Consider the following 144179-nt stretch of genomic DNA (forward strand, 5'->3'; position numbering starts at 1 on the left):
TTGACGAGCTAAAAAAAAACATAGTTTTAAAAATGCTGCTATTTGTCACATTTCTGCTGCTATCTGGACTGGCCTCTACGGCCTTCACCTTTCCACAGGCGGCCGAGGAGATACCATTACAGCCGATGGTGTTCCTCTCCGCTGAGGAAGATGCTGCGGCCGCCTTTATTGACAATGATTACCAAAATGTGGATTTCTATGGCAACAGCAGAGTGGCCCGAGCGGCGGAGCAGGACGAGGGAAGGGACCTGGACGAGCTGTCCACTTTCAGCAGCGTCTTCACGGATAGCCCAGTCGGCACCACGCATTACGGGTCGTCGACCACCGAGAGCGACGACGGAGGCACCACCACAGGTGTCCCGGAGCCTGACGAGACTTGGACCGAATCGGACCACAAAGAAAAAAACGCCACGGAGCTGGGCCACACGCGCATTCACAACCCTCTATTCCCGGTGACGGAGAGCTCCTACAACGCGTACGGGCTGCTGTTCCTCTCCTTCGTGGTGCTGGCCGTGGGCATGCTGGGCAACCTGGCGGTGATGTGCATCGTGTGGCACAACTACTTCATGAGGAACGCCTGGAACTGCATCCTGGCCAGCCTGGCCTTCTGGGACTTCCTGGTGCTCTGCTTCTGTTTACCGGTCGTGGTGTTCCACGAGCTGACCAACAAGAGGCTCCTGGGGGACTTCTCCTGCATGCTCGTGCCCTACCTGGAGGTATGTACACACTATGTAGTAGAGGCACATCTTGTCACCAGGCTATAGGAAATCAGCAGCTTTGGGCCCCCCAAGCCTGTAGATCATGGGTGGGCAAACTCAGGCCCAGGGGCCACATGCGGCCCGTTGAGCCATTTCATATGGCCCGCAGAGCCTTTTAAATCCAAAGTATCTTACTCACACTTAAAATTCTTCGCAAAGGGTGTGGCAGGTGTGAGATTAATCAAGGTCACATCTAAATATTGCAATGTGCAGGATTGAAATAGCCAACCAGCTATGTCAGTGTACATTAAAGTATTTCTCATTACTGGCAAAGGCGTGTTGCCTGCCACATCTGGCCCTGTGATCCATATTCTACACCCAATGTGGCCCTCAGGCCAAAATAATTGCCCAGCCCTGCTGTAGATCATGGGTGGGGAACTTTTTTTTCAATAGAGGGGCCACTTCAAATTGCTCCAAGGGCCGTAAGGGTAGTACAAGGGCTGTACCTGGAGGTACGTTGTATATGCAAGATAAAGACATGGGGCCCTTTTGCCGGTATTTACCATGGTGGGGCTGCCTCTTTGGAGGCCCCTTGCTATGGGCATATTTGGTGGGCCCTATAGACATGGGGGACATGGACTACGCAAGCAGCCTCTTGGGACCCCCAAGGCTGTAGATGGTGAATGACAGCTGAAACTTAAAACTGATGTAGATGGTGAATAACAGCTGAGACTTAAAACTTAAGTAGTGCCGATTTGTTGCAAATGTTGCATTCTTTTGAATTTTCGCTTGGGGCCCTTCTTGCTTGGGGCCCCAGCTTATCCTAGAATCGCCTCTGGGTATCTATTTGGGGGCCCAATGGCAAAATATAGATATGGGGGCCCTTTTGAATTACTTTTGCTTATATTCACCATGGTAGGGTTGACTGTTGGGAGGCCCCTACAATAGGTAGAAATATCTGGAAGCGCGCTCTTCTTCTTCTTATACTTTACACAGGGTGCTTAACTTCGTCAATGAATGAACTCAGATCTCCAGAGAAAGTGAACAAAGAAGCACTCATCAGATTTCTTTCGCCATTTCACTGAAGAAGGGTGTAAGCCCGAAACGTCTGTGATGTGAGGTGATTAAAAATGAAAAAAGAAATCTGATGAGTGCTTCTTTATTCACTTTCTTTTGAGGCCCCTACAATAGGCAAATTCGGTGGGCCCCTCTGCAATTGCCTAGTCTGCTTATCGGTAAACCCGGCTCTGGGTATGTAAAACAAACATGGTGAAAATTTCACAACCGAACCGTATAGCCTCACCAACAGTGGAGGTGGAATGATGTCACTCAGTTCTCTGGCCTTGTCCTCCTGCAGTAGCCTCTCACAGTACAAATATGTTTGAAGAATTGCGTACATATTTTCGTATCGCCTGCAAAGCAAACTGCGGGTTAATATGGAAATGCCGTATATGTTTACTGTTGACATTGTGTTCGAAATGTTTGACATGCACTGTAAAATATATTGCCAGTGTCGGAGAGCCTAAAAGTTCTCTGGGGATTGTGATTAGAAATAACCCAAAGGTTCCTCAAAGAAGTTTTAGAGTTTTGAGTTAACCGTACAACACACAGCAAAAACATTTCAGGACACCATTGTTTGCAAAAAATGTTGCATCTGCTAGTGAGCTGGGCTCTGAATTAACACCAGCCAACCGGCCAAATGCTGGTGAAATTTAAGTTTGGCTGGTAGAAAAGACCAACTTACCAGCCACTTTGACCCATTAGTGAGTGTGTGTGTTTGGCTAGTAAGATTAACGTCATCTACTAGCCATTTTTGCTGGTAGTGAAAAAAAGTTAATTTTCGGCTCTGCTGGTGAGTCAGCTATGGTATAGCATACCTTCTAAACTTTTCACAGACAGCGTTTACGATGCTCACAGACCTTGTCTGGACATTTTGTCCCCTAGCTGCCCTGTGAAAAGACCTAACCTTCTCCTCTTCCTCTTCCTCCTCTTCTCTCCCCCCATCCTCCTCCTCTTCTTCCTCCTCCTTCTCTTCCTTCTCCCCCATCCTCCCCTTCCTCCTCCTCTTCCTCCTCCTCCTCCTCTTCCTCCTCCTCCTCATCCTCTCCCCCACCCTCCTCCTCCTCCTCCTGTCCTCCTCTTCCTCCTCCCCCCACCCTCCTCCTCCTCCTCTTCATCCTCTCCCCCCACCCTCCTCCTCCTCCTCCTCCTCCTCCTCCTCCTCTCCCGCCACCCTCCTCTCCTCTTAGGTAACATCCTTGGGCGTGACTTCCTTCGGCCTGTGTGCCCTGGGCATCGACCGCTTCCACAACGCCACCAGTTCCCAGCCCAAGCTCCAGAAGGTGGAGCGGTGCCAGTCGGTCTCCGCCAAGCTCGTCGTGGTGTGGCTGGCCTCCATGCTGCTCGCCGCCCCAGAGCTGCTGCTGTGGAAACTGCAGCCGGCCGTGTCCCCTAACCTCGGGGTGGTGGTGGACACCTGCGTCATGAGCCCCTATCAGGACCTGCCCGAGTCCGTCTACTCCGTCGTTGTGAACTACCACGAGGCGCGCACCTGGTGGTACTTCGGCTGCTACTTCTGCCTGCCCGTGGTCTTCACGCTGCTGTGCCAGATCGCCACCTGCCACGTGACGGAAGACAGCAGCGCCAGCAGCGCGCTCAAGAGCGCCGTGGACGACCACCACCACTCGCCGTCCAAGAAGCAGAAGCTGCAGCACGCCCAGCGCGTGGAGCGGCAGCTGAACTGCACCGTGCTGGCGCTCATCGTGGTCTACAGCCTGTGCACGCTGCCCGAGAACGTCTGCAACCTGCTGCAGATGTACGTGCCGTCGCTGATGTCCGAGAGCGTGCTGGCGCGCCTCGGCCTCGTCAACCAGTTCTTCCTGTTCTTCAAGTCGTCGGTGACGCCCGTGCTGCTGCTGTGCCTGTGCAAGTCGCTGGGCCAGGCCTTCATGGACTGCTGCTGCTGCTGCTGCGAGGAGTGCACGCCGGGCGGCGCCGGGCCCCGCACCTCCTCCGTCTCCTCCACCAGCGCCAGCGGCGGCTCCGACAGCAAGCTGCTGATGATGAGCACCCCGGAGATGTCCACCTCCATCTTCTTCGACAAGGGAAAGGACTGCTCCACCATCATGTCCTCTGGCTCGTCCAGTTGAGAAACGAGAGACTGCTGCTCGCTGTTGTTGTCGTTGTCGTTGTCATGATGGCATGATGTCAACCTGCACATTGGGATATATTATTTAGTGGGGTCAGCTCTATGTTCCCACACCCCATTGGTCCCACCGCTTATTCCTGCTGCTCCATGTTCCCACATTTTTTAAGAAATTGTTCAAATATAGGCCCTGTGTTCCACAACTTCCATGTTCCTACATTTCTGAGTAAATTAAGAGAACATGCCTTTCTTCCCAGCCATGGAACGTAGGGCCTAAATTTGAATAAATTCTTAGAAATGTGGGAACATGGAGCAGCAGGAATATGCTGTGGGACCAATGGGCCTAAGAATGAATGTTAAAAGTCTTAGTGATGTGGGATCAATGGACTGTGGAACCGATGGGCTGTGGGAGCATAGACATGCTCCCGTATTTAGTCACAGGACTGTCTCTTTAGTTTTGGTAACATAGAGGAACGTTACGTCAAATAGCTACCAGGTTCCGATGCTGTGGTTGGGCCAGCGAAAAATGTCCCTAGCAATGTGTTCAAGGTCTGAATAAAAGTGTGATTAATAATATACATAATGTAAATGGAATACAGTGTATTTAGAAATCATAACACACACATCTCACCGTATAACAGTTGTGCCTATCTTGACCATTACATGAAACATTGTGCATAAGATAAGTTGTAATTTGTTTAAAATGTACTGTAGATGGTTGAAGCAAATTGTACATAGAGACGTGTATGTATATAATCCTTAGGGTCATCTCCATGAAAAGACGAATAAAAAAGCCAAGACGGATGTAACACTGTGAAAAAGGAATGTGTATTTACACTGAAGCGTCATGAATAGTTTACAAATAGTCTTATGATTGTACTTTCCCCACAGTTCATTATTTAAACCTATGCATCTTTCATTTCAAAGAATACTAAACAAAACTATGATGAACCCAGGATTGGTTCCTGAATGTGTTATGCATTTTGTATGGAATAATTTTGATTGAACAATATCTGGTAACACTTAACTTGACGCCGGTGTCATAAGCATGTCATTACAGTGTCACAACAGTGTCGTGGCACAGTTATGCACGTGTCATAAACATTATGTCCATGTCATAAACATTTTATGACTGTTGGCCTTAAGTGACATTTGGTTATGGCAAAGACAACCTTGGGTTGGACATAGCCTAATGGACATAATGTCTATGACTTATATATTTCATGACACTATTATGACACTGTAATGACATGCATATGACACCGGTGCAGAGTAAAGTGTTACCTAACATCTGGAAAGGCAAAGCAAAAGGTAATTGGACACTACTGTGTCAAGACTCCATATTACTTTCCAGTCACTTCTGAACCCTGTTACCCCATATAAGTTTTCAATGTTTTTGTACACATATAAAAAAAAAAATCCATGTTTTCTGTATTTTTTGCTGAATTGCAAAATTGTAAATACTTTGTGATCTCCAGGAGAAATGGAATGTGTTGCAAATAATCTACACAAGATACACGTGTGTGATGGTACATAACAAACAGAAAAATAAAATGAAATTTGAGTAAATTTTTCAATTCAAAGTACAGTTTTTAAATGCGAATGTATCGGGTATACGAGTGATAGCTGTGGCTACCCCATGCTGTTGCCATGTGAACAAAACAGGTGTAAGTGAGTAATGAAAGCAGCATCCTCAGGTTTTGCTGGCTTTTATATTTTGCTTTTCCCACCTAAACTTTGTGGGAGCTTTGAATGTGCCTTTGTATCCAAAGCCAGTGATGTGAGATTGAAAAACTGGGACAAAAAAATATCCGTTTGTGAAGCCAAAAAGCAATTAGCAACATTGCTAATGGGTATTGTTAGTGTTTTTCCTCAAATGACCTTCCCTGCATGATCATAAACCATGACAGCGCTAATGATTGAAATATAGCCTGCCTGTACCAACCAACAGTAAAAATGTGAATGCTCCACAAAGAACCTTCAATTTGCTATTGTGGTTGGAATCCCTCAGAGTGAGACAGAAAGAGAGACAGGGGAGGATCAGGAAATTATCTCGGGCAGGAATCGAACCTGGGTCCCTGGCGCAGGACCGAGGCGGAGCTATAGGGGGGGACAAGCAGGGCATTTGCCCCAGGGCCCAGGGCCCTCCTGTATTGGTGTTGGGGGGCCTTATTGTGACCATGGCAGACTGTATGGAGGGTTGTGATGAAGCGGTCTGCACACTGTGTATTAACTCCAAAAAGACTGTATGGAGGGGCCCTATTGGAGGTTTGCCCCAGGGCCCAGGGCCCTCCTGTATTGGTGTTGGGGGGCCTTATTGTGACCATGACTGACTGTATGGAGGGGCCCTATTAAAGGTTTGCCCTGGGGCCCTGTGTGCAGTTGCTCCGCCACTGGTGCAGGGGGCGTAGGAGCAAATTGTGGGCCCTATGTACACAGTCAGCTCCAATGGACCCCCGCTAGCCTAGCGCGAGCCAGACCCGTACAGCAAAAAGCTGTACCAGGGTCTAGGAGGGCTGGGCGGCAGTGTGGGCGGGATAAACGGTTGCTTCAGCACTCAACGTCACGCAATAGGATGGTGGAACAACCAATCCCCACACACTTCTGTGTAACGTCACAGCTGTCTTTCACAACGTACACGCGACACGCCCCTTTGTAGGTGAAGCGGCAACTTCGAGCCGTCGTAGCAGTGAATGTACCCAGGGGCGCTGCCAGAAATGTTGGGCCCCATGAAAGTTTCGAATTTTGGGCCCCCTTAAGGGCCCCTCTCAGTGCTTGGCCCCCTTAAGGGCTCCTATCAGTGCTTGGGCCCTTAGAATCTGTACCACTTTTCCCCCCCTAGCGGCCCCCCTGAATGTACCCATAACTATTACACGGCTGGATACCTAGCTCTGTGTAATTGACGACAGGTTGGCTAGCCGCTAGCTCGGTAGACTAGGTGTCATTCCCATCTATTTAGTAAGCGACTTACAGACTTTCAAAGCTCCCAAATGTCTCGTTTTTAATGACATGGATCTTATTAGAATTCGGGGCAGGCATATAATACAAGGCTGGGTACCTAGCTCTGTGTTATCGACGACAGGTTAGCTAGCCACTAGCGAGGGCCTCTTTGTAGATGAAGCGGCAACTTCCAGCCGTCGTAGCAGTGAATGCGTGTGATGACCACAGCCACAAACAAGTTTCCTAATAAATCGTGTTTTCACTTATACAGTTCAAAAATGCCTCGTTTTCAACCACATGGCCCTCCTTGATCAACCAGCGAAATGTCGAGCAATTTGGGGCTTGTTAAATGGTTATATTTATGATTGTTGTCAACATGGCATGTTCGGCGTTAGCTAGCTAGCTGTATACCCATTGACGACAGGTTAGCTAGCCACTAGCTTGGTAGACTAGGTGTCATTCCCATCTATTTAGTAAGCTACTCAAAGACTTTCAAAGCTCCCAAATGTCTCGTTTTTAATGGCATGTGTCTTATTAGAAATTGGGGCAGCAATTTCATTCTACACCTACAGTAGTGGTCTGATAATAGCGTGTGACTATCTGGTTCTGTAAAATGCTCAACTTAGCTTACCGAGCTAGTTTAAAACATCGAATGATCAAATGATAATGTGTTGAGATCTATTTGTGTCCGATAAGTTCATGGTGTATTATTACATCAATCCATGTCAGCCACGAAATGTATTATCATCCAGGCTTTTTAAATTAAGTAAACACTTTCGTGCTGTACGTAGCACGGACAGACACCATGCTTCTTCTTAGAAAGTTTCCTGTTTACTAGGTAGCCCGGCCCCCCTCGCGATTTGATTGGCCCTGTCATCGGATAACTTTCAGCCTCGCAAAACGACCGGGGTCCGCTAGACTGCCCCCGGGAGCAAATTCAATTTGCGGTTGCTAGGGGCGTCTAGATTTCTAGGCTAGACCCCCGCAGCCATATCTCTAACTAAATCGGACTGTGTGTGAACCCCCTATATTACTGTATATACTAAATGGGGCCCTAGTGTCTCAGTTACACTTTACCCCCTGTAGTACGACACCCCTGTGACAGTGCAGTGCCCTACCGATTGAGTCACGGCAGGGCCTCCCTAAGAGTTCTCAGAGGAGCCTAACAGTTCGTTGAGGAATGTATACACTTTCTTGAAGTTTCCTCAAGAAATACGTTTTTTTTGAGAACTGGACACTTTCTTGAAGTTTCCTCAAGGAACCCTGGAACGTACAGGTTCTCTGAGAAACCCTTTGATAGCCGGTGGAAATTCATCCCAGAACTTTTATGTTCTTCAATCAGAGTGAAGTTAAGAGTCAAGATTCAAGTTCAAGATTTTACAGTGCACTAAGTTCATCAATCGGCAGGCTGTGGCAGAGTTCATCAATCGGCAATGGGGCAGGCTGTTATGACTTCCACATTGTCAGAGGGCAGGACTTAACCAACATGTATCAAAGTTGAATTTGTATGCTGAAACAGTTGAGGAAACACTGGCCACACCTCTGCATCCAGTTGGCCAAAGATATGGCCTCTGGTTCTCCATCGCCAGGTCAGAACTAAAGAAGCCGTTGTGGAAAGTGAACGGTGGAAATGACGTCAGACCAAGTTCCAAGATTTTTAGTTGTATCTAAACTTTTTTTTACATCACCGATAAATGAGAATATTCAATGAAATTAGATCAAATCCGTTACACAGAATAAACTACAAAAAACACATGGATTTCATACACCAATCTACTGCATCTAAAGCATTAGGCCTACCTGAAGTTTCTAAAAATGTGACTACATGGGCAAAGGGTTATGGAAAAGATGTTCAGATTTCATATTACTGTAAATTTGAACATGAGTGTATGTCTGAAGGTATTAGAGTAACTCTAACCATACCTTTAAATAGACAGGATAAAAAAAATATTATATTACACAAACAATATCTTTTCTTAGCACTTGACTGTATTAATATCACATTTATATTTAGACATTGCCCTTTAATATCTCTGAGTTGTGCAGTATAAAGACTAAGTTAAGGTAATTCACAGTATGCACACAAGTATCCACACGCCTTGTTCCCATTGGTCTGTCTCGCAGGAGGCAAGTGAAAGTATCCACTGTGAATATCAATGCCATCGCACTACAGTCAAGTTGCCAAGTTACTGCGCAAGCATTCAAATGGATCTTGATTCGGCCAATTCAGACAATATTGTCCCAGTTTTCCACTCTCCGGTCGGTATAATAGTTACCTTGGCAACTAAAGGGGCACATCTGTCGAGAGGCTTGGTGGGTAAAATTAAAGCTCATGTTAACTTGTGTTATGATGATGAATACACACACATATTTCCCTAGGCCAATCACATAGAGGTATTTGGTAACAACCGTGACAAAACACATAATTTCTCAACACTCTTAGCTTTGATCTGTTCAGGGGGGCTGGACAGTGATGTATTAGGCCTGATGTATGTGACACTTAACTAATTTCTATAGCCTAACCATTACAACAACAACAACAACAATTGCCGACCATTTTAAAAGTTGTTTTTGTTACATTTCATGGTAGGCACTACTAACTTAAACTATAGGCTACTGAACAATTTCCAATATGGTAATGTTTTGCGTTGGGTTTGGAGTTTGGAGTTGGCTGGAGTTCAGTAGCTGTCAGTGCTTTGGGAAGATGAGTGTGAGAGAGTGAGGAGCGGAGAGGCTCATTAGGGCGCTCAGAGCGGTATGAAAACATCGCAGCTGAATGGAGTCCTGTGGGCCATATAATAGCGGAGGGGAACAGGCCCCCCTTTGTCTCAGTAATGAAGGTAGCTTGCTGCTAGGGGGGGGGGGGGGGGACACACACCACCAACCAACACTTTCTCTCTCTCTATCCCCCCTTCCCTTCCGACTGGCTGGACAAACTTCAGGAAAAAAAACTTTTGGTTGTTTTTTTTTGTTTTTTTGTTTGTTTCTCAAATAATAAAAACTATTGCCAAAATGCAAAATTTCACAAAGTAAAAAAACCAATTAGCCAATTAATTGAATTAATTAAATATCATTTTTCTCAGCTATCATGACAAAAATGCCCCATAGTATTCGTAACTTACATCTGTCAAACAAAATATGAGGGTAAATGAAAACAAGAAAAAGCAACTCGTAGTACAACAGAGTAAATGTCCTTTGGAAAAAAATATCTGTATGTCGTAAATGTTCACACATTTGTGACATTTGTGCTGAACAAAATAACTTTATAGAATCTGGGAAAGCTGACAGGAAGAATAATTAGACCTATTGACCCTCACATGACCTATGATGTAATACTAACATAGGCCTAAATTCAGTAAATTGTAAACATTTCTGTCATTATTGCACTATTTGCCGATGATTATACTAATCGGACCGAAAGATTCAGCAAGTAAATATCTCTTTTTTTCTAAAAGGAAACAAAAATAATGCTGATGGTATGGCCAAATAATAACTCAGTCAATTGCAGCAGGGACCAGGCTTCGCTCAGAGGTAGTAAGGGTACTAGTCCAAATAAAAACTTCAAATTAAACAGAAAAGGGGTGCACCTTTCATTAAATATTTTCTTCATTTTTAATGCAAGGTGCGCCCCTTTTCTATTTAATTCAAATAATAACTTAGACAACATTCATATGTTTTTTCCCCGATAATATGGCGTGCCTCTCCTGCCTGCGCTGGTGCACTGTGCTCAGTCTCTAATGTGACCTGAATGTCCTTCGCTAGTGAGCGCAGCGCTGGCTCTTATACTCCTGCTGGGAGGACAATGTTTGTTTTGTTGGTCCAGAATGGCGAGAGGGAGGCGACGGGGGAGGCAAATAGGCCAATTCATCCCCATTACCATGGCTGCAAGGGCTTAGCTCAAAATACAAATTTTAACACAAAATAAGAAAGAGGCTGGCAAAGGAAGCAACACTCTTGCTCTCTCTCTCTCTCTCCCTCTAGCTCTACCACACTCTCTCTCTCTAGCTCTCTCTCTTTCATTACCTCTCTCTCACTCACTCTCACTCTCTCTCTCTCTCGCTCTCACGCCCTCCCTCACATACGGTACACACACTCTTACTTCATCTGTCCATGTTGCCATCTCCCCTCTCACATTCTTTCCTTTATCTTTCAGTCTCTGGCTCTCTATTGATAACTTCCACTTTCTGTCTCAACCACTCTTTCTCACACACACACACACACTCTCATACACAAACACACACACTCTCTCTCTCTCACACACACACACTCTCTTTTGCTCTCTGTCTGTCTCTCACTTTCACTCTCACACCCTCCCTCACATACTCTCTCTCTCTCTCACTGTATCTCTATCTTTTTCTTCTCTCTCTCTCTCTCTCTCTCTCTCTCTCTCTCTCACACACACACACACACACACACACCTCTTCCTGTTTGATTCTCTCACTCACTATCACTTTCCTTCTCTCTCTCATAAACACACGCACAAACAAACCATGCACACGCACACACCATGTACACAGTGTTCTCCATAAAATAATACAAAACTTAAATGTACACTGAGCAGGAAATGGTCAAAAAAGGTACTGCAACTATGCTGCTCATTGAAACTGGGCTGGCTATCACCAAATTTGATATTTACATGATAGTTTACTAAGTAATAAACACATATTTTCTAGTATGATCCAAGTAGTCATTTTTGCAGCTAAAAATGGCTATTTTTGGAAATTCAAAATGGCGGACCATGGAGAAGATCCCCCTTTTCATGTATGAAAAGTGCAATTTTTCCAGTCATAATGAATACTTAGAATTTGATGGTGGTGGTAAGTATTCATGAAAAAGGTAACATTAGTGAATGGGCAGCATGAATTCTGGAAAGAAACTAAAAATCTCACACAGTGTCCCTTTAAGGTTATTACATAATAGTGAGCAATTCAGTTCCTCCAATTCATGACAAAGGCCGTTAAACGGCTATCCTGAGGGGACATCCTGAGGGTTCTCAGACAGGGCTGGACTGGGGGGGAAATAGGACCCGGGCACTTTTGCCTTAAAGGGGCCCCTCATAATCATAATTAGCGGTGCAGAACTGACTCACCAGTGGGCCCTGCACCCTCGTGGGCCCCTATTTTCAGAATGTTTTTTGTTTTGTTTTTACATTTTTGAAAATAGGGGCCCATGAGGGTGCGGGGCCCACTGGGAAATGCCCCCTATGCCAGATGACAAGTCCAGCCCTGTTCTCAGACAGTCCCTTAATGCCAGGCCTCCCTCTAGTGGGAGAGGAACAGCAAGACCACATAGACCGAATTACACAAGAACCTTTCTATTAGCAAACCAACCACACTGCTGGCACCGCTCTAATCCTGCAGTTATGTGGTAGCTTAACTTTCCTCATGTTTTATGATTTTGTACTATTGGCCTCATTTACAGGAGACATTTAATTCAGAATGAACACAAATTAATTCAGAATAAATTTCAAATGTCAAAAGTGCCATACTAATGGAAAGGCACAAATTCATTGTACTGGCCAAATCTAGGTAGGTAGGTAGGCTACTCACTGTATGTGTGTTCATACTCTGTGTTCGTAATCATTGTAGGAGTATTGCATGACAAAAAAATCTGAAGTAAAAAAAAAAAAAAAGAAAAAAAAAGAAAAGACCTTACTGGGTACATTTGATACTTACTTACTTAGCAACAATGCTGCTCACTGAAACTGTGTGTGTTGCCTATTGCCAAATTTGATCTCTTCAAATATTTACTCAGTAATAAACTAACATTTAGGCTACTAGTATGACTAAAGTACAGCAAGTTTTTTTGCAGCTAAAAATGCCTATTTCTGGAAATTCAAGATGGCAGATATGGAAAGGATCTCCATTTTCATGTGTGAAAAGCACACATTACCCAGTCTTAATGATGAATACTATAGAATTTGACGCTGGTGGTAAGTATTGGTGAAAAAAAGGTAACAATTGAGAATGGGCAGCATGAGTTCTGGAAATAAAGTAAAAAAACCCTACTAAACACATTACACAGTACACCTTTAAGTCTAATTGTTACATCAGTCATTCCCCATAAAAAAACCATACGCTGCAAAACACTGCTTCATTGTATCCATTCAATATTTACTCTGCACATTTAGGCAAATCAAAAGACAAAAAGAAATACAATACAAAATAAAAACAATTCGTTGTTAGTATTACAATTTCAGCATCACCACAGTGCTTCAAAATAAGAGTCTCTTGTCTTGAGCTGAACACGAGGCAGCATATTTACACGTCTCAGCCTACAGCACATCCCAGACAAAACTCGCAAAATTGTACATAACCATATATGTATATTCTTTTTTTAAACAAAGCTGACAACTGAATTATCAAGACATCATCATTAGATTCATTCTGAATTTTCTTCATTATAGACATCTGTGGCATCTCCAAATGTCACAATACAGTATCATAGAGCAGATTACTTTTGCGTGTGTGTGTGTGTGTGTGTGTGAAGATCCTTGAATATACTATTCACACCTCAAAAGAAAGAACAAAAAAACGACTTCAGCATTAAAACATATGAAAACGTGATATGAAGAAAAGTGTACATTAGGTAGATGCATTGCCCACAGACTTGATGAGCGGCCATTACTTCAACAGGTGACTACAGCACCCACTCCACACAGGGTGTGCATTCCAATATGCGACCTTGCTTCCTCCACTTGTGCTTGTGGCCTCGCCCCGCCTCCTGGCCCCTCCTCCGTGGAGAAAACAATAAAGTTTCTCAGCTGTCAGCCTAGCCACAACAACTTTTGGGGGACCCCAATTGCAAATGAGAAAAAGACTTTACAGTTGAGCTCTTGCAAGATAATCAAATATAATGCTGTTGTCAGTGATGTCATCATGACATATTACTTTCTGGTACGAGGCCACAAGCACAAGTGGAGGAAGCAAGGTTGCATATTGGAACGCACTCAGGGGAAGAGGAGGAGGGGGTGGCAGCTGAGAAAAGGGGTGTAAATCATCCTAGTTCCTTCCATCCTTTCCTCTGGCTTCTGAACTTGTGATGTGAGGCACAGCATAATCAATGATCAATCAAATCAAAGGTTTTTAATACCTGGCTGGCAAAATCAATGCAGAAGTTCTAATTTGAAGTTGTCAAGGTGATGGCTAAAACGACTAAGGCACCCTGTTGTCATGCCAGGGACATGGGTTCAACTCCAGACAAAGATAATTTCCCTTGTTTTTCTCACCCGTCTCTCTCTCTCGCTCTAATAAAGGCATAAAAGCCCAACATTTTAAAAGGTTCCAGTCATTTGTAATCAGCCTTTTGAAATGGGGGAAAAGTGCCTGCACTTGACATTGGGGAAACCTTGTTGATTTCTACGCACAGGAGAGGCAGCACACAGTCAAAAGGTTGGAGGCCAGCTGAAAGGAGGGAAGGTACCAGTCTGACTTGTATCCAAAGACTAGGGACGTTGGGAGGCACAGGCATTGAATATGTGCACTTCAGTTGGTGAGATGGGGATGTAAGCCGGTGCCCAGCTTTCATTAGAAGCAAACATCACTCTGTAACACTATCAGAGTAGCTTTCATCATGTGCGCATCGGTACAGTCATTGACAATCATCTTGTGGTACATTGCAAACTGTACACGACCAAGGCAGCTACCATACCACTTCTACTACCATTGACACCAGTCAAAAATGGTTTAGGGTACAGTAACTCTAAAGGCGCATTTAGGCCGACCGTGCCAGTGCCCTTTCCCGCACCTAATGTTGAATGAACTGGCCCGCAAGTTCATGCCGCAATTTTGAGCGTGCGGGAAGCGAAAAATACTTTCCCTGGTTTTTCCCGTCAAACCGTGAAGACCGCGTAGACGTCAGCAGGTTCATCTGGGTGACAAGGGGTGACATAAAGAATGGTTCAGAGCCTGATATGTGTGGGAGGTTCGCTGGTAAGTTCCAAACAAACATGCTGCGGGAACTGGCATCAGCACCGATCTGCTTGATTGATTTTCTTTTTTTTCACACCCGAACATGGCTCTTCTGAACATTGTACATTTTAGACAAATGTAAAGACCACTAGGATTTCAAAGCATGTGGAGTTTCTAAATCCTGCGGCACTTCTGATAAAAATCTGGGTGGGGGGGATGGTGGGGGGATGGGACTCCTTGTGTGCCTCTGTGGACAGCATTGACTGTGATGGGGCAGGCCTGTGGAGCAGAACGGTGAGAAACAGAACCAGTCCTGAACCCGAATACTTCTACAGGCAATGGAATAGACGTCTGGGGTCTTCAGAAAGTTCACGTAAGGCAAAAAAAATGTAAGAGGATGTGCCCTCTCAGAGCTTACAAAGCTCATAGGAGGTGGCTGCCATGTGTCCTCCATGTCCAAACCTCCAGGCCAATTCAGAGAGGAACCAAAGAAGACAACGCTGAATAAAACATTTCTTAAAAAAAAAAAAAATGGTGCACTTAAAAACAAATGGAACCATGCCATTACAACTGATGAAAGAAAACAAAAAGAAAAATACTACCTCAGTTCCGCGCTAGCCTGGTATGACCCGCCCATAATACTTCTCTTTATTCATATTCATGGTCCGGGAGGTTCTTTGACCTGACGCGATTGGAAGGGTGGGAGGACTGCACTCAGGTCTGGTTTGAAACGATTGGACAGCTCTCACCCAATCGTTCGCTTATTGGCCAGCCACCTGGTGGCCGACTAAACCCTTCCCAGAAAAGAACCTCCAGACCTTGAAAACGAATGAATAAGGAGAAGTATGGCTGGTCACCAGGCTAGCCCACCCTCCCCAAGACAGGATCAATGAGTTCAGTGGAGACTATAAAATCTCCTCATCCTCCCCATCCCATCCCATCCGCCTTCAATGAGTTCAGTTCAAGTGGAGACTACTATAAAATCTCCTCGACTCCGTGGGCGAAGATCATGACGAGTCCCGGTTCCAGGATCATGTCCTCCCCCATGTGCTGGTTCTCACAGGCCATGACCACCACCGCCTGCTTGCCCGGGATGCGCTTCGCCACGTAGTTCTCGTAGTAGCGCCGGTTCATCTGCCGCGTCTCCAGCGTGGCCAGGCCCTGCGGCCAGTTGCGCTCGTGGGCGTTCTCGATCAGGTCGTTGACGATGGAGAGCGGGCAGCCACTGTCGATGAGCGAGCGCTTGATGACGGCCTGCAGCACGGCGTCCGGCGTCGAGATCATGCCGCCCCAGCGGGTCACGCGCGCCGGCTGCAACGAGTTCACCCACCTGGGAGCCAAGAGGAGACATATAACCCATCAAATGAGAACAGTTTAAAAAAGGTCAACCCTTTTCATGCTCATTACATCCACAGAGCAGGAGTTCACCGACCTGGGAGGCAAAGAGAGACACATAATCCATCGAATAACATTTATAAGAATACCAAGGCACTCTCGTAAAAAGTCTCTATTACATTGCTTTGAAAAATGCGTTTGCGTTTTATCTTTGAAAGATGAGTGGTATTTTTCTGTTTTTTCAACTTCTGCAATTTCCCATCCAAAGAACACCTCATGGTGAATTAATGAAATACACAACACGTGATTTTAAAAGTTCACCCCTTTTCAGGATGTTCATGGCATACACAGACCACAGGCCTGTTGCATAGTATCATGCTGCCATCTGCTGGCTATGAAAAGTACAACAATAACTGATCATTGAAAGAGGCACCAGAGATTCAAGACCCATGAATGACATTCTTAAAGACATCACAATCCTCAAGGTGAATAATATACACAATGCAGTTCAACCCTTAACATGATGCCTATGACTGACTGACACACACACACACACACACACGCACAATCTGTTTATGTTAGAGGCTTACTGCTTCTGTTGGCCTCTGTTTGTTATGAAAATTAATGCAAATGGCCAACCAACCAAAGAGGAATCAGAGATTCTCATGACAAAAGTCCTCAGAAAAGTAATTAATATACAAAAAATTAGCCTGATTATCATCGACTGTCAAATCTCTTCAAGATTTGGTCTGACCAAGAGCATAACAATTCACATTTCCCAAACGGCATGGTTGACCCACCTCCCTTGGTTTGCTACTGGAGTTCCCGAGTTTCTGAGGGCTCAGAAACAGTACTGTATTTGTATTACTCCTGGCCTGACTAGAAGCAACACTGAAGGTGTTGCGTCACTAGGAGGGCACAGACTGGCTAACAAAAAATGTAATTTTCTTCTAAACCCATGAAAGAATGATCTTTATTTTGATGCGATTAAGTTGCATATAGATCACTTACTCCAAGATCTCATTGTACTCGATGCTCTCCTCCAGATTCTGCATATTAGGATTTGCACTCCGAATGGCCCTCATGTACGCCTTCAGGAGTTGGATATCTCGCTTCTGGAAGTTAAAAAAGACAGAGCTTTCAGTTCCAATTACAGAAAAGCAAGCAGTATAAATGACAGAAAGTAAATAGTTGTACACTTTATTAACCAAATATTTTGTAATAACTATTATGATAGGATAGCATTTCGCCTGTGGTCTTCATCAGATTCTCTGGGATTTTAAGTGTGCGGACTCCTCACTCCAACATTACAGTAGGCCTTTGTCCTGGGATGCATACAATCTCCACCTTCAACTAAATGTCGCCAATTGTCCCACACCTTATCTGAGGCACTATACCAGTGGTTCTTAACCTGGGGTGCGGGCACCCCCTGGGGGTGCGCCAGAGATTCCGCAGAGGGGGCGCAGAATTTTGTTTGTGATGAGGTTGTGATCAAAATTCTGCTTGGTAACATTATAGTTAGGCCAAATCAAAACCAAATTAAAACAATTTTGGTCCCCATTTAACGTCATTAAAGGTACACTGTGCAGGAAATGGTCAAAAAAGGTACTGCAACTATGCTGCTCATTGAAACTGGGCTGCCTATTGCCAAATTTGATCTTTACATGAAAGTTTACTAAGTAATAAACAAATATTTTCTAGTATGGTCCAAGTACAGTCATTTTTGCAGCTAAAATCGCTATTTTTGGAAATTCAAAATGGCGGACCATGGAGAAGACCCCCCTTTTCATGTATGAAAAGTGCAATTTTTCCAGTCATAATGAATACTTAGAATTTGATGCTGGTGGTAAGTACTCATGAAAAAGGTAACATTAGTGAATGGGCAGCATGCATTCTGGAAATAAACAACTACAAATCTCACACAGTGTCCCTTTAAGGTATTGATTAATGTCTTAAGCAAGAATCATTGTAATTAATCACTTAAATCATTATTAGTATGTATGCATGTGTACAGAAGTTTGGGTTGGGGGTGCGCAGCTTGTCTTGGGCACCGGTGAGGGGGTGCTTAAGCAAAAAAGGTTAAGAACCACTGCACTATACAATGATCTCACAGCAGCGGAATTATTGTTGTAATAGCGGGATACAGAGATCCCCATAAGAGTACACCTTAATGTATTGAAGGAGAAGGCCTGACCTGCTCAGCCAGCTGGTGTTTGTGTTCTGCTGCCGTCTTCTCCAGCTCCGAGATCTTGCTCTGCTGCTGCTGCACCACGCTACGCAGGTGTCGGATACAGTTGTGGCCTGACATCTCATCTTTGGGCATCTCCAGCCTGCACAGATTAGCACAAATATGACATGGAGGCAGAAATGATTAGCAAATGATGCAGTATTTACTACAGGTATGAATGGCAGACGATTGTTGGACATTTGATGTCTATAGATTTATAGATCTATAATTTCCTCACAAGATGTTTAGGCTTGAATCTGAAATCTATTGTTGGAACAATTGGGATGTGGAACAATTGGGATGTGTCATCAAGCTGTGTGGAATCATGCATTTTAAATGCTGCCTAGCCATCCTGTGCATCAGAAAGGAAATACCATAGGTCCACCATCACACACTGATAAGACACTTTCAACATGTTTTTTTTTTAGCACGTTTCGGACATGGAAATGACTCACTAAACTGACATTCTGTGCATCCATCAGCGTACAAACCTTCATCATTTCTTTTCAGCTTAAGAGTTTTGGAGCTGCACCTGCACATTTTGATTCAGCACCTGCATCTACACCTGATGTGATGTGAGCACATTCTGCCTGCCTGCCTGTCTGTCTGTCTGTCTGTCTGTCTGTCTGTCTGTCTGTCTGTCTGTCTGTCTGTCTGCCTGCCTGCCTGCCTGCCTGCCTGCCTGCCTGCCTGTCTGTCTGTCTGTCTGTCTGTCTGTCTGTCTCTCTCCCTGTCTGCCTGCCTGCCTGCCGCTCAGTCAATCAGTCTGTCTGTCTGTCTGTCTGTCCATTTGTCTCTCGCTCAGTCAATCAGTGTCTCTGTCTGTCTGTCTGTCTGTCTGTCTGTCTGTCTGTCTGCCTGCCTGCCTGCCTGCCTGCCTGCCTGCCTGCCTGTCTGTCTGTCTGTCTGTCTGTCTGTCTGTCTGTCTGTCTGTCTGTCTGTCTGTACCCGCCACTCACCCGCAGCCTGCTTCGCAGGTGACCGGCCTCTTGGGGTTGTGCTCGCAGTCCTTCAGGTGCGACTGCAGCTGGTCCAGGCGCAGCGTTGCCTGGCAACCGAAGGTGGCGTTGTCGCAGGTGATCTGCAGCTTGGAGAGCATGTTCCGCATGATGCGCGGCACCGGCCGCAGGTGCGCCAGCGTCACCACCGTGCGGTCCACGGGGCAGATCTGCTGCTGGGCGAACCACTGGGTGATGCAGGCGTTACAGAAGGCATGCTCGCAGTGGGGGGCCTGAGGGAGAGAGAAGCACAACACAGGCGTTACAGAAGGCATGCTTGCAGTGGGGGGCCTGAGGGAGAGAGAAGCACAACAGAGGCGTTACAGAAGGCATGCTTGCAGTGGGGGGCCTGAGGGAGAGAGAAGCACAACAGAGGCGTTACAGAAGGCATGCTTGCAGTGGGGGGCCTGAGGGAGAGAGAAGCACAACAGAGGCGTTACAGAAGGCATGCTTGCAGTGGGGGGCCTGAGGGAGAGAGAAGCACAACAGAGGCGTTACAGAAGGCATGCTTGCAGTGGGGGGCCTGAGGGAGAGAGAAGCACAACAGAGGCGTTACAGAAGAGAGAGAGCGCGAGAGCGAGAAGCACAACACATATGGGAAATGAAATCAAACAACAGTGTATTGAGGGCTCTAAATGAACACACTTTGGTGGTGACTATTCCTTCATGATTAAGACCCCGTACCATACCAGACACAGTGATTTTTCACCCCTCCTCCACATGCAGTGTACACTGGATTAAAATGTAAAAAACCTTGTTTTTAATATATATATATATATATATATACTTTTTGGGCTTTTTTGCCTTCATTTGACAGGATAGTGAAGGTTATGACAGGAAGTGAGTGAGGAGAGAGAGAGATGGGGAAGGGACGGCAAAGGACCCAAGCCGGAAATCGAACCAGGGTCGGCTGCATAGCAAATGAGTGCCCCCTACCATTTGTGCCACGGACGGTAGGGCCAATTTTTTTTTATTTTATTAAAATATGCACATATGTGTAACGAAGGCCCAATTGTAGTAAACACGATCAAGGTGTACATAATTGAGCCAGAGATTCTTTAAGTATATAGAGATATGCCAATGTAATAGGCTGCTATGGGCACCTAACATGACCAGGTTCCGGTCTGCCTAAAGGGGCGTGTCATAATGCTCCTACACTGAATAGAACAGTCCTAGGTCTGCCTAAAGGGGGAACCCCCCCACCCCCCTTGCAATAATAGAACCCGGAAACAATGGGCCAATGGAACCTCTCTCTCTCTGATTGAGCTGTATCCGCACCTGAACCGGCTCCTCCAGCACGCCGCTGCAGATTGGACACAGCAGGTCCTCATCCACCTCCCCTTGAAACCTGGTGACGTCGTAGCCCATCGCACATCACTCGCAGCCGCCCAAATCTGACACCACACAGAGAAAAACAATACATTTAAGACACAGGTAAAATCAATACATTCACGATGAAGTCTAAAAACAATACATTTACCCCATCGTACATCACTCGCAGCCGCCCAAATCTGTCAAGTCAAGTCAGTTTTTATTGTCAGTTTCTTCATATGCACAGCATGTCATACAAGGCAATTGAAATTATGTTTCTCTCTCTATACCATGAAGGTATAGAGACATTCACAGGACTGACATTTACAGACTGACATCAATCTGACAGGACACAGACAAAAAATACATTTAAGACAGGGAAATTCAATACATTCACGATGAAGTCTAAAAACAATACATTTACTACTACACAGAGGAAAAACAACATAAGTACAACGAAAACTGATAATGCCTTAGGCTTAAGCCGTTGCACATCACTCACAAATAGACTCTAAAAATCTGATAGGACACACTGAAAGCATTAGATTTTTCACATACACACTGAAAATATAAAAAAAGCTGTATCTCAAATCACACATCATGCAAATCTGGCCCACGTATAGTCAAAGCCAGGTCCCACTGCAAATACCATGATAATATACTGTCACACAATGCACACCAATATGGCAGGAGGAAATGACCATATATTTTTTAAACAAAACACAAGTTTGAAAACCAAACACACCCCAAAGCACTAGTTCTCATGAAAGCAGCACCTTGACTAATTATGTATCTGTAGGGGGACTGTACCGCTCACTGTCTTTGACCCTAGAACACAGCCCTACTCTCCTCCTCATGACTGTCTGCCTCCCTCCAGCCACTCTCTCAACACAGCAGTTGTCAGACCAGACCATGCTTTCCATTCAGTTCACCATCAACTGCATTCTTAAGATCGGATGTAAGAGCGAGACATTGCTCTGGAGGCGCCTTGGCATCCTACACAACAGTATCATGTGGCAGAGAGAGTTGACCTGGATGACGGTGCCAGAGATGCACCCTGCTAGTTCACACACACTCAAACGGAGTCACTCACAGTAATGGCAAAGTTGACATTTTAAAGGAATTGCAATTAGACACCACAGCGGTACCACTCATCTTCACCACTGTCAAATTGCACATGGCCAAATTCACAAGTCTACAGTGTACCTGAAACAATGTACACAACCCCATTACAAATGTCTGTAAAGAGGCAACATTGTCTCTCGTATGACACAGGGTTGGTGAAGCGTTGCCTAGGTTGGCAGAAGGACTGCTGTGCTGGATGACCAAATACAACCGGACAGCTAATCGTCCTGGTGGCAGCGGCAGAGAGATTAGAGAGAATAGCATATCTCTGGTAGCGGTCAGCCGAGTAGAATCTATCCACCTTTCATAAAATCTGTGGGGTGCAAAATGAATTCACCATCCGGCTTATTTGTAAACATGAAGCTCGCTGCCCTACTCAGCAACAAGCAAGAGGTAAGGGGTTTGGAATCTGCTCTCTTCGACAGCAAGGCTTAGTACCTAGTAAATAATCAAAAGCGTAAAATTATTTAATGGGTCATTCGTTGGATTCGATAAGCCTGACCAGTAGTTCACCGACAGACGTACAGCAGAGGAAGAATCAATCACAGCGCACCTAGCACACCACGGCATTTAAGCCCGTTGTGTACCTGCCTGTTTTCAAAGCCTGTGGCGTTGCTTGTTAGCCAAAGATGCGGTCAACCTCCATCCATCAGAGACCGGTGGACTCCGTAATAGCACCATAGACAAATAAAAAGACACATAAACTAAAGTAACTCGAGTTTGTGCTGGCATCCCATGTCTCTTGCTGGTATCGTAAGCCATTGACTTGATAGCTCGACCCAAGTCAAAGGGCTATGCTAGCCGAGCAGATTTTTTTTCCACAGCACCGACACCATTTCTGGCTAGCATTAAACCACGCATATATTGCAACGTCATACCAACGGTTGGAACGAGGGATTGAATGAACCTTACCTTTTATAGTAAAGGTCTGTGTTTCATCAAAATATAGTCATTTTGGTGGATGCCCAGATAACACACCTGTGTGTACGGTCAGAGGTCCACCACAAAATCGCTTCCTTATGTTCTTCTTTATCATTGGTAGGTGGCAGCAACACAAAACAACGCCACCTACTGACGTGGAGTAGCTTCATCTCGAAATTTAACTTTCATAAACATGATCAAATCAATCCTCATATCCTGCGACTATTGTGCATATCAATAGAGTTTGTAATTCCCTTAGACAAATTGCAAAAATGTAGGTTACACCCATGCACATGATTATGTCCAGTTCTGTGCTGTTTCTAGGATCCTGATGGTCAGCTTATGAATTCCACCTCGTGAATTTGCCACATAATTGTTCATCAGTATCAACATTCAAAAATATTATTCCTGGCCTCAGCAAGGACTTAGACACTCAGGGTGTCTCTAACATATCGCTCACCAGGGCTGGAGGGGGACAAAAAAACCCTCTGGCATTTTGTCGTAAAGCCGTTTTGTCTCTCACAAATATACAACCCCTTTTTGTACCCAACCCCCTTCAAAGTTCACTGTCTGCATTGAAAGAAAGCCCAACTGGGAAACTCCAACTCCCATTGTCCTCCACAGCACACACATGAACACTGCACACTGCACACAATGAAACTACATTCATGCCTCACCCGTGCAAGGGACAGTGTCCCCTCTGACCCCTCTGCTGTCCCCTCTGGCCAGTCCACAAGAGAAAAATATGACTAAACAAATTAAAACAAAAAGCCCAGCACTGTCGGCCGACTGGGATAAAAGCTCTGCACGCCACATCACCAGTCCAGCCCTGTTGCGCCCACCATACTTCTCTCCCATCCAGGATGCCCATGTTTCTTTTTAATTTATTTGATTTTTTAAAGATTTTTTGTGTCTTTTTCGACTTAATTTGATAGGGAAGTGTGAGAGGCAGCCGGACAGGAAGCGAATTGGGAGAGAGACGGGGAGGGGTCGGCAAAGGACCCGGGCCGGGAATCAAACCGCATGGCAGGCGAGTGCCCTACCGGTTGACCACAGCAGGGCCAGGATGGCCATGTTTCACCCATCTGGGGTTCCTCGGACATGGGTCACGTATCCTGTGGCACACCAATTGCCTCTCGGCAAGCCATCTCACTGAGCCCATAGTGTATGTAGCGCAGGTCAGGGGAGTAGGCGTATGGTCTATGCCACACTTGGATTTGAACCCGGGTCTCACGGGGTAGTAAACTGGGTGCATTATTGTATACGATGATGAACATATACACTGCCCTATACAGTAAAATCCCTACACATCTGTAATCGGAGACTATAATTAGCAAAAGATCAATAGAAACAAACTACACTGTAGAGCTAGTCATCTGATATTTAATATAAGGGTCAGTGAGGTGTCAGCACAGCAGTAGCACACGTCAGGGTGGCGCAACGCGGCCAGTGCCATTACTGTATGTTTTGTTTTTGTTTTTAGTGGACCATCTAAGAAACATATTCATTGCAGCATATCAACCACCAACTACTAACTAGACTGCCTGTGCAGTCGCCTTCGACTGCTTAAGGTATATCAGGCCCGTCACTAGGTTTGAGAGACAGGGGGGGCTTAGCCCCAGAGGAAGAAAATGTTTTCAGCTCACCTGCTAAGGTTTTGTCTATGAATTCATTATTTTAAGAGCAAAGAAATCCCGCACACTGTCCATTCCACCAACAAACTTTAATACATTGTTTCGGTCATCCGACCTTCTTCATGTTGTATTAAAGTTTGTTGGTGGAATGGACAGTATGCAGGATTTCTTTACACTTGAACAACCCTACTGGGATAATATCCTACGCACCTGCCCACCTACAAAGGTGTGCAAAAGCGTCTTCTTGAACAATTATTTTCAGAGCACCATACCGATTTTTAAACACTAGTTACAGTGATTTTTTTCGCATTTTCACATTTTAATGAACATTCCTTATATGTAAGCTAAACAAAACATTTTAAAATGTTTCAACTGATGAATATTATGTACGGAAGTTAATATGATTAGATAAAAATGCAGAGAGCATAATTTACACAAGGACTAGGAACTTTAAGGAGTTACTAACTGCGCGTCTCCAGGAGAAGCAGTGGTCAGGAAGCGATTCATTCAAACAGGTTCCTTACTTGGAAAACTATGCATCCCCGGCAGATATTTGGTCATTTTTACTCCATTAGTAGCTATTTGAATCAGTTCATGTGTGTTTTCAAACTGTTAAGACAAATATTAAAAACTCAACTATAATTTCAAGACAATGTCAAATTGATTTATTACACGGGTATTGTGAGTGAAAATTGGTACTTTGGGTCTGAAGATTTCATCCGTGTAAGTAATTACACTTTTCTCGAGGTGTTGTTAGTCACAAAGCACAATCCTCTACCTGTTTCCCCCCCCGCATACCATATTGCTGTGCACCCTGCTTTTATTGCTGTGCAGTAGGATATAAGTGGCATTAAACAATAAATAAGCAACCATGAACTTGTATTCAGATTAACTTGCCTTCTTGGTGGTTCGTATTCAGTGCTTTACTGCATTTGTTTTTGGAAAAATGTAAAAAAAAAAAAAATTTTTTTTTTTTTTGCAAAATCGTTACAGGGGGGGCTAATACTAATGTAGGGGGGGCTAAAGCCCCCCTAAAATAGGCCTAACGACGGCCCTGAGGTATATCCCCGAAACGCGACGCTTCCAGTCCCCCATCATTCCTACCACTCCCGTCCACCATTTCGTAAACGTATATGATACATACAGACGTGACATGACGTGCATAGGCTTAAAACCAAACGACTATTGTGAAAATGAAGCAAAAAATGGGGCAAATGGTAATACTGTTTTAATGGTTCAGTGGATATACCACATTAGGTACAGTGTAATAACCAGTGTAACAATACTTAATACAATGTAATACCAGTGTAACACCGTCATTTTTTTTTACTTACATAATGTGTTTGTGCGTAAGTGGTATTACATGGTATTGCATATTGTTACACTAGTATTACACTATATTACATGGTATTGCATACTGTTACACTCGTTATTACACTGTACCTGATATTGCATATTGTTACACTGGTATTACACTAGTATTACATGGTATTAAATATTGTTACATTGGTTATTACACTGTACCTAATATGGTAGATTCACTGAAATGGTGAACCATTAAAATAAGGTGTTACCGGGCAAATCAATCCACCCAGTCAGAAGTTATGGGCCAAATGAAAATTCCGCCATTTTGAAAGTGTTGTCTTCCAAACTCGAATCAGTTCATGAACCTACCCTAGAGCATTCACGCACAAAATCTGGGACAAATCCATCCACCCGGTCATTAGTTATGGGCCAAACAATAATTCGGCCATCTTGAATTCAGCCATCTTGAAAGTGTTGACCTCCAAACTCGAATCAGTTCATGAACCTAACCTAGAGCATTCACACACCAAATCTGGGACAAATCCATCCACCCGGTCAGAAGTTATGGACCAAACAAAAATTCGCCCATCTTGAATTCAGCCATCTTGAAAGTGTTGACCTCCCAACTCGAAGCAGTTCATGAACCTACCCTAGAGCATTCACACACCAAATCTGGGACAAATCCATCCACCCGGTCAGAGGTTATGGACCAAACTAAAATTCGGCCATCTTGAATTCAGCCATCTTGAAAGTGTTGACCTCCAAACTCGAATCAGTTCATGAACCTGCCCTAGAGCATTCACCCAAAAAATCTGGGACAAATCCAAACATCCGTTCAAAAGTTATCGCGTTAACACGAAAGACCTTACGTGGCGGCGGCGGACGCAGCGGCGGCGCACGCAAAACCATTACATCCCCGACGCTCCGCGTTTCGGGAATATAATTAATTAGATGCTATTGTGCCACCTCTGAGCCCCTTAAAACGTCTTTGACCAACATAACAAATGGATCGCTGCACTTTTAACTGTATAGCATTCATTATGTTTAATTGTTAAATCTAGTCCTTTATTTTCTTTTGTGTAAGACAGGGATGTCAAACCCAAATCTGGCCGGCGGAATAATTTTATTTGGCCCGCGAGATCATTTCAAACATGTATCACAGTTGGCCCACATACTAAGCTACACCAATATAGTAATACTATGTAGTGTAATAAGACTTGAACACGACATTTGGTGCGTCACAGGAATATGAGTGGGCCCAGGTGAAACAGCTCACACGTTTTGGCCTCGGTCATTGTGCCCACTGATAAAGTCTGTATGCAATGTTGTGTGTGTGTGTGTGTGTGTGGGGGGGGGGTCTTGTGGGGACCCGGGTTCGAGACTTACACAAGTGACATCCTGACCCTACCGCGGCCCTACTACATGTGTCACAGATGTCATTAACTGGTTATACACACACCGCCCTGCAGTAATTGATGCACTGTGTTCTACGCCATTTTGAAGCTGATCTGAACTGATCTGCTTCTTCCTGGCTTATGGGGGTCCACAGCACAGCAGAGAAAGCCAGGCAGTTCATAAATAGGAGGTTACATAAGAACGACTGTCTGTCTAGGGCTGGGAGGATGTGGAGAGGGAGGGGACGGGAGGGCCAAGTGTCACACCCTAAAATCAGTTTCACGCCTGACCCTCAGCTCGGTGGAGCTTATCAGCTCGATGGTCACTGCCGGGACAAAGGGCCTCCTCAGCCGGTCTGTTGTGAACACACCCCACCACACCACACCCACCCGGCCCGGCCCGGGGCAGAAGTCTCAGAAGCCTCTGGACACGTTTCCTCTTATAGTGGGTGGAGTGCAAACAGAGGTGGGGACCATTAGGGCTGGCCTGGGACCGAAAAATGGCCTGGGCATATTAATATAAAACATAACACATAAAATAAAACACAAACACAGGCCACTTTCACACTATACAGGGCTCTGACTAGGCCCAGGACAAAATCATCTGAAGCGGTCCCCCATACCAATTTCATGCAATGTAATAAGAACACAATTATGGTCCCTCCCTCTCTCTCTCTCTCTCTCTCTCTCTCTCTCTGGGCCCAGAACAGCTGACCCCTTTGTCTCCCCCTGTCGGCTTCCCTGCACTATATATATATTGACTGTCTGAATCCATATTGACGAGGGACCAATGGGCCTATTTCTCTAAATCAGGGGTGGGGAACCTATGGCTCAAGGGCCATTTGTGGCCCTTGAGGGCATTTTATCCGGCCCCCGATATAATTTCAATGCTATTCAGCTTCACAATAGGACATATTTTGTAAAGGAATCTTAGAAAATGCATTTGCAATACAATAAAGTTATATTCAGGGAACATAGAGAGGGTGGTGTTTGTTTAAACGGTGGCTGCCTTTAATATAGGCCCAAAGTGAAGGGGAAAATCATGGTTTGTGTTCAAAGTACGGCCCTCGGAGGACTTTTACGGCCCTCGGATGAATTTGAAGTGGCCCCTCGAATGAAAAAGGCTCCCCACCCCTGCTCTAAATTGTGGCTCAATCCCCAGGAAAACAATAGTAACAACAGCCGGCCCACCAGGGAAATGCCCCGTATGCCAAATGACCAGTACAGCCCTGGTGGCCATGTCAGCTATATTGCCTACACTACAGTATCCACCGAGTTACAACAACACTGTACAACAGTCAGCTGCCCTGAGCCTTCTTAGGTGTTAACACATGGTTGAAACAATCCAATCTTCTTTCCTTTGAAAATGACTTGGACACCAAAATTCATGTTGTTTTCACAATCAACAACACCACATGTTGATGTTTAATTCACCCAGGGCGGCTGATCAGCTTCTTCATGCACTTGATTGCGCTTTTCTCAGTCATCAACTACATTCAAGCGATTTCGGGTTTCTATGCTTTTTCATTATCTATAGACTGCAACAGCAACTCCGTCACGGGCGAAGAAAGGCGTTTTCTTTTCTACAGAATAGGTCTGCCCAGTGCTATTATAATGTCCATTTTGTATCGGTACAATTTAGCTCTGATTTACCTCATTACTTTTCAATGTGCAACGTGAGCGGACAGGCAAAGCAAGAATGTAAGGGCTACTCCCACCTCCTGCATACCCAATCCGGGACTACTGGCGGTTTCAAGGCGCCCTCCGTCTCAAGGCAAAAGATAAACAATGCACAAAATCATCAAAAGCTTTTGATATTCGGGCAAGTTATGGTTGTGATTCAAGAAACCCCATTATACAACGGAATAAATTCCCACTCCTACACTGAACAACCCTGCATTTTCGTGTTTTCGCTGATGTTTATGTGTAGTAAGGGGGAACTTGAAACCCCCACATCCCCGCCCCATGTCCTCGCTTGTTTTGACTGTCGCTTGAATTCTCCATGTTGTTGGGTCCCAAAACGAGAGGGAGAGCGTAAACACAATTCAAAATTACCAAATGTACGCCCCGGGAAAGTATTCGCAAGAACGAAAAAAGGGAAGCCGCATTTTGCCAATCATACATCTTAAGTAAGTTTATCGCCAAGATTGAGTTTCGGTTGAATGAGTGCCAGGCAGCGAAAAGCGTAAACATTTTGAAACGGATTGTCAATGTCTATCGTCAAAACACGAAGCGCGCGGGCTAGGATTTCTCCGATTTTACTCTCTTCCAATGCGCTGCAAGTTAAAATAATTCGCCACTAAAGTGCGCGGACGATAATAGGTAAGTAATGCTATCGCGATTGCATAGATTTATGCATCGAAAATGTTACTGTGATGGAAAACTGAATAATTTTATTATTTCTGTGGTCAGTGGTCGCTGTCAGTGCGCGTGAAATAACAGTGGTACCAGGCATGGTGCGCTATGACAGTTGTTTTGTAAAAGTGGCTATTCAAGACATTGTTGTTGGTTTTTTAAAATGTAGCATTATACATTATTACATGTTTGTATTTGAAATGGGCGCCAAATAGACTTTCATTAACAGGAAAGTGTGACCTTTGGCCTATGAAAATTGACAGAAGCTATGTATTGGTTAATTTAATTCACAGATTTTGTCCATCAATATCGTTTGCAGGTGACTGAAACATCCCATAATTTTATGTAGAACTGTACACTGTTCTTTTTGCATTGATATTCAACAGAATATGCCACCCATAACATGCTGCATTGAATGCATATTAGGACATGTAGAATGTATTAATAATCAGAGTATTTAATATTTATATTGTGTTTGTGGTGTAGGATTGAGCAGCCGACAAACCCATATGCTATGTTTATCTCAATTTTAATGCTTTTTTAAAAAATTAATTTTATTTAAACTAAGCTTACACAACATTAGCACAGTTTAAGTTCAGGCCTACAATGATGCATAGGCCTATGCATGCTACTGTTAATGTTATAACACATATTGAACAAGGTATGACCATTTAAGATGATGTTTCCCTTCTGGCATCCATAGTTCTTCCTGTCCTATGCACTTAAGCATGTATTTGAATCCCCCCGGTGCCTGGTGCTGGTGCCTTGTTTGCTGTAAAATGCTTCAACAGTGAGTTTATAAGCTCTACATATGTCCAGGAGGCTGGTTCAGGAAAAGACTAAAGGTTTAATACCGTAGCAGATTTGACCATGTTGTAGGGTCTTTAGTCAGGCCATAAGAATATCCACAGTCTGTCCTGGTAGGGTAGGATGGCATATTTCACACCCCCATCATGTTCCTGAAGTGGTGTATAGTTTTTTATGTGATATGTCAGTATAGGCCAATTCCTACATTAATCATAATAACAAGTGTCTAAGTAGCCAATGTTTTCAATAAACTGGAATACTGGTTCCTTTTACACGTGTTCCCATTGACTAATACCAGAACATGCTTATGTTGTATCAATCAGACTATTTCCTTACCATTTTGATGGTGCCAATTCAGACTGTGTAGCAGATCATGGTGTTTAGGAATATCACAACATATGTTCACTCCAAATTTGCTGGATATGCAGGCCTTGTATTTTAGACACCCCAGTGTCAAGGATAAGTTAAGTTAATGAACTCTTTGAAAATCACCTGTATGGATGCTAGTGTGTCCTAAAATATTGTAATGCGATATCCGTAACCTTAAGGACGCGGCAACGGAAGCATTCACTGGAGTGTCTCACTGTCAACAATCTGTAGCCTACAACTTGACACCCGAAATATATGGAGCGTACTGTAGATGCCACCACTAACTAATGAAAACAAGAGCCCCCCCGACTGACACAACATCCAACAACTACTCAGGTCACTCCCCTCACCTTTACACTACAAACAAAGTTGACGACTACACACACGGATGAATGTCCTCGCCCCTTTTGAATCCCTGACCTATCCGCCATAATTGTTCCCACCTGGACCTCTCTGGGCGGTCATAAAGCACGGCTGCTCAGAGGAAACAACAGGTACTTTGGAGTGCATAGGGGTATACTAAGAAAGTGAGGACTCCAGACTCTTCTATTAGGTGATTTATCCTCTTAACTTAGCCCGGTTTACTCCTGAACCAGCTTTGTAGGATAGGCCCATGTACGGGTGTGAATCCTTGTCTTGGTGTTGTTCTGTTTGGGTATTCCAAATAACTTAATGAAAAAAAAATCTGAGGTAATCAAGATTTTAAAAGTATTTTTACTCTTTAGCTACAAAACCCTGCCAACTGGTTTTGGGGTTCCTGAGGCCTCCTTCGTGGCATTCTTCAGGGCAGCAGTCGCCGTTGGTGATTGACACATTCCATGACACAGGAAGGAGGCCCCTAAAGAGCCCTGATTCAGGCTGTCCATCATGGCATTGTTTAACTGAAACACCAGCTGCCAACTATCAATTACCCTGAGGTAAAATATGAAAAGCTGAACAAAGTTATTACACTCTGTTTATTTTTATTTAATGTATTTATTTTATTATTATTATTTTTTTTATTATCATTATTATTATTATCAAGAGTACATAATCATATTGTGAGATATTATGGCCTGATAAACTTTTATTATTCAGAAGGGTCATCATTTTTAGGCTTAAGGTTACAAAGTATCACTTCAACTGTTGTATTCATATCTTCTACGGAGTCAGGCATTGGCTTTTACCTGGTTCAAGTAATCCAGGATAGGCTGGTTTTACAAAACATAGCCTATTCTTGATTACTTGTTTCAGGAATGAGCTCTGAGCAGCGTCCCAGGATATGGAGTGCAAGCGGATATCAGAAAATCCCCTCCCAAAGTTTGAGAACACTTTTTTGTTTTTATTACCGAGTTTATATATGTGTCTTGTTACGGGTCGAGTATAAAGGCTCCACTGCATGGTCTTTGCACTTTGTGTCTTTGCTTTGTTACTGGACGTTTTTTTAAACTAATAAATCCACCTGATTATATCAAATTGTGAGACTATGTCTTCTCATTCCCCTTCATAGTTTGTGGTTTGATGTACAGTGGTGATAAATTAGGAAACTCAGTACCCTAATAACAATTAATACAATCTCCAATACACCCCTGTCCCCACTTCACAAGTTAGGCGACAAAGAGGCGAGCATGTGGAAATGGCAGACTATGTCCTAGTTACACTGCCACTGTTGTTTTTGGGAAGACACACCTCTACACACACAGTGTCATTGTACTGTAATGAACGGCAGAGAAGGAAATCAATCAATCTCTGATAACATGGAAGATTACACTGCCCTACAAAGGCAAAGTGCAGTAACTACGCCGGCAGTGAAACTGAGACAAAGGCCTTCAAAGCCTCATTATTAGGTTGGATATTGTAGTTACTGTAAATTTCACATAATAAAAAAATGTGTAAAACGGGGCACATTTGGACCATAACTCTTTGTCACAAGATACAAGATTTGTTAGAAAATCTGTAGTTACTGCACTTTGCCTTTGTAAGGCATTACAGGTTCGGGTAAATTGCAGAGCGGATGACTCAACATCAGTGCTGATGTTTGCAAGAAGTATGTGATTGTGTACAGTAGGCCAGAGCAATGTACTGGAGTTCACATTCCAAATGAAGTGGCATATACACGTAAATGTAGGTCACTCCACTCCACATATCCTTGGTTGGGTGATGATGTTAATGGAGGTGGTTTTAAGATCAAAGAGGTTCGAATCCTACCCCCGCCTCTCCTTACACCTCCATCCATAGATGTTTTGCACTTGAGCAAGGCACTTAATGGTACGGCTATTGCACATCAATATTATGTGTCTGTTTTAGTGTTTATATGAATTAAGTATTCATCTGACACAGAAATGCCTATAGCTATTATTAATAATACTATAATAACAGTCAAAACATTACCTGGGGATGTGCAGGACTGAAGATGCAAACAGAAGCAGAACATGCAGGTGTCGCTGTAGGTAACAAAGTAGAGTCAGAGATTCTTTAAGTATATAGAGATATGCCAATGTAATAGGTTGCTATGGGCACCTAACATGACCAGGTTCCGGTCTGCCTAAAGGGGCGTGTCATAATACTCCTAAAATGAATAGAACAGTCCTTAGGTCTGCCTAAAGGGGGATTTCCCCCCTCCCCCTTGCAATTCTAGAACCCGGAAACAATGGGCCAATGGAACCTCTCTCTTATCTACTCTCTCTGGTACAGTTATCAGACATCCTTAATCCTTCATTATGTAGGCCTAGTTGTAGTTATGTAGTTTATGTTACACTAAGAAATAAAATAGCATAACCATAAACACAATTTAACATACCGTATGCCTTTTGCCTAGCCTAGAAATGGCAGAAATTTGTCTTAGGGCTAAGTGAATATTTAAGCAGTTATTCGGATAATTTATGGGTTAAACTGTGCTTGTTAATGCTCTGCCCAGTGAATTAGAATATGAGAACCATCCAAGCGCAGATAATTTTAATGCCCAACCACCTTGATGTGATGATATAATACGATAAGTTTTTAATCAACATCTTAACAAATGATAATGAGAAGTATTCAGTAGTTACTTTACATTACAAATTGAATGGAAAAATGCCCCCAAAAAGCTGCTTGACGTTCCTTAACAGCAGGGAAACCCAACCAAATATGGCAGAACAACAAAGTTTTTTTTCTTCTTTTTCTTTCTTTTTTTTAGCAAAACAAAACAAAAGTATGTGTAACTGTACCGAGTGCAGTTAATCTGATTGTCCACAAGAGCAGGATACAAGAATATGATGCTACTGTAACTAAGTCCGGAGACGGTGCCTCAAATAAAGGCACAGACAGGAGTGGAGCTAATAGGCAGGGCAAGCAGGGCATTTGCCCCTGGGCCCAGGGCTCCGTCGTAGTGGTGGTGGAGGCCCTATTGTAACCTTGGCAGGCTGTACGGGGCCTCCTGTCAGTGTTTATGCACTGGGGCCCTGTGTGCAATTGTTCCACCACTGGGCACAGATGATGCGGGCCTGGAACAAATGGCATTTCTTAAGCCACCACCAGAGATGGGAATGGCAGCCTCACAAACCTCAAAGTGCAAAGACTACGCCAAATGGTCCTCAAAGATGATGATGTCCACATGACAGTTGACTGGGCACTCCACTGTGCCACTGACCCCTCCACCACTCTTTTGTGTTGACCACATTTAGTATTGTCATAGCAGCATTTAATACTTCTTGAAATAATTTGTTATCAATTCCACCTCTGCGTTAACACTGGCAAACATAACAATCAACCTGATGGCCGGTTATGAAGTTTGGTTGTTTATTGCAAATGCTAGCATCCCATTTCACATTACGCTGGAAATGTGATTTCAAAGCACTATGAATGAATTAGGTGCAATTCAAACAGATATCTTGTTCTTTTAAATAAAAAAAACCCCAGAGCATTTGAAAAGAGGGGAAGGCAGGAAAAAGGAGCATCTAAACACACCTGGCAGTTGGGCCTGGATTGATTGTTTCTTCACTGTCTCTGATAGACCATAATGTTGAACTTCTTCCTCCATCAGTATTGCGTTACTACTACTGTGAAATACATGCAGGGTAGACGATTCTGGACATTGATTGTAGCTCGCTACATTTTGAGAGGATGAAACTACACAAGGCCCAAATAATATGCATGAGCAATGTGGACTATTATGCAAGTGACCGCGAACAACACCACCTCCATCCGTTAGCAACTTTTATTTTGTAAATCTACCGGAAGTAGAGTCATTACTGCACTGCAGATTACATGGTCGCCGTTGCTGTTAGTGGAGCTCTGCTGGTAAGTGATTTTACACAGAGATATTTCCCTTCATATTTTACCCAATGTTGTGGATCATTTGTTATTCATAGACACGCTCTTTTACACCTAGAACACAGCCGCAGATTGTACAGGCTCTTTTAAAAAGGTGATGATGACAGAGTTGTCCCGCTTGAGGAAGATGGCGGTCTGTTGATGCCCTGCTCGCGCATGAAGTCGCGTGCGCGATGAATATAGTCAGTCACTCCCTCAATTTTGGATTTAATACCAAACTAAGTGAGTTTGGGCGTAAAGAAATGCATGTAGATGACTTGGACGTGTGTAGTGATGGAGGTGGTACTTTTGTACTTATGACACCCAAAAGTTGTAAGTAGATTCGAAATAACGCACAGACTACTGCAGGGCTGACGCAGCTCATTCAGTTTTAGTTCTAGGTCTAGTCTAGGTCGGAAGTCCCCTTCTCTACTTTGGCAATGGCAAATCACATCGACTTGAAAATATCGTGAAATATCGCTATGATAATCACTTCTCATGACTAAGGATCTCAAAATGTACCCCGTGTAGCAGACCGTTTGTTCAGTGGTCCAGTGTCCAGGCCTTTTTAGACTGCCACACACAAAGCAGTTGGTTAGTCACTATCACAAACTGTAGCCTACATTGACCAGTCATGTACAGGGCAGAAATGGTGGCCTTTCTTTTGAAGAATTCTATTGTAAAACAGCAAAATGCACCAAATACACCACTAGGTTTTGGGATGGTAAATTGGCTCCCTCTGGTGGTCAACACTTTGAAATAAACAGAGGAGACCAGACCACAGAAATGCTGCATTGTTTACCCCACGTTTACATTTTCTGTCCACGTTTTATACTGTAAGATGGTTTTAAAATAAGTCAGTTTGGTCCTTTAAAGGGTAATAGAAGACAAAATATATTCATCGTCATTATCTTGCTTTCCCACAAGGTATTGAGGTTCTTTGAAGTGATGTCTAAAATCATTTTACGGACCAATTAAGTATTAAATTAAATAAAATTCAAATTATTCAGACCATGGCGGCCCTGAATCAAGGTCAGCAACTTGTCGTAGCTCCTGGCTTCAAACAGCGGCCCACAGCAACCTCTTCCAATGGTCTGTTGGCGTTTCCATCTGGTTATAAACGATGGAAGTCAATTCCATTGGAAGATACATGTTTGTCAGCAGTCTGCATTCAGAACGAACATGTCATCTAAAAGCATAAACAGACCGCGGGCAAAATTGTTTAAGCTGCCTGATGTAGCTAAGGGCTGAATAGTAAGTAATTGTTGCTCTAATCAAACAAACAAACGTTATCTCTCTCTCCCCCCCCCCCTCTCAGAGAATGAGAGAATGAGAAATCTCATGCATGATATGTTGCTTATCACATTCTGTTAAAACTTTGTCCGTGGCTCTACCATGGCTCTAACGGTAGGGTCAGAGATTCTTTAAGTATAGAGATATGCCGACATAATAGGTTTCTATGGGCACCTAACATGACCAGGTTCCGGTCTGCCTAAAGGGGCGTGTCATAATGCTCCTAGCATTGAATAGAACAGTCCTCAGGTCTGCCTAGGTCTGCCTAAAGGGGGATTTCCCCCCCAATAATAGAACCCGGAAACAATGGGCCAATGGAACCTCTCTCTCTCTACTCTCTCTGGTAGGGTACTGTCCAGCTACATCGGCAACCCGGGTTCGAGTCTGACCCGGGGCCTTTGCCGTCCCTTAGTTCCCCGTCTGTCTCCTCATTTGCGTTCCTGTCTGCCTCTCCTACTGTCCTATCACCAATAAAGTCAAAAAGACTCGGTCTTCCGTATCTCATTCCTCAGGCCTGAAGATGAATCGGATCCGTATCCACGTCCTGCCGTCGAGTAGGGGGAGGGCGGCCCCCCCGGCGCGGCCCGTGGAGCCCCAGACGTGTTCGTACGGCGTGCGCCCCTGCTCCCAGCCGCGCCTGGATGGCCTGGAGTTCTGCATCAAGCACGTGCTGGAGGACAAGAGCGCCCCCTACAAGCAGTGCAGCTACGTCTCCAACAAGAACGGCAAGCGCTGCCCCAATGCCGCTCCCAAGCCCGAGAAGAAAGAAGGGTGAGTAATACAAGTACTACTCAGTATAAACTGGCTTGCAGGGTCGTGGGTGAATTAAATCCAAAAGTCAGGGCCCTTGCCGTGGCCAACCGGTAGGGCACTCGCCCGCCATGCGGCTGACCTGGGTTCGATTCCCGGGCCGGGTCCTTTGCCGACCACTCCTCATCTCTCTCCCCATTCGCTTCCTGTCCACCTCTCACCGCTATCCTGTCGAATAAAGTCTAAAATATTTTAAAAATCTTTCAAAAAACAAGTCAGAGAATGTCTGCACATCAGTAGCACAGGTGCTGGACCAAACAGAAGAGAACTGAGAGGCCTGAGATGAAGGACTTAGAGTTCGAAATGTCACGCCAATAAACTTTATTTGGGAGCATCAGCATCGAAAAGTGTTGCAGACTTTTATCATTTCCTTTCATGGGTGAAGATTAGGGATGTAAATAAAATCGAAATGTATCGATGTATCGGAAGTATCGGCCGGCGATTTAATCGCATCGTATCGTGGGGCAAGAATCAAAGAATCGAATCGCTGGCCCCTGTGCAATGCCCTTGCTCCATAACACAATAATAGTGGAAAAGTAATTGGAAAAAATCAAATCGAACCGAATCGCATCGTATTGTGGGGAATTCTTAAGTATCGAAAAAAAATCGAATCCCTGATTTAAGAAATCGATACCGTGTCGCATCGTCATGAAGGCTGTGATTTACACCCCTACCACCGAGTATGCGGGCTTGCAGGGTCACGGATGAAGATTAGGTCCAAAAAGTCAGAGAATGTGCACATCAGTAACACAGGTGCTGGACCAAACAGAAGAGAACTGAAGGGAAATGAGAAAAGTCTGCAACACAAAGTTTTGTGGCTCAATGTTTCAGACTCTCAGTCCTTCATACGTCGTCGTGCCATTAAACTTTGTTTGGGAGCATCGAACAGTGTTGCAGACTTTTATAATTTCCTTTCATGGGTGAAGATTAGCACACATTACAGGGTGGTGAAGGCACCACTGGAAAAGTCCCATTGTCACTGTGACATGATACATACAGAGAAAGTGGTGGGGAGGATGGATTGGATTGGACTTCAGTTGCTGAAATTCTGAGTTGCACACAACTTTTTTTGATGCACTCTGGAATCTCAAACTCTAGTCTTGCATACTTTTGTACTTACAATGCAGTTGTGATATGGAAACGTTTCTCCTAGTCCTAACTCTTTTCCTGTCTTCCATGGTGCTCTGCCCCTGTGTGTGTGCGCATCAGGGTGGTGTTCTGTGCAGAGCACACCCATAGGAACGCGCTGGCTCTGCAGGCCCACCTGCGGAACAACGCCTCCACCGGGCCCTCCGCAGAGCTGCTCCTCTCCCAGCTGGCCAGCCACGGACAACGCAACAACCAAGAAGCCTACAACCAAGACACCGCCGGTGAGGATCTTTGATGTTCCAGGAATTATCAGGAGCTATCAATCGATCGATCAATCAAATTCAATTTATTAGGATCCATCATAACAAAGTTGCTATGATATTGCCTGTAGACTTGAGTGGTACAGGCTCTGCCTTGTCTCTCTCTCTCCCACTTGTCATCTTTGCACTGTCCTGGCATACAAGCAAAACAAGAAACCATTTAAAAATAGGGCTGGGCGATATGGAAATAAAACTACTTCACGATATGGATTATTTTATATCACGATAATGATATACATCACAATATAGCACAATTACATACGTTTTCAGTTATTCTCTTTATTTTTTCATGTCGCAAAACAACCTTTCTTTAAGATGGATCTTTTTATTCTCATTGAGAACATGGAATGCAATTAAATGACATTCAATTGTATAAAATTGATAAAATTACTATCACGATATAAACGATATAGGAGAAAGGTCACGATATACACTTTTATATCACGATAACGATATATATCGTCATATTGCCCAGCCCTATTTAAAAATAAATAAATAAATAAATAAAGGCCCTGCCGTGGCTCTAACAGTTGGGCACTCGCCTGCCACACCGGCCACCCGGGTTCCATTCTGACCCGAGGTCCACCCACTTGTTTCCTGTCCCTCCTCTACTGTCTTCTCACAACAAAGGCATTAATAATAATAATAATAATAATAATAATAATAATAATAATAATAATGAATAAATTGGTGTGTGGTATGCAGATGTGTGTACAGATGAGGACAGCTGGAGTGAGGAGGAGAGGGACCCCGTGGTTCTGGACCAGACGTGGAGAGGGGACCCTGACAGCGAGGCGGACAGCATCGACAGCGACCACGACGACCCACTCAAGTAAGGGCTCCTTCAGTTCACCCACATTTGTGCTCTCTCATGACATCTTGGCCAGGGTTCCCACGGGTCATGGAATTTCTGGAATATCATGGCATTTCAAAAAAAGTTTTTCCAGTCATGGAAAGTCATGAAATTTTACCATTTTGCATTCATAGTCATGGAATATCATGGGATTTTCTTAACAGTTGTGTAAAAGCAAAAACTTTTTTGTTTTGTGTATAACACTGTTTCTTACTGGTTATATTACACTTCGGCAACACTCTACAATGCAGTGAGCCCATTGAAGTCTAGCGGTGGCTCGGCGTCGGCTCTAGGGGTGAAGATTATCTTCAGTTTTCAGACTTATGAAAATGTTTTAATGTAATTTCTTTTTACGGAAGTGGTCATGGAAATTCAGTTTTTTGGGTCTGGATAGTCATGGAAAATCATGGAATTTTATATCTGAATTAGAGTGGGAACCCTGCTTGGCTTTCAAGCTTGCGCTCAACCTTCCCCACGCCTACATCCTGACTGTCAACATGCACAACAATTTTAAAACATGAAATATCGGCATTTGGTGTCTCCGTTACATAACACACTGATATCGTTTCTTAATCATATACACATCATATAAATGTATCTTCCACACACCGCACTCTTCATTCTTGTTGGTGCGTCTCTGAAGTAATTATCAAGCAAGTAGGGAATAGATCGCACACACTGATGAAGGTTCTTGTTGCCGAAACGTCTGTCTGACCCGGCGATGAATGAACAAAAAGAAAAGTAAAAGTAAAAAGAAGAAACTAGCGGCGATCTATTCCTACTTGCTTGATACATATCATATAATATACACCATAAAATATGGTGTGATATTCTTCAAATCAAGTTTGACAAGTACTGCAGACTTGACTAAAATGCTGTATTTCTTTGCTTCCACACAATTTGAAACGGCATTTATTTTTCTAAACTGACTAAACTCCCATATGTAATTTGAAACAGCATGTATTATTCTAAACGGACTGAACTCCCTCATGTGTCTTTATGACTGAAATGTGTAATTTGAAACAGCATTTATCGTTCTAAGCTGACTAAATTCCCTCATATGTAATTTGAAACAGCATTTATTGTTCTAACTATGTCTAAACTCCCTTGTGTGTCTGCGTGTAGGCATGCAGGTGTGTAGAAACTGTCTAACCTCCCTCATGTGTCTGTGTGTAGGCATGCGGGTGTGTACTAACCTGTCTACCCTCTCCCATGTGTAGGCATGCAGGTGTGTACACGGCAGAGGAGGTGGCTCTAACCTGTCTGACCTCCCTCGTGTGTAGGCATGCGGGTGTGTACACGGCAGAGGAGGTGGCTCTAACGTGTCTACCCTCTCCCATGTGTAGGCATGCGGGTGTGTACACGGCAGAGGAGGTGGCTCTGATCACGCGGGAGAAGCTGATCCGGCTGCAGTCCCTCTACATCGACCAGTTCAAGCGCCTGCAGCACCTGCTGAAGGAGAAGAAGAGGCGCTACCTGCACACACGCAAGCTGGAGCACGACAACATCAGTGAGTCTGCCTCTAGGGATGCACCGATACCACTTTTTTGAAAACCGATACAAGTACGAGTACATTAATGTGTGTACTTGCCGATACCGAGTACCGATACCTATACCTTTTACCACCAAAATACAATGAAAATAAATGCATGGCCTTGTTTTTTCCACCTGTAATATTTTTATTGTCCATTTCCATGTAGATTTAAATGTTAGTAAATGTATGAGGTGGCACTTTTTTCCTTGCTGCTTTCAAGTCCACAGAACGTGACAAGATTTTGCATTGTTTTGTGTAATAGCAGTATCGTTCCTGGTATCGACAAGTGCTTGAAGAGTACGAGTACGAGTATAATGAGCAGTATCGGGTGCATCACTATCTGCCTCTACTTTGTAATGGCATGCAAGTAAACAAAAGACCTCAAAAACCTCAAAAGTAAACAAAAGACCCTACCGGCCCTGAATCAAGGTCAGCAACTTGTTGTAGCTCCTGGCTTCAAACAGCGGCCCACAGAAACCTCCTCCAATGGTCTGTTGGCGTTTCCATCTGGTTATCGATGGAAGTCAATTCAATTGGAAGATACATTATTTTACCCCTGTAGTTCTGTAAGATCTTCAGGGCTGATAGTATTCAGGCTCCATGCCTGATTTCAGGCTTGACAGAGTTTGCAAAAATAAAAACATTGATAATAATTAGCCATTAGATTATTCTTATCTCAGAAAGTGTTACTGATTCAGGGTTTTCTTCTACTATCAGGCTTGAATAATGGTCATACACAGGCTATTAAATGTTTGAATAATTTGTCAAAATGGGCCTACGTTACGTCACTATGCAGTATCTTGATGTCGTGGTTAGAGCAGGGGAAAACACCCCTGGATCTTATAGGAATGATGGCTTGGGCCATATCTGTGAGCAAATGAAATATCGGCGCTGGGTTACAGTCAGATGGAAGAGAGCCTACACTTAAATCCTGAGTGATTTCATCAGCATGGTTTTACTGTAGATTTATATTTTAATTCCATGTTATGTCTGAATCAACATGCTAATTTATGAAACAATATTTAATCACTTCAGGCATTACTAGACAATGACAAACATTATTAAATTACATTGCACTTAGCTGATGCTTTCATCCAAAGCGACTTAGTTATTTAACTTACACGGTATTGCATTGAGTGCCTGGAGCAATGTGGGATTAGGTACTTAGTTATTCAATTTACACGGTATTGGTTACAGTCCCTGGAGCAATGTGGGATTAGGTGCCTCGCTCAAGGGCACCTCAGCCATGGGTGGAGGAGAGGTCAGGGTGGGACTCGAACCTGCAACCCTCTGATCTTAAGTCCACCTCCCTCACCATTAGGCCACAGCCACCCTTGTCATGAGACAATGCTAAACTGTGTGTGTGCGTGTGTGTGTGTGCGTGTGCGTGTGTGCGCGTGTGTGTGCGTGCGTGCGTGCGTGCGTGCGTGGCGTAGGCAGCAGCTTATTGACGGGTCCTGAGGGGCTGTCGGTGAAGGAGCGTGATAACCTGCGTAAGCTGAAGGCTCTGAGGAGGTATCGCTACAGGTACGGCGTGGAGGCGCTGCTACATCGCCAGCTGAGGGAACGACGACAGGCCCTCACCGACGGCACATCACAGGTACGACCTTTGCATCAGGTGCCTATACTAAGAAGCTGGTTCAGGAGTAAACCAGGTTAACTTAAAGGCGTGGTTGCAGGTTAACCATTGTAAGAAAATGTACTATTATGACATCACGTTGGGGGTTCCGCAGGCTCATAGGAGTCTATGTAGAACCTTAGAATCCTGGGGGAGTTCTGCCAACGTGATGTCATACCTGCAACCCCACCTTTTAAAACGGTAAATCATCTCATTAAAGAGCATGAAGCCCTCATTTATAGGACTTCAAGCTCATCTATTAGATGATTTACTTCAGGCTCTTCTATTAGATGATTTACCTGGTTTACTCTTGAACCAGCTTCTTGGTATACTCATCAGCTAAATGACTAAATGACTGAAGTCAGCATTTGTCAGTTTTTGTTTTAGTTCAGCTTAAGTAATGTCATTTTATAAACTACCAACAACATTTACTTGAATTTCGAATGAAAACATTGTCATTTAGAGCATTTATTTAGCAAAAAAAATTACAAATGGTCCAAAAAAATTACATTAAAGATGCAATGTTTATAGACCTCAAAAAAGACATTGTATAGTCAGGGGTGTAGTGGGCGCGGTACGCGGGGGTACGCACACAGAGATTTAAAAAAAAAATCTTCTGCCCATGTTTGAATACAAAAAGGAATGATTCCATAGCAGTATTGCAGGTGATTGACCGAACAGATGAAAACGGAGAAGCAATGACTGTAGATTAAGGACAGTTGGGTGGTTTGACATGGTAAGTTGCCTAATTATTTGATGACGTTAAAAATCACATACCCCCACTTTAAAAATCCCCACTACACCACTGTGTATAGTGTTTTTCAAAATGTATCCTCTGGTGAATGCAATTGGATGTGAAGTTTGTTTTCTGTTTTTCTGTGTGTTTAGGTCCACTGTTTCCGTCTGAGCCAGAGGTGCATCTCCTTTGTGGAGGGCACGCGCTGCAGTAACCAGTGTCTCCCCATGACCAGGCACTGCGTATCTCGTATCCTTTTGGCTATGCATCACACAATCACATACACCACACTATACAGCAGCCGTGGCCTAGTGGTTAGAGAGTTGGTCTTTCAATCTGGGGGTTGCAGGTTTGAATCCCCCCTGACCTCTCCCTACATCTCCATCCATGGCTGAAGTGCCCTTGAGCAAGGCACCTTACTCCACATTGCTCCAGGGACTGTAACCAATACCCTGAAATAATAACTAAGTCGCTTTTAATAAAATGAAAGCTAAGTGAAATGTAATGTAATGTAAATACACATTTTGTTCAAGGTGAAAGCTTCTGTCCCTGTGTCCCTAGTCAGTCTAATAGTCATTTCTCCAGAGTTGTATGAAGAAGTAAAAGTACACCAGTAGTACGATGTTGCATATCTGTAAATTTGTAATATCATAATGTTGGTGTTGTAATTACATCTGTAACAGTAATTCTACTTCTAGTTTACAGCTGTTAAGCAGTCTTGCTTTGTTCCTTTGTAAATTAACATGGACTCTATTTATGGACTCTATTTAACCTACGAAAGATAGTATGTGTTTCTATATGCATTTTTGATCCGCCATTGTGAACACTTGTCAAATAAATTCCTTAATTCGCCGCCACCACTAGACATCTACCAGGACAGTAGCCAGGTGCTGTTCAGACTGTGTCCGGGGCTGAAGGACATGCCGTGCGATCGGCCCGTCCACATGGGCCAGTCTGAGGAGCCCCACTGCCCGCTGCACATGTCTCTGCCCCCCTCCATGTACCGTCAGGAGGAGGCCCCCCTGGCCCAGTCGCCGCTGCTACCCACGCCCTCCGAGCTCTACCTCAGCACCGCCGAGCTGCAGCCCACAGAAAACCTGCCTCTGGAGTTCAGCGATGTACGCACAGTAGTATACTGCACTACACTACACGTTCTCATGTCTGACATATTTTTTGGCTAAGTTGTACTCAAGATAATGGAAAAAAGGAGGCGCACACAAGGCTTGTGTGAAAAAGTGTATTGAAGCCGAAATTAAACAACAGAAGTCTAAGGTTAACTGGAGAAACAGACGTTTCGGAGCTAGTCCATTCTCAGTGTCTCCAGTAGGAAGCGCGTGGCAGGAACTTTTTGGGAGTGCACGCACCAAGCAATACACGGGTGTTAAGTGCAGGCGCAGACGCCGACCTTTGTTGGTCTTTTGTCATTGGCTAAGTTGTACGAAAGCAAAGGAGACGTGTCGTTTTTCACAAGTTGGCTGGTATGCACAAATTAAGTCTTATGAAATTGGGCTCATCATATCTAATGGGTCCTTATTCCTTCCGAAGCATTTTAAAATGCCTTCAAAATCACCACTTCAAGAGTAAGCAGCTGGTTGTCCTGGCGTAACTTATTTCAATAAATAAAACACCCTCGCTCTCGTCTCGTCCCCTGCCCTGCTGGGCCCCTGTCTCCTCTCTCTCCTCCACCTGGATGTGGTTGGCGATGGTCTCCAGTGCCCGCAATTTTTTTATTTTACTAGGTTTTTTTTTCGGGAAACATTGACATTGCAAGGGGGAAAAACACAACTTATCAATTTATACACAAGTCAATCGATAAGGTCAATCAACTAAGATTAATGATTAATTAATTCGTTACTAAGATTAATGTGCATCCCTAAAGTACCAACACCCTGTCTCTTGTCTCCAGGACTTGGATGTGGTTGGTGATGGTCTCCAGTGCCCACCCTCACCCCTGCTGTTCGACACGGCGCTGGCTCTGGAGGACCAGACCATCCGGGCCATCGCCGAGGCACCCATGGACATCCTCACGGAGGTGGAGTCCTCCGAACTGGACGTCGCCGACGCAGACGCCGAAGGAGATCTGTTCGAGAAGGAGCAAGACTCGGCCGATAATAAGGTGAAGATATTTGATGACTTCTTGGTGATTTAGAAGCAAGGCTATACATTAACTTTTTTAACTCATGACCGGTCAAAATGGCTTGCAGATGTTAGTCAGTTACTAGCCAAACACACTCACTAAGGGGTCACAATGGCTTGTTGTAAATTGGCCTTTTCTACCAGCCAAACTGAATTTTCACCAGCATTAATCCGATTGTTGGGTATTAATTGAGAACTCTGTGAAGAAGTGCGGTTGACTGAAGGTACGCCCCTGGTAATTTGTTGTCATTCGTTGAGTGGGCCATAAACTTGTATTCAGAGAAATGATGCAATCTTTTTTATATTATTACCTTTGCCATTGCGTAAAGCGCCCCCACCCCACCCATAAACAACATTTATATATAAACAACAACATTTAAAACATTTTGGCCCACTCTTTATATCCATTTTTATTACTCAGTGCAGTCCTCTAATCCAGTGTTTCCCAACCAGGGGTACGTGTACCACTAGGGGTACGCGAGCATACCTCAGGGGGTACTTGGAAAATTTTAATAATAGCAAATATAGTATGGAGTGTAGTCACAGTGGGATAGAGGAACAGATATAGAGCATGAGTGAGAGGGGTACTCATCATATGTTAAAATTGCTTAGGGGGTACGCAGGATAAAAAAAGGTTGGGAAACACTGCTCTAATCTCATGTCACCATCTTGTCCACCAGGCTCTCTCTGGGACCAAGGAGACAACAGAGCAAGCAGATGCGGCCCCTCAGCACTCTGCACAGGGCCTGCAGGACAGCGGACAGCAGCCATAGTGGCAAGCAGATGCGGCCGCTCAGCACTCTGCACAGGGCCTGCAGGACAGCGGACAGCAGCCATAGTGGCAAGCAGATGCGGCCCCTCAGAGCTCAGCACAGGGCAGTGGACAGCAGCCATAGTGGGGTCAAAGACGTCTTTGTCATTCAGTGTCACGGACACCTTCCGCCGACTGTAACTGCAAAAAAACACGATTTTTAAATTGTTTCAAGTGAATGGATGACAGCCGAGGCTTTCATGAATTCCCTGTAACAATAAATAAATAAAAAGAGTCAAGTTTTTTACAGTTACAGTCAGCAGAAGGCATCCGTTACACTGAATGTCAATGCCATTTTGTATGTCTTTGACCCAGTGGCAAGGTGCAGCAGCCAGCAAGTAGCACATGGACCAGATGAAACGGATGGATGCACTTTCACCCAGTGCTATTTGTGTCCCGCCTGCTGTGTCGGCACACACAAAAAAAACGTGTTCCAGTTCAGTTTTTGGACTTCCAAGAGATTACAGTTGCTCTTGTGTTTGACATGTAAACTTACTTTTTTTCCACATTAAAATGCTGTTGAAGTGTGAAAAGGTGCCATCTTCTGTTGATCTCAGGTGCTTGCATCATTAAATCAGTACTGGTAATTTGCAAACGGTAATTAAATGACCCTAATGTGGAAATAGTAACAGTAGGGGTCATAAAAGGCTCCTTTCCACTGCTGGTTTTCTGGTAGGCCTACAGCTCAACACAGTGCAAATCAGATGCCATTTTTGCTTTTCGATTGAGCTGTGTTGTGCCCAAGCAAAAAGTCGTGTTGTGTTGAGCTGTAGACCTACCAGAAAACCAGTAGTGGAAAAGTGCCTGTAGTGTGTTCCAATAATCACGAGTATTCTGCATCTCTTTCATGGTGTTGGCAAATGTCATGGAATAGTATTTGAGTTGTATATGGTTTACAAACACACTAGATACACACTGATGAGGATTCCATTACCCCCCCCCCATAAAAAATAAAATAAAAAATTAGACACTAAACTCTGGGTGTGTAACCCTGGATGTGTAATCCTGGATGAACGTTGGGAAAACAGATGTGAAAAACATGTCAAAGTGAAAATAAGATTTTAATAGTAGAAAAAGTTAATTTGCATTATATTAAGAAACGTCACGGATCCTGTCCTGGGCTACACCTGCTTCGACACCTCTTCCCAGATCGAGATCAGGTCTGTCAGGAACATCTGAATCTGGAAGGGAAAACACAAAAAGTTGTGGAAAAATGTCTCAAATGTTCAACTCGTATCAGTTCTAAATGTACAATGAAGTACAGGGGGTGTAGCCTACAATGAACCTGAAACTTGTCATTTTAGTGTGGGAAGTTTCATGGATAAATTGGACCACCCTGGTGGCCAGTCTTCCATTAATTGCACATTTCACCAGTAAGAGCAGAGTGTGAAGGTTCAATTAACTGGGTAAGAGCACGGTTTTGTTCAAAATATTGCAATGCACACAACATTATGGGTGACATATCAGAGTTCAACAAAGGAGAAATTCTTGGTGCGCGTGTTGCTGGTGCATCTTTGAAGTCTTTCATTGTACACCCCTGTATCTACAATACGTATACTGTAAGACCACACAAAGAGGATTGATGCTGATATGTAACAGTGGAGCGTGGGTGTGCCAATTACACTATTATTCCAATGAGTCATACTATGATTAATGTTCAGCAGCAGTGTTGATGTGTATGAAATGGACAGACATACATTACTGCCTTTTAGGACTGCACGATTATGGAAGAAATCATAATCCCGATTATTTGGGTCAAAATCATATTCACGATTATTAATCACGATTATAGATTTTTGCTTATTTAAAAAAATATATATATATAACAAAATGAAATATAACCAAGAATGATTTATATACGGGATGAGCAAAATAAAATGAATTGTAATATATTTTGTCGTAGACAATATTATGAAACATAGGTGAACAGATTTCTGCCCAGAAACACCAGCCCGTCAGTATGTTCTGGCTTCAAGGAGGCTCTCGAAGGTAGGTCACCATTGCCACGATTAAATCACGATTTCGAAATCACGATTATATCACGATTTTCGATTCTTTTCGGTTAATTGTGCAGCCCTACTGCCTTTGTGGAATAGCACATGAATACTGTGGTTTCTAATTGTCCATGTTGTGACAGTTGATACACAAAATAATGATCACTTAAACTTCTTTCAACACCCACATTCTTCATTTTCTTACAAGAAGAAATAAACATTATAAGAAGAATTGGGACTCTACGCATCATCCCTCAGCTTGCAGGTGCACAACAGTGGGACAAACATCACTGGAAAGGAGAAGAGGCTCACACGACTGCCTCCCCTTTTCAATGTTATAAGAAGAATATCCAGACATGAATGGAGAAAGGTGAATCGCTACCTTCTCCAGCTGTTTTGGCGTGTCCTCGGGGGTGACTAGGTTCTCCCTGGTCTCTTTGGAGTGCTTGCAGACGCTCTGGTACAGGTTCAGGGTGGCCATCTTGATGGTCCCGAGCAGCAGCGTCTTCTTGGCAGCCGTGTTTTGAATGTGGGCCCACCTGGACTCCTGCAGAGCAGAGCAGAGCAGACACAAAAGATCTGGTAACACTTTACTTGACACCAGTGTCATAGGCATGTCATTACAGTGTCATAATAGTGTCATCGTGGCACAGTTATGCACGTGTCATAAACATTATGTCCATGTCATAAACATTTTGTGACTGTTGGCCTTAAGTGACATTTGGTTATGGCAAAGTGTAAGTTTGGTCTATGGTAAATGTCACTGAAGGCCAACAGTAATAAAATGTTTATGACATGGACATAATGTTTATGACTTATCTACTATGACTGTGTCATGACACTGTAATGACATGCATATGACACAGGCGTCAAGTAAAGTGTTACCAAAGATATTTAATTCCGAATTGTGAAGTGTTAACATGATGTTTTCGAAGCCCCCTTGATCATAAGCCTCATCATAAGCCTACCAACGCTCCCACTTCAGAAAGCCCCCTACGACAGGGCTGGACTGGTGGAGAAATAGGGCCCGGGCACTTTTGGCTTAAAGGGGCCCCTCATGGGGGAGAAATAGGGCCCGGGCACTTTTGGCTTAAAGGGGCCCCTCATGGGGGAGAAATAGGGCCCGGGCACTTTTGGCTTAAAGGGGCCCCTCATAATTAGCGGCGCAGAACTGACTCACCGGTGGGCCCCACACACTCGTATTTTCAGAAATGTAAAAAAAAATGTACACATTTCACACATTTCACATTTCACACATTTTTTTCTGAAAATAGGGGCCCACCCCAAATGAGGGTGCTGGGCCCACCAGGAAATGCCCGCATAGCTAGATGGCCAGTCTAGCCCTGCCCTACGGTCTCCCTACTTCCCCCTCTGGATGATGGTACAGTCCCCGTTGAGAAACACTATGTCAATGTAACTGTATGTCTATGTAACAATGTTAGTGTGTGTGTGTGTGTGTTTGTGTGTGTACTCGTTATTTACTCTTTATTTACTCTTAAAAACAAAAAACAAACAAAAAAACTAACCCCTCTTTGCAACTGCACGTGTTGTTCTGTATATTTCCTGTGCACTTTGTATCTGCTTGTGATGTTGGCTTGATTATGTCCTCTTTTGAAAGATGCAATGTAATGTCAATGTAACTGTCCTACCCAGATCATGCCCTCCTCGCGCGCGTGGTCCAGCTTGCTCTGCAGCTGTGCGAGCGTGTTGTTGTAGTTGAGCAGCGTGTCGTTGCTCTGCTCGATGTAGCGGTTCAGCTGAGCCCGCGCGTTCTCCGTCAAGTCCTGGTTCTGCTGCGTGGTTTGGACCAGGTCCTCGCGGGTCTGGATCAGGGTGTCGTATCGAGACATTACCTGGCGTGCCTCCTGGAACTTATATTGAAACAAACAAAAAGTTAATTAATTAATTAATTAATTAATAACAAACACACACACACACACACACACAACAAATGTTAAACTTCAAAGTCAAGTTATTATCTTGCGGGAACACTTTCATTACTCAAAGCTTTTTTATGTTTTGTAAGCAATTTAATAATGCAATACCCACAAGTTGCACTGCATTGTGCAACTGCGTTTAACATCTTGTGAAGTAGTTTACTCCTCTAGCATATGAGCTGGGTAGCTGACCTCTGAGGGAAATGTCCCTCGTTTTGGTTTGCCAAATCTGGTTTGCCCATCGTTAAAAAGTAAGCATTTGGCATTGTTGTTTTCCACGTTTTCTTTTATTCCCTTCTAGTGTTGTTATTCCACTGAGGGTGTTTTGCTCCATCTAGATCAGCGGTTCTCAACCTTCTTGAATAAACGCCCCATGGACCTCATCAGAAGCCTCCCAACGGCCCCTTGACCTCATCAGAAGCCTCCCAAAGCGGACTAATGGCTCGTTCAAAAAGTAGAGAATCCCAAAAAAGCCGACCTAAAACCTTGGGAAAGTGAAGTGTGAGTGAACATTTGGTGACGCAATGTCAGATTGATAATTATCGAGGTTGATCTCAGGCGGAAGTATACAACAACGAGTTCCCGAGCTTGTGTTTTGTGTGACGACACGCATCATCGACATGGTGTCCATGCATGCAAGTGGCATGTAAACAGTATCATAAATGCTAAAATATCATCTTGTAATCACTATCAACAACACCAGTTAATGTAATTCAATTGCAGATGCACATATGTCAGTAATGCTGGTCTCTGACTGTTTAATCTAGCTTACTTCAGCTAAAATGATATGTCGTGGATGTGGAGGCTCAAGAAGTGGAGGTGGAAAAAAGAAAATAGGACCAAAGCAAAACAGGCATGATTCCCGATTGTTCCGGGATCAGTGGCGTTCATGCGCCAAACTCCAGAACTCGGTTGTCATGTGAACAGTGTCGTCAGCTGCCTCGAGAGGTCCCGAGCCCGTGAAGGCAACATAATGCCCCCTAATAAAACGTACTAATGCCCCCTAATGGCAACTAAGCACCGCCACCCCCTCTCAGCTGTTTGCTTCTCAATGCCCCCATAGGGTTCCCTAGCGCCCCCTGGGGGGCTGTAGAGCCCTCGTTGAGAAACACTAATCTAGACTAAAAAGAACACAACCCTGCACTTTAGGCCCATATTGAAGGCGGCCACCTTTACAACAGACAGACCCCACCCTCAATAGGTCCCCTGAAAATATAACTTCATTGTATTGCAAATACAATTTCTAAGATTTCTCTCCAGAACATGCCATATTTTATGTGAAACTGCATAACATCAAAATGATATCGGGGCCGGCTAAGGGCCGTAAACGGCCCTCAAGAAATAGGTTCCCCTCCCCTGAATAGATTAAAACGCCACCTACCTGTTCACTGATCTGTGTGACCCGGTGCAGGTAGTTTGGGTAGATGGCGTTCTTCTTCACCTGCACCTCCAGGTGCTCTCGCTGCTGGTTGAGGGCCTTCATCTCCTTCTGGAGGAGACACAGGTCCTCCATCTTCTGATTGGTCAGCTCCCTCTCCAGGCCCGCTTTACGCACCGCACGACAACGCTTCATCTCATTGTCCTGACAGATGAAGAGAGGAAGATTTGAACAGATCTTTTCCAAAATGCCACATATCCATTTGAGCCCTATCTCACGCCTTTCGTAAAGTCTTCACGAAAATAATATATTAATTTTCGTGGTGCATTCACGTTATTGCCCGCCTTTCGTAAAGTCTTCACGAAAATAATAGATTAATTTTCACGCTGCCTATTCACTTGAATTGCCCCACTGCTGTTATGGTCATCCAAACGTCTGCAGGGGCGGGGAGGGGGTGCTGACAGAACACTGCTGATAGGCTACACTCGGGACTCACTTTCGACGACCGGTACTTACGCCTTATGTCCCCTAAACCTAAACCTAAACCTAACCCTAACCTTAACCCTACTTAACCCTAAACCTAACCTTAACCCTAACCTTGACCCTAAACCTAACCCTAAATTGCTTGTTTGAAATGTTTGATTACCATGTGACGGTAGGCTACTGAAAGGGCATCAAACTAGTGGGTCGCTAGGCAACAGTCGGGCAATTCAAGTGAATAGGCAGCGTGAAAATTAATCTATTATTTTCGTGAAGACTTTACGAAAGGCGGGCAATAACGTGAATGCACCACGGAAATTAATATTTTTTTCGTGAATACTTCACGAAATGAGTGAGATACGGTTGTCCATTTTCACAAATATTCAGAAAAAATTGTGTGTTTTTATCATCTTCCTCTATTATTAGTATTGTTGAAACTGTAATTTAAGGTTTGAATTTGTAATGGAAATATCAGATAACATCAACCCAATTCTAAATTCCCTGATGATGTTGTCATGTTTATGAAAATTGTATGCAGCCTCTTTGTGCAGATGTCGCCGGCGGGCCTATTCCCTACACCAGTGTTTCCCAACCAGGGGTACGTGTACCACAAGGGGTACGCGAACATACTGCAGGGGGTACTTGGAAAAATGTAATTTTAACAAATGTATGTAGCATAGTCACATTGGGATAGAGAAATCAATGTAGAACTTTAGTCAGGGAGTACTTATGGCACAACGAAATGGCTTAGGGGGTCCCCAAGACAAAAAAGGTTGGGAAACACTGCCCTACACCATGATATGGAAATCAGAGCACACTTGTTATAACCCATGATGATGGAGTGAGTCACTCCATCACAGACCTACAGTTGGCTACTTAATGCAATGCAATGATATTGAGCCAGCACAGGCAGAGGTTGTCAACAGGGCTCGTAATTAACACCAGTCAACCGACCATGCTGGTGAAAATTCAGTTTGGCTGGTAGAAAAGAACAACTTACTAGACACTTGATAGTGAGTGTATGCTTGGCTTCTACAATTAACATCTAATAGACAAATCTGGCTTGTGATGAAAAAAAAGTGAATTCATTTCCCTGATTGTCACCTTTAAGAAGTTGTCAAACCTCTGCAGATATTCTCGCATCTGTTCCTCCTTGCCATGCAGTTCATCCTTTCGTACACGCAAAGCCCTTAACGTTGTGTCAAAGTCCTGAGTTGACAACAAGAAGAACAGAAAATTGTAAGAATAGTGCAGGGATGTCAAACTCAGGCCCGGGGCCCAAATTTGGCCCACGGAGTCTTTTTATTTGGCCCGCAAGATCATTTCAAATGTGTATTACAATTGCCCCCCCTACACATTAATGTACTTTAATATGACTTGAACATGACATTTTGGGTGTCACATGTTCATACAAGTGCATCAGTGATGTCTTCCACTCATTTACAACAGACTGCATGCACATTTGAACTACAATATCAGCTGGGATTGAGTGTTTAAGATGTAATCATTTGAGTATTGTAAGCATGTGCGTGCATGCACAATTTCAATACTTTTTGAATTTTGAGTTCGGCCCGCGACTTCGTCCCAGATTTAGATTTTGGCCCACTGTGAATTTGAGTTTGACACCCCTGGAATAGAGTGTAGTCGTGGCTTTATTGTCCCCCATTGAGGACATTTCTTGTAGTGAGAGGAGCGTAAGACATGAAAACAAACACAATACAGTCAGATTCCCAAAGCACATTTACCCCAAACAACACATTCTCCTGTAACATAAACATTTGGACGTTGGACAAGGACAGATGTCATCCATGAACAGTGGTCAGTTTCCCAGTTTACCCCATAGCATGAACATAGCATGATGGGAGGATGTGCAAGCAGCAATAAATAAATAAGCAGATAAAAAATATTTTTTAAAACAAAGATAAAAGCATTAGAGTGTCATTCATTCCTTCTCAGGCCTGCTGTGACAGGGTGTGCAAATTTAGATCTACCTTTTAGAAGGGAGTCGGGACCTCCCATTGGTAACAGCATAGAGGGGGATACAGGGCAAACTTCCATCACTATTTCAGAATATGACCAAACACCAGGCTACAATTCATTTCACTGTGCCTGTTTTATCGTTGTCATGAATGTCTTTTCAGCATGGGTAGTTTGCTTTTTTTTTCGCAACAGTATGAACACTAAACAGTTTTTCCCAATTATTATTATTATTATTATTATTATTATTATTATTATTATTATTATTATTAAGTAATAGTTGGGTACCAGACCATACTACATGTGCAGGAAGGGCACATCACTGCACAAACCACGGGCCGTGGTTCGTAAGCCGTCACATGTGCAATGCAAAATTATGATAACCAGAATGCATTGAAATGCCATGCGCCATCACAATTGAGCTTCATACCATGATAGGTGACACAATACCACAGTAGGCGACACAACAGGCCTACCTCTTTCTGATTCCTCATGGCACTGTGGACCTGCTTGGCCTCCCGCCGCTTCTGGAGCAGACGGGAGGAAGGCGCAACGCTGTCATCGCCCTGGGAAGTCGCCTGGCTGGGGAAGAAAAGAGAGGGGGGAAAATTCCCCATGTCAGTGTGAGCTTGGAGATGTCGTGAAAGCCCAACTGGGAAACTCCAACTCCCATTGTCATTGTGACACAACACCCCACAGCACAAAAGTGTTCACAGCACATTGCACACAACAAAATTGCATTTATGCCTCACCCGTGCAAGGGGGCAGCCCCCAATGGCGCCCCAAGGGAGCAGTGCGGCAGGACGGTACCATGCTCAGGGTACCTCAGTCATGGAGGAGGATGGGGGAGCGCACTGGTTAATTAAGACCTATACTAACTTATGCCTATAAACATTGTAAAGAGGGGAAAATGGTTTATTTATTTATATATTCCTTTCTTAAGATATTCAATTTATTTAATTATGCCCCCCTGGCATCCCCTCTTGGCCCCCCAGGGGTCCCCGGCCCCCAGTTTGAAAACCACTGGCCTAATGCATGCTATGATGTGCACACTGCACAGAGAGCAGGCAGTTGCACAAGTTTTGCTGAAAAGTAAACTACCCAAGCCAACTGCAGTGAGCTTATAGTTGGCCTAATTATTCAGTATTCATCAAATTGCAACATGACCACCTCGTCTGAGTGTCCAACACACACACACACAACACACACACAACCAACACAACACACACCTCAGTCAGATAGTGTGCTGAAATAGGGTATGGAATGTGAAAGTTGGCCTAGGCTTACTTTATAACCTACTTCTATAGGCACTTGCAAGGAAATGCATGGAAACGGGCCTATATTTAGGTTATATATTTTATATATAGATATCCAATCAATTCTGAGACATGCTGACCATCGAATCGTTTTTCTTTCCGTCTTTTTTGTTTCTTTTCTTTTTTCCTTTTTTTTTTTTGCAATTGTGCTGTTGTTCTTTTTTGTTGGGAATTTGTTGAAACTTGGTCCTGTTTTACTTAGCCTACACACTCTTCATTCATGGGCTGCCGCTACACAGACGTGCTTGATGCTATTGCAAGCGCAACATCATCGACAGCCAGCCAGGTGGCAGGTGCGGCAACTGTGGCGGCAAGCAAAATTCTAAACAAAACGGGTTTACCGGAGGTAGACGGATAGGCCTACTTACTGCAACTTATCACGAAGGTTGTCGCCGAAATAGTTCTTGAAGTAATCAGACAAATTCACTGACATTCTCGGAGTCTCTTTTGTCCGGATGGACTCTCGTTTTGGTGAAGAAAGCCCTACATAGACTGCATATAAAAACAATAGTTCCTTAGCAACACATGGATTTTCTCAGCTCAATTTATAAGACTTCTAGAACAACCTAGGCATACTCCTCGATTTTACGCGGTTTCCCTGCCGCTGTACTGTGTTTTGGAGGAGCAGAGGACCGACTGATTGGTTGATGTGGGAGGTTTATTTGAAACGACTATTATTTCCTGTAACTGTAACCAATTATGCACATAGTTTTCATGGTGGATTGGAACCATCTTCAGTTTGCATCACTAGCTTACAACATGAAGGAAAAAGCCTAATGATGATGATGGGAGGAAGAGGTGAGTGTCAAATCACCTCTGGACAGCAGACTTCTCCTAACCAGGTAGGCTGTCTCCAATTCAGCTGTAGAAGTCATATGAGGGTTGTGACTTACATAGCAGGCCAAGAGCCATGGCTCTGATCTAGCATCTTGTCTAGGCATGCAGCCCCTTGCCACAGAGGCCCTGTGGATGTCAAACTCAAATTGACCGAGGGCCAAAATAAAAATCTGGAACGAAGTCACGGGCCAAACTGAATATGTATTTAAAATTAATAGTAAAATTGTGCATACACACAATTAAAAGTCACAATTTCAATTTCACAAACATATTCCCATCATAGTTCAAATGTACCTGTATATTCTGTTGCATATGGGTGTGTGAGCTATTTCAGTGGACTAGGCCCACTCATACTTCTGTGATATAGCAAATTTCATGTTCAAGTCTTATTACGGTGTATATTAATGGTGTTTTGGGGCCAACTGTTATATATATTTGAAATGATCTTGCGGGCCAAATAAAATGAACCCGCAGACCAGATTTTGGCCCCTGGGTCTGAGTTTGACATCCCTGCCCTAGACTGTGAATAACAGCTCAGGCTTCACTAAAGTAGGGGTGATTTTGTTTCAACTGTTCATTCTATTGTTTTTTTTTTGCTGGATCCCCAACTGACCCTATAGAGTTGACCTTGAATAGCCTATAACATGGATGCAGCAAATCTGCAATGAGGTGGTTGCCATCTAGGTCTACGTACTATTGTAGAAGTAGCCAGGGTATTAATAGGCCTCTGACCTACGTCTGTCAATGTGCGTCGAATCAGACTTTTTCTTGCTGAAAATCTAATGGTTCAATGGTAGGCATTTAGGCAATGCAGACACATTGTCCAAGCGAAAACCACTTCCTGTTAGCGTGTGAGGACCAAGGGCAGACATACAGTAATTGACATGATGGGGAAAATGCAAATGTTCTTAGTGACATCTCACAATCTCACAAGGGCAGTCATGGGTGAGCGGTTAGGGCGTCAGACTTGCATCCCAGAGGTTGCCGGTTCGACTCCCGACCCGCCAGGTTGGTGGGGGGAGTAATCAACCAGTGCTCTCCCCCATCCTCCTCCATGACTGAGGTACCCTGAGCCGTACCTGAGGTACCCTGAGGTACCGTCTCACCGCACTGCTCCCCATGGGGCGCCACTGAGGGCTGCCCCCTTGCACGGGTGAGGCATAAATGCAATTTTGTTGTGTGCAGTGTGCAGTGTTCACTTGTGTGCTGTGGAGTGCTGTGTCACAATGACAATGGGAGTTGGAGTTTCCCAATGGGCTTTCACTTTCACAATTCCACAGCCCACAGGTATATCATGGCCTGACTTTTTTTTGGAACATCTATTCTATTCAATTTTTTCAGATATGATATGTTGTTATGAATTGAAAGGTATGATGTTATGATTTCAACAGGCTTAAGCATATTGTTTCTCCTGCAACAGAGGTCAATGACAGAGGATATTCAAAATGTGGAGGAAGTTGCTCTTTTTTCACTTCAGTTTAATGAAACAATATGCCCTCTGATTAACTTACTGCATCGGATGTGGTGGCTGATAACAGAAGGACAATTGTCTATCCCTCGGAAACTATGGAGAACAACAAATCCATTGTCATCCATTGTCTTGAAAGCTGTGATCACGTAAGCCACTTTAAACTGATTTTAAAAAACCCCCAAAAAACACTTGCTCACTGAAAATTCAGTTTGCAAATTCAGTTTGCAAGAAAAATGTCTAGTCTTTGAATGAGGACCCTAAGGACCCTTCCCATCCAAGTCATTACATGTTTGAGCTATAGCCTACTGGACCCTGGAAGCCGGAATGGTAAATGGACTGCATGTAAGCGGTTATGCCGTCAGACTTGTGGCTCAAAGGTGGCCGGTTCGACTCCCAACCTGCCAGGTTGGTGGGGGGAGTAGTTAACCAGTGCTCTCCGACTCCCCCATCCTCCTCCGTGACTGAGATAAGCCTTACTCTCAGCATGGAACCGCCCCCCTGCACTGCTCCCTTGGGGCGCCATTGGGGGCTGCCCCCTTGCACGGGTGAGGCTGGCATGAATGCAATTTCACTGTGTGCACTTGAGTGCTGTGTCACAATGACAATGGGAGTTGGAGTTTCCCAGGTGGGCTTAATATCCAGAATAGAAACTGAACAAAAGGCCCTGCCGTGGCCATCCGGTAGGGCACACTCCTGCCATGCGGCTGACCCAGGTTCGATTGCCGGCCCAGGTCCTTTGCCGACCCCTCCCCGTCTCTCTCCCAATTCGCTTCCTGTCCACCTCTCACACTGTTCTATCAAATAAAGTCGAAAAAGACAAATAAAGAAAAGCAATCTGAACCAAGACTCACCAAAGACAGAGTCCAGTCAAGAGATTAGTCATCACCCGTGCAAGGTGACAGGTGAGGACTTTTTGAAAGGTCAAAGTCAAGGTGTCATTGTCAAAAATATATGCAGCAGTGTAAATTGAAATTGTGTTTGACCATTTTCCAATGTGCAGTTAAAGTATAAACATAATATAGGTAAGACATTGACAAACATACGCACAGACACAGACACACAGACACACACACAAACACACACACACACACACACACACACACACACACACACACACACACACACACACACACACACACACACACACACACACACACACACACACTGTGCAGTAAAGACTAACACGGATTCATGATACTTGTAGGCCTACTTATTAACGCTTACACATGCACAGACAACAAGAATAGAGGCTTGTGTTATAACACCAGCATTAGTGGGGGTAGAGGCAGGTATCCTCATGCATCCTAGCCTAGAAATCTAGACGCCCCTAGTGGCCGCAAAATGAATTTGCTCCCGGGGGCACAGCTTTGCTGTAGGGGTTTTTGGCGCGGCCAGGCTACATGCATACAGTTCCACCAGGGGAACGTTGTTATTGTAATTGGAAAGACAATATAGTACTAGCCTGGGAAATCCCATGTTGCTTTGCACAATCGTTCCAACCTGTAAGACAGCATGGAGTCTACCCTAAGCGAGGGTACCAGGTCATGGTCCCTGTCTCTCTCAGAAAGCAAGGAGGCATGGAAAGGGGATGGCTGTGGGGGGCACAGTGGGAAGCCCCCCACATTTGGGCTTGCATTCATGGGGACCCCGGTTCGAGTCCGGCGGGGGTCATTTCTCAATCCTCCCCCGTCTCTCTGTTCCACTCGCTTCCTGTCTCCATCTCACACTGTCCTATCAAATAAAGGCATAAAAGCCCCTAAAAAAACAAAAACAAAAGGAAAGGCGATGACCGCAGTTCATTTGAATTTGACGCGATTGGTTACGGCTATGCCAAATGATACACATAGGCCTACGTAACGCCCAATAAACAGCTGTCGTCAAACCACACACCCCCTACGGGATTTACAGTAGGCAGGTCTCCAGACCTTATCTCACTTGTGATTAGGTCTGGTGGTAACCAGGCAACAATAGTACTACACCATGACATTACACAGTGCCTTTTGTCGCCTAATCAGGGCTATAAATTAACATTTTTCATAACTAGCTAATTTGCCTAGAAGATGTTAAATCTTACTAGCCACACACACACACAGACTATCAGTCAAAGTGGATAGTAAGTTTTCTTTGCTACCAGCCCAACTGTATTTTCACCAGCATTTGGCCAGTTGGCAGGTGTTACTTTAGGTGTTACTTTAGAGCCCTGTGCCTAATATAGGCCTATTATTACTTGGTCATTGCCATTCTGGTAACAGCTGATTTATAACAGGGGGCCATGTCTTACTGACATTTTTCTGTTTTGAATCTTGTGATTGGCTGAAGCAGATGGTAATACCGGAGTAAAGGCTACAGCATGCTTAGCAGCCTTCGGAGAGATAGAAGACTCATCCCCACACATCAGGATTCCAGACTGCTGCGAAGAGGAGAAACCCCACTGAATCCAGCTATACGAAAGTAAGGCCATTTATATTGTATGACCTGAGCTATGTCAATAACCAAACACCTATACATAAATAAACACACTGTTATTAGTAATAGTAGGCCTATGAATCGCAATTATTTGTTTTTATAATAGGCCTAGTGATATATTATTTGTTTTTGTTTGTTTGTTTGTTTTTAGTCAATAGGTAGATGTCTTTCTCCTGGCAAAATAGCCTGGATTCAGTCCACTGCTTGGGAGAGACTGTTGTTGTTTCCCTGTGTTAATGTACAACAGACTTGTGCAATGTTTTAATGTTGCCACAGTCACACAGCAATAATGTTGTTTTGATTTATTCTGGATGCAGCTGCCCTTGTCATTTGCCATTAACCAAGAGGGATTTCTTTAACCTGGATAGAATTATTCAAACACTTCTTTTCACATATTCAGCATTCACATCCAGCATTGCAATTTGGAATGATTTTAGAGTAGGCACAGAATCACTTGCTGTGTGGGCTGGAGCCTGGAAGTCTGTAGCATCATGCCTTTTTCTCACCATAGTAAATATTGTAGAAGATTATCTTTGCACACCTGCCTCTACAAAGGCTTCCCCTGAAAAAATATGAAACATTTAACCCTTAATAAAATAAATAAATAAATAAATACAACTAAGGGTCAAAGCTGACTTAATGGCTTTTATTTTGGTACAGTAGAATGGGAAAATTACCGGAAGTTGAAGCTGAAGGAATCATATCAGAAACAAGGCTAGTACCCCATTATTGCGCTAGTCTAGTGGGCTTTACAATTGACATTATGTGAGTTTTAATTCGACCCACATGGGCTTGACATTGTCTGCCTGCATCAAATTACCAACGCTGTAGCGCTGAAATATGCCCTTTTACCTGGCCCTGGGGAAATAGGCTAATCCTAATGACTGGGTCAGCGACGTTCAGTATGTGCTGTCAGTCGCTCGCAGTATGTCTCAAATAGTTATAACCAAGCTGTAACGCTACATCACCAAAACCATCATGCTTTTGATTGTCTATCGGTCAGCAACGTTGTAGTGCTAACGATAAGTCTAGACTTCTCCGGCGGAATTACACAGCAAGGTAAGATGAGTTCATTTAATCGTATCAAATCGGCAAGGTTTCATGCCTCGCAATAAAGGACCCCTGTCATAACGTTACGTTTTGACGAACCCCCCTCCTACGACTACATAGCTCGCATCGGCTGGTGGGTGTGTTTACAATATTATTGCTCGGCTGATAGAGTGGTGGCCAGGGCCACGAGCAGTCTGTGTTTAGGCCGTCTGGACCACTCCAGCATGCTACCAAGAAAGAAATTGCCATTTCAGGGTGTTGCATGGCTCGTTGCAGTGAGTTTACTTTTCGTATCGCATGAAGCTTGTCATACTCGTTGTGCTAGTTTGTCATGCTCGATTTAGTGGCAGACATGAGTCCTACTGAATGTTCTACACAGGAACCAAAACAAGAACCAAATAATTGGCTTTTAATTAGAAATGGCAAAATAAAAATGCAAAATAAAATAAAAAGGAAAAAAGGAAACAATAGAAAATCAATGTGTTATGGAGGACCAACAACGATACGTTTAATCAAAGACATCCACTAATGATTAGCCTACTGTATAGCCTACTGATACTGAAATCATGGGCTATAGGAATGGATTAAGCGATGGCCCACTAGAAACATACAACATTGCCTCAATGAGCCAGAGCCATTCAAAACATCAGGTCCATTGTGAAACATCAGGTCAAAAAGAGTTGTATCATTTTATATCACTTCTTCCACACATTTGGGTGGGATGTATTATCATCAGAGACAGTCCATTATGAATTAAAAGACTCTTTGTTATCACCACGAGTCTGTAGGCTACTAGCATTTCTATTGTGACAACAGAACTCATGTCATTGTCAGGCCAATCTCATGTAGCCTATTATCTTCTCTAAGGTGGGCGTGACCTGCTTGTATCAGCTGCCTCTCTCTATGCAAGTTGACAAGGCTGCAAGCCACTGATTGGCACTCATCCTCTAGTTGGCAGGCTTGGCAGCATAGGCTCAATGTAGACTCTATCTATGCCAAGCCTATCAACTAGTGGCCTGAGGGCCAGATGTGGGCTATTCAAAATGTCCTGCGGCCTGGTGACTGACAGACTGACTGACTTAAAATTGGATTGGGTTATTTTTCCCTTCAGAACTCTTAGTACTGTAATACTTAGTGCAAATTGGGAAATCTAAATATTCATTGGCCACCTTTCTGGGGACACAATGAAAAGGCATAGATAATCTGGTCTAGCCCGATTGATTTCATCACAACATTTTGTCTCAGTGTCACAGGAAGTGTGGGCGAGTCTTGGATAGCTCTGTATGACACACACACACACACACACACACACACACACACACACACACACACACACACACACACACACACACACACACACACACACACACACACACACACACACACACACACACACACACACACACACACACACACACACGCTCAAAGGACTGAACAAGTATTTGTCCATTTGTTGTGAGTTGAAAGATTGTGGTACCCAATCAATGTCAATAAATGCGGACATTTTGATTTAGAAATCAATTTGGCAATCACCAGTTGGAAATTACACATTTACCAGTGTTCTGTAGCAGGCTTCTTCTGCGACTTCTATAATATGTCCACACAGGTCCGAATGTATGGTAAGGGTTCGCAAAATTCTTAGTACAGCAATATATTGCAGTCAATGGCCCACTATTTCCATAATATCTCATAGTACACTACAGTATATTGATATACAGTAACAGTTAATTCCCCAATTCCCAACTCTCCTCCATCCTCCTTATTTACTTATTGTTTGACTGGTTTACACAAAAAAGAAGAATCGCCTCAAAGCAATAAGTCACTGAAATACTGCCAACATTTCAGAAGGCAGTGTAATAATCCAATTGTAATTGAAACCTGTGTAGAGAGTTACTTGTGCACAATCCCTGGTGCTGAACAAAAAGATTACGTTTTTGTTTTTTAAAAAAAAGGTTTGCACACTCCTTTTGATTTTTTTCTTCTTTTAGTTATTTTTTCTTCTTTTTATTCATTCATTCAATGGCAATGATGTTTCGACCTCTCGTACGAGTCTGAATTTGAGGAAGATTGAGAGGTTGAAATGTCATTGCCATTGAATGAATGAATAAAAAGAAGAAAAAATAACTAAAAAATCCAAAGGAGTGTGCGAACCTTTTTTCAAAAAATTTAGGCCTGTGTGACATGAAGTCTAGAGCAGTTTCAAATGAGCCAGAGCATCTGGTAAGAAGATGCTGCTGTTTTTGATTGTTTGTCAAGATTTCGGAGTTGTTTTTTTATGAGGAAGGGAGTTTTAAGTGTTCTGTTTGGGCCTGAGTTTTCTCATTTTGCCATTATTGAGAACTACGTATATGTGACAATCAGGTATTGACATCCATGATAAGATGTACTTGTAAAAAAGTAAGCTGTACACTGGTCTAAAATCGTTCAGAGGAATCAGAGATATCAAAATGATCAGAAATACGCATTTTACACATTAGTACTCCACAGTTATGACAGCTGCAGCTTGATCATCTATTTTTGTGATCCAGCTTTGTTTTGCCTTTCCTAAACAAAGAGTAAAGTTCACTGCTAAAGCAAACATGAGCGGGTATTTGAAGCTATCTGTGACTATGTGTGTAGTCATACGCTGGTGGAAAAGAGGAACATAATCCATCGTAGATATGGACAATTCACGCCACAAAATGAGGAGGAGATCGTCCTCATTCGGTAGGTTCTCAATTTAAACACATTGAACCTGATTGTTCAGATTTATTCACATATTATTGGGAAGCACAGACTTTGACTTTGTAAAGACTTGATTTGGTTATGTCATCTATATTCATTTTGGCAGTGTGGATGGTTCAGGCTGATCTGATACAGTTTGGGTAACTCAGTATTTGAGCTCTTTATCAGGTGGTGAAAATTAGGTGGTTGAGATTGAGAATTTAAGTCGGGTATCCTGTACATTGCATGAGAAGTGTAGAAAGCAAGACCATCATTACATTACATTACACTACACTATACTTAGTGTACCTGAAGCTTTTATCCAAAGTGATTGACAGTCATTTATGGGGTATTGGTCACAGTCCCTGGAGCAATGTGGGGCTAGTCTTGCTCAAGTGCACTTCAGCCATGGATGTAGACCCTGCAACAGTCTGATCTTAACACTTTGAATGCCACGTCGTGTTTAGAATTTTGGCGGTAGAGGGCCAGCAATCTATGTAGACATTTTCGACAGATTTTGAACAGTCACAGAATATTTTTTGTTAGACGTACAGACACATAAAAGTCTTGATTGCAATCACATCTGTTTTGATATTTTTCTCTTAACTCCATTTTCAATTCAACTTTTGAAAATTGATGGCAGCAAAGTTCCCAAGTCTGTCCGTGTGCCCCATGACTAGTAAAGCATTGGCGAGAGAGCTTACGTGTATGTCTTGCTTACACCACACAACTTGATGTGGCATGATCTGGAAACTTTAGGGTAATGAGCATGTCATCATGTTATTATTAGTTTATTGCAGAACATGTGGATGTACTAATCTTTATTCAACAAAATATGTAAATCTCTCTCTCTCTCTCTCTCTCTCTCTCTCTCTCTATCTCTATCTCACTCTCACACACACACACAAAAAAACGTGACCGATTTCTTGAATCAATAGTAACCGCGTGTGTGAGAATGTGAGCTCCACGCATCAAGCCAATGCAGCGAGTGGCTGTAACGAGAGGTCGACCAAAGGGCTGTGTGACATAAGCGGTCGCTAGTGACCATCATCCGGCTAAGACCATCAGTTCCCATGTGTCCAAATGGCAAAAGTTCACAACCATGATGAGAGGGGCAAAAAAGCCCTGATTGACCTTTAGGTTTAGGTAATATTTAATTTTAATTTTAAGATCCTTTTTTGTCCATCTCTGTACATTGCTCGTCAATATAAGTCAGTACCCAAATCATTTGTTTTTTTTGTGTATACATTAAGTAACTTATATGTAACCACTGAAGTTTAACTATGAATGTGCTCCGGTGTAAAGATAGCAAGCACACCTCGTCAGATCTCACGCAACTATTATTACACCTGAAATAAAATACTTTTTTCCTGTGTGTGTGTTTGTGTGTGTGTGTGTGTGTGTGTGCGTGTGCGTGTGCGCGTGTGCGTGTGTGTTGTGCGTGTGTGTGTGCGTGCGTGCGTGTGTGTGTGTGTGTGTGTGTGTGTTGTGCGTGTGTGTTGTGCGTGTGTGTGTGCGTGCGTGCGTGTGTGTGTGTGTGTGTGTCTCCCCCAGTGTCCCCGGAGCTGTTCACTGAGACGCCTCTCCCCTTCCTCATCTCCTTCCTGGAGCCCGCGGGGAGGCGTCGGCGAGGCAGCAGCCATAACTTGGGCTGTGCCAGGAGCAGCAGCCGGCGTGTAGCCCAGAGTTGCACCAAGGCAGCCGCCACACCCCGTCCCCAGGAGCCAAAGCACAGCAGCAGCAGCAGCAGGTAGGCCAGCGTTTTTTTGTCCTGCGTACCCCCTATGCAATTTGGTCAGATGACCCCACTCGTTCATGCTCTATATCTCTTCCTCTATCCCACTCCATATATTTGTTATTTCTACATTGTTACACGTATCCGCTAAGGTGTGCTCGCGTACCCCTAGTGGTACATGTACCCCTAGTTGGGAAACACTGAGGTAGGCGACTGTGCTGTCATAGAGCAAGAACAGAGAGACTGAGAAGGAGTTTCTTTCCTCAAGCCATTTGTTTATAGCGTAGAAATCTAGACGTTATGTTATTCATACACGCGAGTCGTTAACCTATGTAGACATTGTGTTGTCATACTGAGTGGGTTATGTGTGCAAACAGCCGTCGTCAGCTGTGTGCGATCTCGCTGGGTGAATTGTTTTGCACTGGCTGTTCATTTCATTACATTTGACATGAAAGTGTCTCTATGTATATGTGTGACGGAGGTGTTCCTGCACAGTTCGCCCCCCCCCCTTCATGAAGCAATAGCGAAACGCGTTGTTCACCAAATAAACCACCAGCAAAGACGACCAGTGTGCGGTAATTTATCCTCCCTTTACTTGGATTACTCTTACTGCACATCACCAGCACCTGGACAGTGGTTGTGCACAGGGACGTTACTTTGTACCCTTGTATCCCTGTATCGGCAGCATGGAGGTGGGCATGAGGGTGACGCGCGGCGCGGACTGGAAGTGGGGCCAGCAGGACGAGGGCGAGGGTCACGTGGGCACGGTGGTGGAGATCGGGCGCCAGGGCAGCACCACCACACCCGACAAGACGGTCGTGGTGCAGTGGGACAGCGGCACGAGAACCAACTACCGCACCGGCTACCAGGGGGCCTATGACCTGCTGCTCTACGACAACGCCCAGATAGGTAAAGACACGCACACACACACACACACACACACACACACACACACACACACACACACACACACACACACACACACACACACACACACACCAACTACCGCACCGGCTACCAGGGGGCCTATGACCTGCTGCTCTACGACAACGCCCAGATAGGTAAAGACACGCACACACACACACACACACACACACACACACACACACACACACACACACACACACACCAACTACCGCACCGGCTACCAGGGGGCCTACGACCTGCTGCTCTACGACAACGCACAGATAGGTAAAGACACACACACACACACACACACACACACACACACACACACACACACACACACACACACACACCAACTACCGCACCGGGTACCATGGGGCCTACGACCTGCTGCTCTACGACAACGCACAGATAGGTAAGACACACACACAGACACACACAGACACACACACACACACACACACACACACACACACACACACACACACACACACACACACACACACACACCAACTACCGCACCGGCTACCAGGGGGCCTATGACCTGCTGCTCTACGACAACGCCCAGATAGGTAAAGACACACACACACACACACACACACACACACACACACACACACACACACACACACACACACACACACACACACACACACACACACACACACACACACACACACACACACACACACCAACTACCGCACCGGCTACCAGGGGGCCTACGACCTGCTGCTCTACGACAACGCCCAGATAGGTAAAGACACACACACACACACACACACACACACACACACACACACACACACACACACACACACACACACACACACACACACACACACACACACACACACACACACACACCAGGGCGCCTACGACCTGCTGCTCTACGACAACGCACAGATAGGTAAAGACACACACACACACACACACACACACACACACACACACACACACACACACACACACACACACACACACACACACACACACACACACACCAGGGGGTCTACACACACGCATAGACACACACACACACACACACACACAAACACACGCATACACATACAATGAGCAAACCTGTAAAAGGATTGTACGGTAAGTCCAGTCTATAATGAACAGTCAAAGAAGGGAACATCCCTGAAGAGGGTTTATAAAACACATGTAAAAAATGTGCCAAATAACATATTGATTATAAATGGACCATCCACATACTGAATATATATTTTTAGTATGGATGCAGCATGCAAATTTCTTGAGCTTAGTACTCCTCCACTGCCTTTTTGACGGTTTTAATTTGATGTGATTAATTTGTACACATGCTGTAGTTGCCGATAGTCACTGGTAGTTTATGACTGTATAACCCAGGGGTGAGGAACCTTTTTCATTCGAAGGGCCACTTCAAATTCATCCGAGGGCCGTAAAAATCCTCCGAGGGCCGTATTACGAACACATACCAGGCAGCTAGCTTTAAAACAGAACCCAGCTTCTGTAGGTCCCCTGAATATAGCTTAATTATATTGCAAATGTATTTTCTAAGTTTCCTTTACAAAATATGTCACATTTCATGTGAAGCTGCATAACATTAAAACTATATCGGGGGCCTGATAACATGGCCTCAAGGGCCGCAAACGGCCCTCGAAACATAGGTTCCCCACCCCTGCTTTAACCCATTGAAGCCTAATATAAGGCACCTTCAAAAAAGGGCTTCTGAATGCCTGAGCCCTTTCTGGGAAGAGGTGCCCTGGGCCTATAAAAACCTAAATATCTCAGCCTCAGAAGCACATAAAAACACGACATAAGTTGCTTTTAAAAGCTAGGAGTCGGACCCTCATTTTGAAATGTATTCATCCAGCTCTAACATATGCACATTAGTAATAAAAAAACCTCAAATCCCAACAGCATGAATGCAACGCATATGTCGCTCCATGTGTCTGCATATACGCAGCATCAGGCTTACAATGGGTTAAAAAGGCAACATTTGGTATGAGGTGTTGTCAGTGCAGGGCCTCAGCTATTGCAACACTTTACCCAATAGCGCAAGAGTGTGTACCAGTGGCGGAACAATTGCACACAGACAGGGCCCAAGGGCAAAACACTGTTGGGGCCCCCCATGTGGCCTGCCATGGTCACAATAGGGCCCCCAACACCCATACAGGAGGGCCCTGGGCTCCCCCCCTGTAGCTCTGCTTGCAGTGTGTACCGGTGACTAGTAGGGCACTGCCTGAACATTCCGGATACATTTGGGAACACGGAGCACTGCGTACATGGGGGTCATGGAGGGCACAGCATTGTCACGCCGGGGAGTCGGGTTCGATTCTGACCCGAGGGTCATTTCCCGATCTTCCTCCATCTCTCGCTCCCCCTCGCTTCCTCTCGCAACATTCTATAGGGCTGTATGATAAATATATATATTTTAAAAATATATATATATATATTTAAAAAACTGCATCAATGATGTTTTTTGGGCTCAGATGTCAGGTGGTACAACCACAGCTAATCCCCATCAATTAATTAGTAATTGGTAATGATGTACTGCAATGAATATGCTTCTGAGATAATCCACTAAAACAAATACGAATAGTTTAACCCCTTAAGACGCGGCTTTATACATTTGTTGTTACCAGTATGCTAATGACCAAGTCGTGGTACATTACTAAAGGGCCTGTGTTGTGTCATAGTATTGTAGTGCTATGGTAGTTACATTTCAATGACTATTACTGTGTGCCACAGGAGGTACGGCGCGCATTAAGGGGCTACTCCATACAATAGTGGTTTCAGCTTTGTTTGCACCACCCTGACATGTGCCAATACTGAAACGTCATTGACCCTTGAAGAGATATGTCCATGTTCTATTTTTAGTCCTTTGGCAAGAATTTCAGTAACAAACACACCAGATAACATCTTCTAATTCCAAGTAATGTGAAATAGTAAATGAGTTTTTTTTTAATCTTTAATAGAATACAAATGCAGATTAATGGACCAATTGTTCTCATGAAGACCACAAGTTACTTTTATGGACTGTCTGTCACAATGACCTAATGTAAATACACTGTTGTGTACTGGATATGATGTCAAGAATTATATTATTAAGATATTATTACTTTGTTATTTACTTTAATGTATTGTACTTCATGAATTTGGACTTTTTTGACTACTACTTTTTGGCTACTTCTAAACTTGAAACTATGCCGTGTTGTTGCTCCATCCACAATTTCATTGCCTTCATTGACAATGACAATAAACTCCTTGAATCTTGAATCTTGAATTGAAGAACATGTGAATAATTGCTATAGCATCCTCAATGCTAATGCTATGCTCTGTTGTGTTCAACAGGAGTTCGACATTCTAACATAATTTGCGACGGCTGCAAGAAGCACGGCATCATGGGTATGCGCTGGAAGTGCAAAGTGTGCTATGACTACGACCTGTGTACACAGTGCTACATGAACAACAAGCACGACCTAGCACACAACTTTGAGCGCTATGAGACTGCACATTCGCAACCGTGAGTATGGGACCTGTATGCATGGACATAGTATGTATGGACGTATGAGTATGGAACCTGTATGTGTGGCCTTGTCTTTGTCTTTTCCTGAGTTTTCTCTACGTACATACTGTGTCTTAATGTTCATGCATGCCACATTTCCTGGTGATGTGTGTGCGGTAAGTTCAGAGATATTAGATTTTTATCTTCCTCAAAACTCTCTGGTAAGTCTTTGAAAGCATTAGTATCAAATTTTAGCTTTCTTGGATAAAGAAACTGGATTGGATTGGTTCGGATCCAGTTTGTACCACAAGGATAACAAAGGAACCCATTCCATTTTCAAACAGGCAATGACAATGGAGGGTATTAGTTTGGCATGAAGAGAGTCATGCATAATACTTACAACAGAAGGAAAGTGTTTAAATTGTGTTTGTATAAGTCTTCCCAAGCAAGACAAAGTAGAAGCAAAAGAAAAGTGAAGATCCTCGTTAGAGACTGTGGAACAGCTGGTATTATGACTAAGTATAATTAGGGGGGTGGGTATTGGCCAGAGGTTTACGATTTGATACTATCACGATGCGTTTACAGTATATATTGTTGCGATATTTACTTCAGTAAGTGTGTAAAAAGCTTTCTTGCCAAAACGCTTTCTGTACAGCTTTCTTGCCAGTTGCTGTGTAGCATTTACATTTATAGATCCATTTATGTGGTACAACAGAAATATTACCCACTCTCTACTGAAAAAAAGAACCAGTGGCACATTCTGCACATATTTTTTACTTTCTTATCATTATTAAATTATCGATTTTTGGTGTCATGTAAAGTAGTGCTACAGTACTTTATGCTCCTCTGGTCACAGATTATGGTCAAAAGTCCTTTTCTCTCCTCTTCCTTAGGCCAGGTTTAAGCCACGTTTTCTCTCCCCTCTTCACCCGCCAGTCTGGCTTAGTAACCTAATTTACTAACCTAACTTAACTTACTAATCTACGCTCAACTCAGAAAGTGGTCTTGTCCTCTGATATACTCAGTGGGAATTTGACTGGAATATACCGCCACCTACTGGTGTGTACTGGGAAACAATACTGCAGGATGTGGCAGCAATGTGGCAGCTTTTCTTCTTTTCATCTGCTGTGTAAACGGCAATAAAAAAGGGATTGAATAGTTTATACAATATCCTCAATGGTGTAAACAAAGCCAAAAGCTTACCACACGCTAGGGATGGTACAAACCGCACCGAAAACCGAAACCGTACAATTCACACACCATACCGAACCGTGAAATGCAGTCCGTGGCAAACCGCAATTCATGTACTGCCCAGAAAAATATGCAAATTAGAGATTTTAGGACTATCTTATCCAGTCTCTCTGATTAACACATTAGCATATAGCATATACACAATTAAAATCACACCATTTTCACATTATAAGCCTATAAAAAACATATGTAGGATGTAGGAAAGAGGGCATTTGGAACGCTCAGACAGCGCACATCAGTTGACGACAGCTGATTCAACTTACGTATCATCACTTAATAATTGCAGTTATATGAATATGGTTTAATATTCCCAGTGCACCATTTATCGTGAACTTAAAAAAAAAGAACCGCAGAGAACCGAAAACCGTGACCTTGATACCGTGATATGAACCGAACCGTGAATTTTGTGAACCGTTCCACCCCTACATGACACACGCACACACACACTCTGACACACACAAACACACACACACACACACACACACACACACACACACACACACACACACACACACACACACACACAAACACACACACACACATAAACACACAGACACACAATCACACACACAATCCAAGTGCTAAATCCTTGGAGAGTGGATTAGCCAAGTCACTGTGTGCAAGCGGATTAGCGTGGCTACGATGTCGAAAGCTCTCACTCCCCCCCACCCCCACCCCCACCCCCGCCACCCCTGCACTTGGCACAACATATCCATATGCCATCATCTCAGCCGTCATGTTTAAGCCAGCACGCTAACGCTAACATACCGTCATAACATGTTACACACCTGTAGGAATGCATAGTTGCCGTCTGATTGATGATGTTGTGATCTATGTGAGCAGAACATTTTGCAGGTTTATGTGTTTTAGGGTCAGTTCATTCATTCAGAAGTTATCTATTTATCCATCCGTTGATGTCCATCTAGCCGTCTGTATCTCTGTATCTCTGTATCTGGTCTGTCTGTCTGTCTCTGTCTGTTGGTCTGTGGCTGTGCTGTGTGTAAATTGAGGTTTCACCATTCATTGTAGATTGTTGTTGATTGGAAACTCTGGCAACTGCGTAGGGCTCTGTAGGGTAAGGTTAGTTATCTCAGTGAAATCATCTATTCAGCCAGCTCTTTAGCCACCTGTCTGTCTGTTGGTCTGTCTTGGCTGTCTGTCCTGTATACGGGATATGGTCTCATTATGCAGAGAAATCCGCACTCACAAACTGCGTCTCATTATGTATTTATATTACCACCATGTCCAAAAAGCAAACGCGTTTCGACTATCAAGCCTTCATCAGTGCGTGGTACTAGATTTGGTAGATTAGGTACTAGTGGCATTAGATTAGATTAGACTCTTTATTGTCTCATGGGGATATTTGTTTTCACATCAGACAGTCAGTTCCATCAGGTTCAGCATTCGTTAGATCAGTGGTTCTCAAACTTTTCCCATCATTCTCCCCTTCGGAGGGTCTGGATGCTTCCGTGCCCCCCCCCCCCCCCCTTTGATTCAAATTCATGACAATGTATAATATAATGTTGGTGAGGGCTTACATGTATTGCTTATTGGAGAGACAGGAAGTAATTTCCTTGGGGGGGGGAAAAACCCAAAATCAGATGTCACACTGAAGCGATGCTTCCACGCCCCCCCCAGGGGGGCTTGCGCCCCACTTTGAGAAACTCTGCATTAGATCTTTGTGGTACATATCTCATTTACAATACATGTAGTCACCATTTACACACATAGACACAAACACATCCTCAGACGTCCATATATAGGTCTATATTTATAGGTTCAAAAGCAACTCATGGGGCATATAAGGTTAGCTATCCCAGCACTACGACCTGAGAACACCTTGTTTACAGATTAGATTAGTCATATCTATTTCTTGGCTATTTGAAGATTCGGTTATTTCTGACTTTACTATTTCTGACTTTACTCCAACTTTCTATTTAGACATGTCCCCTCTATAGACAACAACATGGCTTTTCTGACTCTTGTTTTGCTGCTGCACTTGTTTTTGTTTGAATCGGGCCGGCCAGAGCGATTGAGCTAAGTCTGCCCAGCCTGCCTCGTGCCTCACAGGGCCTTCCTGTAGAGAGCGCAGGGCAGGCTATTCTATATTTATACGGCCGCCTCAAGTGGCTTTTCTGGTGAAGAGGCTTAAGGTGCAGAAGAAGGTGTGTGGGATAAAGTGGTGTTTTAATGACATAAGAACGGGCGCATGCGTACCGCTACACACCTTTCAACCATTCAAGCAACTCCAGAGAGTCTCCTCAACATTTTTCAGAAGCGCACAACACTTGTGCCTTAAAATAGAAAAAAAAAACTGTGAAAACTATGGAGCAGCTACCAACATGACGATTTGGAATATTTAGTCGTTCCTTTTTAAAAGATTGAAAGTAAATCACTTGCTATTTGATATTTCCAGACTATCGATGTTGAGGACAGGGAGAGATAAGACAGACTCTGTTTATGAGTCTTTGTATGTCTACTCTGTAAAGGTAGCGTTAGATAAACAACTTTTACTAATAACCAGACAAGCGGCAAGAAGCACAAACTGGATTAACGCACCACTGTAGCGCGTCTTGTCTGTGGGAAGAAAAATATGGGCATAGGCAGCTCCTTTGCTCCTCCGAGATCCAAACAAGTATTTACCATCAGGTATGTTATTTATTTTGCAGCTGCCAGTTGCTACTGCGCATACTGAAAGATATTGTGCTCTGCAAGTAGTTAATCACCACAGTGTTGGTTCTTTCTTTTGCTGAAGTCTGATATTAGTCCAGAGAATACAGTAGCTTGACAGAGTAGTTTTTTCCTTGTTTTTTAAGAACCGACAATTATTGATTATTAATTATTGTGGTATTTTGGGGCTTTGAAATCTTTGTGATGTACCCGTACATGTGGTCAGTCATATCATATGTGCCGAAACCTTATTGTCCACATGTGAAATTTGCCGTGTGTGTAATGGAAACAGTGATGCGTATCGTTGGGACTTAGTGTTTTTGCCACTATGTGCGTTCGTTGACAGTGTGGGCTTGGCACCAAGACAGAATCTGACTCGGATAATCCTTAAGGGCATCTTTCAGGGAGCCAAAGTGGTGCGCGGACCCGACTGGGACTGGGGAAACCAGGACGGTAAGTTGAGCTTTTTGAGAAAACAAATACTATGAAGAGATGGGTTTTGTAGCCTCTTAGTGCAGATGGGGTCACCGGCACTATTCACTATTTGCTGAAAATACTCCACTTCATCATAACAACATTGCTATGACAGTACTGAGAGCCTTAAAGGGACACTGTGTGAGATTTTTAGTTGTTTATTTCCAGAATTCATGCTGCCCATTCACTAATGTGACCTTTTTCATGAATACTTACTACCATCAAATTCTAAGTATTCTTTCTGACTGGAAAAATTGCACTTTTCATACATGAAAAGGGGGATCTTCTCCATGGTCCGCCATTTTGAATTTCCAAAAATAGCCATTTTTAGCTGCAAAAATGACTGTATTTGGGCCATACTCGAAAATATCTATTTATTACTTAGTAAACTTTCATGTAAAGATCAAATTTGGCAATAGGCAGCCCAGTTTCAATGAGCAGCATAGTTGCAGTACCTTTTTTGACCATTTCCTGCACAGTGTCCCTTTAAGTAACAGATTAAGACATAGCCATTACAATGTTGGTGACAGTAAGGTTATAACATGGGCTCTGCGCTAAGGGGTTAATGTAAACTCAGAGGCAAGAAAGCTCCTGCACACTGTTCATATTTGCAGTGTTTTACTTGCAACGTTTCCGTCTATTGACCTTCTTCAAGCAATTCAACTAATGTGAACAGTGTGCAAGAGCTTTCTTGTCTCTAACGTTGGTGACCCAGGAGTTCCACTCCCACACATCTGGCCAAAGGAGGTCTTCAAGAATTGTACAAAATAGTACTTCATGTAAACTCAGGAATTTGATTTGTCATAATGTGTATTTGTTATCTGCATGCAAATGTTGCTTTGATTTTCTCTCCTGCAAAGGCACTCTTGTTTATGTTTTCATCACTTCTGTCGTTTTATTATGCATGCCTATCTGCAATACCTTCTTTCTTTTTTGCTGTTTTATTTTCTTTTTTCTGTATTTAAGCTGTCATTGTTTTGTCTGTCATCTTTACTCAGATGACCTTCACCTTTTTTATGAAGTGTTTATAAGGTGTTTTTTATGGGGAACACTTGCAAGGTTGTGTGGTGCATTGTGAATTGACACTTTCAATTTATATATAGGTACTTCAGTGTGCAGGATTTTCATGTAGTCGTGTAGGTACAGGTCTCCCTGAAATGAGCAGTTGCTATAAGCAATTTCAGTTGCTGTAAGTCATGCTAAGTACTGTGCAGCATCCTTCTAATATTAACCTCATTTATTGACGATAGGCAACATAAGTAAAGATGTACAGTACGTGTTCACCTACGTTAGTGTTTCTCAACAGAGGCTCTACAGCCCCCCTAGGGCCGTTTGGGACCCATAGGGGGGGCGTTGAGAAGGATAGAACTGAGAGAGGCCGGTGCTGCTTAGTTGCTACTAAGGGGGTGTTGGCAGACTTATGATGAGGTCACGGGGGCGTTGGCAGGCTTATGATGAGGACCAGGGGGCGTTGGCAGGCTTATGATGAGGTCAATGAGGCATTGGGAGGCTTAAGATGAGGACCAGGGGGTGTTAGTTCAAAAAAAGGTTGAGAACCACTGGACTACTGTATGTGTTCAAATCCAGAGGCCATAGTGTAAGTCAGTGTTGATGAGATGATCAGAGACTGCCTCATACAGTAGTCCTTGCTATGTACCTTTCAATCCACCCCTAAAATCCATTTTATTTTGTGTCATTAATCTTTCTAGAGGTTTTATTTATTTATTCATCTATTCTTTCTCCATCTCCACCTGTCCACCTTGTTCAGTGCATTTCTTTTTGGTGTGATTTGGCACAATTCTTCTTCCTTTCTAATTGTAACCTCATTCACTCATCACCTTTATCAATCTGTTTTTGAATGTGCATCGATATGTTTTTTGATGTTGTTTGAAGACACACACAATGTGTGAATCAGGGTTTGACATTGGCACCTGTGGCTAGTAACAATTTCAGTCTCACGAGCCACTTTAGCGGTAACTTATTATTTGTTGTGACAAATCACAGAAGTTGCATCAATTGTTTGTATTCAAATGCAAGAATATTCTAAAGAAGATAAAAATGACAACAAAACTCGCTAGCAGAAAGTCTAAATGGCCAGTGACTTGGGAAAAACACTAGCCACAGTGGCTGGTGAGCAAATAAAAAAAATGTCAAGCCCTGGTATGAATGTGTATGGGTATTTGTGCATTTGCACAACATGTGTCTGTGGCTATATGCACAACTACATCAGGCGGCGAGGGGAAGATCGGCAAGGTGGTGGACATCCGTGGTTGGGACACGGAGTCGGGCCGCAGCGTGGCCAGTGTCACGTGGTCCAACGGGACCACCAACGTGTACCGCATGGGCCACAAGGGCAAAGTGGACCTCAAGTACATGACCGACGTACAGGGAGGATTCTACTACAAGGAACATCTGCCAAATCTAGGTACCCAAAAACATCTTTTATTTTATTTTATTTTATTTTTTGGGGGCTTTTCAAGCATTTATTGGTTGTTATCAGACAGGATAGTGGAGGACAGACCTCTCACTATAGGAAGTGAGTTGGGAGAGAGAGACGGGGAAGGACCCGGACTTTTAATTTCAGTTTTTCGCTCTGATAGCCCAATTCACGTCACTGCTGGCATATTCATTTTGAAATAATGACTTCCGGCGCTGAGGTCAAATTTGGTTGTTTGTGGTGTTTAACACTCCATCCCGTTGTTAAAGGTGCACTGTGTGGGATGATGGCAAGAGTAGATATTGCAACTATGCTGCTCATTGACACTGTGCGGCCTATTGCCAAATCTTTTCATGAACATATTATTTATTTACTGAATAATAAACTAATATTTACTCTTATGACCAAAGTACAGTTAGTTTTACAGCTAAAAATGTCTATGTCTGGAAATTCAAAATGACGGACATGGAGAAGATGCACCTATTCAAGTCAAGTTTATTGTCAATTTCTTTACATGCACTGGTCATACAAAGAATTTGAAATTGCGTTTCTTGCTCTCCCATGCAGACATAGACTAATCTAGGTAAGGACATAGACAGTATAGACATAGACAGTACTCATACATGGACATAGACAGTATGGACGTAGACATTGCTCATACAGACATTTAAAGTGCAAGACTGGACAACAGAAGACTTGTAGAGAACATACATTAAGAGGAGGTATTTTGTTGTTCTTTTTTCTAAAAGTCCTTTATAGCGTTCTGACATAGTAATAGTAGCATTTGAAGAAATAAATAATTAAAAAAAGGTTTTTATTAAATACACCAGCAGCAGTATGTGTGTGTGTGTGTGTTTGTATGTGTTTTGTGTGTGTGTGTGTGTGTGTGTGTGTGTGTGTGTGTGTGTGTGTGTGTGTGTTTAGTGCAGGTAGAAAGTGCGGTGTGCGTCTGTGTGTGTGTACCTGTGTATGTGTGTGTGTGTGTGTGTGTGTGTGTATGTGTGTGAGTATGAGTTGTGTGTCAGTGTGTGTATGTTTGGGTTTAGTGCAGAAAGTGCAGTGTGCTTGTGTGTGTGTGTGTGTGTGTGTGTGTGTGTGTGTGTGTGTGTGTGTGTGTGTGTGTGTGTGTGTGTGTGTGTGTGTGTGTGTGTGTGTGCATGTGTATGTTTTGAGTTAGTGCAGGTTGAAAGTTCAGTCACAGATGTAGTAGTGCAGGTGGAATGTTCAGTCGCAGATATGGTGGTGGGGATGAGGGGGGGGAGCGTTGTCAGTGGCCTGGCTGGCTAGAGGCTGACAGTGAAGGGAGAGTGGGTTGAGTGTTCAGTATCTTGATTGCTTGATGCATCGTGCTGCTTGCAAGCCTGGTGGTACGGGAACGGAGGCGCCTGTACCTCTTTCCAGAGGGCAGGAGGCTGAACAGTTTGTGTGCAGGGTGGCTTGTGTCTTTGATGATCATCAGTGCTTTTCGGGTGAGGCGTGCGGTGTAAATGTCCTGCAGGGAGGGGAGTGGTACTCCAATGATCTTCTTCGCTGTGTTCACAACACGCTGGAGTGTCTTCCTGTTTTTCTCCGTGCAGCTTCCTCCCCACACTGTGATGCAGCTGGACACGACGCTCTCTATGGTTCCTCTGTAGAATGTTGTCATGATGGAGGGTGTAGCACTTGCCTTCTTTAGTTTGCGCAAGAAGTAGAGACGCTGATGGGCCTTCTTCGCCAGTGATGTAGTGTTGGTGGTCCAAGAGAGGTCGTCGCTGATGTGCACTCCAAGGAACTTGGTGCTGCTCACTCTCTCCACAGCATCACCGTCGATGGTCAGTGGTGGCAGTTGTTTTTGGACCCTCTGAAAGTTGACAACAATCTCCTTGGTCTTGTTGACATTCAGCAGGAGGTTGTTGTCTTTGCACCATCTGGCCAGCAGGTCTACTTCTTCTCTGTAGTGGGTCTCATCGCCCTTAGTGATGAGGCCCACCAGTGTTGTATCATCCGCAAACTTCACTAGATGGTTAGTGCTGTGGGTCGTTGTGCAGTCATGTGTCAGCAGCGTGAACAGCATTTTTCGTGTATGAAAAGTGCAATTTTCCCAGTCATAATGAATACTTACAATTTAATGGGATGGAAAGCATTCGTGAAATATGTAACATTCAGGAATAGGCAGCATGAATTCTAGAAAGAAAAAGATAGTAGTTTAAGTAGATAAAGGACTAAAACAAACAAGAGCCAAAAAGTATTACATATTTCAGTATTTGCGTCTGTGTTGTGCTGGTCCAGGTGAGCATGCGGAGCTCCAGAAGCAGGAGAGTACGGATGGAAACGTCTTCCAGCAGGGAGACAAGGTCAAGTGTCTACTGGAGGTCGACATCCTCAAGCAGATGCAGGAGGGACACGGGGGATGGAACCCCAAAATGGCCGAGGTACAATTCAATTCAATTCTTTATTTTACACCCAGCGAGATCCATATCACATATGAAAACATTACAACATAGTAAAAAAATAAATAATAATAATTAAAAACAGAAGAACAATAAGGGAGATGAAGATATTGCATAGCTCATTATCCCAATTACAGACATTACAGTACTTACCTTCATACTTTTCATTTAAACCTTGGTATTATTTTAATGCTCAGTATTTCCTGTCTTTTTGTACTTAAAATGTTTAGCCTCCGAACATGCATAGTACCGACATATTTAGTGATTTTGGATTCGTCTTCAAAACTTGTTGATAGATGGATTAGATTTACGGTATAGTATGGATTTACAGTACAGGTATGTTTGTATTGACAGTATATTGGCAGAATTGGAACCATCCACAGGATAACAGAAAGGGGAGATGTTCGTGTTCAGTACACCAATAACATCCGCTGGACGTACCACCCCGGAGCACTTACTAAGGTGAGAATGTTATAGTTCAGGGGTCCCCAACCTTTCTGGGTCAGAGGGCTACCCGAGGGCTACTGAGAGCTACCCAAGGGCTACTTTTGTTCAAAACCCTTTATTGATGTCTTGACATAATTCCCAAATCACACTAGATTGAATGATAATTTGCTTAAAGATTATAAGGAAACATTCTTTATAGTCTAATGAAGAAATAATCTCGTATTCAAATTCAGAAAAGCATTAACTGTGACTAAAATCTTGAAGTAATGATTATTTATTAACATCCTTGGTGGGCACCTCAGAAGCTCCTGGAGGGCTACCTGGCGCCCGCGGGCACAACGTTGGTGACGCCTGTTATAGTTTATGCCTTTATTTACATTTGAACCATTGCATTGAAAGGCGAACACAAAGTTGCCTTAACATACCTGAAATTGTTTCTCCATGAAGTTCAAATAATCAAGCTAAGAAATGATTGCCATGTATAAAAGATACATTATAAACATGAGCAAGTACAAAATGTCACATTATGTGATTGGTGATATTGCCATGCTGTATGGTTCCTAAAGTGGCCCATATGGATTCATTGGTTTGATACCGAATAAATTGTAAAGGGAACTTTGCAAAGATTATTTCTACCCAAATTAAGACTTAAAATATGTGTGCATCGGCATAGTTTTATGCTTTACTTACTGGAGCTCTTACTAAGGTGAGAATGTGGCAAGACTTTATTTTAGGGTTCACATATTATGTATGCTCCACTTGTTTGTGCCTGATGAGTCACTTTGTTATATTTGTCACTTGTAAGCATCTTGTTATTCATAGCTGAATCATTGGTTGGCCTTTTGCAAAGCATGTGTTCATGCCTTCCTCTTTTGTGGCCACAGGTCAATACGTTTTGTGTGGGCGAGCTGGTGCGCGTGCTGGAGGACATGGAGAATGTCAAGAGGCTCCAGGTTGGCCACGGGGAATGGACAGACAGCATGACCACTGTATGTTCACCACCTTTACACTGTCCAGAGAAATTAAACTATGTCTCTACATTGTGCATACAGTCATGTTTTACTATGACTAACATAGGACTGGGCGATATGGAAAAAAACAATATCACGATATGGATTACTTTATATCACGATAACGATATCATGATATAGCACAATTACATACGTTTTCAGTTATTTTCTTTATTTGCTCTTTATTTTTTCATGTCGCAAAACAATCTTTCTTTAAAATGGATCTTTCTATTCTTTTTTTTACAGTTACATTGACTTATAGTGTGTATTGTGACAACATTAAATGTAATTAAATGATATTCAATTGAATAAAATTGATAAAATTACTATCACGATATAAACGATATAGGAGAAAGGTCACGATATACGCTTTTATATCACGATAACAATATATATCGTCCTATTGCCCAGCCCTACCAACAGCACACATTCACTCATCTCTTGCTACTTTCACATACGTTGCTTGCTTCTTGTTCACTGGCCTATTTGCCAATCGCTCATGGAACGTTCGCTAAACGTTCCTGCGGGTTTAACTGCCAATGCAAAAGCGAGAAGTACTCTCAGTTATCCGAACTCTGCATTCCAATTGGTTACTCGCTTACTCGCCTCGCTCAAAGTTAAAATAACTAGCAGCGATGTGTGTGACCGTAGTTTCAGTAATATAAAAGTTTGTGTAACACTGAGTTGCAGTCCGTATAATTCTAATTTTACATGTGTATAGTATCAATACATTGTTATAAAATAAAATATAAGCTGTAATAAACTCTGTTTTCCCCTCTCCTCTCCTCTCCTGTCAGGTCCTAGGGCAGGTGGGTAAGGTGTTGAAGGTGTACGCTGACGGAGACCTGCGTGTGGCCTTTGACAGCCAGACGTGGACGTTTAACCCCGCGTGCATATGTGCCCAGCCAATGGAGGTCAATGCCAATCTGATGACCACGGAGAACCCCAGTCAGACAGGATGTAAGATAACTGTTTGGAGGAAGAGCATTTACTTCCTTCTCTGGGGTGCATTTCTTGAAAGCATAGTTGTTGTTGGTTAGCAACTTTAGTAATTGCAAATGGGAATTTGCATTGCAAACAACAAAGTAGCTAACGTAGTTAGCAACTATGGTTTTGAGAAATGCACTCCTGGTCCACATATCTGTCTGTGTTCACTTTTTTTTGTTTTTTGCATCTTTTGATCATCTTTTGTTTGTTTTCAACGTCTTTTCTATGTCTTTTTAATCACAAATGCTAATTGTTATGTGTGTACTGCATGTCTCTTGTCTTTCTCCTCCTGTGTGCCATATTCAACTCTTGCTTGCTCCTTTAACAGGTTGTTGCTCCGTTGTTTACTGAAACACACCTGTCTGTCTGAAGCATTTTTGTTTGTTTGTTTGTTTGTTTGTTTTGTTCTCTTACGAAATGGTTTAAATATCTGTTAATTTCATGATGTCTCGTTTGCATTTGTGCATACCACATGGGTCTTGGGTTTTTGTCACTTTCGGTCATTTTTTAAACATCTTTGAAAGATCTCACAAGTAGCGCAGCAGTAGCACAGTTTGTAGATGCCACAGCTGTGTTAACTCGTCTCTTCCTCTCCCCCTTGTCTCCCTCTCTCTCTCTCTCTCCCGCTCTCTCTCTGTTGTCTCCTGTGTCCTCAACAGCTCGTGTGATCTCTGTGCTTGAGAAGCTTCTGTCCCAGTCCACGGAGCTTGACAACCCCAACAGACTGGTCATAGAGGCTGCAAGGGGAAGCGCCACCAAAGTACAAGAACTCGTGCAGAAATTTGCAGACAAGGTACTTATCAGGGCTTCTGTCATTCCTTCTTTTCCTCTGTTGTAGTCAGAGCCTGGCCACAATACTTTCAGTCGGGAAAAGTCACCAAATCTTGTTGTGATTTATTGGGCAGTATGGCAAACAGACAAATATTTTGGCCTACGCCCTCTCCAGATTTGCAGTATCAGTGATTATTTTCTTCTGTTGTATTCAGAGCCTGAGCACAATACTTTGTGTAATGTTTAATGTAATTTATCTGCCTACGCAACTGAATCCTCTTTTCTGATTGGCTGATGGGGTTGCAACTAATTCCCTATAACCTGTCAGGCGTCAAACGTGCGACTAAGTTAGGCGAACTGCCGTTACTAATTCTAAACTGCAGGTTGCTATGGCCAAAAGCCAGTCGTTAGTTCTATCGCATTTGTTTATCAAGTCAAGAGTCAGTCGTTAATTCTATCACATTTGGTTGTCAAGCCAAGAGCCAGTCGTCAGTTCTATCGCATTTGGTTGTCAAGTCTGTCGCCCTAAAAGTTCTACTACATGCATCTGATAGAGGCGCGCCTGATTACGTGCGCACTAAATTATTCTGCAGTTGGCATAATTCATAGGTTACAAATTTACAGATAGGCCTAGCAATAGATGACAAAAATACCCTGTACCGAAATTCTAAGCACCTGCCTCGCCATCAATTGTATCGAAACGAGTCACCTCGTCATCTGCTCCACTCCCATGGTTTTTAAAATGTAGGCTATTTCCCGCTGCCTTCCCTTGTTCCGAAAACATCCCTTTTTTTTAATTAGACTCTCTCTCTCTCTTTTACGCACGAAGTTGACAGGTAGCCTGTGATGATCAGCAGGGGGAAATAGAGGCGTGATGCGACGTGTCGATTCAGCATGTAGAAATGCTTCGCAAGTTTTTGTTTTTAAACTTCCATCCCGCCGTGGTATAGGGCCAAAGGAAAATTAAATAATCACAGCGTCGGCAGGCTACCAAACGAAGATTCTAGGCGCGTCAAATTGGACACCCGCACAGCAACATTCTATCTCGATAGAACATGGTTCCTACAACTTTACAGACAATAATAAATTAAAAAAGTACCCCACCATAACGGCAGATAAGCGGGATAACGGCCTTTGAGGTCGACCGGTTATAGAAATGAATGGCTTGGCGGAGGCAACTTTGTCTTCGCGCTGCGTGTGTCGCCAAAGTTCGGAGCCGCCGAATCGCCATTAATTTCGTATAACCGGTCACCTGGTCGGCAGTTATCCCTTACTTGTTGGTGCAGGTGGATATCCAGAACCAGGGCAAGACGGCTCTGCAGGTGTAATGTGTAATGTGTATTGGTGTTGTTATATCCAGGTGGACATCCAGAACCAGGGCAAGACGGCGCTGCAGGTGGCGTCCCACCAGGGCCATGTGGAGGTGGTGGAGATCCTGCTGAAGGCAAACAGTGACGTCGAGCTCAAAGACGAGGACGGAGACGCAGCCTTGCACTACACAGCCTTCGGGTAAGTGGAGTACATATTACGCTACACTACACTACACCGCCTTCGGGTAAGTAGAGTACATATTACACTACACTACACTACGCAGCATTACACTACACAGCCTTCGGGTAAGCACATTGCAGCTTTGCATTACATTACATTTAGTAGACGCTTTTGACCAAAGCGACCTACAAGGAAGACATTCAAGCAAGTACAGAGTGAGGGGTCACTACAGAGTACAGCAGTATACAAGTAATGTAGAACAGATAGAGAGCAGAACCACAGTGGAGGACCTATGAAATGTTGTGCTTGTTAGTACCGGTACCCATGATTAGTAACATGATTAGTTACACAAGTAACTTCACTGAGCAAGTGTTCTACAGTTACTATAGAGCAGTGATTCTCAAAGTGTGGTCCAGGGACCACTGGTGGTCTGCGACAGAGCTCTAGTGGTCCGCGAAGGGGTTTCTTTTCCAAGATAAGCTACCAGTAGGCTATGTTTGCAACATAATTACAAAGCTAAACATAGCTGAAGTCTTACTTTAACCACAATATGACAGGGTTGTGATTTCAATCAAAATTAGCAGCGTCAAATTAGCACCCCTCAACTGACAATTCCGTTGACAGGTGGTCCCTGAACATTTTTGGGGCAGACAAAGTGGTCCTCGTTCTAAAAAAGTTTGAGAAACACTGCTATAGAGCAATGTACCTGATTCAAATATTTAATTTGTGTTGTTGATACTGTGTTGGACCACAGTAGTAAAGACATCTTTGTGCTGTCATGAAATCCAGGGTGGTCTACTAAGAAGCTGGTTCAGTAGTTGAACCAGGTTAAGTTAACCTTGTAGTAGAGGGAAATCATCTAATAGAAAAGCCTGTACTTCTAAGTAGGGCTGCACGATTATGGAAAAAAATCATAATCGTGATTATTTTGGTCAAAATCGTAATCACGATTATTAATCACGATTATTGAATTTCGCAGATTTTTTGGAAAATTATAACAAGATGAAATATAACCAAGAATGAATTATATACGGGATGAGCAAAATAAAATGAATTGTAATAATTATGTAAAGGCAATAGCATGAAACTTAGGTGGACAGATTTCTGGCCAGAAACACCAGCCTGTCAATAGTTCTGGCTTCAAGGACGCTCTCAAAGGTAGGTCACTATTGCCACGATTAAATCACGATTAAAATTTCGACTTCGATTTCACTGATTTATCACGATTTTCGACTATTTTCGATTAATTGTGCAGCCCTACTTCTAGGTATAGCCCCCTGGTCTCCACCACAGTTGCATATTCCACATGCATTGCATGTTGTCACCACTTTGTTTGTCTGTTATGTTTCCCATTTTGTCCTACAGTAACCAGGTGGAGGTGACCAAGCTGTTGTTGAGTAATGGGGCGAATATAAACCTCCTGAATAACTCCCTGTGCACCGCGCTTCACATCGCCGTCAATAAAGGCTTCACTGAGGTGGTCCGCGTCCTCATTGAACTATCAGCAGACGTCAATTTACAGGTAAGTCTTGCCCTGTACCGGCTGTTGCATGTATGCAATTGGAGTAAGAGCTGTCGTCCGGGCCTTTGTCTTACTCAGGAATTTTTGCTCATTGCGTTATTTCACAAGAGGGAAAAAGAAGGAATTGCACACTGGAGCTGAATGCACTTCCAAAGGGTTTTCTTTGTTTTCTGCATTTGTAATAGGTTCAACAAAGTGCATTCAGCTCCTGTGCGTGAAAGAAACGGAAACCTGATAGTGACACCTGAACTCCACTTCTGTACCTCTGATTATTTAATTTCACCGGTCTTTCAGCCTTTCGCCTGAAGTATTTTTCTGTAAGAATCACTTTTCCCAATGTGTGTCCATGCACAAACTCAAGTCATTTGCCAAGATGTTCATTTCCGTCATGCTTCATAACTACTCAATAAAACGTATGTGATTATTCACTCTAACCGCACAAATATACCTACCGCGACAAGAGCGATGCGAGCGACGAAAGTAATTGACTTTGTATTGAGTCGCGAGACAAAAGCGATTCTGGAGACTAGAGCGATTTGCGCGACGAGCGCGAAAGTTTGAAGTTGAAATCCTTTCAACTTTCTATGAAGCGGTTCGGCGACAAGCCGCGACAGCCAATGACTGTATAGAGGTCAGTGACCACAGCCAATGGGAATGTTTGAATGCTTTGCCTTCTGCTTGTAACGGACATACTTTAGTCGCTTCAATCGATCTGTCGCTTCAATCGCATCGCGCCTGGTCTATTCGCGCGGTAACCCTTACTCTTATGTAATGGTATTTTTCTACAGGATTCGTACGGAGACACCCCACTTCATGACGCCATTACGAAAGACTTCCAGCTCATCATCCAGCTCCTCACTTCAGTGCCCAGCATTGACTTCACCCTCCAGAACAACCGAGGATTCAACCTACTGCACCACGCCGCCCTCAAAGGCAACATGCTGTAAGCCATGAGTCCACACAGTACAGTAGTGCATGTGTTGTTTCCTAGTTGATAACATTAAATGGACTGCATTTATATTATATAGCGCTTTCCCACTTCTTCGAGCACTCAAAGCGCTTTACATTTAGACCTCACATTCACCCATTCACACTCACATTCCCACACTGGTGACCCTGGCCTCCACGCAGGGTACCACCCTACCACCAGGAGCAGTTTGGGGTTAAGTGTCTTGCTCAAGGACAAATCGATGGGATTCAGACAGAAGTCATTGGCTGATGCTGCGATTCTAGTAATTTGCAGATCGTAAAAACATCAAGGGGAGGGTTTTAAAGCAGTTAAACATCTGTCCATTACTGACTGATGTCAGTGAACTGATTAGTGTGCATAAACACTTAGGGTTTTCTTTTGCCTTAAGACATGTACATCTTTTTATATTTTACCAGACATCGACGGTGTTACTTCCCTCTTCATCAGAGGGTCATCAGAGGGACCCTCTGATGAAGACGGAAGTAACACCGTCGAAACATGTCTGGTAAAAGATAAAAACATTTACATGTCTTAAGGCAAAAGAAAACCCTAAGTGTTTAAGTTAAACAGTTAGACATAATGAACTGAATACATATGATTAGTGTGCAGTAGTACAATTGAGGTTGGTTGAGGATGTTGTAATGTCCATCCTTGAGAACTGGACAAGGATATGTCTGCAACATAGGCTGTACTGTACCAGAGCTGGACAACCCTTTTATGGTGTGGCGATGAACCCACTCACTCACTCACTCACTCTGATGAAGGCCTAGTGCCGAAACGTCAGCACCAAAGAAAACATTTTAAAAAGTGGTGAACTGTGAAGAAGCAGTGTCGCGCTCTTCCTTGTGTGAACTGAAGACTGAAGTACCTTGAAAAGCTGCTCCTGCTGAAAAAGAAACATTCGAGGTGTACGGGCTCTCACAAAAAACTGTGGAGATGGACCCAAAAACTACCATACAATACCAAACCCATTCCAAAAAAAAGAAAAAAAGCCAATACATGTTTATTTTGCAGTTCAATTGATTACATGTCTTTTTGGTGTTTTAAACATCGGAGTCTACTGCAAGCTAATTTTTCAAGGTAGACTAGGCATGAGAGAAGGCATTGCGACTACAAGCATGTTGCCCATATCAAATATGCTGCTCACTACCAAATTTGATATTTTCATGAATATTTACTAAGTAATAAACTAATATTTGACCAATGTGCATTATGGTGGTGGTTAACACTCATGATAAACAATTATGTTTTTTTTCCTCATTTGTTAAGCACTTTGAGTTGCATCCCTTGTATGATACAGTGCTATACAAATACAATTATTATTATACTATTATATTATAAAGATAACGGTTGTGAATGGGCAGCATTCATTAATTCTGGAGGTAAACTACTACAAGATGACATGCTAATGTGCCTCTTTGTGTTTCCAGAGCAACGAAGACCATTCTGGAGCGAGCTCGGCAGCTAGTGGACGTGAAGAAGGATGACGGCTTCTGCGCACTGCACCTGGCGGCCCTCAACAACCATTGTGACGTCGCTAAACTGCTCATCAAAGAGGTCTGACATGCTACATAAACACTGATGATGACTCTTTTTTTTAATTTAGGATTTAAGTTTAAGATTTTTGATGGTCATGATAATAGTTTGTGGTTCTTTACACTAAAATGGGTAATGAAAGTTCAAATTGGTTAAGTTTTAGAAATGGATGCATTTCAGGTTTTTTTTTTCCTCACTGTTTTTTAAACAAGATCCTAAGACGAGAAATAGTAACATTACAAAATCAGAGCCCAACTTCCACCCTCCCCAAAATGCAGCATTTCTAATTCCAGTGCCGTGTCGTTGTGAGAGGGCTGCGTTATACAGATGCACTCTATTAGCAGGGCCGCCGTGTTTTTTATTCACTGATTTAAAGGGGTATGCCACTATTTTGGGGCTTAATACAATTGAAATCGTTGGCCAGGGTTTATAAAGGTGGTAAAGTGTCTTATTTTTCATGTAAGCCGCTGTCTTGCTTTAAGACAATTTAAAAGAGGGAGCATGTCGCTAAGCTAGTGAAAGTCAATGCATCCGTGTAACATGCAAAATAGTGGCATACCCCTTTAAACAAGATCCCAAGATGAGTAACACTAGCATTTAAAAAAAATCAGTGACCAACACCCACCTTCTCCCCATTTCTTATTTCTCTTCTGTACACACTGGGTCTTTCTCAAAACCTAGGACAGTGTCCTTCCAAGTGTATCAGCCTAATTAGTCACACCCAGTGATTGGATACTCTTTATTAGTCACACCCAGTGATTGGATATTCTGTAGAGTTCGCCAAAGAGTATCCAATCACTGGGCGTGACTAATTAGGCTGATACACTTGGAAGGACACTGTCCTAGGTTTTGAGAAAGAGCACTGTGTTGTGTCCTTGTGAGAAGACTGTATTATACTGTAGTATTGATGCTCTGTATTTGCAGTGATGCGTTTTCTTATTTCTTTTTTTTATGATTATAATTTTTTATTAGCACTGTCAAAAGAATTTGTTCCAACAAGATATGGCTTAATAGTGCACACAAGAATAAACAAAAACAAAACAAAAAAGGCAGATCAACAAAGAAAAAAAAGGGAACATAGCAGGGACATCATCATAACAATAGGCTTCAGATGGTTAGAAATTCTAACTTAGAATGTCCTTAATTCCTGAACAAAGGTCCTTCCATGCATTTACTGTAGACAAACTGGCGTTGTTCAGTCGAGCTGTTGTTTCCTCTAATGATGCAATGTCCAGTAAAGATCTGATCCAGGAACATTTTGCACTGATATCAGGTTTGAACCACAGCTGGAAGATTGTCTTTTTGGCAGCTGTGAAGCCTCGTTTTCTTATTTCTATCCTGTACCCTGTGCCATGTCCTTGTGAGATTACTGCGTTATACTAATCGAGGCTGCTCTCTATTCGATACGATACAATACAAAACGACACATTTGTATTGCACTTTATTGTCAGCACTGTGTAAAATTGAAAGAAAAATGTCTGCACACTTAAATCCCCTTTGTGTTCTTTTTAATAATAGGCCTATTATTAAAAAGAACACAAAGGGGATTTAAGTGTGCAGACATTTTTCTTTCAATTTTACACAGTTTTTGTTTATGTTTGGCACCTTTTAATCGAGAGTGCAGTGTGATCAGGATAAACACACTTTATTGTCAGCACTGAAATTCATTTTGCATCCCTGCATCCCTTGCATCCCATTCACAGTGATGCATTTTCTTATTTCTGTCCTGTACCCTGTGGCGTGTTGTTGTGAGAGGACCGCGTTATACTGAAGTGTTGATGCTGCGCTGCTCCATTCGCAGTGATGCATTTTGTTTTGTCTGTGCTGTGTCCTTGTGAGAGGACTGCATTATAGTAATCGATGCTGCTGTGCTCTCTGTGTCCGCAGGGCCGCTGTGATGTCAATATCTGTAATAACCGGCACCAGACGCCTCTGCAGCTGGCGGTGGCCCAAGGTCACCTCAAGGTGATCCAGCTGCTGGTGGCCGAGGGGGCCAACGTCAACCGGGAAGACGAGGACGGGGACACGGCCATGCACGTGGCCCTCACCAGAGAGACGCTCTTAAACGCCGCGTTCGCCGCAGAGGGCGAGGGGTCCAGCCTCTACGCACTGGTATGTGGAGTCATACGGTTTTGGGTGTTGTTGAATGTTCAGTTTCATCCATAGTTCATTCATACACACCCACCACACACCTACACTGATACAGTATCATGTTAAGCGTCCTTGAGTGTTTTGAAAGACGCTGTGTAAAAGGAAAGTATTATTATTATTATTGGTTGTAAAAGGATAATCACTTGAGAAGTCACTTAAACTCTAACCAGGGCTTGACACTGGCACCTGCCAACTGGCCAAATGCTGGTAAAATTTGGCTGTGGCTGGTAATCATTTCAGTATCACTAGCCAATTCGGCAGGTAGCTTATTCTATATATGACATATCAGAATAGCCTACACTGCACTTTGCCCCTTGTGTTGTTTGTATTTAAGAAAAAGTTTCTATTTGTTTCTTTTATTTGAATGTAGAAAGCTGTGCACTCATCTTCTTAATTCAGCACCTCATCTTCTGAGGTTGGATGTACAGCGTCATGATAAAGAAAAAAACAACATCAAATTTGTGGCTAGTAAAATAGCTGAATGGCTAGTGACGTGGGAAAACCACTAGCCACAATGGCTAGCAAGTGAAAAAGTTAATGTCAAGCCCTGCGGCTCTAACCTTCTTGGAGCTCTCCGTCCAGGACTGTAGACCAGTTCACTTCAGAGACACCAGGCCAGGGACGAGTGGGGCTCTCGGATACCTTTTAGTTATTTTATTGTGGTGACTGAGTCATTATGCTTCCACCTGAATAAAATAACTAAAAAGTATCTCCAGTGCTCCAGTTGTCCCTTTCCTAGTCTTTCTGAAGTGAACCAGTTTGCTTTCCAACTTGGCTGTGTTTGGTCCTGTTACAGGTCTGGTATTATTATTATTATTATTATTATTATTATTATTATTATTATTATTCTGTCAGATCCACAAAAATGAGACGGGAAACAGAGATATATTTCAGAAGCTTTATTTCTGAATGCATACATTTGGGTTTGGGGGTATGGCTCTGTTCGGAGGAAGTTCCCCGGCTTCTCCATGAGCTCCATGGAAGCCAATACAGGGAACAGCAGCATCCTCAGGTGGAGTGCCTTCCATTTAGCTGGAAAGGCGAAATACCCCTTAGAACAGAGCAAGCAGCAACAACAACAACATTACATTGTTTGGCAATGATTAGTCAGGTGGAGCAGGGGAGGTGGTGGGAGCAAAACAAGCAGCAAAAAGCAATGACAGGAAAAACAAATTCGGTAGTTTAAATAAAGCGCGCCAAAGGTCAGCATCCAATTGCGAGCAGCAGCTGATTAACCAAAGTGCAGCTGATTAGTGGAGAGTTGTATGGGTTGGGTCGGCGTCAGCCAATAGGCAAAAGGGCGCGTTGACTACGTGGTCTGCCAGAACTATCGCAGGTTGCTCGATTTATTATAATTATTAGAGGTGCACCGAAATGAAAATTTGAGGCCGAAACCGAAACCGATTAATAATTAATCACTTGGCCAAATACCGACACCGAAACAGAACATTACAATTCAGTCAAAAGTTATCAAAGGTTAGGTTTTTCACTATTTTTAAATATTGATTAAATCTACGGTTTACAATAAATGTTTTGACATGTTTTTGAAAGAAAATAAATGTGTATTTGAAGTCTTCAAATGTTAGAGTAGAATGGAAATTAGTTTAATTAATGCCCATTTTCAATTCATTTTCTATTCGGCCTCCGATTCGGCCACTCAATTGGCTTTCGGACGAAAACCAAAAGTGTCTTTTTTTGCGTTTTCGGTCGAATATTTTCTGCGGCCGAATTTTTGGTGCACCTCTAATTATTATTAAAGAGCAACCTGGTTGTGTTGTGTTGTGTTTGGTGGTGTTCCAGCTGAACAGGGCCGGTATGCTGGAGAGCGCAGAGCTGAGCGTGGGCACGGCCATCGCCTGTTTCCTGGCGCAGGAGGGCGCGGACATCGCCTATGCCAACCACAAGGGGAAGAGCCCGCTGGACCTGGTCACCAGCCCCACACTGCTGCAGCTCATCAAGAACTTCTCCGAGAAAAACAGGTACATATACATGTACATTATACTCTCTTCATGCAATTCTAGCAGAGTTGTATAAAGTAAAAAGTAGAAGTACAGTAAAGAAGAAAACTTACTTGGCCACTTTGACCCATTAGCGTGTGTGTGTTTGGCTAGTCACATTAACATTCGCTAGCCATTTTGGCTGGTGATGAACACAGTTCATTTAGAGCCCTGATTACAACACTAGTAGTATGTTATTACGAAGTTGAAACCATCTAATATCATATCACTACTGTTGTATACATCAGGTGGAATAGCAGCATGTAATGGCCATAAACTATTGGTAATTGGTGTTTGATGTGTTTCAATGAATATGCTTCTTAGATAGCCCACTAAAAACAAACCATAAAATTCATAAAATAGTGGCACTGGCTGTGAAGTGGGGTTACTCTCTTGATGCAATGCAATGACAAGTTGACGCAGCGTTAGGAAGCAGACGAAAGCTGTTAATGACCGGCTTGATGTCATTATAATGTTTGCCTGGTTGTCACCAGACCTAATCACACGTGAGATCACAAGGTCTGGAGACCTGCCTGCCTACTGTAAATCCCGCACGGGGTGTGGGGTTTTATGTTACAATGGGAGCGATTAGGGAGAGGTCAGTACGCTAAGATTAGACATGACTCGATCACAGGACCGCCTCAGGTGAGGAAAAGCATGGGTTTGGTCTCAGACCGCCCATATAAGCCCAGGTGGAGGGGAGGAGAACACTAGTCGTTGATGATCACGCCGGAAAGGCAAGCACGCACCTCTTTGGAATAAACCTGAAAGATTTGTATTGCTGGAGGAAAACGCACTTGCGGGAAGACAATGCAACATTCTCCTATTGCTCTCAAATGAACTGGTGAAACGCTCTACTTGTGGTGATCTGCAAAGAGATATGGCTCAGCTGTCCGTCTCGCGTGGGTAAGCTAATGCTAACTTCCTTGCCTTGGGGCCACATTTACGTGCCAAGCAACAGTATAGCATCTCACATATCCTCGGACACGTTACTACACCACACGCAGTTTAAGGTGTAATTATGCAGGTTAGGTGATGATAGGTCAAGCCATATAACACACAACGATCGACGACGGCTGTTTATTGGGCATTAGGAATGTCTATCATTTGGCATAGGTAGCCCGTAGCTAATCATGTCAGTTGTATCTAGTCAAACAGCATGCAGTCATCGTCTTTTCACGCCTCCCTGCTCTCTGATTGGAGCCCACGATCGGGGACTCTCTCTGAGGCATAGATTCCATGCTGTCTTTCAGATCGGAACGATTGTGCAAAGCAGCATGGGATTTCCCAGTCTTATTATATGTCATTACAGTATTTTCCCCCAAATGAGTATGCCAGGAGCCTGATTATGGTGAAACCGTGGAAATTGCCGGGATGTCTGACATTGTGAATAGTTTCCACTGGTGATTTTGTGTTGGTGTGGACGTTGCAGGGCACTGTGTAACTCTCAGTGCCCTGCAAGTTGCCAATTGACCTCACATGCGGCATAGTGGTGTATTGAGTCACTTCACGTGACTTAAAAAAGAAAAAAGGCTGGTAGACTATCCTTTATTTAGCCAGGATTGTCCCATTGAGACTAAGAGTCTCTTCTGCCAGGGAATCCTGGTTAAAATGGCAGCCTACATACAGTTCCAGACGCAGACAGACACATAGACATATGGATGACATCTGTTTTCAACATAGGTGCCGTTCATACATACCCGGGTATTTTGATATACGAAGACCTTCCCCTTCGGTTGTGCCTTTCGTTCACAAACAAACGAAGGTTTTCCTTCTATAAACGAAGCTCCAAAAAAACTCAGACAAAAGTGGAGATTTTTTTTAAATCTACGGTTAGAGTTTGTATATAAACAGAGATAAACGGAGACTTCTGCTTACGGCGCACAGGCTTAACGTATTTATGACAGCTCTCAACAGCATATTTATGCGTATTTGCCTTTGATGTGAACGAAAATATTTTGAAAAGCGTAGAGAAGAAAAATGTTTTTTATCAAAATACCCAGGTATGTATAAACAGCACCATAATTTCAATTGCCATAGAAATCGTAGTGTCATAGAAAGTCCTACTTTATAAGTCCACAGTAGCCTTGCAAACCAATGTTTTCGAATTTCTGCTATTTACTGCTATTTTTCTGCTGTTTTGGTTATTTTGCCATCATTGATGATAAAGGTAGTGAAGAATGAGGCGGAAAGCGTGTGGGAGAGAAAGAGATTGGGGTAGGGCTGGGCTGTGATGTGACCCCGGCCGAATTCGAACCCGGGTCCCCATGGAGCCTGCATATGGTTACGGGCGCGTTAGTGCAGTGTACCATAGTACCCTCAAATCCTCTCAATGTCCTCGGCGCAGTGATATGTTTTCTCCTGAGCACTACACTACACGCCATGGGGGGTGTTTATCTCGACCTGCACAGGCTAGGTGTTGCCTTTACTCCACTGTACACGCTATGTGTTGTGTTTACTGCTATGGACACGCTATGTGTTGTGTTTACTGCTATGGACACGCTATGTGTTGTGTTTACTGCTATGGACACGCTATGTGTTGTGTTTACTGCTCTGGACACGCTATGTGTTGTGTTTACTGCTATGGACACGCTATGTGTTGTGTTTACTGCTATGGACACGCTATGTGTTGTGTTTACTGCTCTGGACACGCTATGGGTCAGTAGTCCTTGGTGAGCCAGAGTAAAGTCGTCCTGAACGGGGTTAATGCACAGCGGGAGGGAGGGACACCTGCAGCAGATTTGGAGGCCGCCTGGGGCACAGGTGTAGGTGTCATGAGGCCGCCTGTGGCACAGGTGTAGGTGTCGTGAGCCCTGTATTAAACCCACGGGGTCACGCCAGGACGGCTACCGCTGGTATGTTTGTGCCTTGTTGTTTACCTCGCACATTAAGGTAAAGGACGTTTGGAGGAAATGGGTCCATTACAGTTACAGACTTAAGTATTTTTCCCACGCAGGGCTCTAAATTAACTTTTTTTCAACATCAGACAAAATGGCTAGTAGATGGTAACTACTCTTGCTATCCAGACACACACTCACCAATGGGTCAAAGTGGTTAGAACGTTGGTCTTTTCTACCAGCCAAACTGAAATGTCACCAAAATTTGTCGTTAATTTAGAGCCCTGAAATTCCCACGTGTTCCAAGTCCTTTGGGGGGGGGAGTTCCAACTTTATTTGGGCAGGACAGTGAAGGAGTGACAAGAAGCGAGTGGAGAGAGAGATTTGGAGAAGGGTCGGCAAATGACCCGGGTTGGAATTTAACCCGGGTCAGCCGCGTAGCACCACAATAGGGCCTTCCAAGTCCTTTCGAGCTGGACCTCGCAAGGAGCAGCCAAGAAAACCTGCATTGGCCCTGCTGTTGGGCTAACGTTAGGGCACTCGTCTGCCACACGGCTGACCTGGGTTCGATTACTGTATGTCCCGGGGCCTTTGCCGACCCGTCCCCGTCTCTCTCTCCCCACTCGCTCTCTGTCAACATCTTCACTGTCCTATCAAATAATACAAGAAGAAAACCTGCGAGCACAAAATAATCAGGGGCTCCTACTGCACTCTATGCTGGCTGCTGCTGATATTGTGGACACGTTCGGAAGAACATGTTTTGTTGACAACTTTTTTTTTTTTAAAGATATTTTTTTGGTCTTTTTAGACTTTATTATCGACAGGACAGTTGAGAGAGTGACAGCCATTAAGCCACGGTAGGGCCTGTAGACAGCTTTTAGAGTTCAGACAACAGCTATTAAAAGAAGAGTTCAGACAGCCGCTATTAAAAGTAAATGGAGCAGTTGGCACAGCCCAGAGATGTACGTATGCCAATCTAACAGACACCTCAGGATTACCTACTCAAGGTTACTAGTACAAGCAAAGAAAGGCGGCAACTGTTGCCAAGAGATCACTCCTACGTAAATAGGAAGGTTGGAAAACAAACAACATTCTAAACAAAGTAATTTTATGTTCTGTTTTGTACTAGTAAACAGTGTTTCAAACTCAGTGGTTTGGTCTACTTTTTTAAGGTGGGTATACTGTATATTTGAGCATTTTTTGAAGTGGGTACACTGTATATATTTGTGCTATTCAAAATAATGGATCAATCAATTTTAAGTGGGTATACTGAAATCCCTGAAATTTCGAAGTATACTCCGTATACCTGCTTTCTACGTAGACTACACCACTGTTCAAACTGGTTTGTATTTCTAGAAAACACTGAAGCAGTCCAGAGCCTTTAGGATCCCATCTTTTTCATCGTGTGCCTGGCGTTAAGAATACCTCACTGCCATTCACCACATGCAGTCTATTGAAATCCACACTCACTGGCCACTTTATTAGACACACATGTCCAACTGCTCACTGATGCAAATTCCGAATCAACAAATCACATGGTGGCAACTCGATGAATTCGCACACGCAAACATGGTCAAAACAATCTGATGCTGTTCAAACCGAGCATCAGAATGGGAGAGAAAGGTGATTTAAGTAACTTTGAACCTTGCATAATTCAGAAACTTCTGATCTACTGGGACATTCACACACAACCATCTCCAGGGTTTCAAGGGAATGGGCGGGAAAAAGAAGAAATATCCAGAGCTCAGGTGTCGAAAATGCCTCGTTGTCGCCAGAGGCAAAAGGGGGGCCTGACCCTGTACTAGGAAGGGTTCCCTAAGAAAGTGGCCGGTCTGGTGAGTGTGTAATCTAATGATTGTGTTTTTTGTTTTTGTTTTTGTTTGTGTGTGTGTGTGTAGGTTACTGCAGCTCCAGACGGTGACATGTGGCACTAGTGGTAGCAGTGCCAACCTGCGTCGGGTCCACACCACGCCCAACACCATGACCAACCTGCTGATGCCCTGCGCTGCCAGCCCCAGCGAATGCCTCATCTGCTCCGAGCTGGCACTGCTGGTGCTCTTCTTCCCCTGCCAACACAGCGTGGCGTGCGAAGGTGAGGACGCAGTCAGAGATCTTATAGACAGAGATACGTCATTCTAGCTCTTTTCCGGTATCCACTTTATGTCGGGTGAACGCCCCTTTAGGAGACCTTCGATTAGGAGACCTTCGGAGTCCTGAAGTTGAGAATAAATGGAGTCCCCTTAGCGCTGTAGATGGCGGTAGCGCACTTCTTGTGCAAAAAACTCAAAAATAGAAGGAGGCGGGGAGAACGCCCCCTTAGGAGACCTAACTTGAGCACACTCTTTTGCATTGGGTGGGCGGGTTTTGATTCCTCTTTATTTATCCAACCTCTTTGGTGTAGCTCAAAGACTTGTAGACTGGTTGTCCAAAGTGTTTATTTATACTTGACAATCATGACAGGGCAGTCACTTGTAAACCAAAGGTTGCCGGTTTGACTCCCAACCTGCCAGGTTGGTTGGGGGAGTATTTATCCAGTGAAATAAAAACTGACGTCATTATGTGCTGTATATTTATAGTTTCAGTACTGCACAATTTTTCCCAGTGTGAAAGGCTCTTACAACGAAATGTACTGAGTAATTAGGTATTAAGTATGTTGTGGTTTATCCCATGCTCATCCACGTCAGATGAGAGACATATTCTAACACTGTACTGCTTTCATCCCTTATTGTCTAGAATGTGCCCATCGGATGAAGAAATGCATCAAATGTCAAGTCACCATCACTAAGAAAATACGCCAAGGTACGTCTCCCAATCACATGAAACACAAACTTTTCGGAATATTTTTAAACAGTTGCATTGCTAACTGAATTGCCATATTTTAGCTGAATGTGTGGAGGTCCTTACATTTAAATACATCTTGAATGCAGAGACAATTACCTAGTGTCCCATTTATGATATTTTAACATGAACATGACCATTTATGCTGTGCTGTCTTTTGTTCAGAAAGATACTGTGCTCAACTCCCAATTGTTTTTACAAGGTCTTCGAGTCAGAGCGAACAGCAGCGTTCATATTTTTTAGTGTTAGCCTGACAGACAGACGTTTCGGCATAAGCCTTCTTTAGCATCTGTCTGTCATGCTAAGTTAACCCACTCAAATAAAATACTAGAATCACACCCAAGAGTGCAGCTTTTCTACAAAACATTTGGTAACACTTTATTTTAGGGTTACATCTATTAGCACTAATAAATACAATGTTAATGCCTGCATAAGTAACTTGTTAGGCATGTACTAGGCAAACGCTAAGGCCTACTAGGTCCTTACTAAGGTTAAATTGGTAATAAATCCCTTATTGTGCATTAACAAGACATTTGCGAATACATGGCTAACAAATGTTTGATTTTGCTTTGTACATGCCTTATAAGTTACTTATACAGGAACATTGTATGTATTAGTGCTAATAGATGTAGCCCTAAAATAAAGTGTTACAAAACATTTCTACTGTACTGACACAACCTTGTTATCCCACTCCAGACCAGACGGAGGTGGACTTGAGCCCCGGGTCGGAGAGCTCGGACCACCACAATCTCCTGGAGCAGCTGCAGTCGCGCTACCGGCAGATGGAGGAGCGCATCACCTGCCCCATCTGCATCGACAGCCAGATCCGCCTTGTCTTTCAGTGTGGCCACGCCTCCTGCATTGACTGCAGCGCCACGCTAAAAACTTGCCCCATCTGCCGACAGACCATAAGGGAACGCATCCAGCTGTTCGTATGACTACTGCAACAACCACATCTCGACTTGTGCAATAAAGCGAGCAGGAGCTGTTCACTACTACTACTACTACTACTACTACTACTACTACTACTTCTACCATTATCAGGACATGCAGTACAGTATGGCACCTTTAGTTGCGGACATACACACATCTCCTATTTATTACAGGTAATGTTGTGACTGTAGTCGTTTTGGGTAGGGTGCAGTGCGCACGCCGCACATCCACAGTCACTTGTTGCAGGTGCCAGACAAAAGTGTCAGACATTTCCAAGAAGGTAGGTCTGCACACTGCGGAATAAGCTCTAAAAAATAAAGTTTATTCAATTAAAACAGCAACGTTGCGATCACAGAAACATTGCTGTTTTTTTTATTTAATAAACAGACCTACCTTCTTGAAATGTGTTGTGACTGTACGGTAGGCATTGACTGCTCTGCACGTTGTGTTGATCTCCCCCATCTTCTTTTGCCATAGTAAGTAAATAGATACTTCAGTGACGCCCGCCAGCCCGCCCGGGACAAAGCAAAAAGGGAGGTCATGTACATGTAAATGTTGTGCCCCGGCCGTCATCCATCCCCCATCCCCTCTGCTTTTTATTGCCTGTGTGTGTGTGTGTGTGTGTGTGTGTGTGTGTGTGTGTGTGTGTGTGTGTGTGTGTGTGTGTGTGTGTGTGTGTGTGTGTGTCTTGTGTGTTTACAAATTGCACATGTTTTTAAATGTGCACATTTTCTTCATGTGTTCATGTACATCGTTGCGTTTTATTTCCTAATTATTACTGTTATAAATGATATCAGAAACAAACATTCTCATGTGTTCGTCTCATCATGTTATCATAACGGTCATGTATTCTCTTATCAAGGTTGCCATGAAAGATGTTACAATTATTCGAAAGATTAGATGGTTTGGCTTCAAATAAAATCTTATTTCAGTGATTTGAAAACAAAACAAAAGTAGATAGATAGGTAGATTGTTGCAATCCATACACTGTTCCAACACTTTAACATGGTGTAAGGAAAGGTATGGACAGAATAGAATGCTTTAAACTTGTATTTAGTAGTAAAACCTTGCAGTTTCTTAGTCATATCATTACCAATTAGATAGCCAAATATACTATCAAAAATATCGAAGTCTGTTGAGACTGGGCATTCTGATATCTTAAAGGGGTATGCCACTATTTTACATATGCTACACGGATGCATTGACTTTCACTAGCTTAGCGACATGCTCCCTCTTTTAACTTGTCTTAAAGCAAGACAACGGCTTACATGAAAAATAAGACACTTTACGACCTTTATAAACCCTGGCCAACAATTTTAACTGTATTAAGCCCCAAAATAGTGGCATACCCCTTTAAGTTTGGATTACTACCGATTTTAGATTTTGATTACTCTCAGTTGTCACTGATATTCACAGATTCAATAAATCAGAAATTGTTGCAATTATTGCTTCTGAAAATGAAAACTTAACCTGGTCAGTTTTACATCAAATTGTTAAGAACCAAAATGAGATTTATTCAAAGTTAAACATCTGGTGCACAGCCAAGTTTAAGTCAAAGTCATGTTCAAGTTACTCTGGTTTTCACATTCTCATATTTCTCACTTCTAGTTACCCCCCTTTTCACCACATGACAATATTTGGATTTGTACTCATTGCAAATCATTTCTCTCGCATTATCATTTTGGTAGATGAATGTGTTCCATTTTACAACACAATTTTGGTTCCTTCTCATATTTCTGGGGCCGCATTAAATGGGGTTCAAACTGAAGGAAAGAAGTTTTAAACATCATTGCCAAAACTTTTCATGAAGACACACCAAAAACATTTTTTTTAGTAATATGGACACATATTGCAGTGATTGATTTCATTTACATAAACAGGAAAGTGTACATTTATCTGAATGCTGCAGGTTTACCAGTAAGGAAAATAACAAAACAACAACTAATACTGCATTCTCCACAAGAGGAACGGAGGCAGCGGCTGGGCTTTGGGCATTGCATCTATTTATATTAAGACATGATCTATGAAGTTAAGAAGTTTTCAGATCGTGTCCATTTCCATAACCAATATATTAAAATATACTTGCAAATGAGCATAACAGGTATGGCTTTCATGGTGTATGCACAGGATAATAATGGACTTCACAGGGGTGTACTAAGAGGCTGGTTCAGGAGTAAACCCAGTTAAAGGGCTATGTCACTATTTTGGGGCTTAATACAGTTAAAATCGTTGGCCAGGGTTTATATAGGTGGTAAAGTGTCTTATTTTTCATGTAAGCTGTTGTCTTGTTTTAAGACAAGTTAAAAGAGGGAGCATGTTGCTAAGCTAGTGAAAGTCAATGGATCCGTGTAATATGTAGCAATGCCACATGGATGCATTGACTTTCACTAGCTTAGCGGCATACTCCCTTTTTTAACTTGTCTTAAAGCAAGACAACGCTGCACATGAAAAATAAGACAGTTTACCACCTTTATAAACCCCAGCCAACGATTTTAACTGTATTAAGCCCCAAAATAGTGGCATATTCCTTTAAGTAAAGAGGTAAATCATCTAATAGAAGAGCCTGGAGTCCTTCTATTAGATAATTTACTTCTGACCTTACCCTGGTTTACTCCTGAACCAGCTTCTTAGTATAAGGCCCCTGGTAGTGCAAGTAGCAGAACACTACGCATGTGTGTTAAGAAGTTAAAAATGCATTAACTTCTACTTTCTTAATATGGTGCTGTCCATTTTCTTTATTTCTGAGTGTGTGACATATTTCATGCTTATTAATTTTAGCTCTTGGTACCCTATGTATGGGTTGTACTGTTTATTCTATCTTAAAAAAAAATGGTTGTTGAATAGTTAACTTGGTGAAGTGTGAATTGTTTTCAAATAAATATTAATTTCTTTTCTAAGTGCCCTGCCATCTGTCCTCTCTGTTTAGATTGAAAACTGACAGCATGGGAAAATTAAATATATCTATAAAAATAGCTTATTACATTCTGTGATTGTGTGCCAACCTTTTTAGGACAGTTAGATGAAAAATGAAAATAATGAATACTTGTTCAGCTCATTGAGTATCATGTACTCTCAGTGGTTCAGCTACCGGTACATTAATTTCCTTGTTTTTAAGCCTCTGATGGTTTGTATGTGTGTGGGTCCATTTCTCCATTCAATATTAGGGTGGAATTTGTGTTATGCACATAAAGTAAGAGCTTTTATTTTGATGAGGTGCAAGGTTCAGGAAACAGACCTGTGACGTGGCAAGTTCGCTACGTTCACGGAACTTGAGAAACCAGGAAGTTTACTCTGGTTTTGATCTTTCCAGCAAACCGACGTTTGTAAATTTTAAGGAGTCCACGTGTACATATCTTTCCAAATCTAAAGCGATAATGTTATGGATTCTGATGTGCTGAATACTTGCAAGTTGTGTGGCTAATCTGGCTTTTAACCCATTCGGTGGACGTTTCCATGTCATTTTGTTTCTCGATTCTTGGTTGACCATCGCAGGTCAATCACGATATCAACATCCTACACCAGCAACTCAGGTATGTGCCATTATACCACAACACTTGGTGAAAAGACGTCATGATAATTGTAACACATTCTGCTTTCAATTGATTCGTTGGTGTATTGTTTGAACTCAATGTAAGACGGTACTGTTTGGCCCCTCAAGAGTTTCCACGTAAACAGCGTTGAACACATCTGCTGTATGGTTTGTTTTGCTCCATAAACGTGTTGTGGGGAAATCGGTTGAGTCTTGAGAACAACCCGTCGTTTGACATCAATGGCATCGTGTTAAATGGGAATTGTTACAGCAAGGTTTCAATTAATTCACTTATCGCTGTATGTTTTATGTAACCTGAAACGGATGCCCTTTTCGTAAATGCAGACTCACTGAGATATTTCGCAGGCGTTTTCCATGAACACCCCATTTCGTTCTGTCATTTCATTTGGAAGAAGAAACGTCTGTGGGGTTATTCACAGACTATACACTAGTATTCGGTAATATAAACTTTATCTGCATGTGCAGCAGGGTAGATAAACGACCTTCTGTGATCTGATATGTATCATGTGGTTTGTTGTAAGCTGGTGAGTTACGTCACACTAGGCTAAATGGGCCACATTTGTTGGCATAGCCAAAGTACAAGACTGCATATCATATTCACCCCTGTCCCTTGGTCATTGACAGTACATAAGAGCTAGCTCTAAGTAGGCTACTGCCCTGTCATCATCTGACTCATTTGCATCGGCAATAAGCCATGGCAGTTTTATCTGCACAGTAGTTGGATCCACATTCTTTACATGGTCACTGTATGCTGCTGTGACTGATGTGTGTTTTGCCTGACGAAAAACACCTTCCAGAAATTGAATGGCAAGTCTCTTGAGAGAATGCATGATGAATTGTTTACATCACCATTCAGTCACAAAAAGGATGTGTGTGTGTTGTCATGGAGTTGTAAGTGAGGAGTAGCTGATGAGGCTGTTGGCCTAGAACTCTGTAGGCTTACAGTTGGTGCCAGTACTGCTGTGTCCAGGACTGTAATACACTGTGGTGCCCCCTCACTGGCTGTTATTGATTTGTGCCCCTGTGTGTACTGTGCCATTGGCCCTTATGGTTAATCTGGCCCTGACTAAGTCCCATCACTTGAAAGTCTGCAGCTGCACTCATCTTGAGTCTTGTCAACTCATCTGTCATGATTCCTCTCCTCTATGGCTTGTGTTCTGCAGTAGCATCCAGAGGGTTCACATTATGAGATGTTAAATGTGATTAAAAGAGTCAGTCAGTCAGGACAGTGGACATATAGACCAACCCCTAATATGCTGGAAGGAAGGGAGACGGGAATGAAGGAGATGCAACTAGGCATGTGAAGGGAAGAGGACTAATATGGCTACTATACTTTCCTCCTGTCCTGAGTACATCTCTGAATAAGCCTGAAGATGATGAACATTTCCCTCTTGTCCTCCTCATTCCTCATTGTGCCTCAATTCAGTGGTCAGACTTCTCTCTCTCTCTCTCTCTCTCTCTCTCTCTCTCTCTCTCTCTCTCTCTCTCTCTCTCTCTCTCTCTCTCTCTCTCTCTCTCTCTCTCTCTCTCTCTCTCTCTCTCTCCTTAGAGAAAGAAGTTCTTGTCTGACTTGCATGTACCAGTCAAGTAACAGGCAAAGCGGTTATAAAGGGTCTGTCCTCCTTTTTTTTGCTGTGGTTCTATGATTGAGTTGGTCTTCTACTTCACTGTCATTCCTGTGGGATGCCCTGGGTCTTGGTTACTCAGACTTAGCCATGGCAAAGATCCATGTATTCCAAGAGTATTCCAGGAGTATTCCAAGAACCCCAGATTCAGTAGTAAACCGGGTCTGTAGGGATGCACTGATACTGGTATCAGTATCGGCACCCAGTACGGCTTATTATACTCGTACTCGTACTCGTCAAGCACTTGCTGATACCAGGAACAATACTGCTATTACACAAAACAATGCAAAATCTTGTCACGTTCTGTGGACTTGAAAGCAGCATGGGAAAAAAGTGCCACCTCGTACATTTACTAACATTTAAATCTACATGGAAATGGACAACAAAAATATCACAGGTGGAAAAAAAACAAGGCCATGCATTTATTATATCCCCGAAACGCGGAGCGTCGGGGATGTAATGGTTTTGCGTGCGCCGCCGCCGCGTCCGCCGCCACCGTGTCCGCGTCCGCCGCCGCCGTAAGGTCTTTCGTGTTAACGCGATAACTTTTGAACGGATGTTTGGATTTGTCCCAGATTTTTTGGGTGAATGCTCTAGGGCAGGTTCATGAACTGATTCGAGTTTGGAGGTCAACACTTTCAAGATGGCTGAATTCAAGATGGCCGAATTTTTGTTTGGTCCATAACTTCTGACCGGGTGGATGGATTTGTCCCAGATTTGGTGTGTGAATGCTCTAGGGTAGGTTCATGAACTGCTTCGAGATGGGAGGTCAACACTTTCAAGATGGCTGAATTCAAGATGGCCGAATTTTTGTTTGGTCCATAACTTCTGACCGGGTGGATGGATTTGTCCCAGATTTGGTGTGTGAATGCTTTAGGGTAGGTTCATGAACTGCTTCGAGATGGGAGGTCAACACTTTCAAGATGGCTGAATTCAAGATGGCCGAATTTTTGTTTGGTCCATAACTTCTGACCGGGTGGATGGATTTGTCCCAGATTTGGTGTGTGAATGCTCTAGGGTAGGTTCATGAACTGATTCGAGTTTGGAGGTCAACACTTTCAAGATGGCTGAATTCAAGATGGCCGAATTATTCTTTGGCCCATAACTACTGACCGGGTGGATGGATTTGTCCCAGATTTTGTGTGTGAATGCTCTAGGGTAGGTTCATGAACTGATTCGAGTTTGGAAGACAACACTTTCAAAATGGCGGAATTTTCATTTGACCCATAACTTCTGACTGGGTGGATTGATTTGCCCGGTAACACCTTATTTTAATGGTTCACCATTTCAGTGAATCTACCATATTAGGTACAGTGTAATAACCAATGTAACAATATTTAATACCATGTAATACTAGTGTAATACCAGTGTAACAATATGCAATATCAGGTACAGTGTAATAACGAGTGTAACAGTATGCAATACCATGTAATATAGTGTAATACCAGTGTAACAATATGCAATACCATGTAATACGCACAAACACATGATGTAAGTAAAAAAATTACATTGTATTAAATATTGTTACACTGGTTATTACACTGTACCTAATGTGGTATATCCACTGAACCATTAAAACAGTATTACCATTTGCCCCATTTTTTGCTTCATTTTCACAATAGTCGTTTGGTTTTAAGCCTATGCACGTCATGTCACGTCTGTATGTATCATATACGTTTACGAAATGGTGGACGGGAGTGGTAGGAATGATGGGGGACTGGAAGCGTCGCGTTTCGGGGATATACCTTAAGCAGTCGAAGGCGACTGCACAGGCAGTCTAGTTTTCATTGTATTTTGGTGGTAAAAGGTGTTGTATCGGTACTCTGTATCGGCAAGTACACACATTAATGTACTCGTACTTGAATCGGTTTTCAAAAAAAGTGGTATCGGTGCATCCCTACGGGTCTGGTGTCCTCATTGCAAACATTCGGGCTGCGCGGGCAGCTGATGATGCCTCTGCATCCTCTGATTGTTTGGAAGCTGCTGTCAGAACCTCACGTCAAAAATACTGAATCAGAGCAAGATATCGCAAAACACGCCCACTCAATGCAAAAGCGTGTGCTCAAGTTGCGTCTCCTAAGGGGGCGTTGTCCCCTACTGGGTCATTTCACGTGAAATCAGACACTTTGGGACCCGACCGACCCGGATTTCGATCATACTTGGTGTGCCTTTTCAGTAGCAAGGTAGCACCCCAGAACTGCATTGGTTTGAATCTGACACTAATATTAAGGGAGAAACAGACTAGGAAAGGTTCACATGTGAGGGTAGGACACTATACATTCAGCCTTGAATATATCAGTCAGTGTTAGTCACAAAAAGATGCCTGTGGTGTTGTTTGAAAGCTCTTTTCTGGCTCTACATATTACACAATCACCTTGGAATACAACTACTCTCAGAATATGAATTATGATAAATTGAAAAATTAAAAATTGAATATCTCAAAAACTCATATTTTAAAATGGCCAGTTCCTTGTCCAAACGTAGCCGGCAATGTCATGAGCAGCACCTAAAAACGCTGGTGTTCGGTTTGTTTATTCATTTCAGAGAGAATTTGACTCACAAATATGGCATCATACAGACCACTTACTAATAATATGGTAATACCATAGTAGCATCACATGACAAAACAAAAACAAAACAAAAATGGTCAGTGTCCATGGTCCCAGGTTTCAGAAACTAAGGCAGATGTCCATTTATACATACCAAATGATGATATGTGAATGTTTGAACATTCCTTCTCTGTGTACCTGTGCCATCTTCCCTTTACCGTACTTTAAAGAGATAATCAATGGGCTACACTCTCATTTTGTACTCTACCAGTGCATTTGAAGCAACAGCTGTGTCTTTTGTAGATAATGTATAAGTACGTCCCGTTGCAGTTACAGGTTCCACTACCAGAAGCACATCCTGATGATCCATCGACAGTCTATCTGGTCTGAAGGGAAAAGTGAAGGATGGAGATGGCCCATGAGGATGCAGGAAGTTCAGTTTCACCTCTCCAGTGCTCGGCATACATTCCTCAGCACATGCTAGCCACCAGTTGCCATATCATATACAGCTACAACATACCCTTTGATGCTTGAAAAATGTAACACATTCCTTTACTGAGCTCACTCTTTTCAACTCTGCCTTCTCTGAATGCTCAAAATGGCCTAACTTCCACTGTGTCCATTGACAATGGGCAGAAGCTGTGTAGTGTTTATAATGCGTTATAGTTTAATTGTCAATAGGACGTTGCAGACTTGCTCGTGCAGCAAGCCATTTAACTGTCCCTCCAACGCCATCACATGGACCTTTGCCATGTGATGTGGCAAAAAATTGCCACTCTGCAGGTATGTGAAAATCTGCCTCGTGGTGGCACATATTTGTTGTAATTTTAAGGTTCTTATATTGTGCAGGAAGTCTGCAACGTCCTATTGACAATTAAATTGTAACGCCATACCAACTGTTTTTGAATTTGTCAAGGATAATGTCAAGAACATCCATTGCCAGTTTGCCACAACAGATATTGTACCATCATGAAGCTGAGAACTTGTTGAAAAAGGTTTGAATCTGCAAGAACTATTCCAGGTACTCAAAAACTACACAGCTTCTGCCCATTGTCAATGGACACAGTGGAAGTTAGGCCATTTTGAGCATTCAGAGAAGGCAGAGTTGAAAGAGTGAGCTCAGTAAAGGAATGTGTTACATTTTCAAGCATCAAAGGCTATGTTGTAGCTGTATATGATGGCAACTGGTGGCTAGCATGTGCTGAGGAATGTATGCCGAGCACTGGAGAGGTGAAACTGAACTTCCTGCATCCTCATGGGCCATCTCCATCCTTCACTTTTCCCTTCAGACCAGATAGACTGTCATGGATCATCAGGATGTGCTTCTGGTAGTGGAACCTGTAACTGCAACGGGACGTACTTATACATTATCTAATTATTATTCAAATGCACTGGTAGAGTACAAAATGAGAGTGTAGCCATTGATTATCTCTTTAAAGTATGGTAAAGGGAAGATGGCACAGGTACACAGAGAAGGAATGTTCAAACATTCACATATCATCATTTGGTATGTATAAATGGACATCTGCCTTAGTTTCTGAAACCTGGGACCATGGACACTGACCATTTTTGTTTTGTTTTTGTTTTGTCATGTGATGCTACTATGGTATTACCATATTATTAGTAAGTGGTCTGTATGATGCCATATTTGTGAGTCAAATTCTCTCTGAAATGAATAACAAACCGAACACCAGCGTTTTAGGTGCTGCTCATGACATTGCCGGCTACGTTTGGACAAGGAACTGGCCATTTTAAAATATGAGTTTTTGAGATATTCAATTTTTAATTTTTCAATTTATCATAATTCATATTCTGAGAGTAGTTGTATTCCAAGTTGATTGTGTAATATGTAGAGCCAGAAAAGAGCTTTCAAACAACACCACAGGCATCTTTTTGTGACTAACACTGACTGATATATTCAAGGCTGAATGTATAGTGTCCTACCCTCACATGTGAACCTTTCCTAGTCTGTTTCTCCCTTAATATTAGTGTCAGATTCAAACCAATGCAGTTCTGGGGTGCTACCTTGCTACTGAAAAGGCACACCAAGTATGATCGAAATCCGGGTCGGTCGGGTCCCAAAGTGTCTGATTTCACGTGAAATGACCCTACTTCTTCTTCTCTTTTTGAGGTGTTTGCGCAAGACGTGCGCTACCGCCATCTGCAGCGCTAAGGGGACTTCATTAATTCTCAACCTCAGGACTCCGAAGGTCTCCTAATCGAAGGTCTCCTAAAGGGGCGTTCACCCGACAGAAAGTGGATACCGGAAAAGAAACAAAATGACACTTCTTGTTATATCCACCTTCTTTGCTCACGTGCTGGTGTGATTGACTTGGCTGCTTCACATCTTTCTCCTCCTCACAGCGTGAATGTTAACGAGAAACCCATGTGTACAAGCAAGCATTCTCTTACTGCATTGCCAAGATGACACCTGTGTTGGTTTAAAGGTGCTCTGTGTAAGATGGTGGCCAGAGTAGGTATTGCAACTATGCTGCTCTTTGAAACTGTGCTGTCTACTGACAAATCGGATATTTTCATGAATAGTTACTAAATAATGAACTAACATTTACTAGTATGATCAAAGTACAGTAAAGTTTGCAGCTAAAAATGCCTATTATTCTGGAAATTCGGGTATGGTTGCGCTGGGCTGCTATGCCGACAACCTGGGTTCGATTCTGGCCCGGGTCCTTTTTTTTTTGTTTTTTTTGTTTGTTTTTTTTGTCCTTATACGCTAACCTGATTATTTTTTTATTTGCCGAACCTTCCACCACATCTCTTTCTCCCCACTCATTTCTTGTCCATCTCTCAACGTGTGTGTGTGTTTTTTTCCCCCCCAGATTCCTCTGCAGCCATGAGTGATATCCAGACGTCTCGCTGTGGCCTGTGGACAGGCCTCTGCTGCACGCTGCTCTGCGTGCTGCTGGTCCTCGACGTCCACGCCCGTCCGGCCAACATGTCGGCCCTCAAGGACAAACTGCCCAACAGCAAGGAGGAGAACGAGATCCTGCCGCCCGACCACCTGAACGGGGTGAAGATGGAGATGGACGGCCACCTCAACAGGGAGTTCAACAAGGAGGTGTTCCTGGGCAAGGAGATCGAGGAGTTCGAGGAGGACTCTGAGCCGCGCAGGAACCGCAAGAAGCTCATCGACATCTTCCAAAAGTAAGTTTCACTTCCGCAGGTGCTCTTCAGGGGAATTTTAAAAAAATTATTATTTGTCCCACACAGACCACAAAGGACTTAATAGCAGAGTTGCCTCGGGCACCTCCTTTATTTTGATGTTTAAGATGCCCTATTTCCTTTGAAGAGGGGGGATGTCCGGTTTCAGATACACTTGACTATCATCATTGGAAAGACTTTATTGTGCAGTTCCATAAGAAATGTGATATGAAAACCCTAAAAGTAAGCATTTTTGGTGACTCAAATTTAGAAATATCATTCACAAACCAAAATTTGTATATTTTCAGTGGGTTTATTCAAGGTGGTAGGTCTTTCTTGCGAAGGTGGCGTCCTTAGAAATAAAGTTGTGTGGGAAACCATGCATATGTATAGCTATGCTGTGTTCTACACGGTTGTTTTGATGGAGCAGCGTGACTTGCCAGTGCCCTGTATGCTGTTAGATGCAGCCATAATAGCCATGCTGTTTGGGCTACAGAGGTCGTGCCTGTTACACATAAACTCAAGATTGTATTAGACTGAATCTCTTACAAGATGACCCTTTTATTTTGTTTTACTTTCTTTAACTCTGTTGCTGCTGAGCACAATGAAAATGTCAAACGATGACCTTTTCAATTCATGCTCTTTTTTCTTATAAAACTCAAGTTTCATTTCAGAACACAAGCTGGAAACACATGCACATATTGAAGTGGCTCTTGTGCAAATACTACCCTTGACACAAGTGAGGACAGAGCTACAGTAGGGACAAAACTGGAACAGTTATATGCCAGCACAACACTCTTGCATAACTATTTAGCTTATGGTAGCATGAAGGACATGTACAGGCCTAGATTTTCAAAGAAAACGTTCAGCATAATCTTGTTCATGAACATTAATGGCAATAAAAACTAGTTCAGCACTGCCCTTCTCTTAGGCTTGCCCTACTTATGGGCTTTAGTGAATCCCACAGTATCTACATGCGACTTTCCTGATTTGAGGGGCATCAAACAAAGTTATTGGTAACGCATTAAGGCTACATATTCTACTACTTTAAAACCTCCAAAAGGTTTTATTTCATTTTTTATTTATTTTATTCATATATGGATTTATTTTATGCAACAACAGATCTCAACCCTTTCGATATGGACCTTACATGCAGCCGTATCCACATATTTTTCCCTGTTGGGGGGAAAAAAAAGTTGCCTTAGTGACACGTAATTCTGGGCTAAGTTGGTGCAAGATCGTTCCAGAACTTTCTAACGGTGGTCATTATGTGCTTGGCAGAGTGGACCGTAACCGTGACAACAGTGTGAGTGCTAGCGAGATGCAGCGGTGGATCATGGAGAAGACGGAGGAGCACTTCCAGGAGGCCGTCCGGGAGAACAAGCTGAGCTTCAGGGCCGTGGACCCCGATGGAGACGGTAAGAAGAACCATGAGGCCTATACTGAGACAAGAAGCTGGTTCAGGAGTAAACCAGGTTAAGTTAAAGGGGTATGCCACTATTTTGGGGCTGAATATGGTTAAAATCGTTGCCCTGGGTTTATAAAGGTGGTAAAGTGTCTTATTTTTCATGTTAGGCATTGTTTTGTTTTAAGGAGGGAGTAAGTATCTAAGCTAGTGAGAGTCAATGGATCACACATGCTACAGTGATCCATTGACTTTCCGAGGACTCCAGGCTCTTCTATTAGGTGATTTACCTCTTAACTTAACCTGGTTTACCCTTGAACCAGCGTCTTAGTATACCCCTATGGACTGTAGAGAGATACACTTTACACCATCCACTGGTAGCCAACGATCCCACTCACGGCTTGCAGAAAAAGCTGAACGTCATAACCACATTACTGTGACATTACCGAACGTCAGTCACTGATTTAGGTAATGTTCTGGCAGCCACAGGGCAGCTAAGGGTTGTGGAGCTGTGTGTCTGCATAAAGAGAGCTAAGAAGTCACACCCCATGGAGCCTATGGGATCTTAGGTAGCAAGAACAGTCGGCCCGATCGTGGCTGAATGTCGGCACTGTCGGCTGAGTGTCGGCTCGGCTGGAACACTGGTTACCGTGACTCTGCCAACACTTCATAGAACACTGAAAATAACTGTCACTTCATGCAGTACACTGTCGGCATACGGTAATAGGGCCATTATTGGGCCGCGGACAAAGCCAGACTGTCAGCACTCACGAAAAAAGGATTGGGCCAACAATGGGCCAGATAAACTTTGCGACCTGATCTGAAACGCTAACTAGAATAGATGCCAGGGCCTTTCCCTGGAGCTCCTGGATCCATATCAGTGCCGAGTTCCCTTGGGCCTGACCAGAAAGGTGTGTGACCTAGTGTCTCTGTAGGCCTTTGTGTTGAGAACGACCCAAACTGGGAAGAGTGCTCTGATCCGGGCCACTGACAGCTTTGGCTGGGCCCAGGGCAAAATCATCTGAAAGGGCCCCCACCCAATGCTTACAATGTAATGGGGACCCAATTCTGGGGCCCCCTCTTTCTACCTGGGCCCGGGACAACGGATCCCTTTACTGTTGGCTCCCCTGGCTCTGATGAAATAGTCTATGGCTCTGATTGGTAAGCTAACTTGAAATAAATGAGCCATTTCTCAGTGGAATGATGAGCAAAACAAGAAGAGTAGAACTATGTTTTTCATTCTCAGCTATCAAATTATTGTCAACGACCTTTAAATAAATGAATGCTATTAATATTGTTTTTCCTTTTTTGTGTTTCAAGGCATGCCATTGGATGTTTTTACAGGGCACATTATGTCTACACCGCATTCCACTTTATTATGCAAATGACATTTTTCGCTGTTTCCCCAAATAATCAATACAAATGACAGTCGTCATAATTTTCAAGTCATCAGCCATTAGAGTACAATTTAAACGTTTTTGAATGAACCTTCCAATGATAACGGTATTTTTTAAAATAATAAAAAACTTTAAATGCTCTGTTCCACATTATTACGCAAAATAGTTTTGTAGTGTTGTAATCCAAATTTCTTTCTTTTTTTCCCTTTTACATCAAAACAGTTGGAATTTGGTACCTTCTAAATTACATTTCAATGTTCAATACTTGGTGATAAGCTCTTTGTCTTAGTAACTGGAATGCTGTGATTAACATTGAAGTCAATGGCAGGGCATTGCATGGGAGTTATGGAAGCCCAGATATCCTTGATGCTTTGCTCTCAGCTGTTTTTGTTTGTTTGGTCTGGTGACCCACACTTCACTCTTCAATATACCCCATAGATTTCCATGCCACGTTTAGGTGCTTTGGAGGTGATGACATTCTAACGCACCAGACATAAAACGCCATTGAAAATGAATGGGATGCTATGTCTGGTGAGTTTGAATGTCATCACCTCCAAAGCACCTACACGTGGCATGGAAATCTACAGGTATATTGAAGAGTGAAGTGTGGGTCACCAGACCAAACAAACAAAAACAGCTGAGAGCAAAGCATCAAGGATATCTGGGCTTCCATAATTTCCATGCAATGCCCTGCCATTGACTTCAATGTTAAACGCAGCATTCCAGTTACAGCTTATGACCAAGTTTTGAACATCGAAATGTAATTTAGAAGGTACCAAATGCCAACTGTTTTGATGTAAATGGGAAAAAAAGAAAGAAATTTGTATTACAACACTACAAAACTGTTTTGCGTAATAATTTGGAACAGAGCATTTTGGGCATTTTAAGTTTTTTATTATTTAAAAAAATACCGTTATCATTGGAAGGTTCATTCAAAAACTTTTGAATTGTACTCTAATGGCTGATTACTTGAAAATTATGACGACTGTCATTTCTATTGACTATTTGGGAAAAGGGAAAAAAATGTCATTTGCGTAATAATGTGAAATGCCGTGTATATATTGGGGGACATTTAAAAAATCTTTTAAAATAAAAATAAGTAATTCATACTTTTTTCAAGTAAAATAAAGAAAAACACAATTTCTGTGTACTAGATTGCTCTGGGGTGCGTTTCTTGACTACATCATTAGATAAGATTAGATTAAAATTCATCCCCAATGGGAAATTCTTTTTCAGGGTTGCTCTTTAGATTAAAGGGGTATGCCACTAGTTTGGGGCTTAATACATTTAAAATCATTGGCCAGGGTTTATAAAGGTGGTAAAGTGTCTTATTTTTCATGTTAAGCGTTGTCTTGCTTTAAGACAAGCTAAAAGAGGGAATTTGTCGCTAAGCTAGTGAAAGTCAATGGATCCGTGTAGTCAATGGATCCATTGACTTTCACTAGCTTAGCGAGACAACGCTTAACATGAAAAATAAGACACTTTACCACCTTTATAAACCCCAGCCAACGATTTTAACTGTAGTAAGCCCCAAAATAGTGGCATACCCCTTTAAGTTAGCAACTTACTTGGCTGCAATGCAATTTCCCATTGGAAACCCAGTAAGTTGCTAACTGGTTAGCAACGATGATTTCGAGAAATGGGGTCCAGTCTTCTCGGTTGTTGATTTGTTGTTTTCTTGCCGTTGACCACAGGTCATGTGACGTGGGATGAGTACCGCGTCAAATTCCTGGCCAGCAAAGGATTCAACGAGAAAGAAGTGGCAGAAAAAGTGAAAAATAACGAAGAGCTGAAAGTAGATGAAGAAAGTAAGTGCCAATAAATATACAGTACATTACCATAGGCAAGGGCAACTCCCCCCTTCCTGGACCAGCGCTGTCCCATTAAACCACCAGTTCTCGTGGTTATTTTTTAGCAACTAGTTTTCTATGCATGTTCCCTTCATCTGTCGAGAATAGGAGTAACATGGTGAGGTGTGAGAGTTGTTAGTGTCACCAGAGAAATTGGAATATAATCTTAGTGAGCTTTCTGATATATTCTACTTTCTCTGGTGTCACCCCTTCAGAGGCAGGTGGCCGCCTGATCCAGCTGAATAACATGCACTGGATGAATGAGCATATTAATATGATGGTAATAATAATTGTTCTTTCGGTTTCACAAGTACTTTGAGTGATTAACTAAAACCAATTGAACAAAGTCAGTTTCATTTAAAAAAAAAATTAGGTGGAAATTACATCTTAATGACTTTGTTGTTGTTTCTTGTCTCCAGAGGAGCATCTTGCCACCAGGCAAGGCAGGCAGCCGCTTGGGGGGGCCCAAGTCCCTAGATAGTGAATAACAGCCCACAATTTTGGTTCAAATGTTCATTATTTAGCATTTTTGCTTGGGGCCCCATCTGATCCTAGAATCGCCTCTGCTTGTCCCGTTCTGCAGCCCAGGAGGTTCTGGAGAGTCTTAAGGACCGCTGGTTCCAGGCGGATAACCCCCCTGCAGACCAGCTCCTGAACGAGGAGGAGTTCCTGTCCTTCCTGCACCCGGAGCACAGCAGGGGCATGCTCAAGTACATGGTCAAGGAGATCGTCAGGGACCTCGGTAGGATGTTGTTGTTTTTTTTAAAGATATTTTATGGGCTTTTATGCCTTTATTTTGGATAGGACAGTGAGAGAGAAGGACAAGAAATGATTGGGAGAGAAAGGCTATGTTTAGACATGACGTTTTTAATTCAGAATTAAATGGTTCAGTTGAGTTTGCTTTGATCTTTCATTCAATTCCAAATTGTTAAGTGTTTACATGACGTTTTCAAAGCGGAATTAAAGGGCAACTCTTGCCAATTTCAATGTGCTGTTGTGTTGCTCACGCTACCCTTGACTTGTCAGTACCCGGTGACGCCGCAGTTTTTGACCCAGCCTTTTCCGAGATATGAGCTATTCTAATGGGGGCAACTTTTGTTTACATTTTAAAAAGCCTAGGCTAGAGCATAGGCCTACTCCAAATATTTTCCCAAAAGGCATCGCTGTTTGGTTGCTGTCTGCTGATGTTGCATAACCTTTTGGATGTTTTTGGGAATAATTTTTTTTTTTAAATGAAATGTAAACAAAAGTTGCCCCCATTAGAATTGCTCATATCTCAGAAAGGGCTGAGTCAAAAAATGCGGCGTCGCCGAGTACTGACAAGTCAAGGGTAGCGTGAGCAATACAACAGCACATTGAAATTGGCAGGAGATGCCCTTTAAGCTTTATTCAGAATTAAAGTGAGTTCATTCTGAATTAAATGTCTCATGTAAACGTACCCAGAGAGAGAAAGAAGATGGGGAAAGGTGTGCTCAGTCTTTGAATTAAATAAATCTAATGTACAGTTGCTCCATGATGACTTGTTGAAAAAATAAAAAATATTCTTGTGGCTGTGTTTGAAGCACATCTGCTGGTTATGGGACTAATGTTGTACATAATATCTATAACTAAAGTGCATTTAAATCCAAATATGATTGCCATTAAAATCCCGTCATCATTGTGTATGTCCAGATCAGGATGGCGACAAGAGGCTGACCCTGTCAGAGTTCATCTCTCTCCCGATGGGCACGGTGGAGAACCAGCAGGCCCAGGACATCGACGATGATTGGGTCCGCGAGAGGAAGAAGGAGTTCCAGGAAGTGATCGACATCAACCGCGACGGCATTGTTACCATGGAGGAGCTGGAGGTAGGAGGAGCAACAATGCAATTATGCAACCAATGTACACATTTTATTGTTTTCACTGAAACAACCCTTTCTTTTGTCTTGGTGGCATCACATACCAAAGAGTTTCTGAATGGGAACTTTTCATAGTCCACACTTCTCCCAGGGAGGGAATCTCGAAAATGCAAGCACCAAATCAAGAATTTACTCACATAGCACTCCCAAAAATGCCCATTTGTGCCCAATGCCAATTCTTTTTTACTCTTTTGGGGACATTTAACACCTTTCTCATGGTAGGACAGTGAAGCTATGTCAGGAAAGTAGTGGGGAGAGCAGTGTTGTAGTCTACTTTTTTGAGATGGGTAAACTGTATATTTGTGCATTTTTGTGGTGGGTATACTGTGCTATTCTAAATACTAAATCAATACATTTTAGGTGGGTATACTGAAACCCCTGACATTTTCAGGTGGGTATACTGCGTATACCTGTGTTCTATGTAGACTATACCACTGGGGGGGAGAGATGCGGTATAGCAGATAAATGTTTCAGACTGGATTCGATCCTGGGTCCCCATGTAAACTATGCAGTAGACTATGCAGTGGGCCACAGAAACCCCCACCCCCACCCCCACCTATTTGTGTTTCTGACTAGACCTTTGTTATTTTGTTTTCTTGAATACTACAGAAATGCTTGAGCTGCCCTAGCCCAAGAACAGACTCTTTGACATGATGTGTGTGTACTCTATGTACTTCACTTAATTTAAAAATTTTTTTTTTTTTTAAAGGAACTCTACTTTGCATCTGCACTTGTTCTGTATATTTCCTGTGCACTTTGTATCTGTTAGTGATTAAAAAGCGTCTGCCAAATACAATGCAATGTAATGTAATGTTTTTTGCTTTGTGTTGTTTGGCGTTTTCCAGGAGTACATGGATCCCATGAACGAGTACAACGCCCTAAACGAGGCCAAGCAGATGATCGCCGTGGCCGACGAGAACAAGAACAACAACCTGGAGATGGAGGAGATCCTGAAATACAGCGAGTACTTCACCGGCAGCAAGCTCATGGACTACGCACGCAACGTCCACGAGGAGTTCTAGAACAGCCGTCGTCATGGGAGGAATTCTAAAACAACCGTCGTCATGGCTCCCACATATCCTGCTTTCTGATTGGACTGATCTGTTCTGATCTGATCGTGCTATTGGTCTCTTGCACACGATGGACAAACCCAGTGGCATTCTTTGATCTGTGGATAAGATGAAAAAATGAGATTTGAAAAACGTGTCTATTATTTACATTTTATTCTTTTGTTTTGTTTTTTTTTGTCAGATGCTTGCGATGCACATCAGGGGCCAGTAGTAGGAAGCTGGTTCAGGAGTAAACCAGGTGAAGTTAGGAGGACGTAAATCATCTAATAGAAGGAGTCTTCGTTGTCTTAAAATGAGGACTCCAGGCTCTTCTATTAGATGATTTACCTCTTAACTTCACCTGGTTTACTCCTGAACCAGCTTCTTACTATACCCCTCAGCTTGCAGTAATACACTAATATACTGTTAAGCATGTCCTCCTCTAGTCCGCTACTCTATTGGTCAACAGCCCATGACCTCGCTGCTGTCCGTGGCTTGCACAATATCTGAGCAGCAACATATCGTTTTTAGATGTATGACCTTTATTATGTCTAAGAGTTACATCAATTCTTAACGTTTCTTTTGTTTCAGACATGTGAACGTTGTTTTTTAATCTTTTACTAGACATGTCTCACCGTCGAAACATGTCAGGTAAAATATTTTTTTTTAAAGTTTACATGTCTGAAACAAAAGACGCTTTGAGAATGAACATATAATTTTTGTACAGGTATAAATTCCCTTCATCTTTAATTAGTTACATAGGTACTTTTAAAAATAAATCCAATGAACAATCTAGAAATATAGAATGCATACCGGAATATAAAAAAGACATTCACTTGTTATATCATCAGTTGTGCCTAAGTTAACGTTTCAAGTTTGAATTTGCATTGCTTTGTAAAGATGAACTATTTGAAGGTGTAGCTCAATATTATAAATTATGGGAATTCTAGATTTATGTGAAGTGCTGTGAAATAATTATGCCTTTTGACAAAAGAAAAAAAGCTCTTTGCAAACACTTGTGGCCGAGTTGAAACATAAATGAAGCAATATACTTGCTGAAGAAAAAGTGTTTCTGTTTTTGTTGCCATCTGTAGACAAATCGGTTGGTATCCCCAAGCTTATGCAAAAAAACATAACCTGACCTGGAGTAACTTATAAAAAGTTAAGCGGTAAAGTTATTATAACTTATTATAAATTCATTAGCTTCATTAGTGTTCATTCCAGGTTTGGCACCTGTGAAAATGAGCCTTTTATTTGGATAGAAGTGAAATAATGATTTTGTTTGGCAGAAAATAACTGGATGTTCCTCTTCAGGGAAGGGCAGGCACTGCAGCCCTGGGTCTCTCCCTCCTCCCTCCTCCACCATCCATCCTCTAGTCAGAGATTCTTTAAGTATATAGAGATATGCCAATGTAATAGGTTGCTATGGGCACCTAACATGACCAGGTTCCGGTCTGCCTAAAGGGGAGTGTCATAATACTCCTAGCATTGAATAGAACAGTCCTTAGGTCTGCCTAAAGGGGCGTGTCATAATACTCCTAGCATTGAATAGAACAGTCCTTAGGTCTGCCTAGGTCTGTCTAGGTCTGCCTAAAGGGGGATCCCCCCCTCCCCTTGCAATAATATAACCCGGAAACAATGGGCCAATGGAACCTCTCTCTCTCTACTCTCTCTGGTCTAGCACTCAGTAGTGCCTGTAGAGGCTGCTGTTCCGCTTCCTAGATCTCCCGTCCCTCAAAGCAGGGGAGGCCAAAGGGAAACAAGGGACACTTTACTGAGCAAGTGGTATACAGTTACTATAGAGCAGTGCTTCTTAACCGTTTTTCTTAACACACCCCCTTACCTGTGCCGAAGAGAAGTCGCGCACCCCCAACCCAAACTTCTACATGTGTATACATACTAAAGATGATTTTAAGTGATTAATTGCAATAGGCCTAATTCTTGCTTGGGAAATTAATCAATACTTTAATGACTTTAAATGGGGACCAAACATTTCATATAATATATAATATAATATAATATAATGTTCCCAACCACAATTTTGGTCGCAACCTCAACATAATCAAAATCCCGCGCACCCCCTGAAATTTCAGGCGCACCCCCAGGGGGTGCCTGCACCCCAGGTTGAGAACCACTGATCTAGAGTGATGTACCCGATTCTGTGCTGGGTGGATCACATTGGGGGGGGTTTCTTTTTAGGCTTTTTTTTTCCAGTAACAATGTCTAGCCACCTCATTAAGTGCAATGGAATTACTGGTGAAACCGCCATGTAATATCATGTGCTAGTGTCGTACATACGCCATAAATTAACTTATACTTTCACTTTGGCCCGCCTCTACCTCAAAGCCTCAATCTAATCAGGAATCCTCTCTTGCTAGTGACTATCAATTATGGCATGTCCACCTTGTGTCAGAGTCATGTCATCATGAGCATCAGCGCAGTCATCATGGGTAAGGGGTCAGGGGTTAGGGCGTCAGACTTGTACCCAGAGGTTGCCGATCTGACTAACGACCCGCCAGGCTGGTGGGGGGAGTAATTGCCCACTGCTCTCCCCCATCCTCCATGACTGAGGTACCCTGAGCATGTTACTGTCCCGCTGCACTGCCCCCTTTCGGGCGCCATTGGGGGCTGCCCCCTTGCACGGGTGAGGCATAAATGCAATTTCGTTGTGTGCAGTGCGCAGCGTTCACTTGTGTGCTGTGTCACAATGACAATGGGGGTTTCCCAGTTGGGCTTTCGGCCTTTCACTTTCAACATCTACCTCTGCACCTCCCTCCTCTGCCTGTCATCAACACAGGCTCTGAGAAGCTTTCTTCCTTCCTGGACACAGTCAGAGGCGCTTCTGAGTTGTCATGTGGAAAACAACAGACTTTTGAAAATAGCTCAACAACTTTACAAAAACAACTTTAAAAGTAGACATGCAATCAGAGAGTGCAGACCTCCGCCAAGGAAGCTGTTTGATAGAAAATTTGACTATTACAGGAAAATAATCTGGTCCACTTCAAAAAGACTAGGCCAGGGATGACTGGAGCACTCAGATACTTTTTAGTTATTTTATTGTGGTGCAAAACATACTGTACGTTTGCACCACAATAAAATAATTAAAAAGTATCTGAGTGCTCCAGTCATCCCTGGCCTAGTCTTTTTGAAGTGGTCCAGTTTATTTTCCATTATCTACCATCCTGGACTGGAAGCACCTAGAAGGTGAGAGCACAAGTGACTTCCCTTTTACAATTTGACTATTACATACTATTTTGTTTCCCAGTCTTTTCTGCCTTGGTTTGTGGAGTTAGAAACTGGAATGACAAAATTCGCTCTGTCCTGCAATAATGAAGGATCTCTAAAAATTCCTGGATTTAATCACTTGGTCCTTTTTATCATTTCCAACAACTCCACAATATGTCATCAAAACCTGTGCATAACTTTTTGAGTTATCCTGCTGACAAACAAACAGACAGGTAAATGCAACCAGAAACATCATCTCCTTGGCAGAGGTAAAAACAGACACCCGTATTTCTTTACTTCTTGATCACCAACCAGCAGAGGTCAAAGTTCTGCTTCATGATGATCTCCGCAGACATACCTCTTTGACCTTCAAAAGAAGTATTTGACCCTTGACCGACGCTATTGGCTTTCGAGTTTGGGAAGCCTTGACCTTCCTATGCTACCTCCCCCATGCAAGGAGTTCTTCTGCACGTAGACATCTGGATGCAATCTTGTTATGGCAGACAGGGAAGCCAACCAGGGAAGCAAAGGGGTCAGCTGCTATGGGCCCAGGGAGAGAGGTGCCCTCCCAGGATTGTCTCCCCATAACATTGTATGTATTGGGTGGGGGACCCTTTCAGATGACTTTGTCCCGTGCCTGGTCAAAGCTAGTCAGCAGTCACCCTGATGGCCGGATGCGGTGGTGGTCCAAGATGGCCTGCAGTGGTGTAGTCTACGTAGAACGCACTTCTAAATTTCAGGGATTTCAGTATACCCACTTAAAATTGATTGATCCATTCTTTTGAATAGCACAAATATATACAGTATACCCACTCCAAAAAATGCTCAAATATACGGTATACCCACCATAAAAAAGTAGACTACATCACTGGTGGCCTGGTATCCACAGCCTTCATCTTCACGGGTGATTTGACAAGAGAGGCCACTCCTTCAGCCCTTCCTTCCTGTTGAGGCGCAGCATAGGATGTGTTAGGACAATCTTTTTGAAAATCCCTTTGCTAGTGATTTCAGCAGGTTTTTCTCCTCATTATGTGAAGTGTGAACATTATTTTCAAAACATGTTGAAAATGTTCACAGTACAGTTCTTAAATGTTTTATTATTTACAGTTTCAGCACTGTTTTTATTGTGTTTCCTTGATAATTGATCAGAAAGAGAGTCAGAGTGTACTTTATTATCCCCAGGGTGAAATTTGTCTTGGGCTTCACCCACTGCGTTGTATACAGTACTCACTACACACATTCATACAACATAAAAAACATAGAGGCATTGAACTGTGCACTGCACTGTGTGAGTATGGCGTGTCTATCTTTCATTTGATATTTGAACACATTGGAAATGTTCTAGTAGGCTATACTTATTTACGCTGAAGAATTGTGGCAAAATGTATCTGTGTTGGGTAGGCCCCTGAATTTAAAACAAAAAAGCTCATTGTCAGTCACAGGCGCGTCGAGAGACCTGGGCATTCGGGGCTACAGCCCCGGATCTCCGGGGATTAGCCCCGAATCTCTCTGGACTGGACTGACATAAATAAAATATGTATAATAATAATAATATGATTAAGAATAAGAAATAGTAGAGAAGAGCTCCGTGGACCACACTTTGAGCAGTGATACCGCTCCTGTCATTATGCAACTTTGTAACCAGCACAGACCGCACGATTCTGACACGATGATATGTAAATATGGAACTGTACAAATAGCAACTTTCCAACCGAAGCCGCTATCCACCTTGTTAGTAGATCTAGCCTCGTTGTAGTGATGTCATGCTGCTGTCAACCAACCAGGTGTCAGTTCTATGCTGGCTTGAACAGAGCTAGGCGGGCTCGTGGTTTATGAAAAAAAATATTGATAACTCAATGACTTCTGGAATATAGGGATCCTACTTCTTTTTTTAGCAGCCATAGGTCACAATGTAGACATTTTCCTCTCATTTTAGCATCCACTATTCAATCACTATATCTAGCTGTATCTATCAAAATGGATAGCCTATTTGCCGAAGATAAATGGATATTTGGGCTCCATCTTCAAGTAACAGGACAGCAAGGTAGGACATCTTTTTTTGTCCTGATGTGCTCGCCGAAGCACTGGTGTCAATGTTGTTGTCATGTTTTCTACTTGTCTTCAGTCAAGCTCTAGTTGTAACTAGCCTTCACTTCGAAGCACCCGTTATATCATGTCACCAAGCTAACACCCCCTTTCAAACAGACACACCTTTCCTGAATTCATAGTGGGCAGGCAGCGTGATTTAGTTATACCACGTGTAATGTGATGTGTGTAGATTCGCTTGTGTTGTTGGCTATCTGCATGTTTGTGTAGGCCTAGTTTTGGGCAAGCTCCAAAGACTGATAGAACTACTCGTAATTTGCTAACATAGTGAGCTAACATTTAGCTCCACCACGTAGGCAAGCTACCTCCAATAGAAACGGCAAGGTACAACCATGTGGAAAATGTAGCCAACTATATTACAAGCTACTTCAACTAGAAATTCAAAATTACGGCATATTTTAATTATTTGGGCTGCAAAAATGCCATCTGAAGACATTATTGTCTGTTGGATTATGATAGCCCCCATGATATTTTTGGACTGGGTATGGTCAATCAGCTGGCTTTCTTGCTCTAGTCTCCTATCTCCCTGTGTGCGCGCGCGTGTGTGTTTGTGTGTGTGTTTGCCTCGTAATGAGCGATGTGCGAGTTCGATTGCACCTTGTGTTTTGATATCGGCCTGATGGAGGCAGTGAGCTCGCGCATGAAATGTCAATAGAACCAAAGGTGTGGACAGTCGGGTGTATGATTTGCTTGCGCAAGACATTTTTGGGAGATTATGGTCCATGGTCTGTCTACAAGCGCTCCTCCTCTCCTGTCTCCAATGTGTGTGTGTGTGTGTGTACGCGCGCGCGCGCGCCCGTGTTGCTTGTCTTTCGCTTGTTTTGAGAGTTTGGCGAACGACTATGCAGACCCGTATGGATGTTGCGCATGGAAATTTTTAATCATAATTTTGTTTATCATATACTGTCATGCAGAGAGCAAAGCCCGTGGTTAGTGCCTCGCATTGCGACTGACTGTGCTGACTGCACTGTTTTGAGACAGCATAGCCGAGCTTACATGTCATGTGTGTTACTGTCAATATGCTAATAACGTAAGGCATGTTTTTTTCACTATCACTACTATCACTATTCACTAGCTAATTCCCTCACAATATCCACTAGGCTACTCGGCACTGTCGCACTATTAAATGCCGTCTCTTTTTATTTGCACCAAAGTATTCCTGACACCAACACTACATGTATCCAAAAAAGTAGTTTGCCTGCATTACTGTAACCCATTGAGAGTGACTAAGCTGGCGACATTGGGCCAAATCAAGAAAAGAACGGCAAGGTCCTTAATGAAAGTAGCCTACACTGTCAAATGTAAAGATGGGAAAACTGCCAATTAAGACTATGGTGTCAAAAGTACATTTTCCCCTTTTTGTACGCTTAGAATGGCCCAATTTGACCTTAATTTTTCAAAAACTCCGCAAAACGGAAGGGGGAACCCCCCTTCCGCACCAACCCCCCTCTCGGTCGCTTCGCTCCCTCGACTAGACTGCCGCTTCACACTATTTTTTTTTTTTTTTTGCTGGGCTACAGCCCCGGATCTTTGCGCAACCTAATGACGCCCCTGGTCAGTCACACCATTCTCTACCTGGCATGCAGTTGTCAAGCACGGTTATGTCACCTCTGTCTCTGTGATTATTGTTTTATACACAGTGCTGAAGAAATAGGAGCAGCTACCCCTCAAAAATCGTATTTTTTAGTCAAGTCAAGTCAAGTCAAGTTTATTGTCAATTTCTTTACATGCACTGGTCATACAAAGAATTTGAAATTGCGTTTCTTGCTCTCCCATGCAGACATAGACTAATCTAGGTAAGGACATAGACAGTATAGACATAGACAGTACTCATACATGGACATAGACAGTATGGACGTAGACATTGCTCATACAGACATTTAAAGTGCAAGACTGGACAACAGAAGACTTGTAGAGAACATACATTAAGAGGAGGTATTTTGTTGTTCTTTTTTCTAAAAGTCCTTTATAGCGTTCTGACATAGTTTAGGGAATGGGAATCCTCTTCACACAAGAGGGTCAATAAGGTCATATGATCACTGATTCAGGCATGCAATAAAGCCTGCTGTACAATGCATCTGTGTGTCTAAGGAGCTTATTTATATAGCTTCGTTCTGTATCCCAATATGTTATTGAGTGAAGGCTATTTGAAATGTTGCGTGTCTGACGTCATCTATAATGTATTTTTAAACTTTCTGACTGACTTTGGCACATTATGTTATCGTGGGATGTTCACTCTCAATTTTGGATGCGCATTGTGCGCAGTGTATTGCGCAATGGCTAGCTACTCCTTCTGTGTTGGACTTTTGTTGTATGGCTGATAAACTAAAAACATTCATTTTGTCGCGGAATACAAACAATGACGTAGGTGAGGGTTTTTTAGGAGGGGAGGGAGGGGTACGACTGGTTATGACGGATGCGTTACATAACGCCGTTCATTACCTGAATTTCTCGGGGGCGGGGATCTCATATTAACAACAGAAACAAAAAAAAGATACCAGACATTCAGAGCACAACAGACTATCAATGAACTGAAATGTAGCCACAGCTAGAGCTACCCAAAATCTCGCCATCTCCAGACTGAGTGTGTGCTGCGGGGAACCGGTGTGAACTTTCAGAATGTCCTGCAAAACTTTTGGAGTCATTAGGCGAGCTCTTCTGCAAAGTGGCAACAGTACACCACCTCTTGTCAGGTCCAGAAAACTTCCAAATGTCTGCAACAAATGTTCTTCCTGCGGCGTCAGTGTCCAAGAGAAAGTAGACGCCACGCCATGCTGTTCATCTCCTCCGGCGGCGTCCGTCACCGCCGTGCCGAGGCATCAGGTGGGCGGCAAGAACAAGAAGCGCTCCGAGGAGAGACTGGCGGTCTCCGGCAGGTCCTACTCCTCAACCGCCCTCAAGGTGGACCAGAAGACCTACCTATGGGCCAGATACAGCGAAATGAAACGACTGGTGCACGGTATGGGTCGTGCGTTTTGTACACTTGTCAGAGGCAGACATGTCCTATTATCTGCAATGTGTTTACGCACAGTATTTTGGGCACCTTGAAAACTTGTATAATGCATGCTCTCTTTTTTGTTAGGGGTTGATAATGTGCACACATCTCATACTTTCCAAATCACACTGTCAATGGAACAGAGGTGTAGACATATTGAATATAGAAAATCAGTCATATGTATCTTTGTAGCGCTTAGTATGGTGAGGATAGATCCAGTTATGTTGACAAAATAGGATTGTACTTTCCAATGCATCCTGTGTCACTGACCTATGCAGGGCTGTGTGAAGATGGACAGGGGGCCCAAGGCTACAGGTTGCTGTGGGCCCCCCTGCAAGGCAAATCTTATGACGAAATCACATATACGACGTCATAATTAAAAACTAATTAAGCAATATGACCCGAGTGGGAGGGATGATGTGCACTGACATCCTCCCTGGTGTGGTACTCAACATTACAGATTAATTTTCCAATATTGCATCTTATCACAATTCAGCATTTTTTAACTTTTTGGCTAATCGGGGCCCCCCGGCAGGTGGGTTGAATCCGGCCCTGAACACAGGCCATATTTCCTCCATGTCTTCTGCTCATGGCTATCACCTGTCATGCCCCGCTCTCCAAGTCCAGGTCACCGCCCAGTGACTTACTGACATATTTGGAAGTGGACTGGGACGTGACCCCCTTTCATCTAAAACAAGTGTGTTTGTGAGGGAAAACATTCATTAAAATAACCCATTTGATGATCTCATCATGGCACAAATACTGTAAATAGACTGTATCTCATTTCATTACAACATACAATAACATAATGTTATCAGGTGTGATGACAGGCACATGACTGGGGCCCAGGCTCTGGAAAGGGGGATGCAGTGGTGCATTTGTTTCCCCACTTTTTGGGCTTTCCCAACTTTTACTGCCAACGACAAATGAGTGGATTGCAGCAGCAGTAACATTGTTAAGAAGTAAAGAATGAAGGAATAACCCGCACCACCATTTTAAAACTCGCTCCAGCACCCTTGGACTGGGGCTCTACTGTATCATGGGAAAGGAGCTATACTAGTCTAGAAGTCAGGGCTTGACACTGGCACTAGCCAACCGACCAAATGCTGGTAAAACTTGGCTGTGGCTGGTTGCAATGTCAGTGTCACTAGCCAATTTGGCAGGTATAGCTTATTCTATGGTATGACATATCAGAATAGCCTATATTCTGCACTTTGCCCCTTGTGTATCAATTGTTTGTAAGGTTGAGAAGAAGCTCAGTTACTCCATGTAGAAAGTGTACACTCATCTTATTGTTTTAGCACCCCATCTTCAGAAGTTAGATGTACAGTGTCATAATAAACAAACAAAAACAAAACAAAAATCTAATTTGTGGCTAGTAGCATAGCTGGATGGCTAGTGACTCTGGAAAACCTCTAGCCAGTGGCCGACAAGCAAAAAAGTTAATGTCTAGCCCTGCTAGGAGTGAGTGCATCCTCCCCCTGCAGCAGAGCTCAGGGTTGACCTACTGTCAGATCTGTCTTTTGAGTGTGTGTGTTTGTGTTCATTTCATTACAACGTACAATAACACAATGTGATCATTTTAGATCTGCTGCTAAACCAAATGCAGCATGAGTGTAGAAGTGAATGATACTGGTTCAGACGCACATGTAAGCCCATTTTTGATTCAGGTGTGAGTGGCATATGACTGTCTGGGGGTCTATCATGGAGAACAGGGGAGTGAATGCATCCTCTCTCTGCAGCTGTGCTGAGGGTTGACCTACTGTTTATCCGTCTGCCGTGTGTGTGTGTGTGTGTGTGTGTGTGTGTGTGTGTGTGTGTGTGTGTGTGTGTGTGTGTGTGTGTGTGTGTGTGTGTGTGTGCGTGTTTGTGTGTGTGTGTGTGTGTGTGTGTGTGTGTGTGTGTGTTTGTGATTGTTTTTCAACTGTGTTGTTGCAGGCTTAATCCTGTCTGGCTCACATGTCTTCCCTAAATCAGCTGCAGCTCCCCTTTTGCCCCTGTGGTGGTGGGCAGCAGCACTAATCTAGTCTGCGTTTCAGACAGACAGACAGACAGACAGACAGACAGACAGACAGACAGACAGACTGACGGACGGATATACCCTCTTATAAGGACACATCTAAAAAGTGGAGAGCATACAACAGTATCAACATTTGCCTCCAGCTCTCGTGTTTAGTGTTTTGATCCTGTGGGGGCCACGCTAATGGTTATTGATCGTAGATCGGATGGCTACTGGTTCGACTCCCACACACTCTGATCCAAACATAATGTGTTGTGGTACATGGAATACTCCCTCTCTTACACTGTTTATAGTGGAACAATAGATTGAGGCATTGACCCAATTAAAGCACCGCTCTCACACCTAATGCATGTGTACTGTGTACCAGAACCAGGCCAGAGATGCTTGCCAAACTACAGCTTAAAGGGGTATGCCACTATTTTGGGGCTTAATACAGTTAAAATCGGTGGCTGGGGTTTATAAAGGTGGTAAAGTGTCTTATATTTAAAGGCCAACTTCCGATAAAACACAGTTTTACTCACTCCTTTTGAAGATCGGACGGTCACCCCAAGTTAAACTCACTTGCAAGGCTCTCATAGCGGTGCGTCACCTCGCCTGGCTGTGTTTCCCGGTGTTTCCCAATTGACATAAATAATGCAGAGAAACGAGCGAATCACGAAAGCCTTTCTGTGTTTCGTCACGTCGAAAGAAGGCGTTGCCCACAAAGGTTTATGTCGACCCATTTTTCTAAAAACATGTCGAGTAATTTTTTCAATACAAGCAACGTCTGGTGGCCCGAAATCTAGCTTAGCTTAGCTATCAGCTGGTTGCTACTCTCAGGTACACACACAGCACAAAGCCTCATCCATACAGCAAGCCCACTCTGGTTGCTCCGTGCCTGCAGCTCGCCTAGGGGTCGCTGTCGAAAGAGCACAGCCCTGAATGGAGCATGCACGCCTCCGTTGGCGCCTCTATAGTGCAGTACCACCCGGGGAAGTGGCGACTCTGTTTCCCATTACATTCTCTCCAAGGACAGGAGGACTGAGCCAATCAGAGACGCATTTCCACGAGAGTAGGAGGAGTGAGCCAATCAGAGACGCATTTCCACGAGAAACACGGAACACCCTCTCGTTTCTCCACAAGCCACCTTGCTGGCTTGCAAAAACGGCTTGAAACAAAGCAACCAGAACGTTTTTTAAAACAGGACCAACGCGTAACACATTCAATACAAATGGGGAACACAGCAATATTAATCTAATGATGTTGAGAGGCTATTTTTCATGTAAGGCGTTGTCTTGCTTTAAGACAAGTTAAAAGAGGGAACATGTCGCTAAGCTAGTGACAGTCAATGAATCCGTGTAGCATGCTACAATGCATCATGGATCCATTGACTTTCACTAGCTTAGTGACATATTCCCTCTTTTAACTTGTCTTAAAGCAAGACAACGCTTAACATGAAAAATAAGACACTTAACCACCTATATAAATCCCAGTCAACGATTTTAACTGTATTAAAAATAGTGGCATACCCCTTTAAGCTTTTGGACTTGTGCTTGTGTCTCTCCACCATCAGGCACAGGCCACAATATTACACTACAGCAGTGGTTTCCAACATTGTTCAGTGGGGTCCCCCTTTTGGCACTTCAAATATTTGTGTTAACCGCTTGACTGCCCTAATGAGGTGTCCCATGGCCAATGTGTGTGTAGATCTGATCCCTCCTGGAGTGTGCTCGCTGCTCAACCCGTCCCATGTCTACGCTAATAATGAGGTGAGCCTGGAGGAAGTGGACATCTACGGCTTTGACTACGACTACACCTTAGCCCTCTACTCCAGCTCTCTCAACAACATGATCTACTCCACCGCCAGAGACCTGCTCATACAGCGCTACAAGGTATAAGGGGTTAACATGCATGGGCATGGACTTACACACCCACAGACGCACGCATGCATGTGTGATGGAGGCTAACTAGCAGAGTTGGCATGGAATGTTGGTAAACCTCCCTCCCAAAGCCTCATACAGTGTCGATGCCGTTGGGCTGAGAGACTGGTCTCTTAGTCCAGCGGTATCGTACTGTGTCTCCCATTGCCGGATCGTTGTAGTTGACGAGGTCGCAGGTTCGATCCCCGAGGGGGACGAACAGGTGTAAGATGACCTCCGTCACACATGCATGCACTACGCACAGACGCACACATGCGCACATACACAGCCCAACCCTAATATCTTTGTCGGGCCCTTGTGGGGCCCTTCCTATCTTTGTGGGGCCCTTCCATTCATATTAACCCTAACAATAGCTAAAGAGTTCTAAACTCTGCCCAAACCAAAACAACCCTTAACCCTAACCTGTCAGTGAGGAAATATTCTTTTACTTTTACCAGTAACAACAAAACTACCCCAGCAAAAGGGGTTAAAAAATGTGGGGTCCACACACACCAACCACCCACCACACAACACGCATGTTATATTGTCGTTGTAATGTGTTCAGAGAGCATCTGGACACTTACCTGTTTATTCTGTTTCAGTATCCTGAGGGCATCAAGCAGTATGACTACATGCCCAACTTTGCCACACGAGGGCTTCACTACGACATTCAGAAGGTATTCACAAGCACACACACACACACACACACACACACACACACACACACACACACACACACACACACACACACACACACACACACACACACACACACACAGTCAAGATGTCTTACGTTTGCCGCTCTCTTTAGGGTCTTCTGATGAAGATCGATGCCTTCCACTATATTCAGCCAGGGACAGTGTATCGGTGAGTACAGTAGCTTACCTGCTGTTTGAAGCACATGTAGTACCTGTAGCTCAGGGGTGGGGAACCTTTTTCATTCGAGGGGCCACTTCAAATTCATCCGAGGGCCGTAAAATTCCTCCGAGGGCCGTATTATGAACACAAACCAGGATTTCCCCCTGCACTTTAGGCCTATATTGAAGGCAGCTACCTTTAAAACAGTCCCCACCTTCTCTATGACCCCTAAATATAACTTAATTGTTTTGCAAATTTTATTTCTAATATTCCTTTACAAAATATGTCATATTTCATGTGAAGCTGTATAACATTAAAATCATATCGGGGGCCGCATGAAACGACCTCAAGGGCCGCAAATGGCCCTCGAGACATAGGTTCCCCACCCCTACTGTAGATGCTGTACATCTACTCCAAGTCATTCCCTTGCACCTGGTCATCTATGCAACATGTGTCATTATCATTAAGTGTGTTTGTTATGGATTTGCTTGTTTTCTTTAATATATGTATCATGACTGATTCTGTGTATAGATATGTGCTGGGGGCTGAGAGCTGTATCAGGGCATGTTTATATCAATTATTTATTCATTTTTATGTTAATTAATGAATGTGTTTAAGTTATTTATTATTTTGTTCACATTAATGAGTAAAGCGTGTGTTGTGTTCCCTGGTGTGTGTAGTGGGCTGAGAGCGGTGCCCGATGAGGAGGTGCTGCAGATGTACCAGGGCACCTACCACCTCCCCCTCAACCATCTCAGCGGGTTCTACGGCAAGGTCTCCGTGCCTTTCATGACTTTTTTTGTATATGTATATCACTTTATATACCGTATATATATATAGACCTATATCACCTACCACCTCCCCCTCAACCACCTCAGCGGATTCTACGGCAAGGTCTCCGCGCCTTTCATGACTTTTTTGAGTGTGTGCATATGTAAATACGTACATATATATGTCGGCCTATATCACTTTATATATAGGCCTATATCACTTTATATATAGACCTATATCATTTTATATAGGCCTATATCACTTTATATATAGGCAGGGCCGGATTAACATGGCCCGGGGCCCCTAGGCTACAGGTTGCTGTGGGGCCGCCTAGAAGGCGAATTTCATGAAAAATGTATATAGATGGTGTCATAATTACGAGCTAGAAATTCAGGATAACATGTCTGCCAACTGTTCTCAACACGGTGGATCGATTTTTCAATATTGCATCTTGTCCTGATTCTGCAATTTTTCACTTTTGGGCAATCGGGGGCCCCTGGCAAGTGGGGGGCCCTAGGCTGTAGCCATATCTAGCCTGTGCATTAATCCGGGCCTGTATATAGGCCTATATCACTTTATATATAGGCCTATATCACTTTATATATAGGCCTATATCACTTTATATAGGCCTATATCACTTTCCCACATTGGAAACTCCTTCGTTCACACAGAACAAAATGTTGTGATGAAGGGCATGCTGCCCGAAACGTCACATTAAATTAAAAGAAACGGGAGCCTGGTGTGCGGACTTTCTTTTCTATTTTCAAAAACATTTCTGTGCCTCAAATAGAAAAGAAACATCTTTCTGTGACGGCAGGATGTTTTGGAGACAGAAATAGAATCTCAGCTTCACCTCACACCTCATTAGGCTGATGGGGGACTGCTGTGCATGACGTCAGGTTGACAGCATGTGTGCGTGTGCGTGTGTGTGTGTGTGTGTGTGTGTGTGTGTGTGTGTGTGTGTGTGTGTGTGTGTGTGTGTGCGCGTGTGTATGTGTGTGTGCGTGTGTGTGTGTGTGTGTGCGTGTGTGTGTGTGTGTGTGCGTGTGCGTGTGTGTGTGTGTGCGCGTGTGTGTGTGTGTGTGCGCGTTATTTAAAGGGCAACTAATGAAGATAATTGTTTTGAAATTCCTTCCTGTCTTAAATGGCACCCGTGAGAGAGGGGCACTGTTGCGCGCGTTTGCCTCCTGGTCTTACAGTAAAACAAAGTGAACTCACAAACGAAGTTTGAAAAAGTATTGAAAAGTGTTGTACTGTAAGATGTGCCACCTTCTACTGTGTTGTAAATACAGTAACTCCTAGCATTCCCTTACAACCAAGACCCAGAACTACTAAACCAGAACAGAACTAGAACCAAGACCCAGAACTACTAAACCAGAACCAGACAAGAACTAGAACCAAGACCCAGAACTACTAAACCAGAACAGAACTAGAACCAAGGCCCAGAACTACTAAACCAGAACAAAACTAGAACCAAGGCCCAGAACTACTAAACCAGAACAAAACTAGAACCAAGACCCAGAACTACTAAACCAGAACCAGACAAGAACTAGAGCCAGAACTAGAAGCAGAGGAAGCTCATTTGAGGAGTGAAAAGTCTTCCAGCTTAAATAAGTTCAGTTGCTTGTTCAGTTGCTGATACTGTATCATATACGTACCCAGATGAAAATATGTCATGTTCTTTTTCTTTTATACTCCTAAAGGGACACTGTGTGAGATTTTTAGTTATTTATTTCCAGAATTCATGCTGCCCATTCGCTAATGCTACCTTTTTCATGAATACTGACCACCACCATCAAATTCTAAGTATTCATTATGACTGGGAAAATTGCACTTTTCATACATGAAAAGGGGGATCTTCTCCATGGTCCGCCATTTTGAATTTCCAAAAATAGCCATTTTTAGCTGCAAAAATGACTGTACTTGGATCATACTAGAAAATATTTGTTTATTACTTAGTAAACTTTCATGTAAAGATCAAATTTGGCAATAGGCAGCCCGTTTTCAGTGAGCAGCATAGTTGCAGTACCTTTTTTGACCATTTCCTGCACAGTGTCCCTTTAACAGATGTTGTATTAAACTTAATGCACATTTTGGAAATAATGTGCGCTTATTGAAATAATGTTCAAAATCTTACTTTTCGAAAGGGCTGTTCTCAATATCGGTGTGTACTGTAAGTACCCATATGAAAAAATCAATATAACATCTATAGAATAAGAATAAAAGAATTATGGCCCATTCCTTATTTCTATCATATATAAATAAGGCACAATTACGCATTCCATGTTGCGATGGAGTGACCATCACTGGTGCTGTAGGTGCACTGTGACTGTCACGCGAACAAACCTGACTCTTCGTGGTCAGAGCCCCAGTTTGGCACCTTAGACGTACCGGGTTGGAGTCCCGGTGGGGCAACTCTGCTCCCCTTCGCAACAAATGGTCTTATAAGTGGGATGGCTACCGTGAAGACATTGCATGTGCAATCAGCTGTGTTAGCCATACGAGGGACTCCAGCATGGATTGTGGGTCATCCTGGAATGGGAGAAGTATGGTGGGTGGTACATAGGGTTGCCAACTGTTCATGAAAAAAAAATACAGGAAACTTGTTCGTGGCTGGGGGTCTGGGGGTCCTCCCGCAGAACATTTTGCATTTCTTGGATGTAATTTCCTGCATTTTAATGCATTTTGACGTCCCGTATCGCGCTTCAGCTCAATACGGAACCAGTACTTTCATCTGTAAATACGGGACAATTCCGTATTTACAGGGACGGTTGGCAACCCTAGTGGTACGCGAGGAGGAACACTCAGAGCGTGTGAAGGGTCCACTTACAAAGGTTGTTGCACCTTGTGTTGTGCCGGATAACAATGATACAGTATGTTTCTCCTATGGTTGATCACCATTTACCCCATCTTCACAGGGCCCCAAAGTGAAGCAGTTCATGGACGTCTTCTCCCTGCCAGAGATGACCCTCCTGGCCGTAGCTAACGAATACTTCCTCTCCAATGGCATCCAGTACGACCCTGTTCACCTCTACCGAGACGTGTCGGTGAGTAGAGGTCACTCACACACACACACACACACACACACACACACACACACACACACACACACACACACACACACACACACACACACACACACACACACACACACACACACACACACACACACACACACAAGATGTGTCGATGAGTGTAAGTCACACACAAACACTCACGCACAAATACACACAAACACACACACCTACACACACAAACAGGCGTGCACATGCACACACACCCACACACGCACACACTCCACTGCATCAACTGTGACCCTGTTCTCCTCTACAGGGATATGGGTCTGTGAGTTGGGGTCATGCATACAAAAAGAAACACACACAACACAAACACCAACACAAACGCCAACACACACAAACACTAACACCAACACACACGCTTGCTGTGTTTTCATCCTTATCTCCTGTCTCGGCTGTGTGGTGTGGTGTTAGTAGCTCGTGTTTCTCCCGCGTGTGTTTGCCGGATATCAAGTTCCTCAGCCCTCCACACACGGCCTCTCCTGCCTCATCCGAGCGCCTCATCTCATGCGGAGGTTAGCTAGATTGCCTCCCACCCCAGTGAGGGGGGGGTCATCTTTCTATTCCGCCCCCGCGGCGTATAGTGCTGTATAGCAGGGCTGTAGTCAAGTCCACCTTAGTAGAGTCCAAGACAAGTCCAAGACCAGAAAAGTCAAGTCCACCTTAGTAGAGTCCAAGACAAGTCCAAGACCAGTACTAGTCAAGTCCACCTTAGTAGAGTCCAAGACAAGTCCAAGACCAGTACTAGTCAAGTCCACCTTAGTAGAGTCCAAGACAAGTCCAAGACCAGAAAAGACAAGTCCAAGTCCAAAGAGGTTTGAGCCCAAGTCAAGTCCGAGTTACATGTCGGTCAGTGTTAAACAAAGAAAATTAAGAGTTTCAATAATGAGAATGTTTGAAGGTAACCTACGTATATGCCATGGATGTGAAGACAAACTTGTATGTTGTTGGATTTCAAGCTCTACTCTAGAATCTATCCAATGTCCTAAACAAAATAAAGACAGACCCGATCGAGTCCAAAAGCCTAATTTGGCAAGACCAGTGTCCGAGTCCAAGACAAGTCAGAGTCAAATTGATAGCGAGTCAAAGACAAGTCCAAGTCCATAAAAAAATGGACTTGAGTCCGGACTCGAGTATTACAGCCCTACTGTATAGTAGGTCAGGACTGGACTGGACTGGGAGGAAAAAAAATCAGGCCGGACATTTTCAGCCAAGATCAAAGAAGCTGTTTCAGGATTAGACCATTTTAAGTTCACAGGGAAAGCATCTAATAGAAGAGGGTGGAGTCCTCCTCACTGGAGGACCAGGTTAAGAGGTAAATCATCTAATAGAAGAGTCTGGAGACCTCATTAGACTCCATACTCTTCTATTATATGATTTTCCTCTTAACTTAACCTGGTTTACTCCTGAACCAGCTTCTTAGTATACCCCTCAGTCCGACAGGCATTGAGAAACAACGAAGCCTGTGACAACATGAGCAATTTTGACCACAACAGCCAAAATGAATATTTAAATCTGACTCGAAGAGTAGTAGTCAGTTGTAGTGTCATAAGGACTGATACCACTACATAGAAGCTAGGACCTGACCAAAATCATCAACAGTCCATCGGGCAAATGCCCTGTATGCCTTATGATCATCCCAGCCCTGTACTGTAGTACAGTGGTTCTTAACCTTTTTCTCTCAGCGCACACCCTTACCTATTCACAAGACTAGCCGCTCACCTCCAACCCAACATGTATAACATGTACAAGCACTAAAAAAGGATTTTAGTGATGTATTCCAATGATTTTTGCTCGAGATATTAATGAAAACCTTAATGACTTTAAATGGGGAACAAAACATGTTTTAATTTGGTTTAGATTTGGCATAATTATAATGTTTCCAAGCAGAATTTTGGTCACGACCTCAACACAAACAACATTCTGCGCACCCCCTGTAATGTCTGGCGCATCCCCAGGGGGTGCCCGCACCCCAGGTTAAGAACCACTGCTGTAGTAGGCCTACAGGTACCTCCGCACCCAGGGCTGGTCTGGGGGAGAAATAGGGCCCGGGGAACTTTTGGCTTAAAGGGGCCCCTCATAATTAGCGGCACAGAAATGTCTGAAAATAGGGGCTCACGAGGGTGCAGGCCCCGCTGGGAAATGCCCGGTATGCCAGATGGCCAGTCCAGCCATGTCCGCACCGCATGTAGAGAGTAGGGTTGCCACCCGTCCCTTGTTGAAATACAGAATCGTACCTTATTTGGAAGTTAAGTCCCTTACTTTTTCCTCATTTTTCCGTAGCCTCTGACTGCAGCAGGGGTCGCCAGCGACCCTATTCACTTGCTGAAAATGCTTAACTGCATCATAACAACATTGCTATGACATTACAGAGAGCCATAGTGCTGCGCTAAGGGGTTTTAAAGTTCCTTATTTTCATGAATAGCTAAGGCTGAAACGGGCCACAATTTGGTTAAAATGCAGGAAATCGCATCTAAAGAATACATTTTCAAATGTCCCTTATTTTCATTTCTGAAAGGTGGCAACCCTAGTACAGATTGCTCCTCTGCCGGCCCAGACAATGCCCGCGCTGCTCATCGTTTCGTCTGGGGAGGGGGTTGAAAGCGACCGGTGTGTCAAGGCCCTGTACTGGCCCCATCTGGTTTCCGGTTGCAGCGTTGGGTCGCGGCCAGTGGAGAGGCCTTGTTTCGCCTCGCGGCCGACTTTCCCTCGCCGGCGAAACTGAGCCGTTCGGCCCGCCACTGACGACAGAGGGGCAGCTGCTTTTGTAAACACTGTGGTGGCTGTGGGGAAGTTCTGTTTGTGTGTGTGTGTGTGCGTGTGTGTGTGTGTGTGTGTGTGTGTGTGTGTGTGTGTGTGTGTGTCTGTGTGTGTCAGAGTAGGTGATGGCAGGTTGATGGCAGGACTTGCGATAGCTTATCAGCTTTGGGTGAAATTGGACAGGAAGCCAAACTAGATGGGACAGGTTTCGTGCCAAATTACACGTTTCACTACTAAGCCGTATCCCTCATCAGATCAGATCAGACCGGAGCGGAGCGGGTGTGGGGTTACAGGAGGGCACACGCTGGCAAAACTCCTCTTTGTTTGGTATCAGATTAAAAAATGACTGACACAACCAGACAACCCCTTCTATTTCTTTATTTGAAAAACTGGATACATTGCAAAACATCTTGCCCAGTGAGGGGGGACACGCAACCATAATATTTTCCAAATAATTATCTATGGGTACACCGCATGTGAGTGCAGGGGCTTGTACTTGTACCCAACAGCAGATGTAGCGACACAGTGGGGCTTTGTCCTCAAATGTCTCCTCCAGTCTGGTGCAGAGTGTAAGTACACCATTATTATTCTGCACTATCCTATCTGCACATGCGCACCACGCAAGGCTGCACGATCCGGGTTCGTGGAGCAATGTCGCCCTTCAGTTCGCTAAAAGCTGATCTGTAAGTGTTGTTTCGCTAATAGCCCGTCTGTAAGATTTGTTTTATTCAGGTAGCAGAGGCTACATGGCATTTTTTCGTGGTTTATACACCACGTAATGTTATAAATGTGGGAAATACTTGTCATATTATAATGGTGCTGCCGGTGGTGTATGCCTAAAATAGTCATTTTCTTAGTCAGCCTAAAGATTAACGAGACACGGACGTGGCCGTCTGTCAAAAATGGCAGAGGCCTATTGATCAGACATGAAGTGCGTTTTGTCAGCGTCTTGACAAAAAGGCTACAATTCACAATAAAGATTAAATTAATCATAGACGTTCAGGGTCCTTATAGGTAGCGAAACGAAGGGCGACAATGCTCCACGAATCCGGATCGTGCAGCCTTGCGTGGTGCGCATGTGCAGATAGGATAGTGCAGCAAAATAATGGTGTACTTACACAGAGATGGGTCAGCTCTGCCCTACAAAGACAAAGTGCAGAAGTCCTAACAACATCAACACCAAAACTCAGAAAAAGGCCTTCAAAGCCTTGGTATTAGTTTGGATTTTGTAGTTATTGCAAATTTGACATAGTAATGCCAAAATACGACAAACTTGGACCATAAGGCTTAGTCAAAAGATAAAGAAGGTTCAATGAAGACCATTTCCAGTCTTACATGTAACTCAGTTTTGACACAATATGTAGTTACTGCACTTTGCCTTTGATAGGGCTGCCTCTGTAACAGGGAGGACCACAGCACATGTGCGTATTGCAAATACACATGATAATGCTTTCATACATGCCCTGGCATGGCCTATATTTGCATATTATCTGATACATAGTGCAATATTTGCACTGACAACAAAACTACTCTATCTCTACCCAGTGCTTAATTTGTAAAGCAGGAGGTCCCGGAGCACAGAGGATGGGTGGCTCCCCCCCAAGGGGGGGTCTGTGATGTCTTTCCCTGAGGTTCCATCCAAGGTTCCGGAGCTCTCGTCTGAGGTTCCGGAGCTAGCTCCCCCTCAAATTAAGCACTGTCTCTACCACTCGGTATACGGCTCACCACTTTTAGGTTCTAGTCTGTTTGACCACTTTCATCATCGCCTGTGTGTACTTCACTGGGATCTCATATGTGTTTTGTTTGCACAGATGTTTTATTGTACATTATTTATAATTTACACCGTGTGCACCTTGAAGGAGCTGTTTTAAATTATACTGTGTATATGTACGGAGAAATAAAGCCTATCCCTAATATATTCTAATTGGGACTGTCACGTTAATCACGATTAATTGTGAGTATCTGATTAATATTTTAATCACGATTATTTTTTAAAATCGCGATTCATTTGAGTTCTGTTTAGTTTTTATTTTGTTTTATTGTTTTACTAGCAGAGGTCTGGAGGCTTTTCCTGAAATATATATTTTTTATAACGTGCCTTTAAAGAGGCTTACAGAGCTTCACCAAAACTTAATTTGCCTATCATTATGTTTTAGAATGATATGACATGATAACATATGTGGTTAAATGCGATTTCAAATACAAATTCTGTAATTAATTCGATTCATCCTTTTAATCGCCTAACAGCCTTCTAATCCAACTTGTACTGTATCGTCTTCTCTAGGACGCCATTGGGATGGTCCACATCAAAGGCTACATGTATAAGTGGATCATGGAGGACTTGGGTAAATACTACTGACACGCCATCTTATATCATCTCTGGTTTGACTCTTTTAATGAATCCCATGATCTGCCATGGGTAACTGGTGTCATGTGCTCCAGCTTGCTGTCTATCTCAGAATGAGAATTGGAATCAGATTTTCTTTACGAGGGATAATTCCGTACACAAGGACTTTTTCTCTGGTAGATGCTTGCAATTCTAGTTGTATTAGTCTAGTAATATTTCTAGCTGTAGTATATCAAATAGGCACATTGGGAACCAGTAGACAAAAATGAATAATGGAACAATAATAAAAATGTTTATTATTGTCTTAGCATTGTTCAGTAATGTTGAAGTGCTCGCTGTGTGTGTGTGTGTGTGTGTGTGTGTGTGTGTGTGTGTGTGTGTGTGTGTGTGTGTGTGTGCGTGTGTGTGTGTGCGCGTGTGTTACCCCAGAGAGGTACATTATGAGGGGAGAGGAGACGTCTGCTGTTCTCCATCGGTTGGTCAGCCACGGCAAGAAGCTCTTCCTCATCACCAACAGCCCATTCAGCTTCGTGTGAGTGGTTTTTTTTAAAAGACATTTTTTGTGCTTTAAGCTTTTATTTTTATGACAGGACTGTAGAGGGTGACAGGAAGTGAGTGAGTGGGGAGAGAGAGAGATGGGGATGGCTCGGCAAATGACCCGGGCCGGAACGGAATGGAACCCAGGTCACCGGTGTAGCAGACCAGTTCCCAGCTGATAGAGCCACTGCTGGGCCGTGTGAGTCAAATGTTGTTGCGGAGTCCAAAAACAACCCTCAATTGCTGCTGTGAGACATGCAAAACATGCAATTTGCTGCAAAACGTACAATTTGAAGCGAAACAGGAAATTGAATTTCGAGTTTAAATGTACTAAATGTAAAAAATAATGAAACACTTTTGAATTCAGTTCTGTAATACACAAGTACATGAACTGGGTATAGTATGTTCTCAATAGTAGCCTATAGATTGAAGAACAATATACAGTGCCCTCCATAATTATTGGCACCCCTGGTTGAGATGTGTTAAAAGCCTTAAAATAAATTCAGTGTTTATTGCAGAAGAATACTGTCACACTGAAAATTTTAGGAAAATGTAGCCTTCAACTCAAATGAATTGTAGGAAAATAAAAAAATCCCTGACTAAAAAATAATTATTTTTCATTAAATCACCTGTTCCACAATTATTGGCACCCTTAACAATTCCCAGGAAATAAATATTTTCTAAAAGCATTTCTGTCATTTCTACAGTAGTTTACAAAGTTTACCAGAGTATGTAGGAACATTTAATTAGTAATTCATCACTTCCTGTTTCCCTGGGGTATAAATATGACGTGACACCGAGGCCATTTCTCTTATCCACTCTTAAACATGGGAAAGACAAAGGAACACAGCATACAAGTGAGGCAGATGTACGTCGACCTTCACAGGTCAGGCAGAGGCTACAAGAAGATTGCCACTCAACTGCAGCTGCCCATATCTACTGTGAGAGGAATAATTAAGAAGTTCAAAACAACTGGAACAGTGGTAAACAAGCCTGGACGAGGACCCAAGTTTATTTTGCCACCACGCACAGTGAGGAGGATGGTAAGAGAAATCAAAATATCTCCAAAGCTCACTGTTACAGAATTACAACAAATGGTAGCATCCTGGGGTCACAAAGTCTCCAAATCAACCATCAGGCGCTGTCTACACGCCAACAAGCTGTTTGGGAGGCATGCACGGAGAAAACCTTTCCTCACCCACAATCATAAACGCAAACGTCTGGAGTTCGCCAAGCGGTATTGGGGCTTCAACTGGGACTGTGTGCTTTGGTCAGATGAGACCAAGATTGAGCTTTTTGGCAACAAACACTCTAAGTGGGTCTGGCGTGCCACGAAAGATGCGCATGCTGAAAAGCACCTCATACCCACTGTGAAGTATGGGGGTGGGTCAGTGATGCTGTGGGGCTGTTTCGCTTCCAAAGGCCCTGGGAAACTTGTTAGGGTGCATGGCATCATGAATGCTTTGAAATACCAGGACATTTTAAATCAAAATCTGTTGCCCTCTGCCCGAAAGCTGAAGATGGGTCGTCACTGGGTCTTTCAGCAAGACAACTACCCTAAACATATGGCCAAATCTACACAGAAATGGTTAACCAGATACAAAATCAAGCTCCTCCCATGGCCATCTCAGTCCCCAGACCTCAACCCCATTGAGAGCCTGTGGGGTGAGCTGAAGAGGAGAGTACAGAGGAGAGGACCCAGGTCTCTGGATGATTTAGAGAGATTCTGCAAAGAGGAATGGCTGAAGATCCCTCTTTCTGTCTTTTCCCATCTTGTGAAACATTATAGGAGAAGATTAGGTGCTGTTTTGTTGGCAAAAGGGGGTTGTACAAAATATTAACAACAGGGGTGCTAATAATTGTGACACACATTATTTGATGTCAAATAATTATTTCTTTATGTGGGATTTTTTTCCCCACTGAATAAATGCACTTGTATTGAAGGTTGGATTTTTCTCTTTTTTTCCATTGAGGTCCCATATTATTTAGAGAAAAATAATAATAATTGGAAGCTAAAAAACACATCTCAACCAGGGGTGCCAATAATAATGGAGGGCACTGTAGTATATCTTAAGTCATGGTCTGTAGATGGTCCTGCTTTTTGTCCTCTTTTGTTCTTAACCTTCAGTCAGACAGGGCAGTGGAGATTGTCAGGAAATGGATGTCAGGTGACAGGCCCCAAAATGTACCCCATAATGTAGTGTTTCTGAACAGGGGCGGTACAGCACCTCAGGAGGCGTTGGGGAGCTCTAGGGGGGCGTTGAGCAGGATACATCTGAGAAGGGGCGGTGCTTAGTTGCCATTGGGGGGCATTAGTCCATTTATTCTTTTAATACTAAGGGGGGGCGTTGTCACTCATATGATGAGGTCAGGGGGCGTTGGGAGGCTTGTGATGAGGCCATGGGGGCGTTTGTTCAAAAAGTTCACTGCTGCAATCTAATCATATTTGTGTGACTCTTTTGTCTGACTGCAGTGACAAGGGAATGAAGTACATGGTTGGCAAAAATTGGCGAGAATTCTTTGATGTCATTATCGTTCAAGCAGACAAGCCCCATTTCTTCAACGACTGTGCCAAGTAAGTCATGCGTCATTCATCACACATGACACCGCTCTCCACATACCAGCCATGTCACTGTATTTGTTCCTCATTGTCAAAATGGTACCTCTTACCATGTCTGCCCTTATTGATGTGTTAAGATTGGGGCCTGTTAGAAGTTTGTTGTTACGACGATACGACGATACGGCAAACTAATGTACTAATGTATTACAAAGGACTCTGAGGAATGCTGTGGTGGTGTAGTACTAGTATTTTCAAGGAACAGTAGGTATTCTTGAATACTACATGTCCACTAGAGGCAGCATCTGTCGAATTCAATACTATAGTGATTGTAATTCTGATCCATCCTGGTAGGCCATTCAGGCGTCTAGACGGCAATGGGGATCTTCAGTGGGACAAGATCAACAGCCTGGACAAAGGACAAGTGTACAAACAGGTATGTTTAACATTCTCAGCATTGTAAAGATTGCATACAAGGCAGTTGTAATCCCCATATTGACAATTTTGGTGAATCCCAAATCATTCTTTGTATGATTTCAGATAAGTTTGCGCCTGTACAGACAGGTTTCTGAATTCCATCCTGGTACAGTGCAGTACAATGACATTCTTATCCTATAGTCCACTCACTACAAATGAAGACCTGAGTTTTGTATTTACTAATAATTAGTGATAAAATCAATGGTGATCTGTCCAAACAATACACCTCTGTATCCAATGAGCATTATTTTCTTCATCATCAGCGCCGTAAGGGTAGCTTTTCATTGCAATCCTGAAGACTCAGGCAAAGGTGTGTGTATACGTGTGTGTGGTGGATTCCAGGGGAACCTGTTTGACTTCCTGCGGCTGACTGGCTGGAGGGGCTCTAAGGTGCTGTACTTTGGAGACCACCTTTACAGCGACCTGGCGGTAAGTTTATTATTATTATTATTATTATTATTATTATTATTATCATTGTTATTATTATTACAATGAATAATAATAATAATAATAATAATAATAATGAAAGGTGCTCTTGTTTGGAAACCATCTCTATAGTGACCTGTCGGTCACTGTGTACACTGGCGGCCCGAGTTCCATTCCCGCCCGGGTGATTTGCCGACCCTTCCTTGTCTCTCTCATACTGTCCTGTCTGAAAAATAATAAAAAGCCCAAAAAATATCTTCGTCTTCCTATCTTCCCTCCAGGACGTGATGCTGCGCCATGGCTGGCGTACAGGGGCCATCGTGCCGGAGCTGGACCTGGAGACGCGGGTGGTGAACACGGAGCAGTACGCACACAGCCTCACCTGGCAACAAGCCCTCACCGGACTACTGGAACGCATGCAGGTCAGAGACGATTTCATTGTGTAATAACATCACAAACAGCAGGCAGGGCCGGATTAATGCACAGGCTAGATATGGCTGCAGCCTAGGGGACCCTACCTGCCAGGGGGCCCCTGATTGGGTTGTGACAGGATGCAACATTGAAAATGCATGTGCCTTATTGAGGACAGTTCATAGACAAGTAATCCTTAATTCCTAGCTTGCAATTATGACACTGTCTGTGTAAATTTTTTACGAAATTTGCCTTCTAGGGGTCCCCAAAGCAAGACGTAGCCTAGGGGCCCCAGGACGTCTTAATCCGGCCCTGACAGCAGGCCTACGTATATTTCATGCCTTTACTCCTGGTGTGTTCATTTTTTGTAAATAAGAAATGTCTGCAACACATGTATTTATTCCTGGTGTTGTATTCATTTAAAAAAAAATAATTTCTTTATGTGTTTATGTTTTCTGTATGTGTTCCTGATCTCACTCATGTTGTGTTTTCTGGGAAGTTGAATCTTTGTCTGTGTTTATGTCTCTTTCCCTCCTCATCTCTCCTTTCAGCTTCATCGGGACCCTGAGTCTAGACAGGTGCTGTCGGAATGGATGCAGGAAAGAGAGGAACTACGGTGGGTGGCGTAGGACAATTTAAGTTTATTCCAGCTTCTACATACAGTATGTGTCTCTTTAAGTTTGCTGAGCACTGCTGTGAAGTGAAAAAAGGACACTGGAGCTTGCATGTGAACATGAATTTGGTCAATAATTAAGTCGTCAGCTTTCTTTATTTCTTAAGTTTTTCTTGAATTTGGTC

The 144179-nt window shown here is 43.3% G+C and overlaps 7 protein-coding genes and 2 non-coding genes across 12 annotated transcripts in view; 7 read left to right on the forward strand and 2 right to left on the reverse strand.

Annotated features, from left to right (window-relative positions):
• The first annotated feature begins 32 nt into the window (after positions 1 to 32).
• Positions 33 to 3918, forward strand: gpr37l1b (G protein-coupled receptor 37 like 1b). Its single transcript, XM_063207781.1, has 2 exons — positions 33 to 716; positions 2948 to 3918. Exons 1-2 carry the CDS (start codon positions 33 to 35, stop codon positions 3845 to 3847), a joined length of 1584 nt encoding a protein of 527 aa, XP_063063851.1. The 3' UTR covers positions 3848 to 3918.
• Positions 3919 to 12875: 8957 nt separating this feature from the next.
• Positions 12876 to 22679, reverse strand: LOC134456523 (E3 ubiquitin-protein ligase NRDP1). Of its 2 annotated transcripts, none has more exons than XM_063207905.1 (6): positions 22602 to 22679; positions 20532 to 20647; positions 19215 to 19486; positions 18223 to 18358; positions 17040 to 17143; positions 12876 to 16023 (listed from the first exon to the last, which is right to left on the reverse strand). In XM_063207905.1, the coding sequence occupies exons 2-6, from the start codon at positions 20619 to 20621 to the stop codon at positions 15669 to 15671; spliced, it is 957 nt and encodes a 318-aa protein (XP_063063975.1). In that variant the 5' UTR covers positions 20622 to 20647; positions 22602 to 22679; the 3' UTR covers positions 12876 to 15668. The 2 variants fall into 2 exon arrangements, with proteins under 2 accessions (XP_063063975.1, XP_063063976.1); XM_063207906.1 differs by lacking the exon at positions 22602 to 22679 and adding an exon at positions 21658 to 21740.
• Positions 22680 to 28975: 6296 nt separating this feature from the next.
• kansl2 (KAT8 regulatory NSL complex subunit 2) lies at positions 28976 to 46476 on the forward strand. Of its 2 annotated transcripts, none has more exons than XM_063207896.1 (10): positions 28976 to 29072; positions 36549 to 36807; positions 38056 to 38216; positions 38961 to 39087; positions 40455 to 40618; positions 42079 to 42242; positions 43149 to 43245; positions 43861 to 44114; positions 44903 to 45112; positions 45813 to 46476. In XM_063207896.1, exons 2-10 carry the CDS (start codon positions 36557 to 36559, stop codon positions 45903 to 45905), a joined length of 1521 nt encoding a protein of 506 aa, XP_063063966.1. In that variant the 5' UTR covers positions 28976 to 29072; positions 36549 to 36556; the 3' UTR covers positions 45906 to 46476. The 2 variants fall into 2 exon arrangements, with proteins under 2 accessions (XP_063063966.1, XP_063063965.1); XM_063207895.1 differs by lacking the exon at positions 28976 to 29072 and adding an exon at positions 34618 to 34731.
• On the forward strand, positions 35760 to 35897 carry LOC134457689 (small nucleolar RNA SNORA2/SNORA34 family). Its single transcript, XR_010036484.1, has one exon. It is a non-coding gene; the product is annotated as a small nucleolar RNA SNORA2/SNORA34 family (small nucleolar RNA).
• LOC134457688 (small nucleolar RNA SNORA2/SNORA34 family) lies at positions 41056 to 41190 on the forward strand. Its single transcript, XR_010036483.1, has one exon. It is a non-coding gene; the product is annotated as a small nucleolar RNA SNORA2/SNORA34 family (small nucleolar RNA).
• Positions 46477 to 46985: 509 nt separating the features above from the next.
• LOC134456524 (coiled-coil domain-containing protein 42-like) lies at positions 46986 to 55539 on the reverse strand. The gene is made up of 7 exons (XM_063207907.1): positions 55394 to 55539; positions 54186 to 54291; positions 52837 to 52941; positions 51256 to 51456; positions 49587 to 49808; positions 48320 to 48484; positions 46986 to 47124 (listed from the first exon to the last, which is right to left on the reverse strand). The coding sequence occupies exons 1-7, from the start codon at positions 55456 to 55458 to the stop codon at positions 47065 to 47067; spliced, it is 924 nt and encodes a 307-aa protein (XP_063063977.1). The 5' UTR covers positions 55459 to 55539; the 3' UTR covers positions 46986 to 47064.
• Positions 55540 to 63462: 7923 nt separating this feature from the next.
• Positions 63463 to 99648, forward strand: mib2 (MIB E3 ubiquitin protein ligase 2). Of its 2 annotated transcripts, XM_063207891.1 has the most exons (20): positions 63463 to 63555; positions 65107 to 65302; positions 65973 to 66196; positions 69530 to 69701; positions 73951 to 74057; positions 76309 to 76503; positions 78784 to 78926; positions 79299 to 79406; positions 80276 to 80380; positions 81199 to 81361; positions 82048 to 82181; positions 83520 to 83668; positions 85016 to 85172; positions 85961 to 86115; positions 87573 to 87699; positions 89566 to 89790; positions 91630 to 91808; positions 96562 to 96755; positions 97397 to 97462; positions 98198 to 99648. In XM_063207891.1, the coding sequence occupies exons 1-20, from the start codon at positions 63510 to 63512 to the stop codon at positions 98437 to 98439; spliced, it is 3087 nt and encodes a 1028-aa protein (XP_063063961.1). In that variant the 5' UTR covers positions 63463 to 63509; the 3' UTR covers positions 98440 to 99648. The 2 variants fall into 2 exon arrangements, with proteins under 2 accessions (XP_063063961.1, XP_063063960.1); XM_063207890.1 differs by lacking the exons at positions 63463 to 63555; positions 65107 to 65302; positions 65973 to 66196; positions 69530 to 69701 and adding an exon at positions 71644 to 73583 and having other exon boundaries at positions 98198 to 99646.
• A 2037-nt stretch (positions 99649 to 101685) lies between these two features.
• sdf4 (stromal cell derived factor 4) lies at positions 101686 to 117982 on the forward strand. The gene is made up of 7 exons (XM_063207902.1): positions 101686 to 101964; positions 108996 to 109320; positions 110599 to 110735; positions 113814 to 113927; positions 114553 to 114711; positions 115641 to 115816; positions 116713 to 117982. The coding sequence occupies exons 2-7, from the start codon at positions 109010 to 109012 to the stop codon at positions 116887 to 116889; spliced, it is 1074 nt and encodes a 357-aa protein (XP_063063972.1). The 5' UTR covers positions 101686 to 101964; positions 108996 to 109009; the 3' UTR covers positions 116890 to 117982.
• A 6739-nt stretch (positions 117983 to 124721) lies between these two features.
• Positions 124722 to 144179, forward strand: part of LOC134456514 (5'-nucleotidase domain-containing protein 2-like) — a 19863-nt gene continuing 405 nt past the window's right edge. The window contains exons 1-13 of the mRNA XM_063207892.1: positions 124722 to 125206; positions 128949 to 129133; positions 129763 to 129837; positions 129972 to 130027; positions 130699 to 130792; positions 133708 to 133836; positions 138911 to 138971; positions 139403 to 139505; positions 141984 to 142085; positions 142422 to 142503; positions 142887 to 142973; positions 143252 to 143392; positions 143933 to 143997. Coding sequence (XP_063063962.1) covers positions 124867 to 125206; positions 128949 to 129133; positions 129763 to 129837; positions 129972 to 130027; positions 130699 to 130792; positions 133708 to 133836; positions 138911 to 138971; positions 139403 to 139505; positions 141984 to 142085; positions 142422 to 142503; positions 142887 to 142973; positions 143252 to 143392; positions 143933 to 143997 — 1520 coding nt within the window. The 5' untranslated portion in view covers positions 124722 to 124866. The remainder of the gene's footprint in view (positions 125207 to 128948; positions 129134 to 129762; positions 129838 to 129971; positions 130028 to 130698; positions 130793 to 133707; positions 133837 to 138910; positions 138972 to 139402; positions 139506 to 141983; positions 142086 to 142421; positions 142504 to 142886; positions 142974 to 143251; positions 143393 to 143932; positions 143998 to 144179) is intronic.

This window comes from Engraulis encrasicolus, chromosome 10 (assembly GCF_034702125.1).
Source record: "Engraulis encrasicolus isolate BLACKSEA-1 chromosome 10, IST_EnEncr_1.0, whole genome shotgun sequence".
Taxonomy (NCBI): Eukaryota; Metazoa; Chordata; class Actinopteri; order Clupeiformes; family Engraulidae; genus Engraulis; species Engraulis encrasicolus.

What these genes read in the sequence shown, in the direction of transcription:
- LOC134456524 (XM_063207907.1), bottom strand. Translation starts at nt 55,458, where the DNA reads ATGTCAGTGAATTTGTCTGATTACTTCAAGAACTATTTCGGCGACAAC. An exon ending in GCGAGGAGGGCATGATCTGG is followed by an intron (nt 48,485 to 49,586) that starts GTAGGACAGTTA and finishes TCTGCTCTGCAG; the next exon opens with GAGTCCAGGTGGGCCCACAT. An exon ending in CGCCAAAACAGCTGGAGAAG is followed by an intron (nt 47,125 to 48,319) that starts GTAGCGATTCAC and finishes TTTCCCTTCCAG; the next exon opens with ATTCAGATGTTCCTGACAGA.
- sdf4 (XM_063207902.1), top strand. Translation starts at nt 109,010, where the DNA reads ATGAGTGATATCCAGACGTCTCGCTGTGGCCTGTGGACAGGCCTCTGC. An exon ending in CGTGGACCCCGATGGAGACG is followed by an intron (nt 110,736 to 113,813) that starts GTAAGAAGAACC and finishes CGTTGACCACAG; the next exon opens with GTCATGTGACGTGGGATGAG. An exon ending in GGAGATCGTCAGGGACCTCG is followed by an intron (nt 114,712 to 115,640) that starts GTAGGATGTTGT and finishes GTGTATGTCCAG; the next exon opens with ATCAGGATGGCGACAAGAGG.
- LOC134456523 (XM_063207905.1), bottom strand. Translation starts at nt 20,621, where the DNA reads ATGGGCTACGACGTCACCAGGTTTCAAGGGGAGGTGGATGAGGACCTG. An exon ending in ACCTGCGAAGCAGGCTGCGG is followed by an intron (nt 18,359 to 19,214) that starts GTGAGTGGCGGG and finishes TAATCTGTGCAG; the next exon opens with GCTGGAGATGCCCAAAGATG. An exon ending in AACACCAGCTGGCTGAGCAG is followed by an intron (nt 17,144 to 18,222) that starts GTCAGGCCTTCT and finishes TTTAACTTCCAG; the next exon opens with AAGCGAGATATCCAACTCCT.
- gpr37l1b (XM_063207781.1), top strand. Translation starts at nt 33, where the DNA reads ATGCTGCTATTTGTCACATTTCTGCTGCTATCTGGACTGGCCTCTACG. An exon ending in TGCTCGTGCCCTACCTGGAG is followed by an intron (nt 717 to 2,947) that starts GTATGTACACAC and finishes CTCTCCTCTTAG; the next exon opens with GTAACATCCTTGGGCGTGAC.
- kansl2 (XM_063207896.1), top strand. Translation starts at nt 36,557, where the DNA reads ATGAATCGGATCCGTATCCACGTCCTGCCGTCGAGTAGGGGGAGGGCG. An exon ending in CTACAACCAAGACACCGCCG is followed by an intron (nt 38,217 to 38,960) that starts GTGAGGATCTTT and finishes TGTGGTATGCAG; the next exon opens with ATGTGTGTACAGATGAGGAC. An exon ending in TGCCTCTGGAGTTCAGCGAT is followed by an intron (nt 44,115 to 44,902) that starts GTACGCACAGTA and finishes TCTTGTCTCCAG; the next exon opens with GACTTGGATGTGGTTGGTGA.
- mib2 (XM_063207891.1), top strand. Translation starts at nt 63,510, where the DNA reads ATGGACAATTCACGCCACAAAATGAGGAGGAGATCGTCCTCATTCG. An exon ending in CTACGACAACGCCCAGATAG is followed by an intron (nt 66,197 to 69,529) that starts GTAAAGACACGC and finishes TGTGTTCAACAG; the next exon opens with GAGTTCGACATTCTAACATA. An exon ending in GAACCCCAGTCAGACAGGAT is followed by an intron (nt 81,362 to 82,047) that starts GTAAGATAACTG and finishes TGTCCTCAACAG; the next exon opens with CTCGTGTGATCTCTGTGCTT.